The 142,982-nt window shown below is 41.0% G+C and overlaps 1 long non-coding RNA gene across 1 annotated transcript; it reads right to left on the reverse strand.

Annotated features, from left to right (window-relative positions):
• Nucleotides 1-1,404: 1,404 nt before the first annotated feature.
• LOC102137086 (uncharacterized) lies at nucleotides 1,405-120,780 on the reverse strand. The gene is made up of 3 exons (XR_001487575.3): nucleotides 120,497-120,780; nucleotides 90,415-90,509; nucleotides 1,405-1,627 (listed from the first exon to the last, which is right to left on the reverse strand). It is a non-coding gene; the product is annotated as an uncharacterized lncRNA (long non-coding RNA).
• Between the last annotated feature and the right edge of the window lie 22,202 nt (nucleotides 120,781-142,982).

Consider the following 142,982-nt stretch of genomic DNA (forward strand, 5'->3'; position numbering starts at 1 on the left):
AACTATTATTTAAAAAAAGAGAGAAAGAAAGAAAGAGAAAGAAAGAAGGAAAGAAAGAAAAAGAAAGAAAGAAAGAAAGAAAAGGAAGAAAGAAAGAAAGAAAGAAAGAAAGAAAGAAAGAAAGAAAGAAAGAAAGAAAGAAAGAAAGAAAGAAAGAAAGAAAAGGAAGAAAGAAAGAAAAGGAAGGCAGGGAGGAGGAAGAAGCAAAGTGGAAAGGTTAGAATATGCCAACTGTCAAGTTGCTGAAAATTGAAGAATAATCTCATAATTCGACTGTAGGAAATGTGCTTTCAGTTCATATTCTGTATTGCATAGTGGTTGTGAGCATGGTTTCCGGGTCACTCTGCAGATCCCCATCTGCCTCTGATCCTTACTGGCACTATGATCTGGGACAAGTGACAAAGCTCAGTTGATAGAAATATTGTTTATGTCCTATGAGCTATGCCAGGCACATTTAACTTCTTCCTGAATCCACTCTTACTGCTCCAGTCTGTTCTCTATTTTACAGAAAGATAGTTATATTTATAATACAGATAAAGTCATGCCTCGATGTCTTTGCAGAAAGATGAAGACCACAGCTCTTACTCTGCTTCTATTGCAGTCTACTCAGATACCTCCTTGTTCTCTGTGCTCCAGCCACACTGGACTTCTCCAATTTCCTTCCATATGCCATACTTCCTGCCTCAGGGTCTTGGCAACTGCTCTTCCCTCTAACTAGAATTCTCTTTCTCATCTTTTTGATTCCAACTGAATTATAAAGTCTGCAGAGAATGGCCCTTCTCCATCTTTCTGACCTGCTCCTTTCTTGCATGTACACAGGCGAACCCTGACAGTCAATTGTCAAACCAGTGGCTATTGTCCACTCTCCAATTAGACTGGGGGACAGAGTTGGCTTCTGACTTGGTCCCTACCTCCCTACTACTTAGCACAAAGCCATGCACATTGACAAGCACTCAACAACCACTGCAAGATGGAAGACAATGAATGCATCATGGCCTCAGGGGTTCCGGGTCCCCATCTGTGAATGCTGGGATGACATTACCTTTCTCATAGGTTCACAGAGAAGACTGAATGAGAGAAAAGTATGCAAGGGGTTTGGAAACCATGAAAGGAAATATGTGAGTAGGGGATGACTATAATTTTTAGGTATCTACTGATGATTATTTCAACTGCAAGTGACCAGAAATGTAACTCAAATTAATGGGTTTAATCTGAAAAAGCCAATTCCTTGGCAGACACAACTGGTTAGACTGGGCAAGAAAGGTTGGCTTCAGGTGCTGAAATGGCATCATCTGAATTCTCTCTCTCTCTCTCTCTCTCTCTCCCTCCTTTGTGCATTTTCCTCTCTGTTTTCCTATGTTCAATCATTGGCCAGGCTTTCCCATTGCGATGATTTAGGTTACATTATGTTATACCAGCCTAGCAAGCCCAGGGCAGAGAGAGCGAGCCCTTTTCTCTAAAGCTTCAGCAAAGATCTATGAAAAATTGTCTTCGGCTCACCTTAAGCACATGACCTGTCTGAGCTGGTCACTCTGGAGAGGGAGATGCATTGACGAAAGGACCAGGTCTAGGTTACACAACACCTTCAGATCTTGCGAATGGCATTAGTCACTGGGAACTCCATGGACTGAAAAAGGAAAGTGCAAAAGAAAAGTGAATGTTTGTGCAAAAGAAAAGTGAGTGCTATTAACAAAAGCAGAAACAAATGCAGACTGGAGAAAGCAACAAGCATCCTCTATAGAGATTCACCAGGTCAAATGAAGAAATTTTTTTTTTTTTTTTTTGAGACTGAGTCTTACTCTGTCATCCAGGCTGGAGTCCAGTGGTGCGATCTCGGCTCACTGCAACCTCCACCTCCCAGTTTCAAGCGATTCTCCTGCCTCAGCCTACAGTAGCTGAAATTAGCCACCATGCCTGGCTAATTTTTGTATTCTTAGTAGAGATGGGGTTTCACCCTGTTGACCAGGCTGGTCTTGAACTCCTGACCTCAAATGATTCACCTGCGTCGGCCTCCCAAAGTGCTGGGATTACAGGTGTGAACCACAGTGCTGGCCAAATGAAGGAATTTTTGGCTCCCATCTCCTCACTCTAATCTTACTGTGTCAGTTGAGTTCTGTCTTTTCTCCCACATGTTGGAAAGGCAATGCAAATCATATTCCACAGCCATCTTCACATAAAATAACATTGCTTGGGAAGGGCTTGCTCTGAGTTGGGAAGAAGGAGGTAGGGGAGGTGTACAGCAGAAAGCAAGTGAAGTGATTCGGTCCTCTGTGCGTTAAAGCAGGTAAGATCAGAGTAGTCACATTCATCTCATACATCTGAATCCCCATAAAAGATAAGGTAAACCCTGTAAGAAGAAAAATGCCCCAGGCCTCAAGTTTGGGGTTCCTAGGAAACAAGCATATTAGGGAACTCACTGGTGTTAATGAAAGAAAGAAATACTACCAAGCATCATTAGACAGTTGACTTTGTCATTCATTATCAGTGTGATACTGGACAAGTGTAGCTGAGCCAATTCCTGTTCAACCTCCTTTTTCCAAGGCAGGAAGCTGTGGCCAGTGAGATGTAAGAAAAAGTCACCGGGTGGGGCTTCTGGAGCTACAGCAACCATCTTGTAATAATGAAAGTGAACGGCACGCTCAAAGTCTTTATGTAAAATCAAGAGGGTTTTTTGTTTGTTTGTCTGTTTTTTTGGGTTTTAGTGTTTCCATGCTGGCTTAACTAGCTAGATAATGGCTACCAGTGTTACATATAATAACGTTGATTTGCACACCACTTTCTGGTTCCTTCTCCATTTTCTCAAACTGGTGGGAGCCGTTTTTTTGAATGTGGAGTGATCATTTACAACAAGCTTGTCCAACTCGGGACCTGTGAGCCACATGTGGCCCAGGATGGCTTTGAATGCAGCTCAACACAAATTTGTAAAATCTCTTAAAACACTATGAGATTTTCCTGAAATTTGTGTTTCCTTTTTTGTTTAGTTCATCAGCTATCAGTAGTGTTCGGGTATTTTATGTGTGGCCCAGGACAATTCTTCCTCTTACAATATGGCCCAGGGAAGCCAAAATATTGGACACCCTGATTTAAAATAAATATCTTTGCTCCATTCAAATTCTAATTTTATAATATATTTTAAAAAACTTATTATTACTATTTGGGTCCTGAATCTTTTAAAAAATGTTTCATGGTAATTTGAGGAAACTTTCCTATGAAACTTTGCTACATTTCTTGAACATTCACTTTGTTTTGGAAGTTGCCAAATTGTATTACTATCTATAAAGAAAAAAATGTCTAAGCTGCGTGCAGTGGCTCACACCTGTAATCCTAACACTTTGGGAGGCTTAGGTGGGTGGATTATTTGAGCTCAGGAGTTTGAGACCAGCCTGGGCAGCATAGTGAGACCCTAGCTTTCCAAAAAAAAAAAAATACAAAAATTAGCTAGGTATGTTCCTGTAGTCCAGCTACTTGGGAGGCTGAGGTGGGATGATTGCTTGAGCCCAGAAGGTCAAGTCTGCAGTGAGCCATGAATGCACCACTGCACTCCAGCCTGAGATACAGAGAGACCTTTCCTCAAAAAAAAAAAAAAAAAAAAAATCTCTGAGAAGATTATGCTTGGTGTTTTCCTTAGCAGTCACACAATTCCAGTTATCGTATTTTCATTGATGAAGTTAGAAAATAAAAGAGAGTTATATTTCCAGTTGTAGAAACTGTATTTGTTTATTGCCATTGAAGTGGCCTGTCTGGTACTCTACCATGACGGTATTTCATGAGAGTAACCAACAAAACGTGAATGGACTTAGTGTGTGACAGGTGCTCATAGGCCTAGGAGACAGATGATGGTTATGGCGAAAGACAAGAAAGACACTGATCTTCTGCATTTAATTTGTGAAACAGCAAGACATCCACCAAGAGGACATTTTGAAGTGGAGGTGTTTCCTATGTTGTGTCAGCTATTCTTGTATTTTAACAGAATCATAGAATATTGATGGGAAGGGCATCATTTCTAGGAAAAAACGTCATAGAACATTGATGTTAAGGAACGATATTAAGGTCTACCTCGTCCTCTAAAGCCTTCCTTTTACAGAAACAACCCTGGATGCCCAGTGAGGGAAAATGACCTGCCCAAGGTCACATGGCCAGTTAATGATAGAGCCAGGAGTAATGCTTGGGTCTCTGAGATTTGCTGTTATTTAATCTCATCTTAATGGCTATGATCAAAGGACATAGTTTCTCTCACACATAAAGAAATAACTTGACTTTTTAAAAAAGTTGGCTAGGTGACTAATGAACTATGTCTACCATGAAGTGGGTATCCTTAGTCAACTGCCAAGGCCTGTTCGTGCATGTGCTTTTATTTCTGCGTGACAAGCCCTCATTTGGATGCACAAGTGAACACACATACCCCTGTGGAAAGATCATTAACTGAGCTGTGGTGGGGCCCACCGGTGGTCAAACCACATGTTTGTGTGTGCACAGGTGGAAGTGATGGTCAGTCTGAAAGTGCTTCTACCACCTTGGGGCTGTGTCTCAAACATAGAAGTTCCCGCTCCTGGGTAGTATCCCTCTTGTCTGAATTAAAAAACAAAGTCTACACTTGCAGCTTGATATCTGCCTATCTATCATCTATCTTCCTGTGACATATGTGTTTGTGGGTATGCTTGGTATGTATGTTTGTGTGTGTGCATGCACTTATGTCTATAAAATGACAAAGATATTTTCTTATCAGATGGTTTTATTTGTCAGGGATCTTGCAAAAAAGAAAAAAAAAACATACAGTTTTTAACCCAGTTATGACCTTCTGCATCAAAATTAGGTTTTGTAGGGTTTGGTAAACTACATTGCAATTTACACTCATTCTGACATTAAGCATAAATGAAATTAAACTGTAATGAACAGAAAACACAGTTTTAAAGAAAAAAGAAGACATTAAAAGAGAGGCTGCTGGACTATATGCCCTATCTGAATACTAGGGCTTCAGATTTTGTTTCCTTTTAATTTATATTTGTACCATTTGAACGCCCCTCTGCAAGCCCCTCCTGGAGAAGCCTGGACAGCCCTTCTGAGGTGAGACATGCAGCCCTTCTGATTCACAGCACTGCGGGGCAGTACTATTGCCACAGATAAGTTGAGCCCAAGTCACATAATTTCAGGACCTACTTTGAAATCAGAGCCCAGGCTTAGAAATTTTCTCCAAATTCTGAACATTATAAGCCAACAACGACGACATCAACAGCAGCAACAACAAGAAATAACCCAAAGCAAATGTCCCCCAGTTCTCTTTGCCCTGATTTTTCACCAATATCAAACTCTTAACCTTCTGAATGTACAAAGAGATTCTTATTTTAAATCCAAGAAAGAAATGACCTCTTCAAATTCATAATGAGGTATGCATTGAACGGAACACAGCCCAAGGTGAGTCATTCATTAATCATAAACAAAACAGTCCCTGATCAAGGACACATAAGCACACACTGTAAAAAGAGGCCAGATTGCCCAATCCCTTTATTTAATATTAACTACATTATGTTTTTCATGTGAGTTCTGAGAAGGTGATTTTCTCACTTTATTTGTAGCCAGCTCAGTGTGAATGGATAATTACTTCCCTTAATGCTGTTTCCCCTGAAGGTTAACCCTGTTCAACAAGACACGATTGAATCTTTCCTCTCATGGTTGGGTGGGGCTGGAGTAGGGGGAAGGGTCTGAATCCGTAGCTAAAGACCTTTAGCTGAATTCTTCAAGCATAAAAACATCCGCCAACAGGAATATTTCAAATGACATGAATGATATTTGTGATTAATAACCACTAACCAGAGAAGTACAATCCAAGAAATACATGATTAGCTTATTACAGATATCTGATATGCTAATTATCTTTAAAAATTTCATTGCTGATGACTGTTTCGGCAGAAATTTGAGCAGGGGAAGAGGAAATTTAAACTTTTATGTAAGTTGGAAACAAAGCATTTGGGCAATTGGACTTTAGAAGACCTGGGAATGGTATTTGGTATTTAATTCTGTCTGATGAGGAGGAAATTAAATAATAAGAACAGAAATCAGTGTGAAGATTGAAACTTGAGTCAACGAGAACTTGGCCGTCACCATCAGAAGCTCTTCCTTACCTTCCTTGACAAAAGGCTCCTGGCCCTGAAATGAACAGGTAACATGATGTGATTTGGCAAGACTTGCCTGGATGCCAGTCATGGGTGTGTATCACTGCTTGTGGAAGACCAACTGTTTCCTAAGGATTTGCTTCTCATTCCCAATGGAGACCTCTGCAGCAGCAGCTACTTTCACTGAAACATCACAGAATATCCTAACACGTGGTAGGGGACTCAGGAGAAAGCCACACAACTTTCTGGGAGGAGTCTGGAGTACACTCTCTCATTTTACTGATAGAAAAGCTGACTTCCAGAAAGGATCAGCAAGTTAGCAAAGATTTCAAAAGGATGATAGAATTCAGGCCATAGATAGCCAGCCATCTGCTGTGGGAATAGTGAACGGATATCACTGGGCCATTTACATAACCACACATGTTCTCAGTCTCACTTTCCAGAAGTTTACAATCAAGAAAGACATTTTGATGTTGATGGCAAACAAAGTAGACTTAAAACACTCCTCAATTCAACTGCAAAGCAGGAAAAGCAGATTCTCCAGCAGGGAGGATCCCCATCTCCAGCCCTCCTTTCTGCAGCTTCATTGCCAAGGTGCTACTTCTTTTGTTTCTTTCTCTACCATCCCCTAAGTGGATTGGGGTGTCTTTGTATTCTATTAAGTAGGTGCAAAAGTAATTGCAGGTTTTGCCATTACTTTCCATGACAAAAACTGCAATTACTTTTGCATCAACCTAATACATTCTGGAAGAAAAGAAGTGGGTCATATCAGGCAACTGCAAGACCACCTTGCACCTCTCGGGCTGGACAGGAGTAGTCAGATTCATGATGCTGATCCCCAGTAAACCAGATAATCCGCATTAAGCAAAGGTCCACAAAACAATGAGTTTATCAGAGCAAACCAAGAGTTAAGGCAGAACACTCCACTGAATGCAACTTAAGCCTCATGAGGACTGAGACCTGTGCTACCTTATTTACTGCTCATCCCCCTTCAGACACCTCACCCACTGATCTAGAACTGGTCTGACCTAGATTAGGCACTTATTTCTAGAAAGAACAACTGCTTTGAACATTTTGAGCATCTACTTGGTGCCAGGCTGCTAGGCAACTATAAAAGAGACAAAACCACTGCCCTCAATGAGTTCTTAGTGAATGCAAACAGAAGAGAAGGTGATAAACCCAGTGGACTAGTGGTCAAGACAGTGGACTCCTAGTGGCCAGATTAGTTCCTTAACTCTGCCATTTATCGGCTGTGTGTCTTTTGACAAGTTACTTACCATCTCTGATCTTCCATTTTCTTAAATGGAAAAGGTGGAGAGTAATAATCCTAACATACATAGAGGATTCTTTGAAGGCTGTGATATCACAGATGTACAGATTCACACAGAGCGGTAACTAGAAACAGAGAAGAAGTCAGCTAAATGACTACTTCGGTTGTCGCCAAAGCTGCAATTGCAGTTGCCTTGTGTGTTGCAGGCAGCTTTGATTGAAAAGTTAATCAGTAGGCTTGGGTCTCTATCAATAAAAAGGAGAGAGATTGATTTAAATACTTGATGATTCTTTTTAAAAAAAACTCTAAACCCCAAACACCTTAAAACATAAGCGATAGTGAATCAAGAGACAATGAAAGATGAATCATGGCATATTTTCATCAGAACAATACAATTTTCAAGAAGAAAGTGGCCTCAGGGCCTAGCCACGGTGACTTATGCCTGTAATCCCAGCACTTTGGAAGACCAAAGTGGCAGGGATAACTTGAGCTCAGGAGTTTGAGACCAGCCTGGGCAATACATCAAAACCCCCTCTCTATTGAAAATGGAAAAAATTAGCCAGGCGTAGTGGTGTGCACCTATAATCCCAGCTGCTAGGGAGATTGAGGTGGGAGGGTCACCTGAGGCTGCAGCAAGCCATGATTGTGCCATTGTACTCCAGCATGGGTGACAGATGAGAGCCTGTCTAAAGAAAATGGCTTCAGGAGTGAAAATTCAGTCTTGATGTGGAACTCTAAGAAGGAAGATGAGTATGAAAGATAGGAGAGTGGCTGCTAACTGGTTGGGTAGGTGTTTATGGGTGCAGGATGAGCCAGTGCCTGCCAGAGTTCCCTGATAACCATGTTTACCTCCATCCCACACCCCCTACTCTGGCCCAAGGGTCTCTGAGGGCTCAGAGGGTGTAGATGAGGTACTCTTCTCCTTGGCCCAATCACATAATGGTGAACAGCTTAAGATGAGCAACAGCTAGCATTCAGCAGAGAGGAAGAGCTTTGTAGGTTGAAGAGATCTGGCAAGGCTTCCTGGAGGAGGGGTATTTGCATGGGGTATTGAAAAATGGGTATTTCAAAGTGAGAAGTATATTGAAGTCATCAATTATTATTATTATTATTATTTTTTTTTTTTGAAGTCATCAAGTTCAACCTTTTAGCTGATAATTTGAAAAAAGGATCAACACGTTGGGTGATAAAAAACAGGCAAAAGAAATGCAGTGTTATCTCTCAGTTTCCAGTAGGTTCTCAGGATAGCTTCACTGGCCTTCAGTAAACTGCTGGTGATGGAATGGTAATAATAATTACTATTTAGTAAGTGTTGACCATGACCAGGCTCCATACCAGGTGCTTTTCAGGTAGTCTCTTATTTACTCTTCTCAATCAACTTGGGAAGGCGCAAATTTAACTGCATCTCTCATTTTATAGATGAGGAAACTGAGCTTCGAAAAGGGGGAGTAACTAGTCCTGAGTCACACAGTTGGTAAAGTGTGGAGCTGTCTTGAAAGTTCACCTGTTCACCTACTGCACTGCTTGAAGAATATTTCGGTGTATTACAAATCTGTTCAGAAGCAGAACAGAGAAAACAAAAATCTCCAACAGCGTACAGAGCTTATTTGCTAGCAATATACATGTACATCAAGTGCTTAGCATAGTGCCTGACATGGTAAGTCCTTTCTACATCTTAACAGAGATTTACTTTTAATAATGAGTTATTTACTGTGGAGTCAAGAAGACAACAAGTACTCAGGAAATGGCAGGTGTTGCTATAATGACTGGTACGATCAACATATGAGCTCTACTCCCTATCACCTTCCCCTATATAATCAAAGTCCTTGCCACTCTTGGGTTTTCCCTACCATTTCTAGTACAAAATGCATTTTGGGGGACTCTGTTCCCTTGATCATGCTGTTCTCTTAGCTGGAAGTGTCATTTCTTCATTCTTTGCCCATCTCATTCTGTAATGCCCAGCTCAAGAACTGCTCTTCTGCGGTGTTTGTCCAGACCTCTTTAATTTCCTTGCCTGATCCTATAACCAGAATATCTTTATTTCTCCTTGGTGAAGGCTCCAGGCTTTCATTACATCTAGATAAGCCCTTATTAATTTTTCGTGCATCATTCTGAGATGGAAACATGATCATTTCCCCCAACTCCACTCTGATGTCCTTGAAGTCTGGATGTTGTGTGTTAATGTTTACTCTCTTTTCATTCTTCATCCTGCCAGCAGCCTCTAGAACTGGGCTCAGCACCCAGTAGGCACTCAAGAGTTGACTTGAATTACAGAGAATTTGGGGGAGTCCCACTTTCAAGCCCATGTGTTTTTTTCAGATGTATAGCTCAATACACTGTTAGCAGATATTGAGTCCTTACCAGAAATATACTGTGCTCAGAGATCTCAGTCTGCTGTGTAGAGAACAGAGTTTTTATGGTACAGAATAGGAATCAGAAAAGTCTTGAACAGGAATGATTGGCAGGAAGAGAACAAGGAAAAACAGCACTGTTTGGGGATTACAAGCCATGCTGCAGATATCTGCAAATAGGATTGTTGCAATATTGGCCCCCAAACCACCATTACCGTAGAAACTAGAACTAGGTCTGGGTAGGCATTTCCCAACTTGCTGCATGGTGATCCTGAGTAGGTTTGGGCTGGGCACCTGTTTGGCACCCTCTGAGAACATGCCGTGGTAAACACAGTCCCCATCCCCAGGGAACCTGTCAATGTCACACGTTCTATCAGGCACTTAAGCAACCCCCAAATCACTACTTTACAAAAGCATCTTTTGATTGATTCATCAGCTACTAAACAGGTAAGACACAGCTGTCACAGTGTGGGGAGTGACAATTAGCAATGGAAGAAACTCACAGGTTGGAGTTTTGAGATTTGGCGTGGAAGATAAAGCCAAAAAAGAGATCTCGGCCAGGCACAGTGGCTCACACCTATAATCCCAGCACTTTAGGGGGCCAAGGAGGGCGGATCACAAGGTCAGGAGTTCAAGACCAGCCTGACCAACATGGTGAAATCCTGTCTCTACTAAAAATAAAAAAATTAGCTGGGCATCATGGTATGTGCCTGTAATCCCAACTACTCAGGAGCCTGAGGCAGGAGAATTACTTAAATTCGGGATTCGGAGGTTGCAGTTAGCCGAGATCGCGCCACTGCACTCCAGCCTGGGCAACAGAGTGATACTCTGTCTCAAAAAAAAAAAGAAAGAGATCTTCATCCAAACACCCCACGCAGCCTGGCCCATTACCCGACTCACAGATAGGAATAAAATGGAGTGTGAGAACAACATATTAGAATAGTAATATTCATAGTGTAATTAACAGATGCTGATTGGGCACTTATTGGTGTTAGGTGTTTTATGTACATCATTGGATGCTCAAATCAGCCCTATGGAAGAGGAATGTTTTTTCCATTTTACAGATGAGGAAATAGGAGTTCAGAGATATTAAACACTTTGCTCAAAGTCAAACACCAAAGAAGTGACACAGGGATTTAGAAACAGGTCTTTCTGAACCCAATACATGAGTATCTGAACATTTTGATTTGCTCTGTTGGGAGGTGGCCATAGTCCAGGATTTGGTTGTACAAAGTGGTCTTAAGTTTGAGGAGAGATTAAAACTTCCTTGGTAAATCCCTGCTTCAAAGTACAACCTTTTCCTTTTTTCTTTCTCAAGAGTACCTGCTCCTCTCTCCATAGTTAAGCATGCAAATGACCATCTGCATAACATTCTGTTTCAAACTGTTAGGCACTAGGGAATTACAGTTTACCCACTGGCCATATTTAATTTTTTCAATGTGTTTTTATTTATTTTTCTCCTTCTGGGATCTTTTGTAGAGTTTTTTTTTTTTTCCAGAATAGGAAAATTCTTAGTTATTAATCCAGCTAACCCTAAAGTAGTCAATTATTATTATTGGTATTATTATTCTTAATTAGAAACAGGTTTTAGCAGGATTAAAAGAAATTTTGAATAAAAAATGAATAGAGCACATAATCTACCAGCTTGATATAACTTTATTCATGTCTTGTATTTTATTGTGAACAACTAGATCACAGAGCTATATTTTCACATAGGTGTTATATACACAAACATTCTTGTATATTTTTCATAGATTTATATAATTTTAATTTTCTTAAAGCAAAACAAAAATTCTGTTTCACTGATTTTCCTAATTTCCCAAATGATTCTCCATATATTTGGATATTTAGGTTGGGTCTACTTTTCCGACATTGTGTTGCTAACACTGATAAAGCTTGCACAAACACTTTTCTTCCATTTCCTAAGGCAGTAATTTATTTTCCCAGACTACTTTGATGTGTCCTTCCTACCTAATTTTAAGGAGTTGACAAAGGACACTTTAATTTGCTGGCTTCAACTATTTTTAACCATCCCTTGATTCTTTTTACTAAGCCAAACACCACCGGGCACCAAGATGGCGTGATCCTCAAGTCACCACGAATCTTGCCCAAGTAGTGGCGACAAGCTGCAAAAGTCAGGCATCCCTCCTGGGATTCCTGGGTTCCCTTCATCAACCCAGCTTGTCTGTGAGAGCAGGGTGAGCGCAGTGTGTGTATTAACTGTGGCTTGTGCCACATACTCATGCTACACCAAGTACTGTGCCAAATGGTTTATATGCGCCAGCGCCTAGCACGGTGCTCTGCACATGGCAGTCCTTTGACCAGTGTGTGCTGAATATTTGCTGTAAGATTGTGTTCTCAGAATACCTTCAGAAGTCATTCCATGATTAGTCCCATTTGAACTGCTGAGTAACTTGTAAAGTCACTTAGTGGCCAGGTGCGGTGGCTCACGCCTGTAATCCCAGCAGTTTGGGAGGCCAAGGTGGGCGGATCCTTTGAGGTCAGGAGTTCAAGAATAGCCTTACCAACATGGTGAAACCTCATCTCTACTAAAAATACAAAAATTAGCGGGGCGGTAGTGGCATGCTTCTGTAATCCCAGCTACTCTAGAGGCTGAGGCAGGAGAATCACTTGAGCCTGGGCGGCAGAGATTGCAGTGAGCTGAGATTGCACCACTGCACTCCAGTCTCGGTGACAGAGTAAGACCTTGGCTAAAAAAAAAAAAAAAAAAAAAAAAAAAAGAAAAAGAAAAAGAAAAGAAAGAAAAAAAACCCACATAAAGTCACATAGTTAGTAAATGTTGAAGCTAATGGGATGCAGTTCTGCCTAAACCCAGAGTCCATCATCTTTCTGTCTTTTTAAAAAAATAAAAGTGTTGGCCGGGCGCGGTGGCTCAAGCCTGTAATCCCAGCACTTTGGGAGGCCGAGACGGGCAGATCACGAGGTCAGGAGATCGAGACCATCCTGGTTAACACGGTGAAACCCCGTCTCTACTAAAAAATACAAAAAACTAGCCGGGCGAGGTGGCGGGCGCCTGTAGTCCCAGCTACTCGGGAGGCTGAGGCAGGAGAATGGCGTGAACCCGGGAGGCGGAGCTTGCAGTGAGCTGAGATCCGGCCACTGCACTCCAGCCTGGGTGACAGAGCGAGACTCCGTCTCAAAAAAAAAAAAAAATAAATAAAAAAAATAAAAGTGTTAAAGCCTCCTGTCTTTACCATGCCACTGTGCTGCTCATGGCTGGAAATGCATCTGCTTATTTATTTTCTTCTCTTTTATCTGATCTAATTTCTGGGAATCCTTAGGAGATCTAAAATAACCCCAAACTCAAGATTTTTATTCTAGTTTTGTCTCGAGTTTTTATTTATTTTTGTTTTTTATTTTTATGTTTTGAGACAGAGTCTTGCTCTGTTGCTCAGGCTGGAGTGCATTGGCGCAATCTCTGCTCACTGCATGCTGGGTTCAAGGGATTCTCCTGCCTCAGCCTCTTGAGCAGGTGGGAATACAGGTGTGAGCCACTACGCCTGACTGATTTTTTATTTTTAGTAGACATGGGGTTTCACCATGTTGGCCAGGCCGGTCTTGAACTCCAGGCCTCAAGTGATCCATCCTCTTTGGCCTCCCAAAATGCTGGGATTACAGATGTCAGCCACTGTGCCTGGCCTCAAGTTTTTAAAGAGACAGAGGGACCAGAGGAACAGGTGTATTAAAGTCCCTGATGTGTCTCACCGATATTGTAGAGGCAAGCCCAGCACAAATTTGCTTGCTTTGGAAGCTCCCATCTGTGCTAGGCATGGGAGTATCAGGATACATGCGCGTGAGAGATCTCCCATTAATGTCTCCTATTAAGGCAGAGCAGAATCGTGCACATAATAAGTTCACAATAATTACTGAGCATGAGGGTTCGACAAAGAAAATAAACAAGGTGCTGAGCTATGGATAGCATGATGGGATGAGGAGGACCTAACTTCCATAGGTTGGCTAGTCACTGCTTACTATCCTGTGCAGTGTAGGGTGTTCAGCAGTACCCCTAGTCTCCACTCATGAGTTGCCAGAAGTCTCTGTCCCCTCGGTGTGACAATGAAAAATGTCTCTAGACATTGCCAAATGTGTTTCAGGAGCAAAACTACCCGGGTTGAGAACCACTTCTCTAGACTTGTAGATCATAACACTTTTGATGTCATGAATAATTTCCAGAATCTGACAAAATCCAGGAAATGTGTAAAAATAATAACTATTATGGAGTGTTATGTGTCAGGCATTCTGTTTCATGTTTTCCACACATGATCTCATTTAATTTTCAAAGCAGTCATATGAGGAAAGTATTGATTTTTGCTACTTTCTTGAGGGCTAAGATCACACGGCTGATCCTGGGGTTGAATCTGAGTCACTGTGATCCACAGACATGGATCTCTAGAGAGCTGTGACTCTCTAGAGCCATGAACAGGCATGGATTGTCTCCACAGCATCATCAAAATCAGTACATCTCACACTTTAAAGTGCACGTGAATCACCCAGAGAGCTTACTGAAACATCACTGTTAATTCTGCAGGTCCAGGGTGGAGCCCAAGATTCTGCATTTCCATAAGCTCCCAGGTGATGCCTTTGTTGCTGGTCCATGGACCACACATTCAGCACCCAGGGCCTGGAGCAGCAGTTCTTACTTAGGCCTTTCTGGGTTACAGATGCAGCCAAGAATCTGGTAAGTTATGGAACTCTGCCCAGAAAACTGCAGTTATGCACATACATCTCCTAAACGCCCAGGTTAGATTGCAAGCTCTCTCTGGAATCATACATTAACCCTTGCCAAACAGATGGATCTCACCTGCTCCCGCAGATTTCTGATAAAGCAGAATTCCTAATACCACCTTGGCTTACCCCATTCCATCATCTGGAACACTGGCATTCTTGGGGTCTTTGCAGTGCTTAACTGGGGCCTTTTTTGTTGTACTACAAGTCCTTTACTTCCATCATTTTCCTAAGTAGAAGTAAACAGCAGCCTGTCAATAAAGAGCATTGGCCTCAAATCCAAACCACCACTTTCTTATTTTGCCTAAGCTTAGAAAATTCTTCAAGTCCTGCATGGCGTCTTTCCATAATAGTACTTCTTCCTACCCACTCCCCTCTTCCATGAACAATTATCTACGTAATGCAGATGCCATGTGATACAGTTATCAGAAAGTGATGTTACCTGAACATACACATACAAAACAATATGAGACGATACTTTGCTAAAAGAACAGATAACCTTAAACATTCATAAGTGGAAAATCTGTGAAATCAAAGCATTTTTTTTCTTTTTTATATAATAGCCTTTCATTCTTTTTATGATTTTGTCTTTGAAAGCTCTTTCTGCAGATGACAGATGATATTGTTCTTCCATCCTGTTTCAGACAGAATTAAGGGAGGAAGGGGGAAAAAAACTATTGTAGAGCCACTCTGCTCTGCAACACGATTTTTATAATTAATATATACAACTGAGCAGAGAAAGGTACGTTATAATGAAATGCAATTAAGAGGTGTTTGTTCTTTTTCCACACATGATGACTATAATTTCCTTGGCTGTTTAGAAGTCAACCATTATCATTACATTTTGCACATATCTTTTCTATTTTTTTCTTTTGCTCCCGAATTTGTTTATTTTTCAATAAAAAACAAACATGGATTTAGAGCATTTGATATTCAGATAACATCATCTTTTAATTATAGTCCTTGGTGATCATTAAATCTAACACCTTTTATGGGATTTCTTGCATTGGCATGACTTCCAATTTTTAATTAATGGACCTTTAAAAATAGCTCCAAATAAAACTGTAATTTCAATTTACAAAAAAGCTTGGGTTGGGCGACAACATTATGTTTTCCTTCCATGTGGAAAGGAACCAATCTGATTTTATAGTTATCTGTCATCTTGGACTTTAATTATAACTCTCCCGTACAACCTGACATTCAGTCACGCACGCTGGGCTGCCCTCTCTTCAGGCTCCCCCGTTTTCTTTCCCTTTTTTCCTGATCCTCCCCAACTTGAATGGAAGAATAAAGGTTGGGAGGATCCACCAGTCACTTGTTGGGGGAGGCTGTGTATGATGGGGTGAAACCAGGCATCTATTCAGATCCTGCTTCCCATTTTCCCTGGCTGTTTTCGTAGCTGAAAGTGTCTGGCAAGTCAGAATCAGTCCAACGGGTGTAACTCATTTGCAATCTCTAAGCTCAAGTGCTGCGAAACTCGCGTTTGACAGCAGAAACTCACCAACCCGGGAATGTAGAGCCACCACCTTGCACAAGCTTAATACAAAGCTGTGGCTGAGACGAATTCAGGAACTTTATAGGAATGAACAGAAATAGATACAAATGTTAGGGCGTTAAACGACACTAAATGTTAGGGTATAGTTTTTACTCAACATATCATAAGTATTTTGAGACTTAAAACTAACAGTGCTAGCCGCATTTACTCTTCTTTACTATATTTCTTTCTTTCTTTCTTTCTTTCTTTTTTTTTTTTGAGACGAAGTCTTGCTTTGCCACCAGGCAGGAGTGCAGTGGCGCAATCTCGGCTCACTGCAACCTCTGACTCCCTGTTTCAAGTGATTCTCCTGCCTCAGCCTCCCGAGTAGCTGGGATTACAGGCACGTGCCACTATGCCCAGCTAATTTTTTATTTTCAGTAGAGACGGGGTTTCACCATGTTGGCCAGGATGGTCTCAATCTCCTGACTTCGTGATCCACCCGCCTCGGCCTCCCAAAGTACTTGGATTACAGGCGTGAGCCACCGCGCCCGGCCTTCTTAACTATATTTCATTCTAAGGGATTATTTAAAACACACATTGCAAAGAATGATTATGGCCCCTAAAGTGCCGTGCTTAATATTTCAGAAGTTGCCAGATGTGGTGGCTCATGCCTGTAATCCCAGCACTTTGGAAAGCCATGGTGGGAGCATCGCTTGAGCCCAGGAGGTTGAGGCTGCAGTGAGCCGTGCACTCCAGCATCAGTGGCAGAGTGAGACTGTCTCAAAATAAAAAAGTATTTCAGAAGCTACTATGAGTGAAGGATACTGCTGGTCCATCCATGAGTATGTCTCTCCTCCCAGGCATACACAATCAGGAGATATAGGAAGAACATATAAAGCAATTTTTTTTTTATTTTATATATTGTGTAAAGTTTTATTAAAGTGGCAATGTCACTAAATATCTTAAATAGCTCTTCTCAGCCTGTTAGTAGGAATCAAAATATAGAGAGAATAAGATGTAAAGGAAAACACTTGGATCCCAAATAAGCACCTTCCTCTACAAGCCCAGCTATTGCCAATTCAACTTACTGAGCCTCCTATGTGCCAGATAAACACTGAAGGACACCACGACAAATTAAACAATAATTCCTGTTTTTGAGAAGCTCTTTGGGATCGACAGAGATGGCCAAAGCAGACAGATGTTCTAGCAAAGTAGTGGGAAAGACTTCTCACACGTGGTAGGTGCTGAAATGCTGGACTCTCTGGCCAATCTCCTTCTGGTTTCAGACTTGCCTCTGAAGAGTTCCTTCCTTCTTCATGCTAAGGCTGAGTCAGCATTGCCTTGGTTCTGAGTGATCAGCAGTTCCATTTATGGAAGAGCTGCTGGTGAATCCTAGGGTGAGGAGATCCCAGGCTCCTTTTCCTTATACCCTCTTATTTCCTGATATTTCCCATCATGGCAAAAAATGGGGAAGAAATGTTAAAATAAGCAGGACCACATTTCCCTGCTCTGAAAACTTTTGCTTCCAATTGTAGGAACAATTTCCTTCCAACCAGGAGCAAAGCCTTCTTAGCAACTAAGTTATGATTTAATTAACTTCTCCTTTACACTTTTACAAACTGCTTCAGCCAGGTCTTTTTTTTTTTTTTTCTGGCTATTGCAAAACACTGTTTGAACCTAAAAAGATTTTACAGGTATTGTGGGGTGGGCTCTTCCCTTAGGCTTTTCCATTTGTTTGTCTTGGGGGTCTGTCTGCCTGGCTCAGCGCCTACCCTTCCAGGAGGTGTGGGGCTTGAGACCTACTGACGTCCTGCCAGCCTTGGTCCTCAGCCGCGTGGCTGTATGAACGCTGAAGGGTGTTTGGGGCCATTCCCTTTCTTCCTTCTTTTGTTCAATTAGGGAGCCATGAGCAGGGGTTATGTTTGGACTTGATTCTCCTGGTAATTTTCCAAGTAACTTTCAGAGTGCCTTGACCTCTCTTCCTTTGATTGTCAAATGGGACAGGTGAGAAAAAGAAAAAGACAGTGAGACAACCAGTTCCGAAGAAGGGAGTGTAGTCTCCTGGTTAAGAATCCAGGTCAGGCCAGTCACGGTGGCTCACACTTATAATCCCAGCACTTTGGGAGGCTGAGGAGAGCAAATCAGTTAAGGTCAGGAGTTTGAAGCCAGCCTGGCCAACATGGTGAAACCCCATCTCTACTAAAAATACAAAAATTAGCAGGGCATGGTAGTGGGTGCCTCTAATCCCAGTTACTTGGGAGCCTGAGGCAAGAGAATGGCTTGGATCTGGGGACGGAGGTTGCACTGAGCCAAGCCTGCACCATTTGCCTGGACGACAAAGTGAGACTCCATCTCAAAAAAAAAAAAAAAAAAAAATCTAAGTCAGAACTCAGAATTCAGGCCCTGTCCATGCAGTAGTTATAGACCTTGCATTGGGAAATGCAAGTCTGATAGCTAATCCCATGAAGCCTCATCTCCCTTAGCTTTAAAACTGGGATAATATGGAAAATAGTATGGAGATTTCTCAAGGAACTAAAAATAGAACTACCATTCAAAGAAGCACCATTACTGGGCATCTATCAAAAAAAAAAAAAAAAGAAATCATTATTGTATTAGTCCATTTCACACTACTGATAAAGACATACCTGAGACTGAAGGGTGAGGTTTAGTTGGACTTACAGTTCCACAGGACTGGGGAGACCTCAGAATCATGGTGGGAGGCGAAAGGCACTTCTTACATGGGAGGGGCAAGAGAAAATGAGAAGGATCCAAAAGCAGAAACCCCTGATAGAGCCACGAGATCTCATAAGACTTATTCCCTACCACAAGAACAATACGGGGGAACCATCCCTGTGATTCAAATAATCTCCCACCACGTCCCTCCCACGACAGGTGAGAATTATGGGAGTACAATTCAAGATGAGATCTGAGTGGAGATACAAAGCCAAACCATCTCATTCTGTCCCTGGCTCCTTTAAATCTCATATCCTCACGTTTCAAAACCAATCATGCCTTCCCAACAGTCCCCTAAAGTCTTAACTCATTTCAGCATTAACCCAAAAGTCCACAGTCCAAAGTCTCATCTGAGACAAGGCAAAAACTCAAAAGCAAGCTGGTTACTTCCTGGATAGAATGGGGACACAGGTATTGGATAAATACAGCCTTTCCAAAGGGGAGAAATTGGCCAAAACAAAAGTGTTACAGGGCCTATGCAAGTCTGAAATCCAGCGGGGCGGTCAAATTTTAAAGCTCCAAAATGATCTCCTTTGACTCCAGGTCTCACATCCAAGTCACACGGATGCAAGAGGTGGGTTTCCATAGCCTTGGGCAGCTTCATCCCTGTGGCTTTGCAGGTATAGCCCCCCTCCTGGCTGCTTTCACAGGCTGTCATTGAGTGTCTGCAGCTTTTCCAGATGCACAGTGCAAGCTGTCAGTGGATCTACCATTCTGGCGTCTGGAGGATGGTGGCCCTCTTCTCACAGCTCCACTAGGCAGTGCCCAAGTAGGGACTCTGTGTGGGGACTCCGACCCCACATTTCCCTTCTGCACTGCCCTAGCAGAGATTCTCCATGCAGGCCCTGTCCCTGCAGCAAACTTTTCTGCCTGGGTATCCAGGTGCTTCCATACGTCTTCTGAAATCTAGGCAGAGGTTCCCAAACCTCAATTCTTGACTTCTGTGCACTCGCAGGCTCAACACCACATTGAAGCTACCAAGGCATGGGGCTTCCATCCTCTGAAGCCACAGCCCAAGCTGTACCTTGGCTCCTTTTAGTCATGGCTGGAGAGGCTGGGATGCAGGACACCAAGTCCCTAGGCTGCACACAGCAGGGGGACCCTGGGTCCAGCCCAGAAAACCACTTTTTCCTCCTAGGCCTCTGGGCCTGTGCTGGGAGGGGCTGCTGTGAAGACCTCTGACATGCCTTGGAGACACTTTCCCCATTGTCTTGGGGATTAATATTGGGCTCCTTACGCAAATTTCTGCAGCTGGCTTGAATTTCTCCTCAGAAAATGGGTTTTTCTTTTCTATCACATTGTCAGGCTGCAAATTTTCTGAACTTTTATGCTCTGCTTCCCTTTTAAAACTGAAGGCCTTTAACAGCACCCAAATCACTCCTTGAATGCTTTGCTGCTTAGAAATTTCTTCTGTCAGATACCCTAAATCATCTCTCTCAAGTTCAAAGTTGCACAAATCTCTAGGGCAGGGGCAAAATGCCACCAGTCTCCTTGCTAAAACATAACAAGAGTCATCTTTGCTCCAGTTCCCAAAAAGTTCCTCATCCCCATCTGAGACCACCTCAGCCTGGATTTCATTGTCCATATCATTATCAGTATTTTTGTCAAAGCCATTCAACAAGTCTCTAGGAAGTTCCAAACTTTCCCACATTTTCCTATCTTTTTCTGAGCGCTCCAAACTGTTTCAGTATCTGCGTGTTTTCAATGCCAAGGTCACTTCCACATTTTTGGGTACCTTTTCAGCAGTGCCCCACTCTACTGGTACCAATTTACTGTATTAGTCTGTTGTCACACTGCTGATAAAAACATACCCAAGACTGGAAAGAAAAAGGGGTTTAATTGGACTTACATTTCCACGTGGCTGGGGAGGCCTCAGAATCACAGTGGGAGGCAAAAGGCACTTCTTACATGGTGGCAGCAAGAGAAAATGAGAAAGATGCAAAAGCATGAACCCCTGATAAAACCATCAGATCTCGTGAGACTTATTCACTACCACAAGAATAGTATGGGGGAAACTGCTCCCATGATTCAAATAATCTCCCATGAGGTCCATTCCACAACATGTGGGAATTATGGGAGTACAATTCAAGATGAGATTTGGGTGGGGATACAGAGCCAAACCATATCAATTATATAAAATAGACACCTGTACCGCCAGGTTCATTGCAGCACTATTCACAATAGCAGTCGTGGAATCAACCTAAGTATCCATCAGTGGTGGATTGCATAAAGAAAATGTGGTACATATACACCATGGAATATTATGCAGCCATAAAAATAATGAAATCATGTCCTTTGCAGCAACGTGGATGGAGCTGGAGGCCATTATCCTGAGTGAAATAATTCAGAAAGAGAAACTCAAATACTACATGTTCTCACTTATAAGTGGGAGCTAAACAATGGATTTACATGGACATAAGGATGAAAATCATAGACAGTGGGGACCCCAAAAGGAGGAAAGGGGGTGAGGAGCAAGGGTTGAAAAATTACCTGTTTGGTACAGTATTCACTATTTGGGTGATGGGTACACTAGAAGCCCAAACTTCACCACTATGCAATATATACCCTGTAACAAACCTGTAGATGCACTCCCTGAATCTAAAATTTGAAAAATAAAGGTAATAATGTTTCATTCTTTATAGAGTCATTATGAAGCTCAAATAAAAGCTTTTAGTACCAAACCTACCACACAGTAAGTACTCAGTAAATATTGGCAATTATTGGGGGTGGGGGGTGTGTGTGTGGAACAGGAAGTTTGACTAGGATCGGGTGATTTCTGTATTAAATGCTGTCAAGCACTGACAGGTAATATAACCTTTTACAAGCCAAACCACTGGGCTCAAGTACCCAAATTCAGAGCTTCTTCCCCTCAACAGATTTTTTTCTTTCATTGATCAACATATTGTTATTTTAAAAGCCCATTTGACTTTTCCTTACCAGTTGTTCCAATAACAGCTACAGGGTGTCTTTGTGTTTTGAACAAGTCCCCATATCTCCTAGTGCTCCTGATCTCAGTGACCATCAGACAGGGATTTACTCTGATCACAGATGGCTTCATAGGCAAGTGACCCACATCACTGTATGAACTCCTGCTCTCAAAAGGGCCTTGCATTTGGCTTAATGCCCTGCTGTTGACACCTTATCTTGAAATTCTTTTTGTATGTTGGGGGGTGCGGGGGAGATGGGGTCTCCATTTGTCACACAAGCTAGAGTGCAGTGATACGATCATAGCTCACTGCAGCCTTAATCTCCCAGGCCCAGGTGATCCTCCCACTTCAGCCGCCTAAGTAGCTGGGACTATAGGTACATGCCACCATGCCCAGGTAATTTTAAAAAGTTCTTTTTTTTGGTAGAGATGGGGGTCTCAGTATGTTACCCAGGTTGGCCTTGAACTCCTGAGTGCAAGCAATTCTCCTGCTTCTGCTTCCCAAAGTATTATGATTACGGGTGTAAGCCACCGCACCTGGCCCTTGAAGTGTTTAATGATTTTTAAACAACGGGCTCTGTGTTTTCATCTTGCTCTGGGACCCACGAATGATGTTGCTGCTCCCGTATCAGAGTTTGGTTTCTGATGCGGGATACTCTTGTTCTCTGAGCCTCCTTAAATCCCGCTCCTGGAGTAGGTGTCTGCTTTCCAATCAAGTTAGAAAATTGATGATGTGTGATCTCTTTTCTGAATCCTGTGGGAAAATCGCTTTACTATTTTATTCCTATGGGAAAGGCCTAGTGTTCATTTCATTAACCCAACTCCACACCCTCTTCACCTCAATCAACTTTGCTGTCTGATATCAAAACCCATTGATGAGAGAGATGGTGCAACCTAATTGTGGGTGATTCGATTAATGTTGTTGTTCATGGTCACATGGGCTACAGGCACTTAGTGTGCTTCCAGACACTTGGGATCAATTGCCCTGTAGTTAAAACATCAGCCTTGAGACAGTTCTCCTGGAGCTGAAGAAATCATAGCCCTGTCACCTTTGTTGACCTGCCCATGGTGATATGGTTGCCAAACCGTCTCAGGAACTCAAACATCCCTTCTACCAGCTCCTACACACCATCAGAATGCCCTTTGCTAGTTTTATATCTGTCCTGCATCATTTTGGTTTCCCTTCTATTTCTCCTTGTAATGTCAGGCTATGGCCAGTGATTGACAATTATAATTATTCCTCGGAGAGCCTCATATTGACAATAGCCACTGATCTAACTCAGATCATTCCAAACATCTTTATTTCCTATCCTCAAGTAGGACTTTAGCTCCTCCAAGCTTGAATTCTACACTTGCAAAGGAGAACTAAGACGAGGTTTCAAAATAATAGGGAACCTTCCTCTCTGTATCAGCCCCAAAGCAGAGCCCCCTCTCCTCAGTAGACTTTTTTTCTCTTCTTGATCAACATATTATTATTTTGAAAAATCCATTTTGACTTTCCCTTGCCAGAAAAGGCTCTCCATCCTCCCTGCTGCACAGCAGGAAGCTCTTTCAGACTTGCTCAGATTGGTGGGTGGAGGAGACCACAATTATACCCCCTTTCAATGACATGTCTGGGGTTGCAGTGACTCCAGACAAAGAAGCTGAAATGTATGAAAGTTTCTGTGTCTTCAAGACAGAACCTAAAAATACCTGCCTGAGATGCAGGTTGGGAGCTATTTCCAACAACAGGGCTCCAAGGTTTTCCCGCTGGGAGCTTGAGAGCCTCTGAATTCTTTTCAGCAGGCTGTCTAAGCTACCTGGTGATCAGGGGAGTGATAGACAAAGACCAACGCGGAGGTTTAGAAGGCTCCCCTAGAAGCACCTTGGCCCCCTGTTTTCACCCCGCTGTGATGGGCGACAGATTTCCTCATGTCTACTCTATGCTATTTCAAATAGCTAAGGACACAGCCCATGCAGAGGGCAGGGTCTTTAGGGATCAGTGTTGATGCCATTGGTCCTATTTCAAAGAGACTGCTCTGTCATGGGGAGAATAAAGAAGAGAGAAATGTGAGTGTGTAGAAAGGGATCTTGGAGATTTTTCAAATCACTCTTTCACCTGATGCTTGAATTCATCTCTAAGATGGTTCCTCACCCAATCGTCATGCAGCCTTTGTTTTCATACTTCCTTTGATGGAGTGCTTACTACCTACAGAGGCATCACATTGTTCTATCTTTGGCCACTCCTCTTTAAAACACTCTTCCTTGTTCTTGAGTCGAAATTGACCTGTCTCTAACATCTAATTAGGGGCATGGATAATTCATCTCACTCCTGTTCCACGGTTTAATACGTAGGGACTTGGAAACTTTGCTCACATGTTCCACAAAGCTTGTCTGCTGTAGGCCAGTGTCTCTGTTTCCTTCAAGCTTTCTTTCCGTTACCTTGAGTCTAACCTCATGAGGTCTAACTCTTCTGGAAAATCCACCCAAGACCTTCTCAACTGTGGCACAGAGGTCATGTCTTCTGATATGGGCATGTGAGAGGACATTCTGGGAACATTTTAACAGTGCAAATGAGGATGAGGTTTTGCCATGAGACTCAGGGATGAACCCTTTCAACCTGAATTCTTTGAGGCATCCAGAGGTCAGCTGGGCTAACTGAATCTGGTGTTGAAATGCTGAATCTGAAATCCATATATGGACTGTGCTCAGGAGTGTTGCTAAGCATTTTGTGATGTGCAAGGTGAGCCTCCTGGTTCCAGGAAAACTCTTTGTGTGATGGTGGTAGTGCTCTTCTTCCAGAAGGGTGAGGGAGAGTCTCCTGATTGGCTGAGCAACTTGAGAGAACAGAAACATCTGTTAAAGGGAGAGCAGAGAGAATCATAGCTGTGGAGGACCCTTCCCTCCTCCCTTCCTTCCTCCCTCCCTCCCTCCCTCCCTCCCTCCCTCTCTCTCTCTCTCTCTCTCTCTCTCTCTCTCTTCTTTCTTTCTTTCTTTCTTTCTTTCTTTCTTTCTTTCTTTCTTTCTTTCTTTCTTTCTTTCTTTCTTTCTTTCTTTCTTTTTCTTTTCTTTCTCTCTCTCTCTCTCGTTCTCTCTCTACCCTTCCTTCCTTCCTTGCTTCCTTCCTTCCTTTCTTGCTTGCTTCTTTCCTTCCTTCCTTCCTCCCTTCTTGACAGAGTCTCCAAGGCTGAAGTACAGTGGCTCAATCATGACTCACTGCAGCCTCAACCTCCCTAGGCTCAGGTGATCCTCCCACCTCAGCCTTCTGAGTAGCTAGGACTACAGGCATGCGCCACCATGCGCAGCTAATTTCTGTATTTTTTTGTAGAGACAGGATTTTGCCATGTTGCCCAGGCTGGTCTCTATCTCTTGGGCTCAAGTGATTTTCCCACCTAGGCATCTCAAAGTGTTGGGATTACAGGCATGAGCCACTGTGCCCAGCCTTCATTATTTTCTTTCTTTCTTTCTTTCTTTCTCTTTCTTTCTTTCTTTCTTTCTTTCTTTCTTTCTTTCTTTCTTTCTTTCTTTCTTTCTTTCTTTCTTTCTTCTTTCTTTCTTTCTTTCTTTCTTTCTTTCTTTCTTTCTTTCTTTCTTTCTTTCTTTCTTCCTTTCCTTTCTTTCTTTTTCCCTCTCTTTCTCCCTCTCTTTCTCCTTCTCTTTCTCTTTCTTTCTCTCTCTTTCTCTCCTTTCTCTTTCTTTCTCTTTCTTTCCTGACAGAGTCTCACTCTGCCGCCCAGGCTGGAGTACAGTAGTATGATCTTGGCTCACTGCAGCCTCTGCCTCCTGGGTTCAAGAATTCTCCTGCCTCAGCCTCCTGAGTAGCTGGGACTACAGGCGTGCATCACCATGCCTGTCTAATTTTTGTATTTTTAGTAGATATGGGGTTTCTTCATGTTGGCCAAGCTGGTCTTGAACTCCTAACCTCAGGTGATAGACCAGCCTCAGCCTCCCAAAGTGCTGGCATTACAGGCGTGAGCTGCTGCACCCAACAGTCTTCATTATTTCTTAAAAAGGATATAAAATACTTGCATGAGCCACATTGTAAAGAAGGGGAGATAATTGCACCAAAAACCTGAACTAAAGAAAACCATATAGTTTTGCATAAGGATAATTTCTTTTTTTATTTTTTGTGAACTTTTCTCTTTAAAAAATATTTTTTAATTCAAAAGTTTTCAAATCCACAGGAAGGTTGAAAACATAATAAATGACCATGTATCTTCATCTAGATTCACCAGTTGTTACCATCTTACTGTAAACGACTTCTCCTCTTTACATACACACTCACTCTCTCTTTCTCTCTCCAAAAATAATTAGTAGACATCATGTTACATCCCTCCCATTAAATACTTTATCTGGCATCACCCAAGGAGAAGGACATTCTCCTCCTCAGCCAGAACACCATTATCATAGCTAAGAAAACCGTTAATTCAATAATGTCATCAACATATAGTCCTTACTCAAGTTTCAACATTTTCAAAAGAAAGTTCTTTTGAGTTTTTTTTTAATCCTGGATTTAATCAAATTCCTTGCATTTCATTGATTGTTACGTGTTTTTGTTTCTCCCAACCCAGACAAATCCCACCACTTCCCTCTGGTTTTCATCACATTATGTCATTTGAAAAGGGTTTTGCAGAACAAGCCACATTCGCGATTTGTCTGGCCATTTTCTCCCAGTTAGATTCAGGTTAAACATTTCTTGCAAGAACACAGTTTCCTGCCACAGCATCACACCAGGAACATTATTGGTTTCGTTTTTTTAAGAACCTCGTAATGCCTGCTCTTCCTTGTCCCACCAGCACAACAGCAGCAATGACCATGACACCCACAACAGAGCCCCCATTTAGAAGATGAGAGAAGATGGTTCTTTGTGGGTAATCTCAATAGAATTAAGAAGACTTTGAAAAGGTGGTAAATAAGGTGACTACAAATGGGCTGTAACAAGTATGTATTTACAGACAGAGTAACTCCACATTACCTGATCTGATTTTTAGTTACACTTAAAGGTAAGAAAAGAATGGACTTGGGTATTTTACATGTAACATCAGATGTCTTGTAAAAATCTAGTGTCTCAGAGATTTTAAGTAAAACTGAAATGTCCTTATGATTAATCAACTGCTCATATGACTGTGACAACTGGTTGTCATCAGCTCCTCAGTCTTCCTCAACATCTCTCCAACTATTCTGGAGACTCTCAGGGCAGGTGGTGTCTACTAGGTGCTTTAGAATGACTCTATTCATGGGCTTTCCCTCTGAACCTCTTGTCAAGCCTTGGCCACAGATATCCCTGTAAGGACACCACTGCCTGAGCTTCCTGCCCTCAGTCATGCACTCTGCAACCTGTTCTCTGAATCAATCCAGTCAATGACTGGACCTCACCAAGCCTCTCAGGAGTATAGTTCTTTTTTTTGAGATGGAGTCAGGCTGGAGTGCAGTGGCACGATCTCGGTTCACTGCAACCTCCGCTTCCCGGGTTCAAGCAATTCGCCTGCCTCAGCCTCCCAAGTAGCTGGGACTACAGGCGCCTGCCACCACGCCTGGCCAATTTTTGTATTTTTAGTAGAGACAGGGTTTCACCATAGTGTTCAGGCTGGTCTCGAACTCCTGATTTCAGGGGATCCACCCACCTCGGCCTCCCAAAGTGCTGGGATTACACGCATGAGCCACGGCGCCTGGCCAGGACTATAGTTTTATAGTATAGTTTCTGGGTTTTAACCATCCTGCTCAAAATCAGGGTTTAAAATCAGTTCAACCATCAGGGCTCAAAATCAGTTTTTTGGGCATATAAGTATGGGAGGAGGGTGAGGCTGGTGTTATAAATTCAGAAGTCTTGCTGTCTTTCTCCACTTTCATTGTGTTCTCATTTTCATTAATCCTGTACCCAGAGTTTCTCTTTCCTCCAACAGCACATTATCTTCTTGCCATTAAAGCCTCCTATAGACATCACATACAGTAGCTACTTGGAGGGCAGGGTCTTACTCACCTGTGGCCTAAGCTCACCTTCAATAGAAACAACACAATCTAACCAAGACCAACATTCTGTTATGTGTGTTTCATTAGAAACCATTTCTTCAGGATATATATACCCATCTCTCTACAGATATAAACATAGTTACTATATAGATGTAAACTAAAAGATATATTTAAAATATAAATAAATACATGTTTTAGAATTTTATGGCCAAATATATTTGGGCATCATTGTGTTAAACACAATTGAATACATTTTTCTGTTGTTGCAGATGCTTTAACAGAATAGTGTGCATTGTGAATCTCCAAGAAAGAGTTATTGTTGCAGCATTTCTCTACTTACTGGAACAAGAACGCTTATTTCTTGGAGGAGCTTGTGGAACTACTGTCACTCCAAACCTGCTCGGGAGCATCACTTGCTTTAGGAGTTGTACTTACAGAGGATCTCTTTAATGAGGTCTAGCTGGGACTAGGTATGTTTTAGTGTCTTGTGCCAACTGGCTGATTTTGGAAGCTAAAAGAAGAATTAGCAGGAGGGTGAGTTGTCTTTTATTTAGAGTTTAAAAAACAGCTCCAGGGTGTGTTTACCCAGTAGGTTCTGCCCTACTAGTCATTAGATAAGAAAACCTTTTGTACTTTGTATGTTTTTATTTTGTGATCTTTCCCTAAAGAGCCAAGAGAGAGCTCTGTCATTCTATCAAAGATATGATAAAGTCTCTCTCTATTTCACCCCTTAGTTCACCGTTCCTTTATGGGAATTATTTATGTGAGAGACACTAAGCCTAGTTCTACGGAGGTTATGAAGGGACACAAGTCTTGTTTTCTTCTCGCAATGTTGTAATTGAAGTATAAATAGAAGCATAATTCGAGAATTACTACTTGTCCTTTCTCATCAATCACCACTCTTTAAGCGTGCCACTGGGATAATTCTAAAAGTGTTAAGTCCTTCCTCTCAATTTCTTCCCTGACAATATCTGAAAGGGTTTTAGGAAGTATAGTAATATTTGAGTTGTATGCAAATTTCCTCTGCAGGAAAACATGGAGACGGTGGCTGGGGTATCGGTTGCACACAGTCTAAACATTCCCTGCAGTCTTAATTAACCACACTTGCTTTCCTCTTGCTTCAGGCTGAGTCAGCCCAACCACCACTGAAGCCAGTTACCAGCCTGCATGATCACGTGATGTGTGACTACATCTTGGCCTGTGATAAAGGATCTTGTCTCTTGACCCACAGGAGTTTGTAACATTCTTTTAGTGTATACTGTCATTACTATTGCATTGAACCAAAGTAAATGAATGTCTACTGCCATTGTCATAGAAAAAGAGGAAGGAAGGAAGGAAGGAAGGAAGGAAGGAAGGAAGGAAGGAAGGAAGGATCGATCATCTGCTCCATGTAAACTCCCCTGATCCTCGCAGACGCGACTGAAGGATTTGTGCTTTCACAAAGCTTTGCATAGACCTACGCCTGGTTGTGCATTCTCTTCAGTCAGTCACTGTGGTAAGGTAGTAATTGCATGCCTGGGTTTAAATAATGATTCAACCCTTATCAATTGGCCATGTGAATCCAGGCAAGCTATTTAAACTTTGTAAACTTCTCTTGCTAAGCCCTTAACTTTGTACTGGCCTAGCCCTAACTACTCTAGACATATTAACTCATTGAATCCTTCTGACAATGTTATAGGATGGTACTTCATTAACCCCAATTTACAACCAAGGCCAAGTAACGTCTCCAGGGTTGATGTGTGCATTTCCTTGCAAGGGTGAAATGAGATAGACAATCAGTGTAAAACCCTTCTTAGCACAGTGCTTGGTCCATAGTTAGCACACCAAATTATAATTTTCATTCACTAGTTTTTAAGATGAAGTTTACATAATATTATAATGTGTTAGGCATTATTCTAAATGTTTTAGACATATCATCTCATTCAACTCTATGAAGTAGGTATAGTTTTCATGTCCATTTCACAGATGAGGAAAGTGAGGCACAGACAGGTAAGACATTTGCCCAGGGTCACACAGCTGTTTAATGGTAGAGACTAGATTGCATCTCAGAAAGCCTGCTTCAGAGACCACACTCTTAGTCTTTATACTAAATGATCACTAACATTGTTGTTTGTTTAAGTGTCTGTAGGCACCCATTTGCCCATGACTGTGGACAGGGACAGTTTCACAGTTTGTGACTTCCGTAAGCCTATACCACCACCCAATCCCTGTCACCTTCCACTACCTCCACACCCAGAACTGGGAGGTTCTAGGTGAATTTGTTGTCGAATGCATATGTATGCTAATAGTAACATATGATTTGATGAAGAAATTATTAGAAAACTCGTAGAGGTGGTAAATGTGAAATTTGTGCTTGAAATGAGAAAACAAGTTAAGGAGGTACTGGTAAGCACAATTTCAGTGAAATGCATGCAGGAATTCCTGGGCAAGAAAGTCACCAACTCCTGCTGAATCTTGGATAGAATGTTTTCTCCAGTGTGTCAGAGAAACTGGGTAAGTTTAGTTCCTTTATTTTGTGGCCTGCTTATGTGTATCTACACTGACAACAAACACTTGAGCTCTTACCATTAGCCAGATACTAAGTTAAACCCCTTACTTGCTTTCATGGATATTGTAATCCTAACTTAATCATTTTGACAGGCAGAGGAAGGAGGTCCTAACAGTATCCCTATTTTAGAGATAAGTAAACTGAGTCATGGGACCAATAGACTCAAGGTCACTTACTAGTTAGATTTTTTTTTTTGGGGGGGACAGAGTTTTGCTTTGTCACCCAGGCTGGAGTGCAGTGGCATGATCACAGCTCACTGTAACCTCTGCCTCCCAGGTTCAAGCGATTCTCCTGCCTCAGCCTCCTGAGTAGCTGGGATTGCAGGTGCACGCCACCACACCAGGCTAACTTTTCACATTTTTATTAGAGATGGGGTTTCACCATGTTGGCCAGGCGGGTCTTGTCTTGAACTCCTGACCTCAAGTGATCCGCCCACCTCAGCCTCCTGAAGTGCTGGGATGACAGGCGTTGAGCCACAGTGCCTGGCCAATTAGGATTTGAATCTACATCTTCAGTAGTAGAGCTCCTCTTACTGTTTCAATAGGAGCAATTCCAGGGGTCAGTGAAGTGAGGGACAAATTTCTGATGGCTTTGGTGAGTCCTAGAGTCTTGCTGGGTGCCCATCTCTTCTTGTCAATTTTTCTCAGTTGTTGACGTCCAGCCCTCTGATCTATGGAGTGCAGCCAAGAAAAGGAACTCAGGGTAGAAAGAGAGCCCTAATGGCAAGATACTGTTTGCTTCTGAAAGCTGTTCCTAAATACCATACCTACTGAATGCACAGAACGTCTTTGGTGTAAATACTGACTTAGACTGAGAAAGTTGTCTAAATTTACAGTACCTGAATCAGTTGTATGGCTTTACTCTAAAGTCCTCCATATTCTAATTTTTCTTAGTCTCTCCTTGGATTTTAATGCACAGAAATCTACCATCATGTTGATATAGTGGTATAGACCATGCCATAAAAATCGTCTTTGATGCCAATGGCAGACAAATGCGACTGTTTTTATTGGAGGGGGAGGGAAAATTGGCATCAGCTAGGAAGTCACTGTGTGTTCACTATCAATGACTTCAGTTCCCTCTGGTTGGCTGCTTCACAAATCCCCAAGCTCCATGAAACAACATAAGAAACAATAAAAGGAAAAAAAGCAAGGACAGGGTGATAAAAAGGCATCCAGAAAGATTTTCATAAATGCAACAGTACTTTAACAAAAAAAGCAATTTCATGTCTACTCCAGGTAGACACATAAAATCTTATGAACAAGTTCAAAGTCTCATTCATGCGGCTTTCTTGAAGATTCTTTTAAAATTTTAAAGGAAAGGAGTTGGATTGGAGGAAAGGGGGAGAAAATGACTTTTGGGGCCATGTGAGTTTGGAAATCAGGGAAAAGATTCTTTACATCTCCCCTCTTTAGAAGTGTCGTGAGTCTTGAAGCTCCCAACATTAGTGGTGTCTAGACGGAGGTTGCCTTGTCACGGGGCTCATTAGTATTCATCATTAATTCATATTTTCAAAGCAACAAAGGAGAAAACAGTAGTAGGAAGAATAAGAAAATGTCAAATCCTGGGAGTAACATTTCAGTGCAGTGTTGCAACTAAGGTTAGCGGAGGTTGTGCTGTTTAAAAAGTCAATCCAAACACAGGGAATAGAAGCAAGCACACTCTCTCTTTCCCACTTAATGCCAAATGCATTCTCCTAGGTTCCAGCCTGTCTCTTCCTATCTGGAAGCTTCCTTGCATCCCAGGCTCACCAACCAAGTCTCTGAGTCCCCGTTGAGAAGCTCATTTGGTAATCATGACCGCATACATTTATGAAGTGCATGTTTGTGCCAGGTGCAGTGCTTAGGGATTTACAGGATTATCTCATTTCACTTCACAACAACCCTATGAGGTCATGCCCACATTATCCCTTATTTTACAGGCAAGGTAACTGAAGACAAAAAGGGGACGTGCCTGGCCTGGGGTCACCCAGCTGGTAAATGTCATGGCTGAGACTCAAACCCAGGTAATCTGGCTCTAGAGACTGTGTGCGTTAGTGGGGGACATCTACCCTAAAGAGGACATTGCTCCTCCGGCCCCAGAGACCCTCCCTTCTGAAGGCTCATTCATACCCACCGTCTTCTCCTGTTTGACATGAACTGGTTTGGATTTTTGGTTATGATAGTATGGATTGAAAAAAGACCATATATTTAGCATCATGTTTCATGGAGCCTCCTGTCCTCACCATGGAGGTTGAAAATAACTTAGCCCAGTGAGATTTTTCCTCCTACAAATGTGATAATTCTGTACTTTCCCTTGATGAGTGGCTATATGTAAGCCTAATATTAATATATAAGAAGCTGTATTTTCAACTACCGTTTTATAAAGTATACATATTAGTAGGATATATGTGTTCTCTATTTCTTTGTTTTTTTGTCAATTCTTATACTAGTATATATTTCCACGACGCCTAACACCATTACTCCTAATGCTTTTTATTTACTTTTCCCACTCTCTTATTCTTCACTTTAGCAAGTGTCAGCAAACTTTCCTTGGGTGCTTATACCATGTTAGGCTCCAGGCTAAGAACTGGGAGAACAAGGATGAAAAGAGTAAGGTCCATGTATTCAGTGGCGGTTTCCCAGACAAGGGAATTGAAAGTTATCATAGAAAATAATAGCTAACATGTATTGACACTATTTGCCATTCTGAGCATGTTGCATATGTGTCTGTTCTTAATCTTTAGTTAGTTACTACTATGTCCATTTTACAGATGAAAAAACCAAGGCATAGAGAGGCTAAATCACTTGCCTGCAGACTCATAGCGAGCAAGAGGGCAGCTAGCATTGTAGGCTGAGGAATCTTGCTACAGGATCTGGGCTCCTAACCGGTCTGATTCATAAGTAAATTACACAGATTGGGCGTGGTGGCTCACACCTGTAATTCCAGCACTTTTGGAGGCCGAGGTGGGAAGATCACTTGAGATCAGGAATTCAAGACCAGCCTGGCCAACATGGTGAAACCCCACTTCTACTAAAAATACAGAAATTAGCTTGGTGAGGTGGTGCACACCTGTAATCCCAGCTACTCAGGAGGCTGAGGTATGAGAGTCGCTTGAACCCGGGAGACAGAGGTGGGAGTGAGCCGAGATCTCACTACTGCACTTCAGCCTGGGGGACAGAGTGATTGTTTGTATCAAAAATAAAAAAAGTAAATTACACAATTATATTTAGCAAAGAGAGCACTGGACTCTGCCTGCATGTCTCAGGCACAGATGGAGGTTTATATGTGAACTGGGGCTTGAGGGATAAAGGATAAGAAGTTAACCAGGCAGGCTGGGTGTGGTGGCTCACACCTGTAATCCCAGCACTTTGGGAGGCTGAGGCAGGTGGATCACCTAAGGTCAGGAGTTTGAGACCAGCCTGGCATGGTGAAACCACATTTCTACTAAAAATACAAAAATTAGCTGGGTGTGGTGGTGTGCACCTGTAGTCCCAGCTACTTGGGAGGTTGAGGGGGAAGAATCGCTTGAATCCAGGAGATGGAGTTGCAGTAAGCCAATATTGCACCACTGTACTCCAGCCTGGGTGGCAGAGCGAGACTTCTTCACACACAAAAAAAAGTTAACCAGACAGAGAAAATAGTATATTGCCTGGCAGAGAATACAGTCCATGCAAGGGCACAGGTGTCTGAGAAGACAATGTAGGTAAATAATTTACAGAGGTTGAATATAGAATGAGGGGGTGTGGAGGCATAAGACTACATGAGATAAGGATCGACAAAGCACATTGTCATTTACACAGAAAAGTGACTGGGCTATTTCGTGGGTAATGGGAGCTATAGAAGGCCCTATGTAGGAATGTGCACTCACTCAATTCTGATTATAACATTATCTCCATGGTTCAAAATGCAAATGAAATCAGGGATGTCAATCCTTTCAGGAAATATTTTCTGGTATTAGTTTTTATTCTTTTCCTTTATTTATTTTGGGAAATGTACTAGTCTATAAGAAGTAAATAGAGTATAGTTGAGAAATACAAATCTGCTTTAGGTTGTCAGTCTAAACAACATTTTGCACTGTCCAAGCCTGTAGGAATTAGTGCGGATGGAATAAGAGATGAGGTTAGTTGTGACCTGACTACAGAAAACAGCCTGGAAGGTTATAGGTCCCAACAATCCCTTGAAATGTGCTTTTAAAGAAAATAACGTGTATCTCTTTCTCTTACAGATAAAGTGTAGCCGAAAGACAAACAAACATGCTTAATTGAAGATGATCAGTTAGGATACAGTTAATTGAGGCCACACTGAGCAAACTGGTGGTGAAACAATTTATCCTGTTGTTTTAAGGTCCTTGATTTTATCTCCATGTGGATCTGTTAGTTTCAGCTAAGAGTTTTCATCTGTTGAGACAACTCTGATTGATTTGTAGTATGTGTTTTGAGAAGTCTTCTGAGGCTTTACCTATGGTCAATGAGGAAGACTGCTGTAATCCACTAGTAATGTCTGCAGAGGTCATAGGAAGGGTTAGTGGTAGCACATTTGCTAAGTGATTTCTATCCCTGGTCAACAAGAACTCTGATGCAACGTTACAGATATTTGGTGTCCTATTTTAACAGTGACCTCAAGATTTGGAGTTGGTGGAAGGGGAAAATAATGATGTTGCATGGGTGGTTCCCTAACACTGCCTCAGTACAGGGAACCAAACCAATGTCCATGTTCAACCCACAGTAGCACATATGACCACACTCATAGACAGTCACGCACCGTATGATGATATTCTGGTCAATGATGGACCAAATACATGGTGGTCCCAAAAGATTATAATTCTGTATTTTTACTGTACCTTTTCTATGTTTAGATGTATTTAGAGTTACCAATACTATTGTGTTACAACTTCCTACAGTATTCCGCACAGTAACATGCTGTACTGGTTTGCAGCCTAGGAGCAATAGGCCATACTATATAGCTTAGGTGTGTAATAGGCTATACCATCTAGGTTTGTGTAAGTACACTCTACGACGTTTGCAGATAAGAGAGCCTAACAGCATATTTCTCAGAACGTATCCCCGCCCCCCATAGTTAAGCAATGCATGATTGTAACTGTACAACAGATACTAGTATTGTGAGTTAATAGCCCCCTCCTGTATAAATCCAGAGGGACAAGGTTAAAACAATTCTGTTTAGTTAGTACAATTTGCTGAACTAGACTTTAAAACAAAATCTAATTTTAAATGGTACTCCAGTTTTCAGAATACATCCTATTTGTTCTATGTAGCTTAAGAGGCTTACAATGTGTGTGCATCTGAAACAGGTGAAATTACTATAGGAAATTTCCTTACGGCTGTTACATAGCCAGGGTTCTACTGTGAAAAGGCAGCATGGATGGCCTCTGAGTAGCTGAGTTGAAATAAAACATTTATAATTAGTGCAATATTATAACAAAGGTAGACATTAAGAATCTGCTTGGGTGTTAAGGGGAAATGATGTGGTTTTTTTTTTTTCTAGTTTATTTTGTAATTCGTGAGGTAACTCTAAGCTTTAAGTCTAAGTGAATGAAGGACAAATTCTCAAAACATAACATTTGCCTGTATTATTGCTGATTTTATCACCAGACTATAAGCTTTTCTTCTGAGAGATTTTGATTTATATACCCACCTGAATTGCATGTGATATGACTACTACCATACCACATACAATTTTCTTGCAGTTTCATATTAGGGTGGTGATAAGAAAATCAACCCTATAAACAAATGGAAAACACTTTGCCTTCTGAGAAGTTTCAGGCAGGAGCAGAGGAGAGATTTAGTGGGAAAATGAACCTAGCAAAACATATATTAAAATAGAATAGTAGGCAAGTTTATCAATTCATACTTCCTTTGACTCTAATTTTTTGTGTTGGCAAAAATCCCGTCCAAGGCAATATAAGAAAGAAGAGAGGGGGAGAGAGAGAGTAGGAGAGAGAGAAAGAAAGAGAAGGGAGGAAGGGAAAACAGAAGAGAGAAAAAGAAAAAAGAGGGAGGAAGGAAGAAAGGAAGGAAAGAAGGAAGAGAGGATAGAAGGAAGGGAGGGAGGGAAGTCCAAATGGGAAATATCACATTGAATGTAATAAAGCTGTCAATATTTGACAGATTTTGAACTGCAAAAAAGACATCTTCATATGTTTCGACCTAACAGCACTTAGTGACTTCCAAGCAGTTGGATTTAGGACATTTGCACAGACCCATCTGTGTTAACTGGCTCGGAGTCCAAGCCATGTGCAGACCGGTCTTTCCCTAATTGCATAAAGATTTTTGTATTGAGCACCTTTGAAAATAGCTCCGGCTTCCCAAGGGGCATCTTTTCTTGGTGCCTGTGACCTCTAAAGAGAAACACAAATCACAGGCAGAGAAGTAGCTGTTTAAACATCCTTTGATTTCCCCTCGTCATTTAGTAAATGCATTAAATTAAGCTGCAGATGTTTTGCTGTCAACACAACGCTGTATTATGGTGTGTTATTTTCCTGATAGAAACATTTTATATACTGTAAATAAACACAGTTTTGTTAATTAGTTAATGAATTATTTTTTAATGCTCCATTAGGCTTTAGGGAAAAAATAGCGCAAGCTATTGAAATTTCTCATTTTTAATAAACAGACCTTATGGTAAATATAGAATGCCTAATATCTGGTGAAATGGTAGCCCTTACAGGAATAATTATGGCTCCAGCTCTCAGTTTTAAGTTATTATGTGCTGCTTAGAGTATTTTAGGCTTGGGGATTAAGGTTTGTTAGAAATGCCCAGGATTTACCATAACATCTTGAAGGGAGGGAGATACTAGGGGTGTGCTTATTTTATATTTTAGTTTTCTTGCAACAGAGGGGTGTTTTAAACAAATGGCAGACAAATTGCGAATTCTGCACTTCAAGTCCAACTCATCCTGAGAAATGCCAGAATTTTAGCAACACAACAAACCCGCAAGTCTTCTTCGTTCTTGAGAGTCATGCCGTTTTCCTCCAAACAAGGACGAAAGGCTCTTTGCTTGTGGAGTGTCTCAGTCTAGCAGTAGATTGGAAAAATGTCCAAGCAGGGGACTCGAGTTCTCTCCCGGATGAGTTCATTTCAATAGTCACTGTGTTTCATCGGATGCAGCTGGTTACATTTTTAATAGGCAGATGGCTAATTTTACAGTTCCAAGCCAATCTCTCATTGGACAACATCCAGAAAGCCCGTGGTAGGGTGATGCCCAGCAGAAAGTTCAACAGGACACTTGGGGGGAACATATGCTAATGTCAGCCCTTTTACTTAAACGTCTTTAAAAAGAATATTCAGTGCTAAGCTGAGGGATTTTCACAGACTCAAGCCTAACACCAGATGGGTGGCCAGCTATGAAGTCCTTAGGGCCTGAGCAAATGCTCTTAATCTGGCTTGGATGGTCAGAGAATCAAATAGCACCAAACCAGTAATCTCTGAGTGATTTTAAAAAATGACAAAGGTGTATGCACTTGCAGAAATGACCTGGCTAACTAGAGAAGCAAGTTTTTCTTAATAGAAGCCCATGGCGTTACTAAAGCCCTGTGGTCCTATGAGTACCTCGGTATCCCGACCTCCGTTTTGGGTGCCCCTCCCCATCTGACCTTTATGGAGTTACACGAATGGATGTCCATTTACCTCCCCCCAGGTGACAGCCCCTCGCCTCCAGGGTCAGAGGGGGCGGAATGTCTGTTGCAGTTAAGCATCCTTAGTTTTAAACTGTTTGGAAATCTCTCTCTCCAAGGAAATGGCTATTTAGACATCTTAATTAAAAGGGAATTTGGAAATATCTCCCGTTTTGCAGTGCATGTAATCAAGCATTTCTTTTTCTCTGCAGAAGGACTTTGGTTGCCTCTTCACAAAAGGCTTTGAAATGTCCTAAAACAATCCCCCGCAGCTCGGGGTGGGGGTAGGGGCGGGAGAGAGAGAGAGAAGAAAAAAAAAAAACCAAAGCAAAAAACAACAAACATTTTCTGGGAGGTGATAAAAGTCTTGGAGGCAAAGTATCCTTATTTTATCCCATGTGATGAATTGCCATAGGGTGGCTGGAAAACTATTTAAGAACCACAATGGCAAATGCCGTTGTTTAAATGAGGCAAATGCTGTTTACCTCTAAGCAAAATAAAAGCTAAGGATCAGAAGAAAAAGGGGATCAAAAGATCTTTCTCCAAACAGATTTATAAAAGAGAGTGATTTTTAAATGATTTCAACTCCTACTTTATAAAAATATTTTATGAGGCACTTTTCTGAAAATAACATGCTTCTGAAGAGTTTGCCTCCTCAAATCGCTTCCTGAAAATGGTGGCTTTACTTTCATGCGGCACAATTGCCTACACAAGACCTTCTTTAAAACAATGCAAAAGAAATTTGACAAAGCTAGTAACTCCGCACAAGGAAACTGGGCTTTTTTTTTTTTTTTTTTTTTTTTTGCCGGGAAAATAACCTTCAAACCTCAAACTAAATCTGTAAATGCTTCTATCAAATTTTTCTTTCAAGAACCTGGAAAGCGGTTCGTTTTGTTTTATCGAGCAGATTGTGAAAAGAGTTTTCTTGCAGAGTTTTTGTTTTATAATCAAAATAATTCAAGGGAAGTGACACGACTTTTCTTTTGAGATTTTTTTTTTTTTTTTCTGGACAAAATCTAGCAGAGGGAGAAAGAGAAAAAAATCTAACCAAATCCAAGACTTGCAGACAAAAGTTACACACAATCAGAAAACCCTCAAAGATAGGTATAAATTATTCTGTCACTAAATTAAAGTATTGGTAGAAGAAAAGTCTTAAAAATGTAAAATGAGTACTAGCCAAATACCTTCATAGTTAATGGAATTATGGAAACTTCTCTCTGGTGTGAACACCCCCAAACACATTTTAGATTTATTTTTAAAGTGTAGTTTAAAGAAACTTTATACCATTTACAAAAAAAAAAAAAAAATAACTTTGAAAGGAAAAGAGCCAAAAGAAAAGCAGAAATTAGGGCAGTTTTTAAACTACAAGCCAACTGTTTGCTCTACTTTGCTTTATTTATTAGTTCTCAAGGTATTTAAAACTTGAGCATTAAAACTGCAGAAGAATTTGCAAATGAATGCAGTTGCAGTTGTGAAAATATAACTCACAGCTGAATGTGGGTTATTCAGACAAATGGCTGCTTTGTTCGAGGAGGGGAAGTAAAGTTCTGTGTTAATTTATTACAAACTGCAGCATTTCATCCCTGATGTCCAGGCAACAATGTTTTTTATTTCAAGTAATTTATAAGCACTTCCCAGAGCACTTAGCGGTGATGTCCTTGGCTGTTTTGCTCCCAGAGACGGAGTGTATATGTATTTACTGTGGGAATTTGTTTTTAATAAAACTGTTGTAAGGCATTTTTATTCCTCTGCTTTGTTACATTAAAAACATTCGCTGCATAAGTAATGTATTTTATTCCAAGTTGAAAGGCAGCAGATCACAGCCGGCAACTGTATTGGGGGGTAGAGAATAATGACGAGAAAAGTAATGTTTAAAGCGAACCAGACCCTTTTCTGGGTTGCTCTAGGTGTCTCTTTGCCTCTGCATTTAAGGGAAGCAGCAATTAGATGACCAAGGGCCCAGGAAAAGTATCTAGGGGGTCCCAGGATGTGGGCACTCTCGTAGAATGGAGAATCAAAAAGAGAAGAGTAGACTAAGGTGCAGCGAATGTATGTTTGTGTGCTCCCGTGCAAGTGTGCATAAACATGCACACGTGTGTGTGATCAATGTTATAAGTTCTTATAAGTTCATGATTCCCCTGTATCTCCCACAGTCAGTTCACGACCCTAGATAATCCAAAATTGGCCTTTATTTCAATAATTAAGGAAAACAGATATTTGCCTTTGTATGTACACATAGACAATTTTAAAAATCAGATTATGTGTGGTAGCAAGAAATTATGGCAAGTTTTCAACTTCAGTGAGAGAATCGTGGAGCGATCTAAGAGTTTCAAGGGTCCTGTCCGGGGAGTAGCTGTTCTGCTGATGCCAGGAGTCTTTCTGGAGATCCCAGCATTTCAGTGGCCTTTAACCATTTTTCTTTATCAAGGGGGATGAGTTGGTTAAAGTCATAGCTCATTTGTCAACCTATTTTATCGATCTATCATCTATCTATCTATCTATCTATCTATCTAATCTATCTATCTATCTATCTATCTATCTAATCTCTCATGCAGCTTTATCATCCTTAAAACTTAGAGAGGGAGAAAATAATTTGTGCCAGTCCTAACAGCTGATGCTATAGGAAGTTGATAGATAATTTACATACGGATGTGTTTGCAACAACAGAAATGTACTATCTTTAACATGCATCACATGGTGCTTTACACGTGAACACAGTTAATGCAATCTTGTGCTCCAATGGCAAAGATTGTAACAGGCCTTGCAGCCTACTGAAGTAATAGGAGTTATATAAAATAGAGCCTCATAATTATCTAGACACATTTGAGAAGTTCTTTATAATTTGAAAATTGCTTTGACTTTTAAAAAGAAATTTGATGAGCAATTACTCTATAATAATAGATTTTTAAACTTATTATTAAAAAAAAATAACGAGAGAACTGTTTGAACAAATTACCTTTAAGAGAATGTAGCTTTTTTTGTTGTTGTTCCTCTGTCCACTAACTTTTCCAGAAGTGAGAAGTAAATTAAAATACAGATTGCTGTGTTAATTAGCCATAAAAATAATATTTATTATTTGTAAAAGGGCCATGAAAATAAGCACTGGCCTGTGGGCTAGGGAATCGAAAGAAATTAGGAAGCAGATCTAATAAGAATCAGACCTTGGTGTTTAATGCAGACTATTTCTCTTCTCATCCAGTAACAATCCCTAAAGAAGAAGAATGATAAATACTTTCTCCTGTTTCTTTATTTAAAAATCAACTTTTTTTTTTTAAGACCAGCTCCATAAAGCTTTCCTGACTTTATTCATCTTTTCTGACTCCTAGGCTGGGGAGTGTATGTGTGCATATATGTAAACTTTCAGGGCTGGGAAGGCCTTTAAGGGTCACAAGGCAGTCCTTCCTCTAGGCCTTGATTGTCTCATGTGAAAGTGGGTAGGTTACCTCAGGAAGAAAGAGGAATGGGCATTGGGAATTCTCGCAGAACACGAGTGTGGAATAGAGCTGGGCTCAGGAGATAGATCCAGGCTAGACAGAGATCTGCACATTCTGAGGTTCTTGCAGGGCCCATCCCACAGCCTTGCCTCTGGGGCTTCTAACAGCTTGGGTCCCTTGGATAAAATAGGAGTCGTGTGTTTTTCCCTTAGTGAAGAAATCAACTTAAGAACTAGTAATATGAAAATAATGTTCACAGTTTTTTAAAAAAAACGAGAGAGAGAAGCCGGGCACAGTGGCTTATGCCTATAATCCCAGCCCTTTGGGAGGCTGAGGTGAGAGAATTGCTTGAGCCTGGGAGTTTGAGACCAGCCTGGGCAACACAGTGAGACTCCATCTCTATTAAAAAATATTTTTTTAATTGTTTTTAAATGAGAGAGAAAGAAAACAGAAAAAGATAACACATCTATTCCAGAATTGGCAGTGACAGTTGAGCATATTCAGCTGACATTGGAAACAATTATCTATCAATCAAATGATCCTCAATTTAAAATTTGTCCAAACAAATATTTACCGTGTATGATGAATCTTAGTGCTTCTGGAAGGAATCTGTTCATTTAGTTTTAGTAGGCAGAACCATTCTGCCTACTAAATACTAGTTAGCAAGGAAAAGGGAAACTCATGAAGTTAAAGGGGCTTTCCTTCAGAGCGTGGAAACCCTGACTCTCTCAACCATGTGTTCTAATGCAGATCCTCTGCAGTAGGGGTAGAGTCCTCTGTGTATAGGTGGCAAGCTCTACAGGTTGACCACTTCGGCTCCCAGCCTCCGATCCGCCCCCTACCAGCTGGGTGACATTGGGCTGGTGACTTTACCATCTTTCTGCTTCAGTTTTCTTATTTGCAAAATTGGAATGATAATGATAATAACATCTACCTTATAGGGATGTTATAAGACTTAAATATGTTATAAGGTATTTTCTGTGTCAACAAAGCTTGGCATATTGGACATGCCTTAGTGTTACGAAACACTATTACTTCAAGGCAGAATCTGGGTTAACACATGTCATTGAATTGAGTAACACCCATATGGAAACTTGACTTGGAATTTTGCTTAGTAATAGGACACTTTTCTGCCCCATTTTCTCTTTTCTAAAGTGTTTTTTTCACCAACCATGGTGGCCAAGCTCTTTTTTTTTTTTTTTTAAATTCTGTGTCTCCCTAGGCCTTTTGTTTTCTCACTTTGTATCTTCCTCTTCCTGAACAGGTCTCTGGAACTTTGCATTATCTCTAGACATCCTCATTCCAGCCCTATCTGACTCATTTGCATGTGTCATTAGCATGTATTTTGTGTGCCCCTCTCTTAACAAATCTTAGAAAAGGGATGATGGTGCTATAGAGGTCCCTAAGGCATGACTGGGAGGTATTGCAGGGGGTACAGGAAAGTATTTAGTCTTTTCCAAGTCACTCTGGAGGAAACAGATTTTCAAGGTTCAGAGCACAGAAGCAGACCCTGTTAGCTTCTTGACAAGTTCAGGGGACTCAATGTTGCCGAAAGGGTCAGAAGAAAAATGTCCCTTAGGTGGCTGATGCTTCTGCCTCGATCAAACTCTGGAGTGGCAATTGCCGCGATGAGGGGTAAATGTGGACCAGGATCAGATCCTCGGGCACCTGAGTCACTGAGGTTTGTTCTATTTGGGCCTCTCCTCTTAGTTTCTCTGGGTTTTATTACAGTATTTTCTCTTCTCCACCATTATGGACACCTGTCAAATCCATTTACATGCTGGTGCAAAGAGCTGATCCCGTGTGATTTGGTGTCTCTCTGAAGGATTTGGGTTTCAACAAGGTGCAATGATTGCCTCTAGATTACAGGACCAGGGTCAAAAACTGGTAGAGTATATGACATATTTGGCCCTTACATGTCTTTGGTTCAGTCCACATTGCAACACCAAAAAACAAACTGATACTAACCATTGGTACAATTCCCATGAATGTCTGGATGTCTGGTCTCCCTTGAAGAATCCCGGCCTGCCTTCCTTCATCTTTCCTTTCACTGCATCCATATGAAACCTTGAGCTGGAATTTTGCTCAGTAATAGGACACTTTCCTGCCCATTTTCTGCCCAGACCTTTGGTTTTAAGACCCTCTTTTTATCACATTTTCATTTCAAATGTCTGCCATCTAAGCCCAAAGGAACAGAGGCCCTCCACCATCCTAGATACTGGGGATCTCCATAAAGAGGCTGGCTGGCCCAAAGTGACCCACTAAGTTATGATGTTAATATGTTTGGACTTTTTACTTTCTATTTTTGGTGTTTATTATAAAATGTGTATTTGTATATTTAATGCACATAATGTTTATGTAAACACATCCATATTGGCATGCATGTTCACACACTTCTGATGGATGATGTTCATGATCTAACATGGAGACCCTTGCTGCTACACTACGGTGTACTTTGGAACAGATGTTAAAACGTGAATGCATGCAAACACATGTTAATTCATGAATAACAAATGAGCCAGATGGAGCTGTACCAAGGATGCCAAGAGATAGATAGCTCAAGGAAGCAGAGACAAGCACCAGAAGAGAGAGAGATGAGAAGAGGAGAGGAGAGGAGAGGAGAGGTGAGGAGAGGAGAGGAGAGGAGAGAAAAGAGAAGAGAAGAAGAGAAGAGAAGAAGAGAAGAGCCCAAGTAATTGTAAATATGATCCTTAAAAAAACCCAGCGGTGAAGGAGGTCTGGTGGGAAGGGCATGTTATCTCCCAAGTCAAACACCCCCAGAGGGAAAGAGGGTTTGGTACTGGGCTACCGACTGTGGTGGGCACCCCGCTTGAAAAACCAGTGCTGGGCCAGGGAGATCCTGGAACCTGGTGCCACTGGGTGCTTTCCCCAACACTGGGCTGCTTTCCTGATGCCATTCCAGGTTGGGCGCCGAGCTTCTTTTCCTCAACGTGACTTCTCTTATCAGTCTGGAATTCTCTTAGCCATGGAAGTAGCACCACATGGGTAATATTGAACTCCCATTTTGTAACACACATAGAATTCTTGATCAATCAATGTGAAAGTGGAGAAAGCTTAAAGAACATCTATTCCTATAGGACATTTTATGCAATGGGAAACTTTTGAGAGCTTAAGCAATGTATCCAGGGTCATCAGTGAGCCTTCTTTGCTGATAAACATGGTTATTTTAGGTTTCTGGGAAGTGACCAGTTATTGCTGCATCTAGAAAAAGAGGGTGCAGTTCTTAAAGACCACCAATAAAAAAATATGAAAAAGTTTTCCAGGCTGGCTGGCTCACGCTTGTAATCTCAGCATTTTGGGAGGCCAAGGAGGGCAGATTGCTTGAGCCCAGGAGTTCAAGACCAACCTGGGCAACATGGTGAAACCCCATCTCTATAAAAACTATAAAATTTAGTTGGGCTCGGTGGCACACGCCTGTAGTTCCAGCTACCCAGGAGGCTATGGTGGGAAGATCACCTTTGCCTAGGAGGTCGAGGCTGCAGTGAACCATGATCACACCCTCTGAACTCCAGCCTGGGCAACAGAGCAAGACCCTGTCTCATAATCTTGGAATGTACCACTTATTAGGAACCCATTCGTAGTATTTCTACATTTAATTTACATTTAATGTAGATTTAATTCTACAACAATTAAATCAGGTTCCTTGCTCATCTGCCTGGTGAGTCCAGGTCATCACCCATCTGGTTGGTTATTTTCAGGAAAGAAATGTTGAACAGCACAAAATTCTAGGAAGAGCACAGCGGATAAGCAGAAGGCTTTAGGGTCAAATGAACCTGGGGTCAAGTTCTAGGTCTGCTTGTTATTCAGGGTCTGACCTCTGTTAAAGAAATCAGTTTTTCCATCTATAAGATAGAGATAATGATAATACTTATCTCATCAGGCTTTCGGGAAGATTAAATGAGTTGCTATAGGTAAAATGTACAGTACAGTGTCTAGCACATTGAAAGAGCTCAATAACTCGTAGACATTTTGAGATGCAAATTAGCTTCATGATGTCAACTCTCTGTTGAATCGCCCGTTGGGAATTAATGGCAGGGAAAGCTTCACCAGCATGTCTTCTGCAGTTTCTGAGGGGCTAGGGTTGCTCTTCTTCATTGACAAGAGTGATATACTCAAGACACCCTGTCTTTTACAAATGAGTGAAATCACAGTTTGACAAGTTGAGGTCCAGGAAGAGTCCAGTCTCCTAGAAGAAAGACTGATGACCAGAGATTAACTGAGCAGGGGCTACTGCTCATAAACGTGCCTAACCACAGCATAGGTCTACAGACCTTGAATTATCCATACACCCATCAATAAAGAAGTCATGCTTTCTTTCAGAAAGAGAAATTGGGTGTTCTATGGGACACAGTATGCTCTCGGTTCTGGCCAGAGCAACTAGCCTTTGATTTACAAGAACCTTTTAGGGGGCAAATAACTGATTTGTATTTTGGTATGAAAAGGCTTCTTGTCAGGAGGCTGAGGCAGGAGAATCACTTGAAACCGAGAGGCAGAGGTTGAAAAAAAAAAAAGACTTGCCAGGTTAAGAATCACTTCCCACCCCCACCCCAGCCTTTTTTTTGTTTTGTTTTTCTATCTCCTGTCTTTTCCCCAATTCCTCCTCCCTCTGTCCCCAGGAAGTTTGTTAGGACAGGTGAAGACCTCTGAATATGGTCCTGAACCCATATAAAAGGTTGGGCCAGAGTGCTGCCTCTGAGACACCACCTCACCTTCTGCTGTTGCACTCCTACTTCCTCTGTGGCTTCACCTTTGGGTGCCACCCCTGTAAAGGGACAGACTGGGAGCACCCTCCCCCGATCACCTCCTCCTCATCTTTGAACAAAGTTGCCCTCCCCTATGCTCCAACTCAGGTCCCAGGGCTCCAAAGCAGCTCCCTCCTTTCCATGAGGAGCCACCCCTGCTGCTTGGCTGGCCCTTGAGCCTGGGTTACCTGGTACTTGCTCTTGGGCAAGGGTATGAGCTCACAGGCCAGCGGTGAAGGAGGTCTGGTGGGAAGGGCATGTTATCTCCCAAGTCAAACACCCCCGGAGGGAAAGAGGATTTGGTACTGGGCTACTGACTGTGGTGGGCACCCCGCTTGAAAAGCCAATGCTGAGCCAGGGAGATCCTGGAACCTGGTGCCACCGTGTGCTTTCCCCAATGCTGGGCTGCTTTCCTGATGCCATTCCAGGTTGGGCGCCGGGCTTCTTTTCCTCAACGTGGCTTCTCTTATCAGTCTGGAATAAAAAATTCTAAAACCCCATTAACTAGTAATCACTCAGGGCCAGTGAGGGCGCCTCCACCACCCCAGGAATATCCAATTAGCAAATCATGATCCGGCCCTCCAGTGAAAGAAGTCAGACCCATTATCTGTGATGTCCCCAATTAGAGTGTTTATTCATGAAAGACTGAACTGAGCTGGCCGGGCCTTACGGCTCCTTCCTTCCCAAAGACTCGCCAGATTAAGCATCACTTCCCACCCCCACCCCAGCCCCCCAGGCCTCCCCCACAGTCTGCCCAAATCACGAGGAATTCGGCTAGCAGCAGGATGGAAGAGTCAAATTCTTCAGGTTTGGTCATGCCTGACTTGAGTTCTATGTTTTGTGTGCCTTTTGTGGGGGTGGGAAAATAAATGAGTGGCGCCCTGAGCGTGGCTGTGATTTAGTTAGTATTTATCAATCTCATTTTAGCAGTAAATCTGGCATTTATCAGACACTGAGAATGCCCCAGGTGCCGGGGTCTCACTCCTTTCCCTTCCTGCTTTCTCTTCTCACTTGCAATGGATTATGTTTTAAGTGCATAAAAATGTGGAACAAAAATTCATCTGCTTTTAGGGCTAAAATGATCCTTGGTAGTTTGGTAGTTTAACAACTCCTTCCCTTCCTTTTACAAGTGATGAAACATAATATTATTAGGTTTGGTTGATTTATAAACTTCTCCATTTGTATATACCCAGTAATATTGTAATATGCCCATGTAAAAAAAAATGCTCATCTAATACAGATATCATGAAGTAGAAAAATCAAGCAACATAGTTTTTACTAGGCAGATGATCTTAGTACAATCTCCTCATTCTGGAAAAACTGATCAAGGGAAAGAAATATTCCGATGCATTCAAAAGAACAGCAATTACTTTCTGCTTGATGATGAGATAATATCTCAGCCCCCAAAACATTCTGAGCAGGACATTTTAGTATTCGCCATAGTGTGCATTTCCTTCCAACATCGGGCCTCTGAAGCCAAATCTTTTTCCCACTAGAAGGAAAATTATATTCCTCACCATCTTTCCTGCTCAGGCAAGTTGCTTGGGGGAATTAGGGAGCATTGCTCTCCACCAAAACTTGTGTCAGGCTGCTGCGAAAACACAATCTGTCTGTTTATATTTCTAGAGCCAAACACGGTGTTTTCTATAATTCTGATTAGCATCTACTTGGCCCCTTCCTTGAAGTATTCTCCGTGGAAATGTTCCAGATACAAATCTGTACGCTCCTACAGTCAGTGGTATGCTAGAGCCGGCCTGTACGAGCTTGAGAGAGCTGATGGGTCAAAATTACAGGAAATTTGCAAACTGATTTTCAAACACAACAGTTATTAAAATTTAAATTATATAAACTTCCCATTATATGAACGATGTGAAAAACGAAGGCAATAATACTCAAAACTTATTCCTTCTTGATTATTTTACTACTTTTTACTGGTTATACTGTATATGTTCTTGAAGTTTTTGTATCTATTGGACCTACGTAGAGGAAATGCTATAGAATGGTGTGCTTCTGTAACTGAGAATCTTTTCCCAACTAGCAGTGTCTCAACTGGTAACTTGAAAGCAGCCGTAGAGGGAGTATTTACATCATGGAAATCAGAAACTCTACAAGTCAGCACTCACCCCCACTATCTCCAGAGCCAGTTGTTAAACATTTACCAGCAGATTATTGGATGCAATCCTGTCTGTTGAGTGGAGCCTGTAAACATCAGAAGAACCCCCAGTGTGGCCAGTGTGATGGTTCACTCTGTACCCCTCACTCACTGGCAGTGTTGGGCAGGTACTGTACAAGTGAATTTTATACGCAAGGGAACCGTATCTATTCAGTATCAAGTTCTTTATTACTGTACTTTGATTATTTTTAGTGGATGCTTTTTCCAAATCATATCACATAATTTGCTGCCTTTCAAACAGAAATTTTGACAATATTTCAATATGTCTTGAGCTAGGAGGTACGTAAGCACCACCGTGGCTTAGTGCTGTATTGTAATGATATCCTCACGTACATGAAGATATGTTTATTCACTATGCTAAATGACCTAGACATCTATGAATTCTTAGCTGTTCTTTCTGCTTTGATTGGTTTTTTAAACAGTCTTCGGGATTAGTGGAAAGATGTCAGCTGTCACTCATCCTTTTTAATTACACAAATAATATATGAATTCACATTTGTAGTGAATGATTTGAGCAATACATTGATTAAGAAGAGAAAGTCCTTCTGAAACTATTTTCTATTCTCTGCCCAGAAATAATCCTTATTACATTTTGATGTGTTTCCTTCATGATCTATACAAGCATACATGTTATTATATATAATACATTTTTATATTATATATGCTTGACAATAACATACATGGAAATCATAATCACATATTCTGTGGCAAGATTTTTTTCATTTACATATTGAATTTTTTCCATGATAGTATATGTGTTGATTTCTGTCATTCTTTATAATAACTTCAGGATCTCAAAACCTTTAGTGAACCATTCCCCTACTGATGGGCACTTAGGCAGTTTCCATTTTTGTTTGTTACAAACAAAGCAACGTTTAATATCCTTGTTCATATATCTTTGGAAACATGTATATGTATTTATGTAGGATAACTTTCAAGTAGAATTTGTGTGTCATAGTTCCTTTCATTTGTTCTTGTGACCTCAATAAAGTTTACTAATATTGCATCAATATACTTTAATATTATACCTATGAGTAAAAAGGCTCTGAACAAAGCCCTGATATGAATAAGTAATTACTGTTAATAATAAGATTCAAAGGCCGGACACACGGTGGGAACCTGTAATCTCAACTTCTCGGGAGGCTGAGGTGGGAAGATTACTTGAGGCCAGAAGTTTGAGACCAGCTTGGGGAGTACGGTGAGACCCTGTCTCTATCAGAAAAAAAAAAAATAGATAGCCTGGCATAGTGGCACACACCTGTTGTCCCAGCTACTTGAGAGGCTGAGGTGGAAGGATGGCTTGAGGCTGGGAATTTAAGGCTGTAGTGTACTATGATTGTGTCTGTGAATAGCCATTGCACTTCAGCCTGGGCAATATAGAGAGATCCTAACTCTAATAAATAAATAAATAAATAAATAAATAAATAAATAAATTTTCATGGATATTAGAGGCTATTCACCAGCTCTCCTCTGGATAAGTAAGCTGGTGCAGAACATATTTGTTTGAAGGTGAAGAGGAAGATCTCCAGGATCTTACCCTTCCATCATGCTCCAGCTGCCTTCCACCTGTCCTTCTCCACTTCTCCATGCCTCAGGGCTTTCTCTGATATCTCAGAAAGCCATTTTGCCTAGGAAGAGTAGGCCCAAAGTCCTGGGGTATTAACAGCCCCCTGAAGCAGGTCTCAAACAGTGGCTGAAGTTGATGTATAAACACCCCAGCTCCCTCACTACGAAGGTGGCTCATTCTGAGGCCTGGGCTTTATACCATTCTTTGGAGTTTCCCCATAGGATTGAGCTCCAGTTGCTGTTTCCCCATAGGATTGAGCTCCAGTTCTTATAGAACCAGTTGCTGGTTCTATAAGAAACTGTCTGCTGGTCACCTTTCCTTCCCTAGATCACTTCCCTACTCCTCCACAGGGACCTTCTGCAGCTCCCAGATAAATTCTCTGCACTTGAATCCTTGTTTTTGGGTTGCTTCTGGAGGAAACCAAACTAGAACGGCCTGTCTTCCCAGTCTGGTGATTATGGCAGTCTCAGCCCCCAAAATGAGATGTTGCTAAGCAAACATAATGCTTTATCTCACTTGTTGCAAGAGACAAGTACGCTCTTTATGAACTAATCAAGTTACGTCTGGCTGCCCTTGTACAAAACTTTGGGACATGATTTGACCGGCAGGGTGTGCTGATTAGGATAATAATGTGTTGCATTTTAATAGACATTCTCTCATGGAGGAAAGACAAATAGCCTCACACTGTCTTTCTTCCCAGTGCACTTGATAGAGAAAGCTCGTGGTCCCTTGAGAGTACTGGGCCTACATTCAGAGCTGGGGGAACTTGGGTGAAACTGAATCAGCTTCGCATAAGAATGGGAAGCCTTGAGGCTTTGTTGACCAGTAAGCCAAAATCCAGGCAGCATGGACTTCCTCATAAGTCAGTGTTCCCCTGCCTGAGGCTGAAGCCTGGCACAGAGGCACATCACATCATCCCTGGGTCAAGGTCAAAATGCCCCAGAGCACTTTGCTTTCAGGGGACATTTAAGGGAAAGCTTCAGAGTTGTTTAAAACTTGTCAGAAAAACTTATAACTTCTCTGAGCTGACAGGGCCTTTGGTTAAAACTGTCCCTTTTTCTCTCCTGAACTGGGGCTTCAACCAGCTGCTAGTGACTATCAACTTCTCTATCATTTCACTTGTATTCATTTATTTTTCTTGCTTTAAACAGCACTTAGATGCCCCTGATAAATGGACCCCAAAATAACAATCACAATCATAGTAAATCTTCATTAAATGAGGTACGAGGCATTAAGTTTTGTGATTCACATGCATTAACTCCTTGATTCCTTGAAATAACACTCAGATAAGACAAATAAGATGATTATTATTTCCATCCAGGTGAGAAAACTGAGGCACAGTGAGGTTTAGTAAGTGGCCTAAGGCCACAAAACTAGGAAGTGACAGAGCTGGAATTTTATCCCAGGTGGTCTAACTTCACAGCCCAACTCTTAACCCCTCTAGGTGCATAAACTGGGGGAATCAGACCATTCTTGCTTTATAGGCTTATTCAGCTTATTTAACTGTGTGACCTTGAGCTAATCATTTATCTGGGCGGTGCAGAAAGTCTCTGAGCTTGAGTTTTTCCAATGCAGATGATGATAAAACCTCATGGGGGTTGTAAGGATTGCAGGGGCTGTGTATGGACAGCCGTGGCAGGTAGTAGAGGAGGCATCCTATAAGATGTAGTGATTATGATTGTTATTGTCTTATTTTCCATCTACACATATGCATTCTATCTTCCAGTCATACTGAAGAAGTGCTTGCTCCTCTCTAAACACATGGGCCAGTCTTGCAACTGCCTGAAATGTTCTTTTCCTCCTCTCTCTGACGATCTCCTTTAAGGCCCAGCATAAATGTCACCCTCTCTGAGAGAACTCTGTAAATTTCCCTGGAGTCATGTCTTCATCAGAGATTCCAGCTAGCAGTAGGTAGCTTGCTGTTTAAGAGCGTAAGGTCTGGAGATAGAGTGTTGAACTTCAAGAGCTCCACCTCCTCATAGGTATGTGATGTGGAACAAGTCCCTTTATGTGGAAAATGAGAAAATTATAGCACCTGTCTCATAGGATCATCATGAGGCTTAAATGAGAGAAATTATGTAAGAGCTTAGCATGGGGTTGGGAGCATAGTAAGTGTTCAGTAAATATTCTTTATATTATGTTAGCACTATGAATGTGCCTATTATATCATTGACTACTTGCTATTATCATGCTTATTGAGAGATGGTCTTTATTCCCACCAGACAACAAACTTCTTCAAAATGGAAATAGCGTCTATTTCTTCTTTTGATTTTTGCACCTACTTTAATGCCTGGAATATAGTAGTCCATTTGATGTTGCATGGGTAGATAGATGAGTGGGTGGATGGATGGATAGTTAAATGGATGGTTGGAGATTGTTGCCTGGTTTAATGGATAGACCAAGGCGCTGGGTCATCTTTGCCAACTGAGATACACTGATTGTCACATCAGGAAAAGGAGGGCATGAAGGGTACGGAAATAAGCTCCCAAACTCTTTAGTTTGAGCCAGGGATGACAAAGGAGATAAACAAAGCAAAACAAAACAAAACAAAACAAAAACCAAAAAAACAAAACAAAAAAAACCCAAGATGGCTGGCAGCTCCACACTGGATAAAAAGTTGACTTAAACTGTCCCAAGGTACCTTTCACTTCCAAACATTTGCCTTTCCCCACCTCCAATCATAAAAATATGAAAGTCTTATTCAGAGACCCACTTGTCCTGTGGAGCGGCCAGATTTGCCATCTGAGCGTCAGAAATGCCTCGGACAAATCTTTCCTCAGGCAAGGAAATAGACAAATCAGGGTTTGGGCTTAGGATCCTCTTCCTGATTCTTCTCAGGCAGGAGGCTTGAGGAGCCGACAGTTTTACAAATAAGACTAAAGCTTGCTGTGGTAGGAGATCACTGGTTTGGGGTCCTGATGCTTGATTTATGTCATTGAAGACTCTACATGTTTTCTTAGTCATTAAACCCTGTTTACCAGACCAAGTCTAAAATCTTGGTGGAGTTTGGATCCCTGGTGGATTCAATGGGATGAATGCCTCAGAAATCACTCAGGTGAGAATCATCTCATTACAATCTCATATGCACACTATGGCATTAATGACTCTTTCTCTCTTTGTCAGATGCTAAGTGCAAAAAAAAAAGAAAAAAGAAAAAAAGAACGAACCCAAAAACATTCCTTTGAATATGTTTCTTGTTTTCAAAAATACCATCTTTCCCACCAACTAAGGCTTTTACTTATATTTTTCTGGAGTGATGGCAGAGAAAATCAACTGTAAGAACTTTGCCACTGAACAATTAACTAATCATGTATCCACTTCCAATTGGGCTTATTTATTGAGCTTCAGAACTTAGGTGGGACACTTGGAGAAAGTGGGAACAGACTTTGTGCTAAGCTCAAAATAGACACTTGTTTAACCCTTGTAAGAAAAATAGAGAAGATGGAGGAGCAGGGGAAGGAAGTAGAGGAGAAAAGAAGATAAAGGAGGAGGAAAGAAGATTCTTGTTCTCTAAGATCTCACACCTCAACCAGGTTGGCAAGCCCAATGCCCACAGTATGACCAAAGAATTGAAGGCAGTTAGTAATGTGTTGTTGTGCCAGGTGACCCCAGAGGAGAGGTCTATGTAAGCACTGAAAAATGAGATGCCAGGATTGGCCAAAAGGACTGGGAGAGGTTCTTTAGGAAGAAGAAATTTATTCTTTCTTAAACCTCTCTTTTAATGGTGAAGACATATAGAGAGGTCTGGCAACCTGTCCTGAGCCATTTAGCCACAGGGGCAGAGCAGTGACCAGGACACCAGGGCAGCTATGCTAAATCCAGTGCGTCTTCCACAAGGCAGCAGTGACCTGCTTCTTCCTCCCTCCTTCTGTCCCTCCCTCCCTTCCTTCTTCCATCCTCCTTTCTTTCCTCTTCCCTTCCATTAGTTGTTCAAGAAATATTCTGATTAGCAGAGTTGTCAAGTCCTCTCTGCACAGACTAACACTGTTTAAGGCATGGAGGAGGTGTTGAGATGCTTGGTGGGTCAGAGCTTAGACTTTGGAGAGCTCTAGGCTTCAGTTCAAATTGTTGTTCACAGGTAGCAGCAATTAGCTGTGTGTCCAGGCCTAGTTTTCCAACTCCATTAATCTGAGGGATTCTCCTCCATACTGTGGGATAATTATAATACCTGCTTTGAAGGATTTTGTGAAGATCAGAATGAAGTAATTAATATAAAGCAAAAAAAAAAAAAAAAAAAAAAAAAGAACGAGGCATACTGTAAGCTCTCAGGAAAGAGTCACTACTATTATTAGTTTTGCTATCAGAAAATACCTAACAAAACAAAACTGGCTCAACATATCTTTATCTTTTATGTTTCAGAGAACATACTGGGATCATCCTGAGGAGCTTCAGTTATCACTGTTTGAAAGAAGTTCAGAGGGACTGGGAAATCAAAATTTCTGCCCTTAAGAAACAACACAATGGCACAGAAAATTAAGCTTGAAAACTTGTTACAAAATGCTAAGTAGAGGAGAATGAAAGAAAAGCAAAAGCAGAGAGACCGAATCACAGGCTCAGGTGTCTTAGCAAGGACAGAATGATGTCTAAGGTCTGGAAGAATCGGTGACCTCAAAGGTTCTGCAGTGCCCATATTGCAGAAATGGTGCTTTGAGAGAAGGCCTCTGTCTGGGACATGAGATGAGGCATCTCCAAATGAAGTTTTCAGGCCCAGCCCCCATCTCCCCTCATCTTTTGCTGGTGATATAGATGCATCATGGACATCAGAAATCTTGATTCTCTAGGAATTCTTCTTCTTCTTCTTCTTCTTTTTTTTTTTTTTGGTGGAGTCTCGCTCTGTCGCCCAGGCTGGCTTGCAGTGGCATGATCTCAGCTCACCTCCGCCTCCCGGGTTCAAGTGATTCTCCTGCCTCAGTCTGCCGAGTAGCTGGGATTACAGGGGCCCACCACCATGCCTGACTAACGTTTCTATTTTTCGTAGTAGAGATGGGGCTTCGCCTGTTGGCCAGGCTGGTCTTGAACTTCTGACCTCGTGATCCACCCCCTTGGCCTCCCATAGAGCTGGGATTACAGGCATGAGCCACCACACCCAGCCCTTAGGATTTCTTTTTAAATGTTTCTCTGTAAGGCCCAGAATCTTTTTCTGCTCTACAAAGTCATTCTACATTAATATCAAAATCAAAGAGAACCTTGCCATTCTAAGACCTCAGGATCCTTCTTTCTGTGCCTTGACAACCTCCAATCTTATTTTAAAACTAAGGGAGAATTTGGCACTTTGCTTTACAGTTTTGAACCTTCCTGCTCTTCTAATGGGCTCTTTCTTTCCCTCACAGACAGGGCTGCTCTTGCCTTGCTCATGGGGAAAGACCAAATCGCTTTCTTTGTTTTCTCCCCGGGGCAAACAGCATCCTGCCCCGTCCACCTGTTCTCTCCCTGTGGCCCCTAAGGTCTCAGAGTTTGGTGTCTTGTATACGTTGCCTTAGAGAACAAAAGACACACTTTATTGAAATGTCATATGTCAGCCGCGTCCTTCGATTCTATTAAAACCCTTTCTTTCTTTCCTCTTTCTTTTTTTTTTTTTCTTTTTGAAAACATTATGGGGGAGAAAGGAGAGAAAAGGATTGGGGAGAGCAGCCCACAAAAAAAAAAAAAAAAAAACCAGCAAACCCGAGCCCCACTTTGGGGAGTTGAAACATCTGCACTTTCTCAGCAGTTTGAAAGGAAACAAAAAATTGCCAAGTGGTATAAAATTTGAAGAAAAATTACCCAAAGGAGGAATGGACGTTAACCACGCTTCAATTCCCCACTATGGGTTGACATTTGAAGTACTTTCTTCTCCCCTCTTTCTTTCTGATTCACAGTGTGTCTAAAGAGGTGAATTGGGCACACAAAACCCAACCTCCTCTTGCCAGGGTGGGTATGAAATATGAAAGCTAGACGATTGTCTGGGCTCAGTGCATTGGAATAACATTGGTTAAATTATGGATAGTTTTTGAATAGTGTCACTTTTTTTTTCTCTGCAGATGGTTGTTCACACAAGGAGCCGGGTCTGCATAATTGTATCACTAATCAGCAGTAAGGCAATTAGTTGTGTAAGTGTGCTATAATCATTCTAACAGAAGAGATGACGAAAAGACAAAAAAAAGGAGGGGGGGGGACCAAAATGTCTTTTCTGAATCCATCAACTGACAGCCATAATTAGATATATATAATTGAAAATTCCAGAGTAGGGGGGCCAGCTTGTACAAATGAATTTTCTCTGCTGCCCTTATGCATTTTTGTCTGTGGTTGAGTATCCCCCTTAGGAAAAGGCAGAAAACTCGTCATTCCAAAAGAGTGTGTACTGTACTGGGTATTCTTTCAGGCCAATGATGTCAGAATAACAATTTTTTTTTTTTGGTGTGGGGGTGGGCATGGGCTGCGGGACCTGGAGGTTAGTCTGCTGTGAAGACCAGGGCTTCACGCAAGCTGATATGAAACGGCTTGCTGTGTCGTCGTTACTGTTATTTTGAACCCATCCTTCACTGGCCTCATGGCCTTCTTTTGGCTCATAAAGGGACATTCCAGGCAGGGCCAACTTACCCACTGGGCACAGGAGGCAGGATGTCTTAGGGACTACCATACTTCAAGGGGCCCACTAGAATGTTACCGTTTTAATTTCTTTTATTTTTTTTATTATTATTTTTTGAGACAAAGTATGGCTCTTGTACCCTAGGCTGGAGTGCAATGGTGCGATCTCGGCTCACTGCAACCTCTGTCTCCCGGCTTCAAGCAATTCTCCTGCCTCAGCCTCCTGAGTAGCTGGGATTACAGGTGCCCACCACCATGCCCGGCTAATTTTTGTATTTTTAGTAGAGACGGGATTTCACCACGTTGGCCAGGCTGGTCTCGAACTCCTGACCTCAGGTGATCCGCCCACCTCAGCTTCCCAAAGTGTTGGGAATACAGGTGTGAGCCACTGCACCTGGCTTAATTTCTTTTAAAAGTCAAAATAAAATAACTATAATAAAAATAAATCTAGCCTGCATTATAGTCACCTTTATGCCAATGCACTTACAAAATATAATCTTTCATATATTTTTTACGGAGAATAGGGCCCAGGACAACAAAACTGCTATGGCCCATTAAAGTTCTAATAGAGTCTTGATTCTGGGCTAAGGTGTAGTCCTCTATGGAAGTGAGAAAAAGTGGGGTTTGAGTGAGCTCCCTCACAACAAAATATTTTATCCTCAGTTTTTATAGGAAAGAGGGGGCTTTATTTTACCAATGCCTGATGATCAAAACCTATAATTACATTTGGGTTAAAAATTCTTAAGTACCTATGAGTTTGTGGAAACTGCAGAAAAGCTTAGCACTGAATTAATCAGACTATAGGTCTCCCATCAGACTAGAAATCTTCTTTTTAAATTGGAAGTGCATTCTCCCAACCTCTCTCTCTCTCCTTTTGAATCCACCAACTCTTCTATAATTTAATTGGACAAATCTTAACTGTGATTTTTTTCCCCTCCCAAAGAGGTGGCACGTTGCGGCCAAAGCTTGTTAATTAAGTTCTTTAAATGCCCCCAGCTGTGCAATAAGTTTTCAAAGCAACACAACTGCAAATTTATTTATTTATTTTTTTAACATTTGGCGGCTAGTTTTCAATCATGTATTATTCCCCCCTCCTTTTTTTTCCAGGATGAGAAAAACAGGAATAATCTCTGGGAGAATTCCCATGCATTGTGGAATCTTGGACAGACAGTCAAACTGGAGGTGCTGTTAAGTGGTGTCTAATTGGAGCCTGTTGAAGGAGGGGAGTCACAAGGGACGATTCTTTGGGCTCACAGGCAGCTTGGGCATGCACACGCTTGCGAAGAAATAATTCAGAGAAGAACCCAGGAAAGCGAGCTCCCTACTAGGGCCTGAGGGCAGGGCTTCTTCCTACAGGACAGTGGATGAGCCAGGTTCTTCAGAGAAAGCCCAGCAGACAGGATGGACACACAAGGTGCTTCCGGTGTCCCCTTGCCCCTAAATGTAGCCCGTGTTCCTTGTCTTTACCACCTCAGCTTAACTGCTAAAGAGATGGGATTGAAATGGAAGGAAAAATGGAGACGTGAATTTGCAGTTATCTTTACCCTCTGCAAAGCACCATCTATGATGCTACCTCCTAGCTGCTACATTGAAAATGCTACAAAGGATCATTTCATTTAGGATCAATTTTAAAAGTTACAATGATGTCATTAATTTATGTTTCAGTTTTCCATATTTCAATCTCTTTTCAAGCACCTTATCATTCCCCTTGACATGGAGTGTGGACACGCGTTTTGCGCAGGCCAGTGGTATGTCTGCGAACATGATACGTGTCAAGCGGCAGTTTTAAAGAGACAACGCGCAATTTGCCACATTCTGTAATCCTCAGCAGACATGGTTCTGTTGATATGTGGACTTCTCTATCCTGGGTCCATGTGTTTTCACCATGCACAGAACTTCCCAGCAGGGTCTACCTCTAGAGCTATGCTGGACATGCAGCCTGAAGAAACAATAACCTTTTCCAAGTTAGACCAATGAGCTTTGAAGGTTGTTTGTTACTGCGGGGTAATTGTAGCCTGACTGATATAATTACTTAGAGTCTGTACTCAAAGGTGACTTGGGGGCCCGATAAGGCCTACAGAAATGTCTTGTTTGGCTCACCACGTGTTTTCTAAAAAAAACAAAACAAAACAATAACAGCAAAAAAAACAAAAACAAAAACACAAACACAAAAAAACTGGTTGCGCACATAAAAATCTGGCAACACCAGACTTGCATCTTCCTGCGTAGCCCCAGTCACCTGGAGCTCAGGGTAGCAGCCTCCAGCACTCTCCTCTGACACTAGGAGGCTGGTCACATAATCTGTAGGCCAAGATCTTTCCACAGCTGGAGAACTGGAGTGTGGGGTGTCTCTTCTCTTCGCTTCTCCAGGAGAAGAGAAAAGGCAATGGCCTTGTTATGGAAAAGGCAATGGCCAGGATTCTTTGGCTTCATTTCCTAAGGAATGCTGCACGAGGTACTCATAGAAGTAACTGATTGTAGGTGCGAGTAGGGGCTGCGGATCTGAGATCTGGGTTTCTTGCACTCTTTACACATCTATGATATGGCAGTGTCCGTGGGTGGGACATAGCTTTGAGGGAGTTACAACCATTGGAATGGTCCCTTACCAATTTCACACTTATCACACTCAGTCACGGCAAAGAGAAGACACTACTGACACTTGTAAGTGCGGTGCACTAACGACCGACCTCCCCTCCTGGCCCCCTCCTCGCTCTCCTTCAAATACCCTCTACCTTTTTCCCCGTGTGCATAGAAAGATTTGTAGCTGTTTATCTCTAAGCATGCCTTCTCCTGTATCTCTTGCATCCTCACCATCTTCTCCCCGTGATTCAAGATCTATTTGTTGCTTTGCTCTCATCCTCATGACGTCAAAAAAAAAGGACCTTCCTGGGTTTCATTGCCTGCTAGTCCCCAGAACCTCAGATGGAACAGTAAGTCAAAGGGAAGTCACAGATACTTGTCAAAACCTGAGTTAAAAATAAGTCACTGAGGCTGGGCACAGTGGATCACGCCTGTAATCCCAGCACTTTGGGAGGCTGAGGCGGGTGGATCACCTGAGGTCAGGAGTTCGAGACCAGCCTGGTCAACATGGTGAAACCCCATCTTTACTGAAAGTACAAAAATTAGCCGGGCATGGTGGTGGGCACCTGTAGTCCCAGCTACTCGGGAGGCTGAGACAGGAGAATCGCTTGAACCTGGGAGGTAGAGGTTGCAGTAAGCCGAGATCGAGCCATTGCACTCCAGCCTGGGTGACGAGACTCCGTCTCAAAAAAAAAAAGAGAAAAAAGAAAAAAGAAAAAAGAAAAAAGAAAAAAAAGTCACTGAAACTTGGATGGAGCTGGACATCATTATTCTAAGTGAAGTAACTCAGGAATGAAAAACTAAATATCCTATGTTCTCACTTCTAAGTGAGAGTTAAGCTATGGGGACACAAAGGCATGAGTGATATAATAAATTTTGGGGACACGGGGAAGGTTGGGAGCAGGGTGAGGGATAAAAGATTACACACTGGGTACAGTATGTACTGCTCGGGTGATGGGCGCACCAAAATCTCAGGAATCACTACTAAAAAATGTATCCATGTAACAAAAACCCACTTGTATCCCCCAAAACTATTGAAATTAGAAATAATTTTTTTTTTTTTTTGAGAAGGAGTCTCACTCTGTCGCCCAGGCTGGAGTGCAGTGGTGTAATCTCAGCTCACTCAAACCTCCGCCTCCCAGGTTCAGGTGATTCTCCTGTCTCAGCCTTCTGAGCAGCTGGGATTACAGGCGTGTCACCATGCCCAACTAATTTTTGTATTTTTGTTAGAGACGGGGTTTCACCATCTTGGCTAGGCTGGTCTCGAACTCCTGACCTTAAGCAATCCGCTTGCCTCTGCCTCCCAAAGTGCTGGGATTAAAGTCGTGAGTCACTGCACCCAACCAATAATATTTTTAAAAAGAAAAAAAAAATTGCAAAGGAAAATAAAGTTCAAACTTTACATAATTAAAAAAAAAATTTTTTTAAGTAGCTGAGATAGAGTGTATCCACCATTGGATGAGGCCACAGAAAACGTGACCCGAGCTGCCCCATGCCCCGCACCTGGCTGCTAATATCTTCCCTGCCTTCGTTTTCTCTCCTGGGCAGCTTTCTCTCCCTTCTGAGTGCTGCTGGCACAAAGGATCTTCCTCGCTCAGCATCCTCATCTGTTTCCAAGATGTGGCACAAGCTCTGAGCAAAATTGTAAAACAGAATAAGATTTTCTTCTCCAAAGTCCCTAGCTGGGGCATCTCCTTTGCCTCACTACGATGCTTCTTACCCGTGGTTCCTGAGTTTTTTTCTTCTCGACACCCCAGCTGACACTAAAGCTTGCTCTCAGTATAAATTTATCTCATTTAGGCAAATTGTGTCCCCGTATGACCTCTCTCAGAGCTGCTGGCCTTTTAAGTCCTCCTAAAGTTTCCATCCCTGTTAAAGCTTATTTACCATTACACTCAGGACACAGACTTATTTTCACAGCAGAGCTCCTTCCCAGGAACTGGAAGTGACACCTGGTTAGTGGAAGCTGGTTTCACCTTTGGAGAATGGCATCCTTATTTTCTGGGATGCTGGCTCCCTTTCATCTCCCTGGGATGGCCCCCTTCCCCCACAACCCAAGCATGCCTGCTCCTGAGCTCTGGACCTGGTCCTGCTTTTGAGCTCATTCTCTGTCTCTTCCCTTTGGCTGTCTCCTTTCAAGCCATCCTGCAAACTGATACACAGATACATAGAACCATCTTGCAAACTGCCCCGCTGAGCAATTCCAGGACTGACTCCCTGTGACTGGCAGCCTGGGAGAGTGGTTAAGAGCACAGGCTCTGAGGCCAAAGTGCAGAGTTTGTATCCTGGCTCTGCTACTTCTTAACTGCGTGACCTTGGGCAAGGGACTTAAGCTCCAGGTGTCTGTTTTTTTTCACTTGTAAAGTGGAGAGGGATAATAGCAGTACAGGCCTCTGAGTTAATACCTGTAAAACACTTCAAACATTACCTGGCATCTTCGGGGAGCTCAGAAAACATTAGCTGCTCATTTAGCTCAGCCTAAATAAGAGCTCAGGGTCTCTGCTCCGTTTGTCACTTTAGCCCCTTTTCTCGAGCCAGTTGCCTAGATTTCTTGCAGAGTCTCCTTCTGACTGCATTCTGGTCAATCTGGGAAGTCTCCTCTCTGACTTTGGGTTTCCCCTGAGCCACGGTCACTTTGCATGACTTTTCCTCCCAATCTCCTCACCCCTGCAATATAGCCCTCCTCAGGCTGGCAACCTCTTCTCTTCACCTCTGCCTCCCCAGCATGCCTTGCAAATAGCTCTGCTGACGACAGCTGCTCAAGAAAGAGTTTCTTTAGCTTCATAATGGTGGCTCTTGCTCTGTCCTAGGAAGGAGGTGGTTTTAGAACCCTTCTACCTCCAAGACCCTATTAGTACAGGCTCATGCTGCTTCATATTTATTTGGCATTCTTTCATTTGATCTCCCGCCCAAATAATAATAATAAGTGAGCCACGAGTTGGGGTTATCCACCATCTTGCAAGGCCGGTCAGTCACTTTTTGGTTTAGAGAACCACCAGAATAGGCCGGGCACGGTGGCTCACGCCTGTAATTCCAGCACTTTGGGAGGCCAAGACAGCCGGATCATTTGAGGTCAGGAGCTGGAGACCAGACTGGCCAGCATGGTGAAACCCCATCTCTACCCGAAATACAAAAATTAGCTGGACGTGGTGGTGTGCACCTATAATCCCAGCTGCTTGGGAAGCTGAGGCAGGAGAATCACTTGAACCTGGGAGGTGGAGGTTGCAGTGAGCGGAGATCGCACCACTGCACTCCATCTTGGGCAACAGAGTGAGACTCCGTTTCAAAAGAAAAAAAGAAAAAGAGAACTACTAGAATTAAGCCTCTACCAGCCTGCTGGAGGTGAGAGCTTCATTCTGCAAATGTTGAAATGTATGTCTTCGTACCCTAAATCCCAGTCTCCAGCTACCCAGAAAAGTCCTCGGCTGTGGGTTGTTTATGTTATTTTTTTAACTGTCATTAAGCCACATGCATTCCTGCTTATGTAATCATCCCAGAACTATATGAGTTAGCCTGGGAACTGCCACCAACATGCTGCTTGTACTTATTAGCTTTATAACTGATGACCAGGCCTCAGGATAATGACAGCTTTGCTGGCCCACAGTCACTCAATTTAATGTAACTGATTTCTCAAGAAACAAATGCATCTGCTAACTTTGTCTATATGAGTCAGTGGTATGGAGGCAGAGATCGGCTGAATCATAGGATTAAAAGAACCAAGCAAGGTCTAAACATTCCGTTCTGGGCCTCTTGGGTCATAGGTCAAACCTTGGTCCTGGAAAGTAGAATTTGATCGGCACAATGCTTTTCAAAGAATTAGATTTGAACACTTTTAAGAAACTCGTATATCCTCTAGTTTGCTACAATCTCCACTGTTCCCTTTTGTTTGACATTTGGTCGGCTTCATTCATTTATGTTGGCCTGCCTGGTCCCTGAAGCCATTGGGTTTACAGCTAAAAAGCTGAGTGCTTCCTCTAAAAATATGAAAACTAATTACAGAGACACAGAACCATGGAGTTTAGATCTGAAAGGGAAAAGGGAGTGTAATTTAAAAAAAAATTGTCGTCCCACATTTCCAAGTGGAGTCTGTGGGGCCAAGTAACGTGAAACCATCTGTGACCCATGAGTATCTGTTGACATGGTCTTTGTCATCCTGTTTTCTCAAAAGAGATAACTTCTCTGGAATTTTTGTTTTTCTTTTTTGAGATGGAGTCTCGTTCTGTTGCCCAGGCCTGGAGTGCAATGGTGCGGTCTTGGCTCACTGCAACCTCCGCCTCTAGCCTGGCTAGGCTAGTCTCAAACTCTTGACCTCAGGTGATCTGCCCACCTCGGAATTCTTTTGAGAAGCATAAAAGCTATAGATCTATAATAATCATGGTAGCATCATTTGTTAAGAATGTCAGATCCTGATACACAGAACTCACGTGCCAGCTGTCATCTGCCATGGTCTCAGCCTTGTCCCTGGCCAAACCTGAAGAACTTCTTCATCTGGAAGGGCTCACTCCCACCAAAGCATTGTAGCATTGTAGATTTTACTGAAGATCTCGGAATGGAGACAGAAAAAGGGACTGATGTCATAGTGGACTCAGTCTTTCTCTTAGGAATCTTCCCCAGATGTATATTCTCCTCCTAGTATCACTCCTCTGCCCACTACTGACCAGGTCTCTCTCCCCTGAGCCTTCTTTATGTTAGCCTCTCCAATCCCAGACTTCCACGTGCCTTCCCTGGGCTTTTCTGTCCTCTTTTCTTACGTTGAGCAACACAGCTTCTATCTCTTTCAATCCAGTTTCTATCTCTTTCTGCCACTTAATACTATCTTCATGTGTGAGGATGGAAATTTTGCTTGTGCTCAGCAAGTAAAAAATTCTTCAGTTCTCAGGACCTTTCTCTATAAATATGACAATGGAGGATTATAAATAACAGCAACAAAACAGTTTTGTTCCTCTAAACACACATGGTCTCTAATCCTCACTACAGATTTACAGTGAGATAGGTATTTTTTCTACCTCATAGAATTAAAAAAAAGAACAGAGATCAAGGAGGTCAAGTCACTTGGCCTGGGTCACACAGCTTGTAAGTGCTGCAGATAGAACTTACTCAGGCCTGACCTAAACTCCTTCTTTGCCATGTGGGGGCATTGGACGGCAGGTAGTAGTAGGACTGAGTTAATTGATCTGCTGGCATCAATTCTAGATGATTCTTCCCTTTAATCTCTATTGGGATCTAATAACTCAGAGGTGGTAATTTTGGTTAAACACTCTCTTATTTTTTTTTTGTTGTTTGTTTGTGTGTTTGTTTTTTGAGACAGTCTTGCTCTGTCACCCAGGCTAGAGTGCACAGTGCAGTGGCATGATCTCAGCCCACTGCAACCTCTGCCTCCCAGGTTCAAGCGATTCACCTGCCTCAGCCTCCCAAATAGCTGGGATTACAGGTGCTTGCCACTGCGCCCAACTAATTTTTGTATTTTTAGTAGAGACAGGGTTTCACCATCTTGGCCAGGATGGTCTCGAACTCCTGACCTCTTGATCCACCAGCCTCAGCCTACCAAAGTGCTGGCATTATTGGCGTGAGCCACTGTGCCCAGCCCCATAAACACCCTCTTTTTAAAGAGAATTCATCTTCAGGATGTTTTTCGATACTTAGAAAGAAACTCCTAATGAGGATACTTCTCCAACTTTTCTTTCTCCTTCTCATCTGAGCCTTATTATAATTCAAGCCTATACGTTGCTTCTGACAGTGGTCTCTTTTCTTTACTTCTTTAATTAGTACTGTCATTTTTAATCCACTGGAAAGAAGAACGGGAGATTGAATATCCCAACAGACATGTTATTCTGAAACTCCAATGGTGACAAATTCAAAAACTCATAATAAAGATTTGTTTTCCTATGCTATCCTATTAGCTCAGAGTAGAGAGACTTAGGAATCTTTTCCTCTTTTGGGGGCTAATTCAGAGCCATTTGTGGTTATCACGCATAAGATGTTTTAAAACCGAGTTGTCAGGTTGTTAAATGTCTTTGCCATGGAGTGTTCCAGTAATTCAATCCCTCTGAGTTGCTCTGGGTGTCTTAAATGTTTTGATTGCAAATACAGGAGGGAAACTGCTGTCCTGAAGTCTCCCCTTAAATCTTCTTATGGATTAATTTGCTGTGTGGCCTGAAATAGGTCAAAAGGTTTTGGCTCAGGAGTAGAATTCTAGAAATAATCACCCTATAGACACTCTAAATCAATCATAATTAATGCACTTGCCCAGTCCTGTCAGCTGATTGCTGCTAGAGGGTGAAATAAAGAGACCCTTTCTAATACAATTTGAAAAGAGATCAAATCTGTCATTTCATCTAATAATTGAGCCAAATGAGAAAAGAGAAGGGTCAAAGTTCACTGGATGACCTTATGTAAACCCAATAATGCATAATTCATTTCCTTTTTATGGAATTTATAAGCTTCTGTAAATGGACAGGACAGAATCATCTGCCCTCCCTGGCTTCTCCCAAACTCTCCTTGCTTCTCCTAAAATGCCTTGTAGAGCTGCCCAAACTTTTCAGTGGCATATTCTGGCTGCATAATCCCCAAACCTTCAATACGGGCCGGCGTTTAATTCATTCTTCCAAGCGTGTGAAGTTAATAACTGAATAAATCACTGGCAGCTCTCTCTGAATGATATAAAACCTGTAATTTATTTATTGAGTGTTGCAAATACAGTTACAACATGTTTTCATGCAAAATGCTTTCCCTCTTTTTAATATTATCCAGAGAAAGAATCTGGGTTTTGAGTTCTGGAAATGGAGTTTGGAAGACAGCTTGTTTGTGGATTGTCCGTTCTTTCCTGGTGTAGCGATGTTAGGAAACTGGGTCTCTTCCCAGCTTTGGCACCATTTGGAATGAGGCGAGGGGAGACAGAAGGAAAGTGTGTTTCAGGAAACCTTCTAGCCACTGCTGGGGCTCCCCCAAGCATCTGTACTCAAGTTTACCAAAGCTCTGAACTGCGTGTGAACAAAACTCTTCTTTTAAATGCACATAGTCAGAGTTCTTGTCTCAAGACTTCTTGATAGGCCGGGTGCAGAGGCTCATGCCTGTAATCCCAGCACTTTGGGAGGCCGAGGCATGCGATCACTTAAGGTCAGGAGCTCAACACCAGCCTGGCCAACATGGTGAAACCCCACCTCTACTAAAAATACAAAAAATTAGCCGGGTGTGGTGGTGTGCACCTATAATCCCAGCTACTTGCCAGGCTGAGGTGGGGGAATCATTAGAACCCAGCAGGCAGAGGTTGCAGTAAGCCCAGATTACACCACTGCACTCTGGCCTGGGAGACAGAGCAAGATGCCGTCTCAACACAAACAAACAAACAAAACAACAAAAACTTGATAGCAGCCAGCCAATTATTTTTTTTACAAAACAAAACAAAAAAAGTTCATTTCATCAGATGGCACCATTAAAGTAGCTATGCATTTGATTTTTGTGTGTGATGTATGAAGGGATCGTATACTTCTCTCTAACGAAGTCAGCCCAAGATGCCTCCAAAACTTCTAGCCGCTATTGCATGTTCTTTTCACAGTTACCACATTGGACTGTTTAACTGAAACCCTTCAGATTGGATGGAGAGAATCCCAGGGACCCAGCCACCCATCCACTCAGCGTGCTACGTGGCACTCACGACATTCACAAAACGTTTTTTTTTTTTTTTTTTTATCTGTTGCTCAAGTCTTCCAAAACGCTGTTTATTTATTTGCTGCTTTTGTATTGCATATTCCTTTGCACCACTATGAGGATAAGCTTTCTAAAATACGGAAGTGATCTTGTCAGTTCCTGTTGTTGGAAACTTCCGTGTACTGTGAAAGGACAAGTCTAAATTGGCTCCATCATTCCAGAGAATGCTTTGTTTGACATTATGTAACAAAATTGAAATTTTACTGATTCATTGACTTTCAAAGTTCCACTTTTCATAATTTGCTCTAAATAAATTATGAAAAACTGATAAATATGGATAAATATATGTATACTTACATATGATGTTAATTGTAATTTTAGAAATAACCTAAAGTCTCATTATTAGGAGATTGTTAAGTAAATTATGATAGTTGTAAATTAAAGGAATACCCTACAGACATTAAAAATGACATCCTCAACCACATGGAAAGAAATTCCGGACATGTCTTTAAGGAAAAATGCATGTCTGCATGTCATAATACAGCCTGAGAAGTATGATCCTATTTTGCTTTTAGAATATCTTTCTTAATAAGTAGAGAAGAAAAAAATGAGTACTTTGTAGTTTATCATAAACAAATGTCACAACACTGGCAAGAATGGGAAAATGACACACGCTAAGAAGAAACCTGGTTTATAACTGGAGTAGCATTCCAATCTGTGGGGTGGATGATGGGATCAAAAAATAAATGATGTTAGGATATTTGACAATCCATAAAGAATCCATGATGAAAAACGCTATAGAAAAGTCCAGATTTCAAATTTTGAAACCTTAGCCTGAAAAGTCTATTTATTCTGTATATATTATGTGTATATGTGCATATGCACACACATATGCAGATAAAATACATATACATACAGATTGATTTGCCAACATGTAATTAAAATTTTTAATATGACATAAAACAGCACAAGCAAAGTTAAAAGACAAGCCGAAGACCAGGATAATATATTTTCAATAAATATCACCAATGGATGATATATAAAATCCTAAGATAAAAGAAACAACTCAATAGATGAACAAATCATGAAAGACGTACTGGCAATTCACAGAAGAGAAAATTCAAAAGACCCATGAACTCATGAAAAGACATTCAGCATCCTTAGTAATAAAGGGAATGCACATTTTTGAAAATAGCAAAGTTAGTGAAGTCTGCCAGTGTCAAGTGCTGGGAAATATATGGAGAAATGGGAACTCTTAAACATTGCTGATGGAATTTGCTTCACATTAGACAGCAATCTGGAAACAGCCATCGAAGTTAAGTATGTACTACAACCCAACAGTTCCATTTGCTGGTGCACATGTTAAAGAGATTCATTAGGTGTACAGCACAAGGAGACAAGAAAGAAGATGTTCATAGTTGGGGAGAGCAAAAAAATGAACAATCTACATGCCCATGGATAGTGCACTAGATATATAGCAGTGGTATTTACACTATAAAGATACAATCGCTGGGGCAGACCCTTCAGGTTCAAATCCAGGTCCCACCGTTTGCTAACAGTACAACCAAGGACATTACCAAACTGCTCTGTGCTTTACTTTCCTCATCTGTAAAATGGGAACAATAATAGCATAGGATGAATGTATCTTAATGAAGAACAAAAGGTTAATGTGTAAAGCATTTAGAACAGTCTCTGGTACATAGTATCACATGTGATTTACTATTGTTATTATAATAGAATAATCAAAGTAAAAATAAAAATCCTAGGTCTTCATGCAACCACATTGTTAAATATCAGAACTTAGTGTTGAGAAGAAAAAGCAAGTTGTAAAATGATATGTATTGCATGGTACCTTATGAAAACATCTATGCCATCTTTAAAAAAGTACATAAAGCAATATTATTTGTTGCTATGACAATACTGATGAAAGAGAAGTATCAGAATATTCACAGAGAAATTTAATCTGTGCTCAGTTCTGGAAAGAAATGGGCTAAATCAGGAAAGGGTGCTGCTTTAAGTATATCTATGTTGTTTTACTTTAAAAAAGAGAGATCTGAAGCGAAAAAAACCTAGTAGTGATTATAAAATTTCAGTGGTGAATATACAGGAGTCTGTTATGTTATTTTCCAAACTTTGTTTAAAGTTGAATGCTTTTATTTTGAAATAATTCTAGAGCCACATTCAGTTATAAGAAATAATACAGAGATATCCCATATTCTCTTTTGAAATTGGCTTCATTCACCCAACATATTGCCCTAGAAACATATCCAGCTTGTTGCATCTATAAATAGTACATTCTGATTGTTGAGTAGAGCTGCATAGTATGGATATACCACATTTAGTTTCACCATTCACCCTTTGAAGGATAATTAGGTTGCTTTCAGTTTGGGGATGTTATAAACAAAGCTGCTATAAACATTTGCGTACAGGTGTGTGTAAACAGTAGTGTTAATCTCAGATGAATGCACAGGAATGCAATTGCTAGACCCTATGGTGATTGAATGTTTTGTTCTTAAGGAAATAAACTGTTTTTCAGATTGGCTGTGCCATTTCACATCCCCACCAGCAATGTATGAATGGCCTAGTTTCTCTGTATCCTCACTAGCATTTAGTGTTGTCATCCTTTTAATTGTAACATTCTGACAGATGTGTAGTGATATCTCATTGTAATTTTTCTAATGGCTGATGATGTTGAACATCCCTAGATCCCAAAGGTTATAGCCTTTTATTTTTGTTTTCTAAGTGTCGGCCAGTCACGATGGCTTACACCTATAATCCCAGCACTTTGGAAGGCCGAAGTGGGCAGATCACATGAGGTCAGGAGTTCGATACCAGCCTGGCCAACATAGCGAGACCCTGTCTCTACTAATAATACAAAAATTATCCGGGCATGGTGGCATGCGCCTGAATCACTTGAACCCGGGAGGCGGAAGTTGCAGTGAGCTGAGACTACGCCATTGCATTCCAGCCTGGGCAAAAAGAGCAAAACTCCGTCTCAAAAAAATTTCATAGTTTTACATCTACATTTAAGTTTGTGATTCATTGTTTTTGCACATTTATTAATTTTAATTGAAATATAATTCACAAATCATAAAATTTACCATTTTTAAGTACACAATCCAGTGGTTTTTAGTGTATTCACAAGATTGTGCCATCGTCACTGCTATCTAGGTCCGGAACATTTTTTTTGCCTCAAAATGAAACTCCACACCTGTTAGCAGTCACTCCCACTCTCCTCCCCGCAACTCCTGGTAACCAGTAATTCACTTTCTGTGTCTATCGATTTTCTATTACTTGATATTCAAATAAATAGAATTATATGACATGATATGTGACATTTTGTGTCTTACTTCTTTCACTTAGCGTGTTTTCAATGTAAACTATAGCATATATCGATGCTTCATTTTTATGGCTGAATAATATTCCATTGTATGTCTATACCATATTTGTGTATCCATTCATCAGTTGATGGGCGTTTGGGTGGGCTCCACTTTTTGTTTTTCATAAATAATATTCTGTGATATTCTATGAACATCATGTATACATTTTTGTATGAGCATATGTTTCCAATCCCCTTGGGTATAGATCAAGAGTTGAATTGCTGGATCATATGGTAATTGTTTATTCTTTTGAGGAACCAATAAACTGTTTTTCACAGTGACAGCACATTTTATATTCTCAGGATATCAGGGCTTTATTTTTTCCATATTCCTGCCAACGCTTGTTATCTTCTTGTTGTTTTGTTTATTTTATGAGTGGCTGTGTTTGGGAATGCACTGTGGTGTCTTGTTGTGGTTTTGGTTAGCATTTCCTAAGGACAAATGATATCGAGCAACTTTTCATACTTTTTGGCTATTTGTAAATTACCATTGAAGAAGTGTTTATTCATATCCTTTGTTCATTTTAAAATTTATTTTATTTCTTTTTATTGTTGAGTTGTTAAAGGTCTTCATAAATTCTGGATACTAGACCCTTATCAGAGATACGATTGGCAGATATTTTCTGACATTTTGTGTATTATCTTTTCACTTTCTTGATTGTGTCCTTTGATGCACAAAAGTTTTAAATTTTGTTGAAATCTAACATGTCTATTTTTCTCTTTGGTTGCTTGTGCTTTTGGTGTTGTATCTAAGAAACTGTTGCCTAATTTAAGGTTGCAAAGATTTAAACCTATGTTTTCATCTTTATTATTTTAGATCTTAAATTTAGATCTTCGATTCCTTTTATTTTCTTTTTTCTTTTTTTTCTTCTTTTTCTTTTTTTTTGAGACAGACTCTCGCACTGTCACCTAGGTTGGAGTATAGTGGCGCGATCTCCGCTTGCTGTAACCACTGCCTCCTGGGTTCAAGCGATTCTCCTGCCTCAGCCTCCAAGTAGCTGGGATTACAGGTGCCCACCACCATGCCCAGCTAATTTTTTTGTATTTTTAGTAGAGACGGGGTTTCACTATGTTGTCCAGGTTGGTCTTGAACTCCTGACCTTGTGATCCACCCACCTTGGCCTCCCATAGTGCTGGGATTACAGGGTTGAGCCACCACGCCTGGCCGATTTATTTTCTATATATGATGTGAGGTAGTGGTCCAATTTTTTTTTTTTTTCCCATGCAGCTACTTAATTGTCTTATTGCCATTTGTTGAAAAGAATAATCTTTGTCCATTGAATGGTTTTAGTATCTTTGTCAAAAATCAATTGACCATAGATGTATGGGCCCATTTCTGGTTCTCGAGTCTATCAAATTGATCAATAGGTCTATCCTTATGCCATTACCACACTGTCTTTATTACTGTAAAATAGGAGTAGGTTTTGGAACTGTAAATGGTGAGTCTTCCAACTTTATTGTACTTTTAAATCAATTTATTCATTTTTGAGACAGGGTCTCACTCTATCACAAAGACTGAATGCAGTGAGATGATGACAGCTCACTGTACCCTCATCCTCAGGCTCAAGTGATACTCCCACCTCAGCCTCCTCAGTAGCTGGGACTACAAGCACATGCCACCATACCTGGTTATTTTTAAAAAATTTTTTGTAGAGACAGGGTCTTGCTATGTTGCCCAGGCTGGTCTTAAACTCCTGGATGCAAGCAATCCTCCTGCCTTGGCCTCCCGAAGTGCTGCAGTTACAGGCGTGAGCCACCGGGCCTGGCCTGTTTTACTTTTCAGGTTTTTTAAAAATTCCATATGAATATTAAAATGAGCTTATCCATTTCTGGAAAAAAAGAAGTTGGAATTTTGACAGACAATACATTGAATCTGTATATCAATTTATAAAGTATTGGCCTCTTAATAATTTTAAGTCTTCCAATACATAAACATAAATGTCTTTCCATTTATTTAGGTTTTATATTTCTTTCAGTAATATATTGTAGTTATTAGTGTATGAGACATATGAATCTTACACCTCTATAGTTAAGTTGATTCCTAAGTATTGTATTATTTTTTATGTATTATAAATGAAATTGCTTTTTTCCCTTCGCTTCCCTTCTATTCTCTGCCCTTTGCTTCCCTTCCCTTCCCTGCCCTTTGCTTCCCTTCCCTTCCCTTCCCCTTCTCCCTCCCTTCCTCTCCCCCTTCCCTTCCCCTGACTTCCCCTTCCATCTCTTTCCCTCCCCTTATCTCCCCTCCCCTCCTCTTCCCTTCTCTTCTTTTTTTGACAAGATCTTGCTCTGTCACATGGGCTGGAGTGCACTGCCATGATTATAGCTCACTGCAGCCTCAAACTCATGGGCTCACAAGATCCTCCCACCTCAGCCTCTGGAATAGCTGAGACTACAGGCATGCACCATCATATCTGGCAAAGTTTTCTATTTTTTGTTGAGATGGGGTCTGACTATGTTGTCTAGGCTCAAACTCCTGGTCTCAAGCAGTCCTTCCACCTCAGCCTTCCAAAGTGCTGAGATTACAGGTGTGAACCACCATGATTGGCCTGGAATTGTTTTCTTAGTTTCATTTTCAGATTATTCATTTCTAGTGTATAGAAATACAATTAACTTTATACATTAATCTTGTTTCTTGCAAACTTGTGGAACTCATATATTAGCTCTAATAGATTTTTGGTGAATTCTTTATAGTTCTCTATATACCAAATTAGGAGAGAGAGTTTTGCAAAGAGAGATAGTTTTACTTCTTCCATTCCAATCTAGATGTCTTTTGTTTCTTTTTTCTTGCCTAATTGCCCTGACTAAAACTTCCAGTACGATGTTGAATAGAAGTGAGAGTAGATTCCCTGTACTGGTGCTGATTTTAGGGGGAAGGATTTTACCACTACGTATGATATAACTGTGGGTTTTTCATAGATGGCCTTTATCTGGTTGAGAAAGTTCCTTTTTATTCTTAGTTTTCCAAGTGTTTTCATTCTGAAAGGGTGTTAGATATTGTCAAGTGCATTTTCTACATCAATTGAGATAATTATGTGGTCCCCTGTTTATTCTATTAATATGCTATATTGTAGTGATATATATATTGGTATATACATGTAATATGGTGTGTGTATATATATATATATATATATATATATATATATATATATATATATATATATATATCTTCATATGTTAATCAATTTTGCATTCCTGGAATAAATCCTACTTGGTTATAATGTATAATCCTTTTTATGTGCTGCTGGATTTGATTTGTGGTATTTTGTTAAGGATTTTAACCTATATTTAAAAGGGAATTGTATCGTTTTCTTTTATTCTGATGTGTTTATCTGGATTTGGCATCAGGGTAATGCTGGCATCATAGAATGGGTTAGAAAGTGTCCCCTTTTCTTTTATGCTTTAGAAAGAGTTTTTGAGGAATTAGTGATAATTCTTCTTTAAACATTTGGCAGAATTTGCCAGTGAAGCCATGTGGTCCTGGGCTTTCTTTGTATAACATCTTTAAAATTACTAACTGAATCTCTTTACTTGTTGGAAGCCTACTGAAGTTTTCTATTTCCTCTTGAGTCAATTTTGAAAATTTGTGGCTTTCTAGGAATATGTTCATTTCATCTAGGCTCTCTAATTTGTTGGCATATGATTTTTCATAGCATTCTCTTATATTCCTTTTACTTATGTAAAGTCCATAGTACTGTCTCCTCTTTTATTCATGAATTTTAGTAATTAGAGGGTTTTTTTTAATTGACCACTCTAGCTAAAAGCTTTTCAATTTTGTTGATCTTTTTAGACAACCAACTTGGTTTTGTGAATTTTCTCTATTTTTTCTATTCTGTTTTATTTAGTTTTACTCTAATGTTGATTATTTTCATGTCCTGGCTTTGGATTTAGTTTATTCTTCTTTTTCTAGCATCTTAAGGTGGAAGATTAGGTTGTTGATTTGAGTGAGTTTACAATTAGAAGTTTTCTTGGAAAACTTCTAGGAACTACTTTCACTACATTCTATAAGTTTCCATATGTTGTGTTTTCATCTTGTTCATCTGAAAGCATTTTCTAATTACCCTTGTGATTTCTTCTTTAACCTCTTGGTTATTTAGGAATATGTTGTTTAAGTTCCCAAATTTCCTTCTATTATTAATTTCTACTTTCATTTCATTGGAGCTGTAACACATACTTTGACCTTAACCCTTTTAAACATATTGACACTTGTTTTATGGTCATCCTAACTTATAGTCTAGCCTGGAAAATGTTTTATATGCATTTGAGAAGAATGTGTATTCTGCTGTTGTTGGTTGCAGTCCTCTCTAGATGTCTGTTCGTTCCAGTTGGTTAATAGTGTTGTTCAAATTTTCTATTTCCTTGATGATGTGTCTAGTTGTTCTATTCATTATTGAAAGTGAGGGATTGAAGTGTCCAACTATTAAAGTTGAATTGTGTGTGTCCCTTCAAACCTGTCAGATTTTATGTATTTTGAGGCTTTGTTGTTAGGTACATATATGTTTCATTAATTTTAAAATATTCATTCTACCAATTTCTGCCTTTAAAATTTTCTTTATTTTAATTGACATAATAATTGTACATATTTATGAGGTACAGTGCAATGTTTTCATACACGTATACATTGTGTAATAATTAAATCAGGGTATTTAGCACACCACCTCATATATTTTATCGTTCTCTGTAGTGAGAACCTTCAAAATCTTCTCCTCTAGCTATTTTGGAATGTATAATACAAAATTGTCAACCATAGTTGCCCTGTTGTGTGACAGAACATCAGAACTTATCCTCTTCTCTAACTGTAACTTTGTACACATTGAACAATCTCTCCATATTCCCCTTCCTGTTACTCTCCCCAGCATCTGGTAACCACTCTTCTACTCTCCACTTCAGTGAGATCAATTTCTTTAGATTCCACATATGAGTGAGATCACTCAGTATCTGTCTTTCTGTGTCTGGCTTATTTTGCTTTACATAATGTCCTCCAGGTTTATCTATGTTGTCACGAGAGACAGGATTTCTTTCTTTTAATGGCTGAATAGTAGTCCATTGGGTATATACACATTTTCTTTATTTATTCATCAATTGATGGACACATAGGTTGATTCCATATCTTGGCTATTATAAATAATACTGCAATAAATATAAGAATACATACTTTGACATACTAATTTCATTTCCTTTAGATAAATATTCAATAGTAGGATTGTGGGATTGTATATTTCTACTTTTAACTTTTTGTGGAAACTTCATACCATCTTCCGTAGCGGCTATACCAATTTACATTCCCACCAGCAGTGTGTAAGTATTCTCCTTTCTTCACATCCATGACAGCATTTGTTATTCTTTGTCTTTTTGATAGTGGCCATTCTAAATGGGGAGAGGTGATATCTCATTGTAGTTTTGATTTGTATTTCCCTGATGATTAGTGTTGTTGAGCATTTTTTCATGTACCTATCCTTCTTTTGAGAAATATCTACTGAGGCCTTTTGGCCATTTTTAAATTGAATTATTTGGTTGTTTTGCTATTGAGTTATTTGAGCTCATTATATATTCTGGATATTAGAATACATGTCAGGTGCATAGTTTTAGACTATTCTGTAGGTTGTCTCTTCACTTATTGATTGTTTCTTTTATTGTGCAGAAGATTTTTAGCTTGATAGAATCCTGTTTGCCTATTTTTATCTTTATTGCCTGTGCTTTTTTTTGAGGCAGAGTTTCACTCTTGTTGCCCAGGCTGGAGTGCGATGACATGATCTCGGCTCACTGCAACCTCCACCTCCTGGTTTCAAGTGATTCTCCTGCCTCAGCCTCCTGAGTAGCTGGGATTACAGGCATGCGTTACCACGCCTGGCTAATTTTGTATTTTTAGTAGAGACGGGCTTTGTCCATGTTGGTCAGGCTGGTCTTGAACCCCCGACCTCAGGTGATTCGGTTGCCTTGGCCTCCCAAAGTGCTGGGATTACAGATATGAGTCACTGCAGCTGGCCTGCCTGTGCTTTTAAAGCCTTATCCAAAAATATTTTTATTTTGTTTTTTATTTTTATTTTTGATTTTTTGAGACAGGGTCTTGCTTTGTTGCCCAGGCATGGAGCACAGTGGTGCAAACATGGCTCACTGCAGCTTTGACCTCCTGGGCTCCAGCAATCCTCCCACATCGCCCCCTCCCCCAGCCTCTACTTTAGCTGGGATGGGACTACAGGCACATGTCACCATGCCTAGCTAATTTTTAAAATTTTGTGGACAGAGAGTCTCACTATACCCAGGCTGGACGTGAAGTCCTGGGCTCAAGTGATCTTCCCATCTCAATCTCCCAAAGGGCTGGGATTACAGGTGTGAGCCATCATGCTTTGCTGTCTTATCCAAAAATTATTTGCCCATACCAATGTCCTGAAGCACATTTCCAATGTTTCCTTCTAGTAGTTTTACCATTTGGGGTCTTACATTTAAAACTTTAATCCATTTTGAGTTGATTTTTGTGTATGGTGAAAGACAGATGTCTAGCTTTATTTTTCTGCATGTGGATATCTAGTTTTTCCAGCATCATTTATTATCTGACTTTTAATTAAAAACTTTAATCAATTAAAATATAATTACTGATATGATAGGATTTTTAGGTGCCATTTTGTTATTTGTTTTCTATGTCTTTCTTTTCTGTTCATCAGTTCCTCCACTGTTGTCTTCATTTGTGTTAAATAAATATTTTCTAGCATACCATTTAAAGTTTCTTGTTTTCTTTACTACATATTTTTGAGTTATTTTCTTAGCAATTGTACTGAGGATTACCATTAATATCTTAATTTATTTAAAAAATTGGATTTGTTTTAATACCAACTGAATTGAAATAGAATATTAAAACTTTGCTCATATATAGCTTCATTCCTCTTCTCCTATTTTGCTGTTATTTTCATAAATTAAATCTTTATATATTATGTGCCCTTCTTTAGATTTATTGCATTATGAAGTTGTCTTTTGAATCAGGTTGAAAACAGAAAATACATTCATACTTTGTCTTCATCTGTATAGTTGCTTTTCTGGTGTTCTGTTTATTGTGGATTCAAGTTACTGTCTGGTGTCCTTTTATTTCAGCCAGAAGGGCTGCTTTTATTATTTCTTGTGAGACAGGTCTGCTGGTGACAAACTCTGTCAGTTTTTGTTTATCTGGGAATTTCTTAATTTCTCCTTTCTCTATGAAGTTTGACCAGATATAAAAAACCTGGCAAACAGTTTTTTTCTTTCAAAAATGTCATCTCAATATTTTCTGGCCTCCATGGTTTCTGCTAAGAAACCAACTGTTAATCTTATTGAGGGTCTTTTATACATAATAAATTGTTTATTGCCTGTTTCCAAGATTCTGTCTTTGACTTTGAATTTTGCAGTTTGAAATAATGAGTCTATGTGTGGCTCTCTTTGAATATATGCTACTTGGAGTTCACTGAGCTTTTTCAATGAGTAAACTAATGTTTTTTCATAAAATGAGGGAAGTTTTTAGGCATTATTTCTTCAAATATTCTTTTTACCCCCTCTCTGTTTTCCCATTAAGTCTTCCATTATGCATGTTTGTATACTTGATAGTGTACAACTATCAAGTCCTGTAAGTCTCTGCTGGACTCTTTATTTTTATTTATTCTTCTTTCTGTTTCTTAGCCTGGATAATCTCAATTTACCTACTTTCAAGTTTACCTATTACTTTGCATGCTGAAGTCTGCTATTGAGATTTTCCAGTGAATCTTTTATATTAGTTTTACTTTGGTTTACAAAATTACTATTCAATCCCCAAATTTCTATTTGATTCCTTATCATTTCAGTCTCCTTATTGGTAGTCTTTATTTGGTAAAACATTATTTACATAATTTCCTTTAGCTTTTTAGACATGACTTCTTTTAGCTTTTCAAACATATTTAAAATGACTGATTTAATGTCTTCTTCTTATAAGTCCAGCCTCTGAGCTTTCCCAGGGATGGTTTCTATAGATTGCATTTTTTTATTTTTCTATGTAAGGGTCATAATTTCTTGTTTACTTACAGGTTCTATAATATTTTTATTGAAAAGAACACATTTCCAATTATATAATGTGTGACTCTGGAAATCAGACCATCCCTATTTCCCAAGATTTGTTGTTGCTTCCTGTTGTAGTTGTTACTGGTTTTTGTTTATATGTTTCTGAACTAATTCTGTAAAGTCTGTATCTTTGTTATGTGTGGTCATTGAAATCTCTATTCAATTAGCTTCATGGTCAGCTAATGATTGGACAAAAATTTCCTTAAAGGCCTTTACTAATAAGTCTCCCAGTCTTTTTTGATTGGCTCTGTGTAGATGGTGGGGAATGCCTTTTACACTCAGCCAGGTGATTACAACTCTACCTTAGCCTTCACTTCCTGCTTGGGCAGAGACTCAAGGTCAAAGGTGAGAGATTAGAACCTACACTGGTCTTTCGTAAGCATGTGCATAGCTGTGCACAGCCCTGGTCATATATGTAGACTTCTAGCTTCTCAGAAATATGTCAATGACCCTAAAAGTATTTCATTTTTCAGATTTTCCTGTCAATCTTTTTTGTTAGTTTATTGTTTGCCCCAACTGTTATCCATCACTTCAGGTAGCTGTGATGTTAAGACATTTGACAAATGCCCCCAGAAAAAGGTGTTTAGCATTGGGCAAATTTTAGTAAGCCCCACCAAAAGACCAGCCTTTCCACTTGGGTATTTTAGGAAGCCTTTAAACAGATGAAACTATAAATTTTGAGGGAATATGGTAGTTCTATTTCCTCTGGTGCTGGGATTCAATGCCTTTATTTTTCTAGGCTAACAAAGAGCTGGAGAGTGGTTAATGGGACTAATATAAGTGAAAATGCCACAAAGCTCACTGTTTTTATTAAGATTCAGCAATTTTTCTTGCCTAAACATCTCTTGGGTTGTTGCAAGCCTTTGGTTAATTTCCAGAGTTCTGAAAAAGTTGATTCTGACCACTTTTTTTTTTTTTCTTAGCTTTTTCATTGCTCTTCTATAAAGGGACAAACTTTTGGTGGCTCTTAGGTCACCATTTTTGCTGACATCACTCTCTATGATTTATTTATTCTTTTCTATAAATTATGAGCCTTAGATTAAGAATCTTTTGCTTTTTCTTGTTTTTTGTTGTTGTTGTTTGTTTGTTTGTTTGTTTGTGGGTGTCCTCTGGTCTAGCAGTGTTTATTGAAAAGGTATTCTAGTTTACTTGCACTTACATATAAATTTTAAGATAATCTAGTTTATACCTACACAAAGTGTTATTGACATTTTGATAGAAATTAGGTTAAATCTGTTCATCCATTTAGGGAGTATTGACATTTTTATGTTGAGTCTTTCAACCCATATATGTGATATGTCTTGCCATTTGTTTAGATCTTCTTTGATTTTTTTCATCTGTGTTTTATAGTTTTCAGCATTAAAGTCCTGTGCATATTTTGTCAGATTTATAATTAATCATTTAAATTATTCTCAAGCAATTATAAATGGTATTGTATGTTTAATTTTGGTGCCTATCTTTTTATTATTAGCATACAGAAATATAACTGAGTTTTGTAAGTGGATCTTGTATCCTGCAACTTTGCCAAATTTACTTATTATTTCTTTTCCCACCTTATTATATTAGCTAGAACTACCAGCACTATGTTAAATAAGAGTGGGGAGAGTGAACATCTTTGACTTTTTCCCAATCAGAGAGGAAAGTATTTAGTCATTCACACTTAAATATAATATTAGGTATAGATTTTTTTACACACATTATCAATTGATGAAATTTCCTCTATTTCTAATTTTTTAAGTGATTTTTAAAATCAGAAATGAATGTTGAATTTAGTCAAATATTTTTTACACATTGACTAATATAATCATATAAATTTACTTCTTTCACTTGTTAATGTGGTGGATAATATTGATGATTTTTAAAAATTGAGCTAGCCAGGCTTTCTTCCTTGGAATAATCCCCAAAGACCATGGCATATAATTCTTTTTATATATTGCTAAATTCTACTTGCTAATATTCTTTTAAGGATTTTTGCATCTATGTTTATGAGGGATATTGCTCTGTAGTTTTTGTTTTTGTACTGTCTTTGTCTAATTTGGATATCAGGGTAATACTAGCTTCATAAAATGAATACAGCAGTGTTTACTCCTTTTCTATTTTTTATTTTTATTTTTGGCAGTGATTAGGTAGACATAGTGTTAGTTCTCCCTTAAATGTTTCCTAGAATTTTCCAATGTAACCATCTGGGACAAGGTATGTTGATGGCAGCGGGTGGGGGGCAGTGTTGGGGGAGAAGTGTTGGGGGAGGGGCAGTTTTAAAATGATCAACTCAATTTCCTAATAGTTATAGTTTTATTCAAATTTCTATTTCATATTCGATGATACAATACTTTGTACTTTTGTGGAATTGCTCCATTTTTATCTAAGTTGTCAAATTTATGTGGATAGAGACGTTTCTAGTATTTCCTTACTATTCGCTTGAGGTCTACAGAGTCTGTATGATATTCCTTATTTAATTTCTGATACTGGTAATTTGTGTTGGTCTTGTTGGAGGTTTGTCAATTTTATTGATCTTTTCAAAGAACCATCTGTTAGTTGTAATGATTTCCAATATTGTTTTTCTGTTTCTAATCTCATTGATTGCTGCTATTATTTTTATTATTTCTTTCATTATCATGCTTTGGATATACTTTGCAGTTCTTTCTCTAGGTTATTAAAATGGGAACTTAGGTTATTTGAGAATTTCACTCTTTTCTAATCTAGATTAATTCATGCTGTAAACTTCTCTCTCACCACTGCTTTAACTATTTTCTACAAATTATGATGTCATATTTTCATTCTTACTCAGTTTGACTTTTTTTAAATTTCCCATGAGAATTCCTATTTGATTCATGGATTATTTAAAAGAGAAGTGTGTCTTTTAGTCTTTAAGTGTTTGAAGATTTTAACTTCATCTTCCTGTGATTGATTTCCTGTTTGATTCCATTGTGGTTGGAAAACATGGTCTCTATATAAATTCTATGTTTAAAAAGTTTGTTGTTGTTTTTTTTTTTGTAGTCTAGAATATTATCCACCTTAGTATATATTTTTTATTTATGTACTTATTTATTTCTTTTGAGATGGAGTCTTGCTCTGTCTCTCAGGCTGGAGTGCAGTGGCATGATCTCAGCTCACTGCAACCTCAGCCACCCAGGTTCAAGCAATTCTCCTGCCTCAGCCTCCCAAGTAGCTGGGATTACAGGCATGTGCCACCACACCTTGCTAATTTTTGTATTTTTAGTAGAGATGGGGTTTTACCGTGTTGACCAGGCTGGTCTCAACTCCTGACCTCAAATGATCCACCTGCCTTGGCCACCCAAAGTGCTGGGATTACAGGTAAGAGCCACTGCACCCAGCCCACATCTTAGTATATATTTCATAAACATTTGAAAAGAATGTGTAATGTATATTCTGCTACTGTTGAGTAGAGTATTCTATAAATGCACATTGATAGTGCTATTGAGTTCCTTCTTTCCTGACATTCTATATAGTTTTTCACTAATTTTTGGTAGAGTGATGATGAAGCCTTTCACCATTTCTGTTTCTATGGCTATTTCCCCCTTTAGTCCTATTAAATACGTTTAATGTATTTTGTAACCCTGCTATTTTGTAACTCATTTAGAATTGCTACATCTTCTTGGTGAATTGACCCTTTTGTCATTATATAGTGTACTTCTCCACCTCTGATAATTTTTTTTTCTCTGAAGTCTAATTTATATGATATTATATAGCTACTTTGCTCTCTTTTGTTTTAATATTTACATGATGTATTTTCCCACTATTTTGTTTTTAATATGCTTATATCATTATCAATGAAGTGAGTTTTTGTAGACAAGATAGAGTTTGGCCATGTTTTACAATATAACTTGCCAATCTCTGTCTCTTAATTGGTATATTTAGACCATTTACAACTAGTGTAATTATTGATGTGCAGACTTTTTAAAAATAAAAATCCGCTATTTTATGTTTTCTGTTTATTCTGTTTCTTTCCTCTGTTTTACTTTTCTTGCATTCTTATGGGTTACTTGAGCATTTCATTTAGAATTCCATTTTATCTGTAATATTTTCAAGTCTATTTTTAATAGCATTTTAGTGGTTGCTTTAAATATTACATTATGTATACAAATATACATACGTATAGTCTACTAGTGTTATTATTTTACCAGTTCAAGTGATGTGTAAAAGTGTAAAAATCTTATACCCCTCATATCTCTTTACTCTCCATATTTATGATATAATTATTGTAAATATTTATGTACATTTAGCATCACATCAGGCAGTGCTATAATTTATATTTGTCAAGCATAACATAGATAACTGAAGAGTAGAAGAGGCATCTGTTATATTTTCCCAGATTTTTGTTTAATGTGTACTTTCTTCCCTCCCAATATTCCAATATTTCTTTTTCTATTATTTCCTTTCTGTTTGGAGAACTTCCTTTAGCTATTTTCTCATGTTAGGTCTACTAGTGACAAATTCTTTTAGCTTTTTTTCTGGGAATGCCTTGATTACCCTTTATTCTTGAAGAATATTTTCACTGGATATAGAATCCTGGGATGATGATTCTTTTCCTTCAACTTTTGAAAAATGTACTACTTCTTTCACTGTTTCTGATGGGAAATATGCTTCACTAAAATTGTTTTTCTTCTGTAGGTAAAATATTATTTCTCTTACAGCTTTCAAGATTTTTTTCTTTAGCTTTGGTTTTCAGAAGTTTGATTATAATGTGTCTTGATGTGAATTTCTTTAGGTTTAACCTCAATATGTAATTTGTGTCTTTTGCCAAAATTGGGAATTTTTCAGCTGTTACTTTAAGCACTTTCTTAGCCCTGCTCTCTTTTTTTTTTTCTCAGAACTTACATGACATGAATGTTAGATATTTTGTTATAGTCCTGAAACTTCCTGAGAGTCTTTTTATTTTTAAAAATCTATTTTCTCTCTGTTCAGTTGGGTAATTTATTTTATTCTATATTCAGGCTCACTGATGCTTTTGTCTGTTCCTTCCTTTCTGCTATTGACCCCATCTATTAAGTTTATTATTTTGGTTACTGTATTTTTCAGTATTAAAATTTCCAATTGGTTCTTCTTTACATCTTCTGTTTCTTTGATCAGGTTATTTTTTTGCTTATATTTTTCTATTTTATTTGCTTAAAGCATGCTTGTAATTGTTTGTTAAAACATTTTTATCATGCTTTCTTTAAAATATATTTGCCAGATAATTTTTTGTCATCTTGGCATTGGCATATATTCATTGCCCTTTACTTTCAATTTGAGATCACCCTGCTCTCTTTGATATGATGAGGAATTTTTTAATAAAATCTAGATATTTCATGTATTATGCTATAAGACTTTAGATCTCATTTAGACCTTCTGTTATACTCAGTTTCCCCTGACTCTGCTCTACAGGAGAAGGGAGGATGCCACCTTATTATTGCCAGGTGAGGGTTGAAGTCCAGGTTCTCTGCTTGCCTTCACTAACCTCTGAACGTGTATATATATGAATCCTAGTTACTTCTGGCTGAGAGTGGGAGTTCCAGCTTCCCACTAGACCTTCACTGATACCTCAATGTCTGGAAGGGTAGGAATGCGTCCTTACTGCTTCCCACGTGGTCTCCACCAACACCAGAGTGGAGCAAATTGGGCTTGTTACTGCTGTGCAGTGGTGAAATTCCTGACTCTCCACTAGGGTCCTCTGATACCATCCCAGAGGAGAGAGGTTGAAGTATCTATTATTGCTGGAAAGAGTTGAAAATCCAGGTTTTCTGTGTGGGTCCCACTGACATTGTGATGGTGTGGGGAAGAGGATTGTTCCTTTCCACCTGGTAAGGAGGAAAGTTCTGGTGCTCTACTTGACATTCTCTGATGCCAGCCCTATGAAAGTATTGGGGTGCTTCATTCCAGCTATATATCTTAGCTCTCCCCTTAGCCCTTGCTGGTGTGGATGAGATGGGGTAACCATTTTTTCTGTGGTGTTCGGTTAGAGTAGAGTAGTCACTGTCTGAAAGTTTTTCTTTCTGACTACCCACTTCCTGATTCTTTTGTTATGGGATCTTTGGAGTGTCAATTTTCTACCCAGAAAACCCTGTGGCTGGTGGCACCTTTGCCCGAGTTCTTGTCCAGCATCCAGGAAGAATGAGGTACATAGAGAAGTGAAGAGTGAAGAAGATGAAGAAGAGCTTTATTTAGTGTTAGAACAGCTCAGAGGAGACCCATAGTGGGTAGCTCCTCCCTGTAGGCAGGTCATCCCGTCAAGTGTTCAGCTCTCAGCAGAGGGAAGGCGCTGGAGAGGGTAAATCCTCTTTGCAGGCCAGTCATTTGGACCACTCTGCAGGTCTCTGAAACTCTAAGCAGAGAGGGTAGCTCCTCTCTGCAGCTGATCATCCTGTCATCTCTCTGTCCTCTGCCCTCTGCCCTGCTCTGCCTGAACCCGAGGCTTTTACGGACCTCAGAAGGGAGGAAGTGCATGCATATTGATCCGTGGGTGACAACGGGCAAGCAGCAGGAGGCACTACAACTCCCTATTCCAGTCTGTGGACTGGCAGTCGTGCCCCCAGCCTTCAGCCTTTCCCTGGCCTGAAGGTGAGGCCTTACCCTGGACTACTGTTTTCCACCCAGTAATCTATCTGATTTCTGCTGCCATTCATGGCCCCTGGGGCTCAGTGCCATCTTTGCTCCAAGATTGGAGCTGGCACAGGGAAAGGAGAGAGGCCAGGCAGCAGGAGTAGACACCCCTGAGCCTGCAGGGATGTGAAGGCCCTTCCTGGTCCCCAAGGGAGTAGGCTGCAGAGATGCCCAGGCCCTGTGCTTGGGAGGGCTGCTGCAGCAGCACCCAGGGAGCTTCTACTCTGCAAACTCAGAAGGGACAGGGCTTCCACTTGTCCCCAGCTCCTGTACACTCTGTGGAATGGGAGGCCCAGGTCTGCAGCCATGGGTTGGGCACCCAGGAGGGCAGATCCTGCCTACTCCTGGTTCCTTGCAAGAGCACAGAGAAGCTCGGGATTCACAGCCAGTTTGGGCAGCTACAGCTGCAGTTTGGGGTCTGCAACCTGTGGTTTGGGCAGCTGCAGCAGTACCCTAGGATCTCCTGCCCCAACTCAGAAGGGGTGGAGCTTCCACTGGCTCCATGGAGTGTGCAGACCCAGCCATGCCTCCTTGCTGCAGCCATCGTGTACTGCGATCACTTTGGCTAGAAACAGCAACTTGTTATTATTGTTGTTTTCATCTGTATGCATTGACCATTCCAGGGTGCTGGCTTCTTCAGCTTCAAGTCTGGGGTATACAAGGCAAAGAAATAGCCCAGGGAACTTGCCACCACGTTGTTCTGTGGGTCCTAAAGTTTCTAGCTTATCTGCCTTCTTCTCTTCAACTTTTACAGTCTTTGTATGTTGGTTTCATATATAATGCCCAAGGATGTTTTAGCCATAATTAGCAAAGAATAGTGAAATGTTCATCTGCTTCATCTTCTCTACAGGAGAAACTTTCCAAACTTACAAACTTATATTTCAAATATTTTATAATTAAAATAAGTACCAAAAAGTGAACAAGAATTTTGGGGAATTGGGGGTTAATACTAGGTGGAGTGAGGAAGCAGTGAGTTTGATGGAGACAGGGAAGAAGGCCCAGCAACAGTGACAGGAAGGCACATGGAAGAGAGAACTGGTGAAACAGTTTCCAGTAATGGAAACTGACAAGGTAAGAACTGCTTACAAGCAGAGCCAGGTTTTGAAGACTTTGGGGATACATGAAGAATGTTCTTTAACTGATCACTTCTAGAGCAGAAACATGGGCTTTGCTTTGCCCCTCAGGGCCTACTTTAACCTCTGTTCTCACCCTTTTGGAGTAACATAAAATGACAGTAATAGTTGAATCCATCGTATTATTTGAGAGTGACCCTCTGACCTAGAGGTCAAGCTTTTTGCTTACCCGTCTGATTAGAACATTCCATAATTTTTGAGGGAACTCATCTCCGGGCCCTTTCCATTAATTAGTCCAGCACTAGCAGATCCTTGAAGAGGAAAAACCAGTGTTGAAGGCTCTCAAATCGCTCTTTGGTGATTAGGAAGTGAGATAAGGAAGGGAAGCTTTTAACAACATGACAGTCGTCCTGCAAGCTCCAGAGAGGCGGCTCTCTGCAATCTGAGAGGAGCCCAGCCACATGAGAAAAGCAAACAAACAAAAATACCTCTGTGATGCTTGGATTTTATAAAGCACTGATATCTGATGGTTAATCTGCCTGGCCCTGCCAGAGAAGACAGTGTTAAATTGCCTTCTATTCTTGGGAACTTAACTTGTCATTGTTAAGCCTGCCTGCATGAGAACCTTTGAAAAAAAATCTGGATGTATAGAAAAGTTGTCCTGGTTCAGGTTAGGTGAACTCTGCACCAGTGGAAGTGGCCTGAAGTGAAGTGCCCCCAAGCCAAGTGAGCTCAAGAGAAATCTGCTAGCTGGAAGGCAGAGTCAGAAGACCCTTCAAAGTCTACAGAGGGAAACTAGGGGCATCTCTCGTACCTAAGCCCCTTCTGCATTCCAGAGATTCCAGGGAGGTGGTGTGAGACAATGGTGATGCTCATGGCCTTTGAATACACTCACGCTTCAGCCAGCTGGTGACACGGGAGAATGACTCCATCTCTTCAGCTTCAGTTTCCACATCCATAAAATGGAAACTATAATGGGACCTGTTATCTCACAGGTTTGCGGTAAAGATTGACTGAGAAGTTCTTGCATTATACATGGGGAGTGTTCAACGAACAGTAGTTGCTATTACTTTAAAAATCACTGGTCTAATAGAATGTTTACAGGGAGCCAAAAAAAAAAAAACAAACAAAACAAAAAACAAAAAAAAAAAACTCGGCCGAGCGCGGTGGCTCAAGCCTGTAATCCCAGCACTTTGGGAGGCCGAGACGGGCGGATCAAGAGGTCAGGAGATCCAGACTATCCTGGCTAACACAGTGAAACCCCGTCTCTACTAAAAAATACAAAAAACTAGCCTGGCGTAGTGGCGGGCGCCTGTAGTCCCAGCTACTCGGGAGGCTGAGGCAGCAGAATGGCGAGAACCCGGGAGGCGGAGCTTGCAGTGAGCTGAGATCCGGCCACTGCACTCCAGCCTGGGCGACAGAGCGAGACTCCGTCTCAAAAAAAAACAAAAAAACAACAACAACAAAAAAACAAAAAACACCTCATAGAATTGAGACTAACCATTTCATTTTAGAGAAGGGGTAGCTGAGACTCAAAGATGTTGCCTATGATGCCCCCACTCACCCCTCAAGGTCATATGGCTAGTTGGCGGCAGAACTACCAAGAGAACACCATTCTTCTAAACTCTGTGGTCTCTTTCCCTGTTTTTTTCAATTGCCACATCAAATCTAGATTTTAGTTTGTACCTGATGAACATATTATCTGACTTTATAAGAAGTTTCTATTTTAATTTTTCTTTTTGAGACAGGGTCTTGCCCTGTCACCCATACTGGCACAATCATAACTCCCTTCAGCCTCAGCATGCTCAGGTGATCCTACCTCAGCCTACCCAGTAGCTGGGTCTACAGGCATGTGCCATCACACCCAGCAAATTCTTTAAATCTCTTTCTTTTCTTTCTTTCTTTTTTTTTTTTTTTTTTTTTTTGAGACAGTCTTGCTCTATCACCCAGGCTGGAGTGCAGTGGCACGATCTCAGCTCACTGCAACCTCTGCCTCCCAGGTTCAAGCAATTCTCTTGCCTCAGCCTCCTGAGTAGCCAGGATTACAGGTGCCAACCACAACGCCCGGCTAATTTTTGCATTTTTGGTAGAGACGAGGTTTCGCCACGTGGGTCAGGCTGGTCTCCAACTCCTGGGCTCAAGAAACCTTCTCTCCTTGGCCTCCCACAGTCCTGGGGATTGCAGGAGTGAACTACCACACCAAGCTAAGATTGTTTTGTGTGTGTGTTTTAACATGTGTCTCAAGAAAGTTGCACCAAATGAGAAACCAACAAACAACTAAAAACAAAAATAATAACACTAAATGAAAACAACCATCAAAAGAACAGATCTAATTGCAAACACCAGAAGCCATGTCTCAAACAGAGGGTCCTGTGTCTTGTCATAATCACACCGCGCATAATATCGGAGCCTTCTCTGTCTCATGAGGTGAGTGATCCCACGTGCATTCTAACGCATGTTTTATTTCTCCATTGATTTTAATTAAAAGGATATTGTCAAGGTTGCTAGGCATAAATATTGACTGCTTTTGACACTACAGTTGTCCCAGAGGGTCAGGCTTGCTTTTTCAAGCTTTTTGAATCTCTTTCGGTTCCTTGCAGTCTCTTTTTGGTACGTTGGAAATGTCAAAAAAAAAAAAAAAATGGAACTATTAGGGCATGCCTGATAGGTTTTTAATTTTATTTTATGTTTTTAAATGCAGGTTGAAAAAGAAAAGAAAGGCCTGGTAATTTGGAATAATCATTCACAAATGAAATCTTGGGCCTTGACTTAGCTAGAATGGTTGCATGAGTGGTAAAAAAATTACTGAATAATGATCTTCCTATTCAATCAGTTTGGTCAGTGTATACGCGGATATATCTCCAAAATCTCATATGGACATCATTCGTGCTTTTAATAAACCAAAAAGATATGTTCTTTTAAAAGAGAATTTTACTAAAAAAGATTCCTGGGGTCCCAACCCCAATCCCCTCATCCAGGCCTGAATTCCTTTGTAATTTCTAAATGATCACAGCTCCCTTGCCTAAGTAGGCTGTCAGTTCAGCACTGATGAACATTTCTATCTGGAAACTGGAAGGCCTCGAGATGGTGCTGGTATTTCAGGGTTAACTCTAGCAGAGTCTAAAACAGCAGGGGTTTAAAGAGGCCCAACACTATATTAGGAAGAGGTGGACTGCCGAGAATAAGTGGTGTGAAATGCATTATGAGCATTCTCGGCAAAGAGAAATTGTCTTTTCCTTGTTGATAGTAGAAAATCAATACGGTTGTTTTCTGTTCAGTTTTCAAGGGCACAAGTTGCTGCTACTTCAGGCTTGAGAAGTTCATAGGATGGTTAACAAAATGTCAGCAGTGATTGAGCAGTTCAAGCAAAATTGACATCCCTCTGCCATAAGTCTACCCTAAGTGAACTGGCAGCCATGGGGGATGGCAGAGCATCCCAGGGCCACAGGGAGCAGGTGGGTTAACGCGTCAAGCTAAAAAAATAATTGCTGGCCCCACACAACAGGTGGAAAGATGATTCACATGGTTATTCTCCTTGGTTTGGGTAGCTGACATGAGGAAAGAAGAAAGACTCTTTGATCAATAAAAGGACTGCCCAGAAGCCGATACAACTCCAGTTACCCTAGGACTGTGTGCAATCTCTTTTCCTCATCCCATCTGGCAGCATGGGGATTCTTTTCTTTCTTGGCACTGTCTGGCTTGTCAGATATATTATTTTCCTTTCTCCTCTCCAGATGCCCTTCCTTCCCTACTTTTTCTACTTTCCATCTCTACGTCACCTTTTCTAAGTAGCTGAAGGTCATTACTCAGCATCCATGCTGGTTAAGAGGCAATCTCTGGAGACCCAAAGCCCTTGATATGATTTGGCTCTGTGTCCCCCACCCAATTCTCATCCCAAATAGTAATCCCCATGTGTTGGAGGAGGGGTCTGGTGGGAGACCATTGAATCATTGGGGCTAATTTTCCTTTTGCTATTCTCGTGATAGTGAGTTCTCATAATATCTGATGGGTTTAAAGTGTGGCACTCCCTTCCTTGCTCGCTCTCTCTCCTGCTGGCTGCCTTGTGAGAAGCTGCTTACTTCCCCTTCAACTTCCGCCATGACTGTAAGTTTCCTGAGGCCTCCCCAGCCATGTGGCACTGTTGAGTCAATTAAATCTGCTTTCTTTATAAATTACCCAGTCTCAGGTAGTTCTTTATAGCAATGTGAAAATAAGATAATACAATCCTGAATTTGTCATTTAGTAAAAATGTTTCTTGAGCCACTCCCCCAGCCCCAAGCCTCAGTTTCTTCAACTGCAAAATGGGTGATAATTTCCCTCACTTTATGAGAATAGGTGCTCCCTGTCAGTCCTGCAAGTACAGGGTTGATGCCTGAGAGTGAGCACTTCCTTAAATTATGTGCCAAAGGCATCTCACTCATCTCACCTTCATAGTAACCTTGTTGCAATAACATTGTGAGTTAACCTGTTGATCTCCTTAAACTGTTTTGCACATTGACTGATTATGACCTTTCGTTTGCATAAATTTTCACAATTTTGCCAAACACATTCCCAGACAATCTTCTGACTGTTTGGGGCTTTATCACTTGCTTCCTTTTCCCCTCCACTCTGACTACAGGCAGATAAAACAGTTTTTCTTCTACACCAGGCACTTTAGCAGTTAGCACAGAAACAGTCACACAGGAGGCACTCACAGAATAGACTTGGGCTAAAAGAAAAAGGTAATGAATAGTCTTTGTTTAGCCAGATTACCAAAGGACTATGCAAATCTTTCAATCTCTTACTCCTATCCAGTTCTATAGAAAATGGATCAACAGAACTTTTATGAACAGATGAAGAAACCATGTCTGCAGTACCTCTGTGAAGTCCCAACGTGGTCAGGGATATTTCTTTTCTCTTCAAATGTGATGACTGGGTCTTGATTCAAAGGCACTGTTTGGGAGTAGCATGTCTGCATGAGAACAAGCACATATACATATTCACTTTTATGTTTGTACACAGAAGCATGCATCGGTTTCTATGCGTGTGATATAATTAAATGATGGTCAAGACAGTGATTCAAATTTGCCTAAGCTCCAGGGTCTCTGCATGACACACAATCTGGGATGGAAGGCTTAGTCTCATGAAAGACCAGTAGAAATAAAATACAGTGAAATGCAGAAATTCAAAATCATCCAAATACGGCTGCTTCCTCCTTCCTTAAATGTTTTCCTATGCATGTGAATCTCTCTCCCACCAGGTACCAGCCACCCCCTCACTGTAGCATTTTAGAAAGGCGAAATAGATGAAAAAGGCCGGTCTCAAAGGAAAATGAGGACATCCTCTTAAAAAGCAACCTAAAGCAGAATCCTATTACTAAAGCTTTTCTGATGTTTGATTTTTTTTTTTTTAAGCCAAGGCATTGTAATTTATTCAGTTAGGAAAATCCCTGAGCAATTTCCCTAACTTTTCTGTGGCTTAGAAGCATTTCCCTTTTTTTTTTTTTCTTGTTGGGTGTGGGGAGTGAGAGGGTATATCTTTGTCTTTTCTCCATACCCAATTTTCCATGACTAAGAAATGGGACATCAAAGGGCTCATTGAAATAGATAAAATGCCCCATCAAATAGCGCTAATAAAACAGCATCTTGATGATTCTTGAGAAGATGGATCAAAGCATATGGACTCAATTTCCCTTGGAAAAATCTATTGGAAAAAAGGAAACCAAGTGGTGTGGGTAAAGTGTTTTCAGTATTTTATTCTTTCCAATCCTGAAATATAGCTCTAATTCTCTGTCAATTAAGGAAGCCCATTGGGAATTCATACCAGCTCTGGATCTACATTATATTTTGACTTCCAAGGAGTCTAGAAAAATAAATTGAGGAAGTCCAAAACGATGATAACTTAGTTATAATATATCTTTAAAACCCCCACTGCATTTTTATCTCTAAACACAAGAATTTGGTGTGCGGAGGGAGGACAGGGAGAGGGGAGAAGGATTGTAGAAAGAACTTGGAGTTTCCAGCTTATAACCTTTTGTTCTAGGCCTTCCATCTTCAAATGTCATCAGCTTTGAAATGATCACTAATCTTCACTATATCTCTTGCAATTGTTGACCATTCTTTTGTTTGGTGTCAATTAGATAGGAAAGAATTTTCAATAATTCAATAGTTCTGTATTAAAGGGCAGCTCAACTGCACATAACTTATCTCCTCAGTTATCAATTGTTTTTATGGAACAGCCCAGGGAAGATTACTTGGCTAACTCACCATCCATCCATCAGGGCTCAGATTCATCTGAGTAAATGTAGTTATGATTTAATTACCGAAAGGTTGGGTTCAAATACAACAGAATGAGACTTGTTTATAGAATGATGGCTTGTTTTTCTCAGTTACTAATCGTGAGCTTAATTTTTAATGGAAGAGCATTGCTAGCATAATTAACACCCAATTTACATGTGCATCCATAGAACCAATTAATTAAATTTTATTGATGCCTAGTTGCTCTTTAAAATGCTTTCCAAATGCCTCCAAATTGATTTTAAACTGTTGATAGTGGAAGTCAGTTTACACTTTTCTTGGGTTTATGAAATACTAACCTCTTCACTCATTAAAATATGTTTTATCTACTAGAGGCATTCCATAATTTGCTAAGGATATTTTGCATGGAGTGCATAGTGTGGGCTGATGGCACTGCCAGTTTGAACAGTGTTTAAAACAAATGCTGTAGAACTTGGGGACTACAGTTAGACAGCCCTGAGGATCTGAAAATGAAGAAAGAGTACCCTCTGAAAACAGAGCAGCGATAGGCAAAGTCAACCGCAAAAGACAAAAAAGCTCCCAGAACCTCCAGAGGAGACTTAACGTGGAGATTTTTATGCATCTAAAGAAAAAGTATTTTACCACTAAAAGGCTGATCAGCAATGAAAGCTTTGAAGAGGAGGACTCTAGAATGTAATTCAATGCTTCAGAGACATACACACACTTTGGGAGATAAACTTGACTTTATCTTTTTGACTTTTCGATTCCTTAGGGATGACAATCATTACTGCAAATTAAAATCTCTGGTAGTCTCAATCCAATGCCAATAGATATTAACTTCACAGAAGTCCTCTTCTTTTTTTAAAAAAAAATGTGTATAAATTTTGGGGGTGCAAGCGCAATTTTGTTGCATGGATAAACTGCATAGTGGTGAAGTCAGGGCTTTTAGGGTATGCATCACCCAAATAACATACATTGTACCCATTAAGTAATTTCTTATCATCCACTGCCTCCCACCCTCTCATCCTTCCAAGTCTCCATTGTCTATCATAAGTCCTCCTCTTCTTTTCACCAAGAAGTCTTCTTACTATAATACGGCTTCCATGTGGAGACATAAATATGTTAACAAAGAAGAAATGAGTTACCCCTAAGGAGGAATTCAAGTGTTTTGAATCCCTGTGATGGTGACTTTGCATGGTCAATGAATCAAAACACGTTTGGATCACATTAAGCTCCACTAGATGGAAAGAATGACCAAGCATCTTTGGCAGCTCTTCTCTTTTATGAATTCTCCAAAAACAACGCTCCAAATATTGCTCCGATATGATCGTTGTCCTCATCTCTATAACCTTTATCAAGGGACCTTACTGTCTTGCCTGGGCTATTTTAGTAGCCTCTTAATGGTTGGACTCACCTCCAGCCTGGATGCCTTCAGTCTGTTCTCTGTACTGTGGGTGGCATGATTATATGAATGGCCACCCCTGCGCTCTCAGCATGCACACACACACACACACACACACACACACACACACACACACAGCTCCCACACCACTATATGTGATTAATACTTCAATGTCTTCTAATGCTCTCAAGCTCAAAGCAAACTTGCTTAACATGTCAACACTGCCCTATATGGGCAGGCCACTACCTATCGACTTATATATACTCCTGTCTCTGCTCCAGCCACCCTGGTCTTCAATTCCTTGTGCAAACAATCCCGCCTTTTGCTATAGGGCCTGTCAAAGTAACATTTTATAAAGGCAATGAACAAGGCTCTTACGCAGATACAAAGTAAACAGGTACAAAGATTTATTTAACTCATTAAGGAGGAAACCTATAAGCTAGCCCAAGCAGTGTTTGAGAACTGTGTAATTATCAGCACAGGAAAAAAAAGTTAGAATAAGATTGCTGGTTTAGGTAAAAAAATGGTTAATGGATTAAGACTACAGCACTATGAAACCATAACCTTTATTTTCTTTTTTCACCAGCAGAAATCATTTGCATCTCTTGCAGACAAAAATATCTTCAAATTAATCACGACTTCCCAGAGTCTGGGCCTTAGTCAATAGTAAAGAAAATAGCAAACAAAGGTGGGCTCTCCTAGAACAGGGGTTGGCGAACTATGGCCCACGGGCCAAATGAAGCTTGCGGACTACTTTTGTACAACTTGAGAGCAAAGGATGTTTTATTTATTTATTTTTTTCACATGTTTAAAGGATTGTGAAGACAATCCTGCGAAACGGGCCAGGCACCATGGCTTACTCCTGTCATCCCACCACTTTGGGAAGCCTCAGCAGAAGGATCGCTTGAACCCAAGAGTTCCAGACCAGCTTGGGAAACATGGTGAGACCTTGTCTCCACAAAAAACAAAAAGCAAAATTAGCTGGGCATGGTGGTGTGCACCCTGTAGTCCCAGCTACTTGGCAGCCCGAGGTGGGAGGATGGCTTAGGCCGGGGAGGTCAAGGCTATGGTGAGCTGTGATTGCACCGCTGGACCCTAGCCTGGGTGATGGTGAGACCTTGTCTCAAAACAAACAAACAAAAACAATCCCCCCAAACAAAGAAGAATACTTCACAGAAATACATATGGTTCAGTTTTAAAATAAAGTTTGAAATATTTACTCTCTGGGCCTTTACATAAAAAATTTGCTGGTCCTGCCCTGGAGAATTAAATAATCCTCAGGTGAGCCTTTTAACCAGCACTCCATTGGGACTTTGAAAAGACAAGCATTTATCCTTTTGCCTTACTGCCAAGTTTTTGGGCATTTTTAAAAAATAGCCTTTGCAGTTATAACCTTTCTGTGTAGAATGTCTTTCCCTCCCTCTTCCCTGAGTTTACTCCTTTTGCAGACGTCAGCTCCAAGGCCATTTCCTCAAAGCCTTCCCTGACTTCGAGACTGAGCCATGTCGCTCTCTCTCTAGGCTGTCTTGGCGTTGTGAACCTTCCTGTAGCAGCACACATCATTGTTACAGCTCTTATTTGATTAATACTTGTACCCCAACTAGTATGCTGTCTCCATTAAGGTAATGACAATGTCTGTTTTATTTTCTGTTTTCTGCTATGTCTGTAGTATCTAAGATAGTGTCTTTCTGTCAGTAGGCAGATAATAAATATATGTTAAATACATGAACAAATGTATGACATTATCATGGTTCAAATTAGTGTTCTGGTGTGTAACTCAACTGTGTGTGTATGTGTTAGTGGTCATGAATCAGTTTCTCACTTTTAGGAACTCTTAGACATTGATATGTGTGATTCTTTGGGCTTTTGAAATACAAGATTAATGCAAGAGATGTTATAAAATAATCAAGAGGTTACCCAGTGAATCCTTCCCCAGTCTCAGCCAACTTTTCTCAGGCTTAGATGATCAGTAGTTTTCTCCTAAAAACTACTGATTGCCATAAATGGGTGAAGACATGGACTGGGATTATATCAAGGGAGCTTTCATGGTATAATCACTGCTAACACCTTGTAAAAGAGGAGTAACACCCCATATTAAGCTGTGACTATGGAATACTATCCAGTACACCAAGGAACATTGGGATTAAAATAAAAATAGAACATGTTAATATGGAGACTTTCATGAGTTTCTCAACAATACGTGTAAGTTTGTATTTGTATGTGTTTTCTGGTCTCCCTGTGAGTAAAGCGGATGATTGTAAAAATGGCATCACTTCACTGTAAGATTATTTAGAATTTAGTGTAAAGCTACTGGAATGTAAATTGCTTTCCTTTGGCTTAGCACTAGGTACAGATCTGAACTTAATAAATATTTGGGGACTCAAGAGTTTCACTTGAATTTATTTTCAAGAGGTCAAAGACAAGTGAAATTTGGTAAGCTCATGGGATTTGGAGGTGGGAAGCCTTCTGAGAAATTCTGTGGCTTATATGGTTAGCTCTCCTTGGAAAACAGAGAGAGATGGCATCACCAGGAACTTCTGCTGGAAGTAAAGGAATTGGGATGTTGAATCTAGACCCATAAGCCCCTTGAAAATATCCTTGAGGAATGAGTTTAGTTGCTTTGTTGAGTTGATGGCCAAAGGCCATCAAAAGGCCCAATAGTTTGCATGACTCAGAGGCATTAACTCCAAAACGTAAGACTAAAGTGAAAACCTAATAGAAAAGCATATAATTTGTGGCATGATCAGTCTGGGTTTTCTTCCTGCTACTTATACTACGATATTGGACAAGATACTTACTCACTAAGCTTTGGTTTTATTATTTGTAAAGTTGATATGAAAATATCATAATCACAGTATCATTGCTAATATTTGTGAGGAAATCACATGTGAGACATCTAACAAAGTGCCTGGCCCTTAGAGGGTGTTCAATGATAATAACTACCTTTTGTTTGGCTCTTATTATGTGTTTAACTTTATACCACTTACTTTACTTAAAATGAAACATAAATTGAAATATGAGGGAGAACAGTAATTTGACAAATAAGAAAATTATATCAGTGGGGTCTGATGGAGAGCATAGTGGCAGAATTGAAATGTAAACACACGTTTTCAAAGTCATTCTTTTTCTGCTGCATCACATAGCCCCTTAGAAAATGTCAGTTTTCTTCTTTTCAGCCTTCAGCTTAAGAAGAGTATGTTCAGGGATCTCAGCCCCAGAGCCCATAGACTTGCTACTCAGTTTCTAGCTAATTTCTAACAAGTTCCCGAGGACCACAGTTTAAGAACCTTTGCCCTATGGCATTGTGGAGCAACTAATGGAAGAGACCTGGGTCCCTGAATGACCACATGCAGCAGAGCTACCCATGATATAGAGATCCATTCTCCCGTGGACTTTTATGCAAGAGAATAATCTTCAGTCTCCTTTAAGCTACTGAATTTGGGGGTTTTTGCTCATGGTTTTTTTTTGTTTTGTTTTGTTTTTTCCCAGTCTTTAATCCCAATTCTGTCTCAGATTTAAGACCGAGTTAAGTCCCACCTTTCCCCGTTGCTTCTCTACACTGGGATTTTCTCTTTGTTGAACTTCTATCGTACTTAGAGTCTATCACAAATCTTACCAATTTGTTCTCCAATTGTTCCAAAAATGTTAATGCCATCTCTTTCCTTCAATATACTTTTCTATATCTTTCATTCTGTTCAGCACAATTCTGAGCATACGGTAGATGGTCAGTAAAGAGCTCTCAATTAACATTTTAGTAAACTGAGAATTCATGTACACACTGTAAACAAATAATCATTTTTTAAATTAAAAAAACGCACATATTAAAACTGCCTCAAAACACACTCTGTTTCCTTTAATGACTCAGAGGGCAAGAAATAAAGTAGTATTGCTATTATTTTACAAGGCATCTCTCATGCTTTGTAGTTACACCCCACAGACTGGTGATGAGAACTGACCACAGAGTATATACATGCAATGTGCCAATGTGCCTCTTCAGAAGACAAGCAGGCTTGAAGTTAACAAAGAGATACAGTCCTTATTAGCGTGGGCGTATCTCCACTAATATTTATCATGCATGGTCAAATGGTAAAGCTGCTACACATAGACCTTGCGTTTAACTATACTTAACTTCAAAGCTTTAAATCGTTGGAGATGGAAAAAGAAATTTCAACCTCTTATTTGAGTTGTCCCTGATTTTAATCACAGAACATCGGCCTTAACATAATGGAAGTTCCAGTTACTAAACTATCATCTTCCTCCCACGAGTGAGTTATCCTTGGAGTTAGGCATCATTCCAAATAAAGGCTAGGGCAAATCCCACATTACTTTTTATCTTTTCATGATAAGGGACACAAATATTATTTTATAATCAAGTTAAAACTTTATAGCTTAATTTAATTTCTCTTAAATGTATCACAAATGATGAGTATTGACAATAAAAAGTAGTCCCTATATTATTTTATGCATATGGTAACAGGCAAAGACTTAGAATTTTATTCAATATGCAGACTGTTTGCAAGATCCTAAATGAAGTGAGGCAATATACTTGAATAAGTGTTTAATCACACACTTATAAATCCATATTAATTTTTGTATACTTTTTGTTTGTGTAGTGTACATGGAAGAGAGTAAAGTTATATTCAATAGAGGATTTATATCCAGAATAAATAAATAATTCCCACATGTGAATAAGCAAAAATATCCAAACAAAACATAAAATGGGCAAAAGACCTGAATTCTCATTTGTGAATGTTTGATGGGACAAGCATTCAGAAAGGAAGTTATAAAATAACCAATAATCATATTGTACAACAGATACATTCAAATTAAAACCATGATAAGGGCTGGGTGTGGTGGCTCATGTCTGTAATCCCAGCACTTTGGGAGGCCGAGGCGGATGGATCACAAGGTCAGGAGTTCAGAACAAGCCTGGCCAACATCGTGAAACCCTGTCTCTACTAACAATACAAAAATTAGTCATGCATGGTGGTGAGTACCTGATATCCCAGCTACTCGGGAGGCTGAGGCATGAGAATCACTTGAACCTGGGAGGCAGAGTTTGCAGTGCGCCAAGATCGCGCCACTGCACTCCAGCCTGGGAGACAGAGCAAGACTCCATCTCAAAACAAAACAAAACAAAACAGGAAAACAAAAACCACAATAAGATATCACCACATGGCCACCAGAATGGCTAAAACTAAAAAATAACCCTGACAATACCAAGTGTTGACATTGTTGATGGCATATGATGGGAGCCATGATGCGTGCAATGACAAAGCATAAGACTAATCCTGATGTGCTGAGGACAGAGCTGCAGACCGATAGGAGCTAGTTCCTGAGAGCAGCATTGGCCATATTTCTGAGCCTCTGAACCAACACAAGCTCTCACCTCTCCCTGGATCCCTTGTTATGGAAAAACTTAAATCAGTGGACAGATAGCTAGATAGACAAACTAACTTCTGTTTAAGCTACTGTTAGGTCAGGTTTTCTGTTATTAGCAACTGGATCAATTCCTCACTTATTCAGAGGTGTTACTAATTGATAATAGAACTGTGTCCTGGAACTCTTTCTGCACTGGCTTTAGATTTCTTCTAAAGGAAGCATCCTTTCTTGCAGTCCCTTGAACATCCTCTCGCTCATTTCTGACTCTCAAACTTAATCTCTGAGTGGCAATTTAAATTGTAATCCATACAGTAGAGTACTACTTGGCAATAGAAAGAAATGAACTTTGATACACGCAGCAACTTTGATCGATTAAAAGTAACATAACGGAGTGAAAGAAGCCAGATTGCAAATGCACACTGTATGATCCCATGTATACACAATTCTAAAAAACGCAAACTAATACTTATAGAGGCAAGAAGGAAGGCTTACAAAGAGGCACGAGGAAATGTTTGAGGGCAATGGATATGGTCCATGATGAGTATGTGTCACATGTGCAAATATATGTTAAAGCTTATTAAATTGTACACTTTAAAAAATTGTAATGCACTATGATGCATTTTCCCTCCTTACTCATTTGCACTTATTTGCAGATTTCTTGGACTATCCATATTACCTTACAAAGAAAACTGAGGGAAGTGTAGGAAACAAGGACAAAGAAAAAGGAACAAAACCCTGAGTTCCTACCAGCTAGATGTAACAGCTGCTAACTTTGAGATTTCTGTATTCTTCCCATCATTTCTGAATGCATACAAGCACGTATATAAGCACACGAATGTCTCCCTCATTGCGGTACTCTCAGTACCAAGCATTGTGAGATGTGCTGTGGGAAGAGGTTCTGATGATTTATATACTCACAACCCAACTACCAGAGTTCAGATAGATCTTGACTGTGTTACTTGGGACAAATTTCTTAGCTTCTTTGTGTCTCAGTTTCCTCATCACATTCATATGGGATGAGGAAGCAAAATAATTGTGCCTTGCTTATAGGGTGGTTGTGAGTAATGAATGAGTTATATATAAAAAGGTTTTAAAATGCATGGCATATATAAGTGTGAGGTAGGAGTAATTACTCGGAAGTCAGTATTTGTCAAATGAATTATCCATCACCATTCTTTTAATAGTAAATCAAAAATAGGTGGATAGACTAAGGGAGAGAATCTCATCCTCAGAGTTTTAGTGGATGAGCAAGCAGAAATTCCTTCCTTAAATAAAGTCATAGAATGTACTAACCAGGTTCTATACCTTTGTCTTACTGCAGTCGGTGGCCTGGAGAGGATGAAATGTGTGTGTGTGTGTGTGTGTGTGTGAGAGAGAGAGAGAGAGGGTTGTGTGTGTGTTTGTGTTATGTGTGTGGTGTCATTATTTTTTTAGACACATGATTTGACCTTGGCTGTGGTCAAAGCCTTATAAATAACAAGCTAGGATACAATGCAATTGTGTGTCCTAAGTACCTTAAAAGGCAAAGGGCTGATGAGGGAGATGTCACTCTTCTGACATCCTCTTGTGAGCCAGCCTTTTTCTCGGGAGAATCTGATGATGGGGAGTTCATGGACAGCACAGAGAACATATTGACAAACCAACCATGAGAAATATATCAAGATTTATCATCTCTTGGAGTAAAAATTGACCCCAATTTAACCTCTATTAATATTTATTTCTCAGGTCAATAAATCTAGAATTTGTCTTAGTAAAAGTCAGTATCAGTTGAATTCTGCCTACTCTTCTTAGGGGGCAAAGAAGAAAGGGAAACTGTAATTTGAATGTTTTAAAAATAAAATAATAAAAGCCACACACAACATTCCCAGGGTGGGGGGAAACCCACAACACTCCTGCCACTTCTGATTTTAAAACAAATAGACATTGCACCCCAAACATAAATTGCCTCGATTCCACAATTCCCATCTCTGGTGGAATGGGAGGCCAACCACAGGGAAGAGGCATGGGGCCCACAATGCTCAGACACCAGACACCAGAGACCTTTCTCCCATGATCTCACTGCACCGAGTTGCTGTTTCCCAATCTCAAAAAAAAACAAAACAAAACAAAACAAAAAAAACCGGCTGGGCAGGGTGGCTCAGGTCTGTAATCCCAGCACTTTAGGAAGTCAGGGCAGGCTGATCACGAGTTCAGGAGATCGAGACCATCCTGGCTAACACGGTGAAACCCAGTCTCTACTGAAAATACAAAAACAAAATTAGCTGGGTGTGGTGGTGGGCACCTGTAGTCCTAGCTACTGGGGAGCCTGAGGTGGGAGAATGGCGTGAACCCGGGAGGCGGAGCTTGCAGTGAACTGAGATGGGGCCACCACACTGTAACCTACACAACAGAGCATGACTCCGTATCAAAAACAAACAACAAAAAACAAACAAAATAACCCCCAAACTATATATGCCTATCTATATTGTTTTGTTCATTGTGCTTTTCACTGAAGAATTTCATCTCTTTTAGACCAGGTGGTCATCTTTCTTTTGTATGCATTTTACTGACTCTTACTGAAAAGAAAAGGTAAAATGATGTCACTATATTATGTTTTAAGGAAAACATAAATTATTTTTCATGTTTGACCTGATTTACTTTTATTTATTTATTTATTTATTTCAACTTTTATTTTAGGTTCAAGGGAGTCCATTGCATGTTACTGAGGTTTGGTACACAATGATCCTGTCACCCAGGTAGTGAGCATAGTACTTGATAGGCCATTTTTCAGCCCTTGCCCTCCTCCCACTCTCCCTCTTCTAGTAGCCCCTGGTGTCTATTGTGCTCCTCTTTATGTCCATGTATACTCAATGTTTAGCTTCCACTTGTAAGTGAGAATATGTGGTATTTGGTTTTCTGCTTCTGCATTAATTTGCTCAGGATAATGACCTCTAGTTGCATCTGTGATGGTGCAAAAGACGTGATTCTGTTCCGTGTTTATGGCTATGTGGAATTTCATGGGGTATACGTGCCACATTTTCTTTATCCAGTTCACTGTTGATGGGCACCTAGGTTGATTCCACGTCTCTGCTATTGTGAACAGTGCTGTGATGAACGTACAAGTGTATGTGTCTTTTTGGTAGAATGATTTCTTTTCCTTTGCGTATGTACCTACTAATGGGATTGTTGGATTGAATGGTAATTCTGCGAAAAGATAAAACTTAATAATAACTAAGGGGTAATATGTGAAGCCAGCAAATCTTCCTTCCATCCTTTCTTCACACTGCCTTGTGCCCCGTGATGATTTGTGTGGGAGGGGTATTTAGATGTCAACAACCACGTGTTTGATGCATTAGCTTCCATACCTCTTGCCAACCTACAAAATCTTCTCTACCTCTCATCCATTACCTGATTCTCATTATTTTCTTTTTCTCCTGGAGAGTAAACTTTAGTCCTCTTGGGACCATCCTTCTCCCTATGCCTCACATCATCCTCTATTACCCATGCTTTGCTATCTAATTCCTACCCAGACTATTGACAAGAAACACCATGAAACTCAAATGATGCAATAGTTGAAAAAACATATTGTAAATGTAAGACATCAGATAACTATGAGGGCTTTTAATATTTTTAATACTCCTGGGTTAATCAACATGTTTCAGGACTGGCATCAAATAAAGTGGTGTACAGCCAGCACTAAAGGTTGGGTTTTCATGACTTCACTACATACATGAATCAGGTAGCAGATAAATGGAATAGGGAATGTGAGCTTCTCTTACCACACTTTTTGAATTAGCCACCTCATCTCTTCCATTATTGCATTATTTTTATCAATGTTCTTTATTTCCTTCACAGAACTTATGATGACGTTCTATTGTTTTAGTTATTTGTTTACGTATTTATTATTGTATGAAAATGCAAGTTTAGAGGTACGGTCTTGCTATGTTACCCAGGCTGAACTTGAACTCTTGGTCTCAAGTGATCCTTCTGCCTCAACCTCCAGAGTAGCTGGGAGTACAGGTGCATTCCACCACACCTGGCTCATGTGTTACATTTTCTGCTCAGTAAATATTTATTGAAAGAATGAATAAAAAAAGAATGAATAAGGGGAAATAAATATATGTATAAATATTTTTAAAATAAAATAATAGATTGAATTAATAGCTCCAATTCTTCATTTTATCTTCTCTGCCTGTCCTTTGCTGTGTGACTTTGAGGTTCCTCCACAAAAGGGGAGACGTATATTTTGCAACCCTTGGCGCTTGGCTTGGCCACGTGACTTACTTTGATCACTAGCATGAGGCATAAGTGATGATATGCCAGGTTGAAACCCAGGCCTCAAGAGGCCCTATTGTTTCTGCTTGATCCCTTTCACTTCTACTAATGCCATGAGAAGGGCATGCCTGGGATAGCCCATTGCTCTCAGGAGAGGATGAGAGACTTGTGGTGCAGAGCCGCCTACAGCCCATTAGTCTAGATCAGCTGACCTCCAGGCATTCGTGGCTGTTTTAAGCCAGTGAGCCATGGGGTTATTACATAGCAATACTGCTGATATACTAAATAAGACAATTAACAATGATAATCATGCTTACATTAACTTAAACCACCTGTATCTAGGTAACGAGCTTGGTTGCTGGAATGTAGATCAAACACTTCTAGAATTGTGATTTTTGGATATGGGGCTTTCAAGATTACTTCATGAAGGCACAGAGTTAGGAAATTCCAGAGGCAAACATAGAGTCCTTATTGCAGCCCTGCTCCCTTTCCTCCTCCCACCTCTTCCCTACACACATATAATTGCCTTAGGGATGAATATTATGCTAGCTGGATCCAGAGCTGACATTTCTGATGGGGCCTTGCATTGCATATAGCAGAAACCAGAATCTTTCCAATCACTCGACTGAAGGGAGACAAATTGTGCTTTGCTATTTGCATTTGTTTTTGCATTTTCACCATTTATGAGACTGAGCAAAGCTAATTTGACAGACATTTATTCATCTTCTGTAATGAAATTGTAAAGAATGTTGTGAATTTCTTTCCGCAGGCCTCTGAGAACATCATTTTCTAAATGTGTGTGTGTGTGTGTTTTTTTTTAATCACCTAAAATGTTTATCTGCCCTGAGGTTTTAAGACTGAAAACTTGGCATTCTAAATCATCATGAAGAAAACTATAATAAATTTACTATTAATTGGAGAAGCAGGAAAGTAGATTATAGAAATATCCAATCTTTTTTTATCAACCTTTTATATTATAACTACCCATTTTTCTTATCATCTGGCATCCAACATTTGGTTTTCAAGCACAAACAATGTTAGCACTTATGCATTTAATTTACTTTCTGGAATCTCCTTTTTGTTTGGTTCTTAGAGCATTTTTAAGAAATATCTCTGGCTTCCATCTAAACTGGTAATGCTTTAAAACTTTAGAACATTTTAATTTAACTAATGTTGCCATGACAATAGTGATGTTTCTAAAATGATTTTCTGAGTTCAAGAGGTAAAACTGTAAGAATGAAGTCACTTCATGACTGAGAAGTTAGAGAGAAGCCCAGACTGATAGTGCCATATGAAACTTTTCTCAGAAAGTGATGTGTATGTAGGGAAAGAGGTTGGAAAGGCTTGAAAAACAGGCCCTGAGGCCCTTGCCAGAAGCAGATGCCCAATCTTTAACTTTCTTTTTTGGATCAGAATCATGATCCAAAAATAAACCTTTTTTCTTTATAAATTACTCAGCCTTGGGTATTCTAACAACACAAAATGAACCAAGACAGTTACTAAATTTTATTTTCAAACTTTAACATGCTGTGCATATTCAGAAAGAGCTTTTTAGGCAGCTTTATCCAAAGTCCCAAGCTTGGCTTCTATTGCCTCATCATAGGTCACATGCTCGTCCCTGAATGAAACCATATGGCCAAGAGGATGAATTCCTCTGATTGGCCAGTCTCCCATTTCTTGTTGTTTCCTAGAGGCCAGAGAAGATCAGCCCTAACTAAATTATATATAGAAAGGGGACGGGTAGTTCCCCAAAGAGAGATAGCTATTATTATCAGAATTAGGCAAACAAAAACTCTTGTTAATAATGTTTTTTCTATTTTCTGGGTCTAAAGAAAAAAAAAGCACTATAGCACTATTTGGGTAGTATTGGCTCTCTGCAATAGACTTAATTATGTCTCTATGTCCTCATTCCTCCAGGCTATGATTTGAATGTTTGTGTCCCCCCAGTATTATTATGTTAAAATCCCAACCCTCAAAATGATGATATTCAGAGATGTTGCCTTTGGGAGGTAATTAGGTCATGAAGGTGGGACCTTCATGAATGGAATTTATGCTCTTACAAAAGAGACCTGACAGGAATCTCCTGTTACTTCCACCACGTGAAGATGTCACAAGGTGGCACTGTGTCTAAGCCAGAAAGTAGGCCCTTACCTGACACCGAATCTGCTTTGCTCTTGGACTTCCCAGCCTCCACAACTGTGAGAAATAAATTTCTGTAATTTATAAACCATCTAGTTTATGTTATTTTGCTATGGCAACTTAAGGGACTGATACATTCCATAGTAAATTAGTGTAACTACAGCCTTATTTTGTCCTTAAAGTGGACAGAGTAGCCTTACCTACTTCTTGACCTTGAATTTAACTATGGGATTTACTTTGGCCAATGGGACATTGGTAGATGTGACAAGCATAGAAGTTTGACATGTGTCAGTGTGTTTGGCTTGCGGTCTTAACGCCTGCCACCACCATGAGAAGACCATGTCTCAGGTACCTGCCAGCCTCAGGAGAGTAGAGAAATGGAGAACATACCTGAATCTAAGTTGTCGCCCAGAACCAGGCCCAGCTAGGTTCAGACAAGATCATCTCAGCTCCAATCAAACTACAGATGGATGAGTGAGAAATAAAGCTTATTATTAAGCACCATTGAGACTTTATGGCTCTTTGTTACATCGCAATAGGCAACAAAGATGCCTTCTCACTCACATCTAGCCATGTAGAGGAATGAGGAATTGGAACATACTAGATTGTTTCTGTCTGCTAGTGGCATTTATGGGAAAACCATCCATCTTCCTTCTCGTTTGTCAGTCTGGACACCATCCACGAAGTGAGTAAAACTGATTTCTAATTTGGTTGAGTAATTTCTCACCATTATTCCCCCAAATTAGATTTTACTTCTATTGTCTCCTTTTCTATAAACTTCCCCCAAACTCTAAGAGTTTATAATTTGTGTTCTGAAGTGTTTGACGTTGAACACGATGCTATAAATAATCCACCGCTCTGAGCATGTTCAATAAGAATTACAACACTATTATTATGACTACACTTAGGCATTTACAAATTTGCCTTTAAATAGAGATTTATCAGGGGTTTCAGCTGCTCAGTGATGGAACAATATTAATGTCTTCACAAGGACAAATGAGTTAATCCAATCTTTCTATATGCTTGGAGACTGGCGATCTCAGTTTGGACAGCTGGGTTTCTAGATACAGTAACTTCTCTGTTACATGGAAGGGCTGGGGGATGGGCTGTTTTCATTGTGTGTGTGTGTGTGTGTTTTAATAGTTACACAGGGCTTGATGTTGCAGAGAAAAAAACCACTGAGATAAAAATAATTTAGTCTGAGGTGCAGATATTCAAAGAATATCTGCTTGAAAAGGGGCAGAAGTGTGGACCCTAAAGGAACATCATCAGCTCCACAGTCTTGTCCACACAAAGCCATATTTTCCTCAGTGAACTCATTAGGGAAGGCACCCCAGTAGTTAGAGAGTGGACTTTGTAGTTAACCTCATCTGGGTTTGAATCCCAGCTCCAAGCTTAGCGGGCTTGAGCATTTACAAAAATTATGTAGTCTGGATGCAGTGGCTCATGCCTGTAATCCCAGCATTTTGGAAACTGAAGTGGGAAGATTGCTTGAGACCAAGAAGTTCAAGATTAGCCTGGGCAACATAGCAAGATCCTGTCTCTACAAAACTTAAAAAAAACCATCCAGGTGAGTTGGTGCCTGCCTGTAGTCCTACCTACTTGGGGGCTGATGCAAGAGGTTTGCTTGAGGTCAGAGGTTGGAAGCTGCAGTGAGCTATGATTATGCCAATGCACACCAACCTGAGTGACACAGTGGGACCCCATTTCTAAACTAAAGAAAGAAAAATAAAGAAATAAAAAATTTAAAAACTTATTTACACATTTATTTTATCCACTGGTGCACTTATGGTTTTAGGTCATGCTCCATAAAAGTGGAGTCTGAGAGAAGGATTAAAATGCCATTTTTTAATTGAGGGAGGGACTGCTCTTAGGAGAAACCTGAAAGGGAGAGAAGAGTACCAGATAGGGGAGAGGAAGAGCCGAGCAAGGATGTGCCAGGTAAGGTCTAAAGTTGGCCTGATCAGTGCGGGATGCTGGAGCATGTGTCCAAGCACAGGGCCATCTTTGCCTTGAGGCAGCAAAGTGCCAGCTCTTTCTAAAAGTTGTCACATAATAGCAAACAAATGGAATCAACCTAGGTGCTCATCAGTGGTGGATTTTACAAAGAAAATGTGGCACATATACACCATGGAATACTATACAGCCATAAAAAGGAATGAAATAACATCCTTTGAAGCAACATGGATGTAAGCAAATTAATGTAGAAACAGAAAACCAAATACCACATGTTCTCACCTATGAGTAGGGGCTAAACATTGGTTACAAATGGACACAAAGTTAGGGTAACAGATACAAGGCATTCTTTTTTTTTTTTTTTTTTTTTTTTTTGAGATGGGGTCTGACTCTGTTGCCCAGGCTGAAGTGCAGTGATGCAATCTTGGCTCACTGCAACCTCCACCTCCTGGGTTCAAGTGATTCTCCTGCCTCAGCCTTCCAAGTAGCTGGGACTACAGGCGTGTGCCACCACACCTGGCTAATTTTTTTGTAGTTTTAGTAGAGATAGGGTTTCACCATGTTAGCCGGGATAGTCTCGATCTCCTGACCTCGTGATCTGCCACCTCAGCCTCCCAAAGTGCTGGGATTATAGGCATGAGCCACCGTGCCCGGCTGATACTAGGGATTCTAAAAGGGGGAAGGGGAAGAGGGGAGCAAGGGTTGAAAACTACCCATCTGGTACTAGGTTTGCTGCTTGGGCAACAGGATCATTAGAAACTCAAACCTCAGCAACGCACAACATACCCATGTAACAAACTTGCACAGGTACCCCCTGAATCTAAAACAAAAAAATTGTTAAAAAACAATACAAATTGTGATAAAATATACGTAAGATAAAATACCATTTTAACCATTTTAAAGTGTACAATTGAGTAGTAGCATTAGGTACATTCACAATGTTGTGCAACCAGAATCACCGTCTAATTTTGGTACTTTTTCTTCACCCTAAAAGGAAATCCTATATCCATTAGTTTTCACTCCCATTCTCTCCTCCCTTCAGCCCCTGGCAACCACTCATCTGCTTTCTGTCCCTATGGATTTGCATATGTACTCATTTCTTTTTAAGACTGAATAGTATTTCATTGCATGCATATGCTACTTTTTTTTTTTTGAGATAGAATCTCACTCTGTCACCCAGGCTGGAGTACAGTGGTATGATCTCAGCTCACTGCAGCTTCCACCTCCTGGGTTCAAGTGATTCTCGTGCCTCAGCCTCCTGAATAACTGGAATTACAGGTGTGCACCACCACACCTGGCTATTTTTGTATTTTTAGTAGGATGGGGTTTTGTCATGTTGACCAGGCTGGTCTTGAACTCCTGACCTCAAGTGATCTGCCCTCCTCGGCCTCCCAAAGTGCAGGGATTACAGGTGTGAGCCACAATGCCCCAGCACATTTTGTTTATCCATTCATCGGTTGATGGACATTTGGAAGGTTTCCACATTTTGGCACTCCTGAAAGTTCTTCTATAAATATTTGTGTACAAGGTTTTTGTTTAAATACTTCTTTCAATTCCCTTGAGTATGTACATAGGAGTAGAATTGCTGAATGATATGATAATTCTACATTTAACTTTTTGAGAAACTACCAAACTGTTTTCCACAGTGGCCGCCCATTTTACATTCCCACCAGTAATTAATGTGGGTTCCAATTTCTCCACATCCTCACCAACACTTGTCATTATCTATCTTTTTCATTGTAGCCATCCTAAAGGGTGGGAAGTGACATCTCCTTGTGGGAAACCAGCTTTTTGTACTCATATCAACAGTCATTAGCTTCAGACTGCTCTAGGGCATTTATTCTTCCATTGAGGTGACCTTTATCAGTCAAAGGCAATTCTCCAGGGAAGGGGTGCAGTTGTGAGCCATGATCAGGTCACACTCACAGCAGCTGATAAATGGGTCTGCCACACTCATTCATTCAAGAGACATCTACTTACCCACTCATACAAGAAACATTCAAGAGGCATCTTCACGACACTGAGCACAATATTAGGTACAGAGGATGCAAAGAACAGACTTTTTTTTTCGAGACAGAGTCTTGCTCTGTCATCCAGGCTGGAGTGCAGTGGTGCAATCTCGGCTCACTGCAACCTCCGCCTCCCAGGTTCAAGCAATTCTCCTGCCTCAGCCTCCCAAGTGGCTGAGACTACAGGTGCATGTCACTATGCTTGGCTAATTTTTTTTGTATTTTTAGTAGAGACGGGGTTTCACCATATTGGCAAGCTGGTCTCAAACTCCTGACCTCGTGATCTGCCCGCCTTGGCTCCCAAAGTGCTGGGATCACAGGAGTGAGCCACCGCATCCAGCCAAAGAACAGAGTTTGACTTAAAAGAGTAAACATTCCACTGAATAACCTTGATGAAATGACCACACAATGGTAGACACACAATTCTGATAAATATGGGGAAGAAAAGGAACTTGGTGCTATGCATGTAATAAGAGTTGACAAGTAAATAAAAAGATTTGATCTCAGGAGGATGGTCAGAGGAATCTTCTGTGAGAAATTAATGATTGAGGTGAATTCTAGAGAATATAAGTATAGGGAAACTAGATACCTAAAGAAGAACCAGGAAGGAGTTCTGGGCTGAAGAATCAATGTGCGCAAGGAATGACGTGCTCTAGAATCTGAAAAACTTGTGAGGAGATGGAGTTGACAGGTGTTTTTGAATCCAGCTGGTGAGGTTGGGAGGGCCCACACCTACAGGATAACCTAGAAAGCTTACATTTATTCTAAGCACAATGGGAAGCCATCACAGAAGATTAAGCAGGGATGGGATGTGGGAGGCATCTGATTTGTGTTTTTCGATAATATCGCTCTTTCTAGCCTGCAGAGAGTGGACTGGGATTATATTTGAAGGAGCACATATGTCATATACAGATTTTTCTGTTCTCTCTGGCATCAGGGCAGTGCATTCTCTCATTGTGGCACATGCTGACTCTCCCTCATGGTGGTTTGTTTCTTCATCAGTTTGTAGGCATTTTCATCAAGAGGTCACCTTCAGCAGGGGTTATTATCCATGAGAATCCTAAATGCCTTGGATTGTGGAAGTGTTCCTTCCAATACTGTCCTTGGATTGTGGAAGTGTTCCTTCCAATACTGTTTTGGAAGCTTGAAGTCTCTGCAATATATGGGTAGGAATTTGAGAGGGACACGATAAATAAGAACCCTCTTTCCCGCCTAAGTTCAGAACCAATTGACAAAAGCAGAGAAGTCACACAAATCAAGATTGGCTTCGTTGCTGTGAAAGTTGAACTGGAATAGCATGGCTTAGAAGCATGAACACAGGAGCAAGAAGCTTCCTAGTACTGCGCCTGAAAATTAGGCTCACCCACCTAGTCACAGATGATAGCTAAAAACTGCTGACTCTCACTCTGCCTGTGTTGACCAGATCCTTGCTGATGAGCTGCGGGCCCAGGAACAGGCAAATTATTCTCAAGAAGAAAAGATGAAGAGCAAGGGGCTATAATTGAAGTGCAAAGTGTTCTGGGAAATTTAGAAAGTATTTCTAAGGGAAAATTACAGAGTATTTCTTTTTTTGTGACAGGGTCTCACTGTGTAGCCCAGGCTGGCGTACAGTGGCACCAACATCACTCACTGCAGCCTTGATCCCCGGGCTCAGGTGATCCTCCCACCTCAGCCTCCCGAGCAGCTGGAACTACAGGCATGTGCTACCAAACCCAGCTAATTTTTGTGTTTTTTGTAGAGACAGGGTTTTGCCATGCTGCCCAGGCTGGTCTCAAACTCTTGGGATCAAGCAATCCACCCACCTCAGCCTCCCAAAGTGCTGAGATTACAAGTGTGAACCACCGTGCTGACTTAGAGAGCATTTCTTGAAGGAAGTGAGATTTGAACTGGGCCTTGAGTGATATGTTATTTGTTTATTTAAAAAATATTGATGGGTTATTTAATCTGTGGTAGGCTTCCTAGCTATGATGCCTGTGAATTGACAGATAGAGAGAGAGATAATTGTGTCCAATGCTGACATTACAGATTAAGCAACAGTACAGAGGCATTTCTGATGTAGATATCAAAAAAGTAGTAGTAAATTACTTGATATGCTTGTCAGTAGCAGGTACAGAAGATGCCTCATCCATACGACCTTGACACTCGCCATTCCTACTAAAGAAGTCTTGCTGGTAGTATGCCTCTGGAAATGGGAGCAGCTGAGCTAGAGTCCAGGGCAGACTGGAATTGCTGGGCAGTTGCCATCCATGGGAGCATCCCTCAGCCACCAATAAATGGGAGTTGGTGCACACCCCAGCTTCCTGACTTCTTGGGTGGGCCAACTCTGAAACATGTTTTCCCATATTGACACTGACTCTTGCTTGTCTATAGTGGAAACCTCCTCATCTATGTCCCAAGGATTGCCTTTTCATTCACTCTCCTCTACTGGTGTCTCCTGAGATCACCTCTCAAATCAAACACGTGCACTCACACCTTTATCTCAAGATCTTCTTGATATGTACCTTTTTAAAGTAAAAGTTCATGTTTCTGTTTTTTAGATAACAACACGAGTTAATTATGTACAAACATAATTAAATAGGAAGTTACAAAGATATTTCAAATGCCTGTTCATTAGATCATCCATCCATCAAATGTCATTGACAATTATGGTTGAGCAATGTTGGGCATTATTTTAAGGAACAATAAATAATATCGAACTCTGCATGTAGGAAGTGCTCAATGAATATGACTTCCATATGAGTAGGATTCTTGCTAAACTCAGCTTGTCTTTTTCCTTTTTTTCCTTTTTCCGAGATGGAATTTTGCTCTTGTTGCCCAGGCTGGAGTGCAATGGCACAATCTCAGCTCACTGCACCTCTGCTTCCCGGGTGCAAGTGATTCTCCTGCTTCAGCCTCCTGAGTAACTGGGATTACAGGCATGCACCACCACGCCCAGCTAATTTTGTGTTTTTAGTAGAGATGGGGTTTCTGCATGTTGGTCAGGCTGGTCTTGAACACCTGACCTCAGGTGATCCGCCCGCCTTGGCCTCCCAAAGTGCTGAGATTACAGGCATGAGCCACCGCACCCATCCTTCTTTTCCCTTTTTAAAAACAGATTTGGGAGTTGTGGGCAAGATGGCAAATAGGAACAGCTCTAGTCTGCAGATCCCAGGGAGATCAATGCAGAAGGTGGGTGATATCTAGCATTTCCAACTGAGGTACCTGGCTCATCTCACTGGGACTGGTTAGACAGTGGGTACAGCCAGTGGAGAGAGAGCCAATGCAGGCTGGGGCATTGCCTCACCCTGGAATTGCAAGGAGTTGGGGAACTCCCTCCCCTGGCTAAGGGAAGCCATGAGGGACTGTGATGTCAGGAATGATGCACTCCAGCCACAGATACTACACTTTTCCCATGGTCTTCACAACTTGCAGACCAGGAGATTCCCTTGGGTTACTACACCACCAGGGCCCTGGGTTTCAAGCACAAAACTAGGTGGCCATTTGGGCAGACACCGAGTTAACTGCAGTTTTTTTTCATACCCCAGTGGTGCCTGGAAAGGTAGTGAGACAGGATCATCCACTCCCCTGGAAAGGAGGCTGAAGCCAGGGAACCAAATGGTCTAGCTCAGCAGATCCCACCCCCACAGAGCCCAGCAAGGTAAGATCCACTGGCTGGAAATTCTTGCTGCCAGCACAGCAGTCTGAAGTTGACCTGAGATGCTCAAGGTTGGTGGGAGAGGGGCATCTGCCCTTACTGAGGCTTGAGTAGGCAGGTTTCCCGTCACAATGTAAACAAAGCCTCTGGGAAGTTTGGACTGGACGGAGCCCACCACAGTTGGCAAAGCTGCTGTAGCCAGACTGCCTGTCTAGATTCCTCCTCTCTGGGCAGGGCATCTCTGAAAAAAATGCAGTAGATAAAACTCCTATCTCCCTGGGACAGAGCACCTGGGGGAAAGGGTGGCTTGTAGATGCAGCTTCAGCAGACTTAAATGTTCCTGTCAGCCAGCTCTGAAGAGAGCTGGATCTCCCAGCACAGTGCTTAAGCTCTGCTAAGGGACAGACTGTCTCCTCAAGTGGGTCTCTGACCCCGGTGCCTCCTGACTGGGAGACACCTCCCAGCAGGGGCCAACAGACACCTCACACAGGAGAGCTCCAGCTGGCATCTGGCAGGTGCCCCTCTGGGACAAAGCTTCCAGAGGAAGGAACTGGCAGCAATCTTTGCTGTTCTGTAGCCTCTGCTGGTGGTACCCAGGCAAACAGCGTCTGGAGTGGCCTTCCAGCACACTCCAACAGACCTGCAGCAGAGGGGCCTGACTGTTAGAAGGAAAACTAACAAACAGAAAGGAGTAGCATCAACATCAACAAAAAGAATGTTCACACAGAAACCCCATCCAAAGGTCACCAACATCAAAGACCAAAAGTAGATAAATCCACAAAAGTGAGGAAAAATTAGTACAAAAAAGCTGAAAATTCCAAAAACCAGAATACCTCTTCTCCTCCAAAGGATCACAACTCCTCGCTAGCAAGGGAAGAAAACCAGATGGAGAACGAGTTTGATGAATTGACAGAAGTAGGCTTCAGAAGATGGGTAATAACAAACTCCTCTGAGCTAAAGGAGCATGTTCTAACCAAATGCTAGGAAGCTAAGAACCTTGAAAAAAGGTTACAGGAATTGCTAACTAGAATAAACAGTTTGGATAAGAGCATAAATGACCTGATGGAGCTGAAAAACACAGCACAAGAACTTCTGAAGCATATACAAGTATCAGTAGCCAAATCAATTGAGTGGAAGAAAGGATATCAGAGATTGAAGATCAATTTAATGAGTTAAAGCATGAAGACAAGAAAAATTAATAAATAGATAGACTGCTAGCCAGACTAATAAAGAGAAAAAATAATGAAAAGGAAAGAACATGGTCTTCAGGAAATGTGGCACTATGTGAAAAGACCAGACCTATGTTTGGTTGGTGTACCTGAAAATGATGGGGAGAATGGAATGAATTTAGAAAACACTCTTCAGGACATTTATCCAGAAGAACTTCCGCAACCTAGCAAGACAGGCCAATGTTCAAATTCAGGAAATATGGAGAATACCACAAAGATACTACTTGAGAAGAGCAACCCCAAGACACATATTCATCAGATTCACCAGGGCTGAAATTAAGGAAAAAGTGTTAAGGACAGCCAGAGAGAAAGGTGGGTTACCCACAAAGGGAAGCCCATCAGACTAACAGCAGATCTCTCGGCAGAAACCCTACAAGCCACAAGAGAGTGGGGGCCAATATTCAACATTCTTAAAGGAAAGCATTTTCAACCCAGAATTACATATCCAGCCAAACTAAGCTTCACAAGTGAAGGAGAAATAAAATCCTTTACAGACAAGCAAATGCTGAGAGATTTTGTCACCACCAGGCCCACCTTACAAGAGTGCCTGAAGGACGCACTAAATATGGAAAGGAAAAACGAGCATCAGCCGCTGCAAAAACATACCAAATTGTAAAGACTATCAACACTATGAAGAAACTGCATCAACTAATGGGCAGAATAGCCACCTATCGTCATAATGGCAAGATCAAATGCACACATAACAATATTAATTTTAAACGTAAACGGGCTAACTGCCCTAATTAAAAAGACACAGACTGGCAAATTTGATAAAGAGTCAAGACCCATTGGTGTGCTGTATTCAAGAGACCTATCTCACATGCAAAGACACACATAAGCTCAAAATAAGGGAATGGAATAATATTTACCAAGCAAATGGAAAGCAAAAAAAAAAGAAAGAAAAAGAAAAAAAAAAGCAGGGGTTGGAATCCTAGTCTCTGATAAAACAGACTATAAACCGACAAAGATCAGAAAAGACAAAAAAGGGCATTACATAAGGGTAAAGGGATCAATGCAATAAGAAGAGCTAACTTAAATATACACACACCCAATACAGGAACACCCAGATTCATAAAGCAAGTTCTTAGAGACCTACAAAGAGACTTAGACTCCCACACAATAATAGTGGGAGACTGTAACAACCCACTGTCAGTATTAGACAGATAAACGAGACAGAAAATTAACAAGGATATTTAGAACTTGAACTCAGCTCTGGACCAAGTGGACCTAATAGACATTTACAGAACTCTCCACCCCAAATCAACAGAATATACATTCTTGTAAGCACCACATCATACTTATTCTAAAATTGACCACATAATTGGAAGTAAAACACTCTTCTGCAAATGAAAATAATGGAAATCATAACAAACAGTCTCTCAGACCACAGTGCGATCAAATTAGAACCCAGGATTAAGAAACTCACTCAAAACTGTGCAACTACATGAAAACTGAAAAACCTGTTCCTGAATGACTACTGGGTAAATAACGAAATTAAGGCAGAAATAAATAAGTTCTCTGAACCAATGAGAACAAAGACACAACACACCAGAATCTCTGGGACACAGCTAAAGGTGTGTTTAGGGAAATTTATAGCACTAAAAGCCCACAAGAGAAAGCAGGAAAGATCTTAAATCGACATCCTAATAGCACAATTAAAAGAACTAGAGAAGCAAGAGCAAACAAATTCAAAAGCTAGCAGAAGACAAGAAATAACTAAGATCAGAGCAGAACTGAAGGAGATAGAGACACAAAATCTCTTTGAAAAATCAATGAATCCAGGAGCTGTTTTTCTTTTGAAAAAATTAATAAATAGATAGACTGCTAGCCAGACTAATAAAGAAAAAAAGAGAAAAGAATCAAATAGACCCAATAAAAAACAATAAAGGGGATATCACCACTGATCCCATAGAAACACAAACTACCATCACAGAATACTATAAATGCCTCTAGGCAAATAAACTAGAAAATCTAGAAGAAATGGATACATTCCTGGACACATACACCTTCCCAAGTCTATATTGGGAAGAAGTTGAATCCCTGAATAGACCAATAACAAGTTCTGAAATTGAGGCAGTAATTAATAACCTGCCAATAAAAAAAGCCCAGGATCAGACGGATTCATAGCCAAATTCTACCAGAGGTAGCAAGAGGAGCTGATGCCATTCCTTCTGAAACTATTCCAAATAATAGAAAAAGAGAGATTCCTCTCTAAATCATTCTATGAGGCCAGCATCATCCTGATACCAAAACCTGGCAGAGACACAACAACAACAAAAAAGAAAATTTCAGGCCAATATCCCTGATGAACATCGATGCAAAAATCCTCAATAAAATACTGGCAAACCAAATCCAGCAGCACATCAAAAAGCTTATCCATCACGATCAAGTTGGCTTCATCCCTGGGATGCAAGTCTGGTTCAACATATGCAAATCAATAAATGTAATCCATCACATAAACAGAAGCAATGACAAAAACCACATGATTATCTCAATAGATGCAGAAAAGGCCTTCGATAAAATTCAATGCCCCTTCATGCTAAAAACTCTCAATAAACTAGGTATTGATGGAATGTATCTCAAAATAATGAGTTATTTATGACAAACCCACAGCCAATATCATACTGAATGGGCAAAAGCTAGAAGCATTCCCTTTGAAAACTGGCACAAGACAAGGATGCCCTCTCTCACCACTCCTTTTCAACATAGTGTTGGAAGTTATGGCCAGGGCAATCAGGCAAGAGAAAGAAATAAAGGGTATTCAAATAGGAAGAGAAGAAGTCAAACTATCTCTCTTTGCAGATGACATGATTGTGTATTTAAAAAAACCACATCGTCTAAGCCCAATATCTCCTTAAGCTGATAAGCAACTTCAGCAAAGTCTCAGGATACAAAATCAAGGTAAAAAAATCACAAGCATTCCTATACACCAATAATAGACAAACAGAGAGCCAAATCATTAGTGAACTCCTATTCACAATTGCTACAAAGAGAATAAGATACCTAGGAATACAACTTACGAGGGGTGTGAAGGACTTCTTGAAGGAGAGCTACAAACCACTTCTCGAAGAAATAAGTCAGGACACAGAAAAATGAAAAAATATTCCATGCTCATGGATAGGAAGAATCAGTATCATGAAAATGGCCATACTGCCCAAAGGAGTTTATAAAATCAGTGCTATCCCCATCAAGCTACATTGGCTTTCTTCACAGAATTAGAAAAAACTACTTTAAAATTCATGTGGAACCAAAAAAGACCCCAATATAGCCAAGACCATCCTAAGCAAAAAGAACAAAGCTGGAGGCATCATGCTACCTGACTTCAAACTATACTACAAGGCTACAGTAACCAAAACAGCATGATACTTGGTGCCAAACATATATATAGACCAATGGAACAGAACAGAGGCATCAGAAATAAAACCACACATCTACAACCATGTGATCTTTGACAAACCTGACAAAAGCAAGCAATGGAGAAAGGATTCCCTATTGAATAAATGGTGTTGGGAAAACCAGCTAGCCATATGCAGAAAACTGAAACTGGACCTCTTCCTTACACCTTATACAAAATTAATTCAAGTTGGATTAAAGACTTAAACGTAAGACCTAAAACCATAAAAACCCTAGACGAAAACCTAGGCAATACCATTCAGGACATAGGCATGGGCAAAGACTTCATGACTAAAACACCAAAAGCAATTGCAACAAAAGCCAAAATTGACAAATGGGATCTAATTAAACTAAAGAGCTTCTGTACAGCGAAAGAAACTATCATCAGAGTGAACGGCAACCTACAGAATGGGAGAAAATTTTTGCAATCTATCCATCTGACAAAGGGCTAATATCCAGAATCTACACATAACTTAAACAAATTTACAAGAAAAAAACAAGCAACTCCATCAAAAAGTGGGCAAAGGATATGAGCAGACATTTCTCAAAAGAAGACATGTATGCGGCCCACAAACATATGAATAAAAGCTCATCATCACTGGTCGTTAGAGCAATGCAAAGCAAAACCACAATGAGATACCATCTCACGCCAGTTAGAATGGTGATCATTAAAAAGTTGGGAAACAACAGATGCTGGAGAGGATGTGAGAAATAGGAATGCTTTTACACTGTTGGTGGGAGCATAAGTTAGTTCAACCATTGTTGAAGACAGTGTGGTGATTCCTCAAGGATGTAGACCCAGACATACTATTTGACCCAGCAATCCCATTACTGGGTATATACACAAAAGATTATAAATCATTCTACTATAAAGACACATGCACACGTATGTTTATTGCAGCACTGTTCACAATAGCAAAGACTTGGAACCAACCCAAATGCCCACCAATGATAGACTGGATAAAGAAAATGTGGCACATATGCACAATGGAATACTATGCAGCCATAAAAAAGGATGAGTTCATGACCTTTGCAGGGACATGGATGAAGCTGGAAACCATCATGCTCAGCAAACTAACACAGGAATAGAAAACCAAACACCATATGTTCCCACTCTTAAGTGGGAGTTGAAAAATGAGAACACATGGACACAGGGAGGGAAACATAATACACCAAGGCCTGTCAGGGGTTGGGGGGCTAGGGGAGGGATAGCATTAGGAGAAACACCTAATGTAGATGACGGGTTGACAGGTGCAGCAAACCACCATGGCACGTGTATACCTATGTAACAAACTTGCACGTTCTGCACGTGTATCCCAGAACTTAAAGTATAATAATAATAATAATAATAATAATAATAATAAACAGATTTATCTTGCTTTTCTCTTAATCATTCTAATATGTTCTTAACAGCCAGGTGCAATGTTAGCTCAGTTGCCCTTTAGCTGCCAAATGCCTTCCATGTGCTATCAACAAGATGATTACCTATGACCCAAAGTGCAATGCTTACCCAATATAGAAACTGTGTCAACCTGGTGTTGACTACCACTGCCATTGTGAGGTTAGGACTTGGGCAATCACCTGGACAATTTAATCAGAAATCAGCTTACTTTTGAAGAACAGGTCAGGATTAATAACTTACTGCAAAGTTCCCTTGGATGATGGTACAATCTTTTCATAGCCTGTTATTCTCCACACACGCACGCTCACACATGAGCATGCATTCACACACCCACACACACAAGCCAACAACAATGATCAGTAGGTATTTTGAAAAATTCAAATTGTAATACACTAAATAATAAGCCATTTTGATATTTCATATTCCTTTCTAGTCTTTGGCCATAAACAAATGTCATTTTTATGTGATTATAATAAAATGTATATATTTCCTTCTTTTTTTCTTACATGATTCTGCCAGCATTTTTCTCCATGAGGATTTTCCAAATGCTTTGTAGATGTCAACAATGGAATCCTTCCAGCTGGAATGAGTTTGTACTCTGTGCTGAAGTCACAGTTGGGGACTCAAAGAAAGAGCGACTTTTAACCTTTTGTGTTTTCTACTCTAAGGAATGAACTCCTGGCTGCTCTTTCTTTCAGGAATTAATGTGTTTGGATAATTGTCTCAAATGGGAGCTCGCCACAGGAGAGCAGGTGTAGGGGCTTGACTTTTGGCAGAGGCTTAGTTTATTTGTCATTTATTCACTCATGCATTCATTCAACAAACACTCCTTGAATATCTATCCATTACCCAACAGACTTTGGTAACAATGCTATCTGCAGACAGGTGATGGAGGCTGGAGACTATCACGTATCAGGAGCAGGAAGATGGAAGAAATGAATGACCATGAGAGCTGAGTGTAAGGATTCACATCTGCCCTCCAAAAACAGAGATACCAGCTGAGCAGAGAGGAATGAAGGGCACGAAGAGAGGCCTGTGGTCCAATCAGACCAACAAAGAAGAACTAGAAAGACTGGACATCATTGCACAGCAGACATCCCAGATCAAATAAGCAGAGGCCAAGCATGAAGACTGAAGATTTGGGGCCTTGGAGGCAAGGACAGATCCTGAAAAGGACAGCAAAGAATTACATGAGCCCATCTTGAATGTGACTCCTGGGAAAGCAATGTATTCTAAGCACTTTGTATCCAAGATCTGCTGCCTGAGTCTTGGAGAGAGGCCGTGAACTCAAGCAGGGCTGCCTGCGTGTGAATCCCACGTGGAAGCTAGGTGACTTCAGGTAAGTGACTTAACTTTCCAGGACCACATTTTCCAGATCCTGAAACAGTGATGACCTAAAAGTGCTTAGCTTATAGGTTTGTAATGAGGCCGAGGTGAGCTCATACTTGCACAGCGTTCAAAACAGTGCCTGATACAAAGTAAATGCCTATGTAAGAGTTTTTAAATAAAATTAATGGACAGTGGAGGAAAGCATTTCATGACAAGGACTTAATTCTTTTCAGTGCCCCTAACCATCCTCATTTTTAGACATTTACAAATCCATATGACACCATGGTCTTTCTTCTTCTTAATTATTCATATGTGGTTTCCACTATGGCTTCCTTCCCCAACCATGATGACCACAGCCTCCTACTCCTCTTTCCCCAGCAATGGGTACCTTCACTGTTGTGTCCTGTTGGTTGCAAGCCAAGCTGAAGCATCGTCTAGGTGCTGGGCCAGGTATTCAAACTTCACACAAATCAGAACCTTACCTTTTGGCCTGCCCTGTGTTCTCAAGCTCTAACGTGCAATAATACCTCCCAGCTTCTCTAAAACCTCCAGACCTCTAAGCTGGTTACATACCAGTGTGGTGCCGAGTTGTATACCAATCTGGCAACATGTTGATGCTTCCGTGCATGGATCCTCACAGCCAGGCTTCACAGCTCAGCAGGGGTCCTTGTGCCATCTCTGCCTGAAGATCATTTTGCATTTTTTAGCTGGTATCCAGCGTGTTGACTAAGAACAAGAGGGATTTCTTTGAAAGAACAATCAGGACGCCCTAGCTCCCGGGGCCTTTTCCCAGCTCCCAAGCCTGGGATGCATTGCCACGGATGGCCCGGTTCTTTGGTTGAAGGCCTAGGAATGGTGCCATCATTTCAGCGGTTAATAACAAAACAGAAAGATAGACTGCATGACTCATGTACACTGCCACCTGCCGAGGCCTGGGAGCAAAGATTTGGCAAGGACTAAGGAAGAGGACACAGAATCTACTTTCTTTCCTCTTCTTTTTCTTTTACAGAAAGACTCTTTGTTTTTGCCATTCTATACACAAGCTAAACAGATTACAGTCAAGAAAAATGGGGGCAGGCCCAGGTGTCTAGGAGATGGGAGAGAATTTGCATTCCAATTGTAGAACGTATCAAAAGGCGATTCTTTCTGCCTCAATTGGAAGGTGCAGCTCAGTTTGGGGGTGATTTCAACAGGACCATACCTTTTCTCTCCAATTCAGACTGAGGGCACTCCAAGGATGCCCTGGGGAATCCTGGAAGGAAAGGGCAGCACCTTTATGAAGGCAGATGTTTTCATTTCCTCCCCTCTAGATCCTCGAAGGTTGAAAGAGGCTCATTTTTTTTTTGGTTTTTGACTTCTAGTGTATTCAAAAATGGAGAAATACCGTAAGTCAATTGCAAAATAAATAAATAAATTTGAGTATGTTAAATGTTAACTTTTGTCAAAATACCACATTTAGTGTACACACACTACAGTGATTGTGTGTGTGACTTCATTTATGGATAACGTCAAAAGTTTGCATTTAAGGAACAGGATGGAAATGAGGCTCCCAGCAGATGGTTCCTGTGCACCGCCCCCAGCCAGATGGTTCTGACAAGATGCTTCTCAGAGAGAATGCTTCCTCCCTCCACCACTACATAAATTGCCCCCTGGCCAGGCATGGTGGCTCACGCCTGTAATCCCAGCACTTTAGGAGGTTGAGATGAAAGGATCAATTGAGGCCAGGACTTTGAGACCAGGCTGGCCAACATGGGAAAACCCCATCTCCACTAAAAATACAAAAATTATCTGGGTGTAGTGGCGTGCACCTGTAGTCCCAGCTACTTGGGAGGCTGAGGCACAAGAATCGCTTGCTGCAGGAGGTTGCAATGAGCAGCGATCGTGCCCCTGCCCCCCAGCCTGGGTGACAGAGCAAGACCCTGTCTTAAAAATATAAAATAAACAAATAAAATAAATTGCCCCGCCAGTGAAAGACCCCCATCCCTAATTTGTCCGGCTCCCTAAGAAACATTATCTCAACTCCAACTCTTCCTTTTTTGTTTATCTCATTAAAAACAGACAAACAAACAAACAAACAAAACAAAACAACAAAAAAACAACTATAGAACTCCATGAGAGACTTCACTTAAAAGTAAAGTACTCTGTGTTACTTTGGAATAAGCCAGAGAATCGAAGCCTCCCTATCCTCTCCAATCTCCACCTGCGTTCAGACACCTCTGCCCCACACACACTGAAACTCAGCTCCAGCTCTCTGTCTGCATCGCCTCCTTTCTGCCCCCTCCACACAGACTTATTTCATAAAAATGTCAGCTATTAAGTTAACATTATTTAAGGGGCTTTGGGTTTTAGTTCCTGAATGCAACTTAAGCTGGATCCGTAAAGGCCTGACATGAAGTCCCGGCTGTATAAAACATGATCCACAGAGGTACTAAATAAATAACCTGGCTGTGGGCTTCCAGGCCGCTCCATTTATCACTGCAGTGAGGATAAGGATCTGATTTAGAGTGAACCCTACTGAGGGTCGAACCCGGCACAAGCTGTAATATGATCTTCAGGGGAGGGCTGATAACCCGAAACAATGTGAAGAAACCCTGTCAGATAAATAAAACAAACTGTTTGTCCATTAAATAGCACTGTCAGGAAGAGAACAGGGAAGCCAAACAGAGCTAAATCCAATTCTTTTATAGCCACACAAAGCCAGGAACACCTGAACTAAGCTGGAGGAAATAAGCTCCCTTAGAAATAGGTTGTGGGGGGTGGTGTTTGGATGGAAGGGGATTGTGGTCTGATTTATTGAAGTCACTATGGTAGGAAAAATTGCTCTTTGATCCAGGGCAAATCCTGCCCCATTCCTGGGTCTTGGTCTCCCCATTTGTGAAATGTGACCTGTTTGCTGGTCCTGCCCACCTTGCTGGATCACAGAGGTGGACCCATGGAAGAATTACAGAAAAAGGATTCTGAAGAAGAAGGGAATGACTATATGAGGCTCAGAAATGCAAGTGCCTACAGAGGCCAAGCTTGAAGCAGAAGCCCAGAGCAGCAGGGACAAGAGAATGAGGGACTTATCTCAAGGGGCCGAAGTCACCCGGCACCACCAATGCTGCTGCACAGACATACAGGCCCCTGCTGCCAACTCTGAATTTTTTCAAAAGAAAATATATGGTTGTTAATGTGAAATCCCAAGAATTCTAGATGTTGGAGATAGTTATTGTATGAATGTTTTTAGAATACTGTATGTGTTTCGTTGGAAAATGGTGTGGGTAAGATGTGACCTATAGTCTGAAACCTGTAGACAGAAGCAAAACCAGGTGGAATATTTTTGTGATGACCACGTTGCTACTGCTGTTGATGCTGGACACAACCCCAAGACACAAAGGCAGCAGAAACAACAGTGCTCTTTCTCAAACCCACTGTTAGATCTCCTGTATGTTTGCCTCAGCTCTTTCAAATTTTTGATGTACTTTTACTGGATCTGTGTGACATCTCACTGAATACTATACCGAATCTTCAAAGAACAAAGATTCTCATCAATTGTGCATGTTCTAACTGTCCTCTGAGCTTTCCATTCCTAGATAGAGAACACTAGTCCCTCCCCTGGCCAATGCTTCTCAGTGGGAGTGCCGCTGGCATTTTGGACAGGCACTAAATGTCTACAGTTCCCCTGAGGCCCAGGACAACCAAACAATTGCCCTCACACTTTAAAAACAACAACAACAACAAAACCCAAACCAAAAACACTTTGATACTTTACCTTTGTGGAAACCAGAGAGTCTCTTTGTCTATCCTTGAAGACTGATATGGTTTGCCTGTGTCACCACCTAAATCTCATCTTGAATTGTAGCTCCCATAAGTCTCATATGTTGTGGGAGGGACCCAGTGGGAGGTAATTGAATCATAGGAGTGGTTTCCCTCATACTGTTCTTGTGGTAGTGAATAAGTTTCATGAGATCTGATGGTTTTATGAGGGGTTTTCCCTTTCACTTGGCTCTCATTCTCTCTTGTCTGCCACCATGCAAGATGTGCCTTTTGCCTTCCATCATGATTGTGAGGCCTCCCCAGCCACATGGAACTGTGAGTCCATTAGAGTTCTTTTTCTTTATAAATTACCCAGTCTTGGGTATGTCTTTATCAGCAGCATGAAAATGGACTAATACAAAGACCAAGCAGGCTAATTTGGCCCTGTCATGGTCAACATGACAGGTCCAGGTCTCTGGATGGACTTCCTGAGGCAGCTGGGAGTGAGGCCTGGGCTTCTTAGGACGATGAAGACGAAGTCAGCAAACAGGAACAGAAGGTATTCTGGAATATCAGAATGGCTTTGGTTTCCGACAGAGGTTCTGAGTCACCAGTGTTACTTGTTGAACAGACACATTCCCTGGCCTTATCCTGACAGGCCTGAGGGTGTGGCCCAGGGATATCTCCTTTTATATAAAGCTTCGCTGGTGAATCTAGACCATCTTTTGAGCCATTGTTTTAATAAAAGCACTAATGCTTCCTTCATCTAAAACAGTGGTTCTCAAACTTGCCTGTTCTTCAGAATCACTTGGAAGGCTTGCAAAATATGCTTCCTTAGGAACCATTGTAGAAGACTGGTTTGATTTGGATAGTGGATTAAATTTTTATGAAACTGCTGTAGGCAGGGAAGTAGATAAGGATCTCTCATATCTTTGCTATGTATTTGAATAAGTAAATCTGCTTATCTGCACATTGCAGATGGCAAAAGAGAGACCCAGAAATAGAAAATGACCATTATGATCTTAGACCCAAGACTAGAATAAGATTCAAAAGTCTAGTCTTGCTCTTGAGGGTATTACCATCACCTTTTTCTGCAGAATCTGAAGCTGACTTGCTGCACCCAAGCTGTTTATTGTTGAGCTAAAATTAATTTTCTGAAGTAGTTACAGTGAGATTTTTCTTTTCATTGAATTATATTTTTTTCTTGCACAGTATATTATTGAATAATTCACCTTCCCCCATCAGGCAGGAAGCAGTTTCTGTGTTTCCTTGGCTTTGGGATGGTTTGTGGCAGAGCCTCCTGGCTTTAGTTTCCAAAAATCTCATGTTCTTTGAGGAGCCCACGGCATGAGGATAAAGGGATTGCTTCTCAACTAAAAAGCAGTTCCAAGAGACTTAGGAAGGAGTAGATAGAGTCTCAGAATAAAAATTAAGATGACTAAAACAATAAAAATGTGAAATATTTTTCTTAGTGAGCCTTTAGATCAAAATTCAGATGGATAGCCTTTAGTTCAGGTATAAATAAACTATTGGCCTTTTCAATTTGAGTAATCTCAGAGAAGGAGGTCAGTGTTGTACAAGAAGATAAAATTATATGCAAGAAAATAAAATATTTCTTTTTGTTCTAAGGGATCCCTTAAGAAAATAAAATTCACTTTAAATTCTTTCTTTTTTTTTTTTTTTTTTGAGATGGAATCTGGCTCTGCCACCCAGGCTGGAGTGCAGTGGTATGATGTTGGCTCACTGCAACCTCCGCCTCTGGGGTTCAAGGGATCCTCCCACCTCAGCCCCCTAAGTAGCTGGAATTACAGGGGTGCACCACCACACCCAGCTAATTTTTTGTGTTTTTAGTGAAGATTGGGTTTTGCCGTGTTGGCCAGGCTGGTCTCAAACTTCTGACCTCAAGCAATCTGCCAGCCATGGCCTCCCAAAGTGCTGAGATTACTTACAGGCATGAGCCACCATGTCCAGCCTAAATTCTATCCAAGTGAATAAAAATACAACCTAAACAAGGCTTAAAAAGGAAAATAAATAAAAGTAATATGTTAGTTTGTATGAGTGGAAAACTCAGGGGTACAAATGATGACAGGTACAACCTAATCCAGAGCTTCAAATAACATTGTCAAGAATGACTTTACCTATCTCTGTCTCCACCTCTGTACCAACTTCATTCCTCTGGCAGTCCTTCCATGTGGTGACCATCATGCTCCCGACCTATTTCCTACAGCTCAGCAATTCAGGTGCTACCAGCTCGTCTTCTCATTGACCTGCCTTGGGACACGTGCCCATTCCCATAGCCATTATTGTGAACAAGGTATGTATAGAACATTTCTAAGTGGCCATCCTGGATCTAGGAAGGTGGGGGTCAATCTATCTAACCTTCACACACAGACAGTGCAGATGTGGTGACTCCCAAAAGGAGGAAAAAAATCAGGACTGTGAAAGAAAAAAGAAGGAAATTTATCCTGGTCAAGAATGAACAACAGATTTTATTTTATTTTTTTACAAAGGGAGACAAGATGGATATAGAACCAAGTCCATTTTCTCTTTTCTGTCTCACATTAGCGTTCATTAAATAAAAGCAGGAAGTCAAAACCGTGAAACAAACACTGAGAATAAAATCAAGGAAAGGGCCTTTTTATAATAGTGAGAATTCTGACTTGATATTGTTTTCAAGAAAGCTTTTCTCTCTCTCTCTCTCTCTCTCTCTCTCTCTCTCTCTCTCTCTCTTTTAAGAACCTACAGTAACTCAGCTTGGCTAATAAAGTATTTGTCTAGTACATTATGGAAGTCTTTTGGGAGACTATTGAATCAATTAGAATGATTTGTAATTAGCACACCAACCTAATGACAGGGTGTCTCTAAATTGCTGGAAAAGAGTTTTCTCTCTTGAGAGACTTGTATGATCCTCTTGTAAACTTATTTACATTAGTGATATGCTTGCTAGCTTTTTAAAATTTTTCCGGAATATAAATTTTGACCAGATCCTGTATCAAATATTACAAATTCTCAATTAAATGGTTTTGAATAATTGGGAAGTTACCATATTAATTAGAAAGATGTCCCTCTCCGTATAATTATTCACAAAGGCCTTGGCACAAGCTATCACAAGCCAGCATTTTTAAAAATTCTGATTGATATGAAGTTACGTCAGACCCTGAAGTCATATCAAACAGAATAGAGCTAGATACAATAGAACTGTTTTTACAAGGTGTCATTGCCTGTAATTCTAGGGATATTGACAATACAGAGGAGTGTAAAATAATGCCTTATGTATTCCCCCCCTCCAAAAGTTTGAAAGAAAGTTGGGAATTAGCAGAACTTTAAAAAAGTTTTCCAGATTCAAGTGCGCAGATGTCCATTCATGTGGCACAGCATTAGCCTTTCAAATTTCTAGTACCTAATTTTAGAGCTGTGTCAACCCACAGATGTGGCATATTGGTCAACAATATGGGTTCTGAAGTCAAGCAAAAACCTGGATTAAGGCCACTTGCAGTGGCTCACACCTGCAATCTCAACACTTTGGGAGGCTGAGGTAGGAGGATCCCTTGAGCCCAGGAGTTCGAGAACACCCTGGGGAACATAGCAAGACTTCATCTCTACAAAAAATGTTTTAAAAATTACCTGGGCGTGGTGATGGATGCCTGTAGTCCTAGCTACTTGGGAGACCAAGGCAGGAGGATGCTTTGAGCCCAGGCACTCGAGGTTGCAGCGAGATATAATTCCACCACTGCCTGAGTGACAGAGTAAGACTGTATCCACAAAAAAAATTTTTTTAAAAATTACCAAAATAAACCCCTCAAACTCCCAAAATAACAGAAAAGGCCCTCCAAAATCCCAACCTAGATTCATATCGTAGCTCCTTCTTTATTACAGATGTGGAATTTCAGGCAAGTTACTTAAATTTGACCGTTCTCAGTTTCTGACATATTTGTCAGAAAAGTGGACAGGATGGTAATAATCATATGTTTTGTGGAAAAATGGAAATGACAATAATATATTTAGTGGGATTAAATAGAATGCATGTATCTTGTACATAGTAAACCCACATTGGTTGCAGCAAGACCCCTGGGTTAATAGGGATTTGATTCTGAGGAGTTACTCATTTTTATCTTATTCCAGTGAAAAATCTGGAAACTACAAAGAGGTCTCCATAGCAGGCTAGAGCAAAGGTTGAGGAGTGTAGAATATGCAATAGTAGAAGTGTGTTTTCTATCAAATCATGTTTGCAGCACCTCTGAAGAGTAATCAATTTCCATTCATTCTCTCATTCATTCACTTGTCCCATAGATATTGATGCCTACAGATATTAATTGATATTAATCAAGCCCGTATTAGACATTGCAAATACATTGGAGATTAAAACAATAAGGTAGTCATGTACTTAGAGCAACTTAAATTTATTTTCAACTTGTCATCACTTCTCTTGAGTCACCTGTGATACTTTGTCATAGCCATCCAAGAAAAACAGAAAACAAAATAGCTTCCCACCTCACGATTGTTGTTAAAAGAGTTAATACATGTGACATGCTTAAGATAGAGATTTGCTTATGATACAAGAAATAGCTTAGTACAAATAATTATTTCAACCACTACTACAATGATCATTTTGTGATGTTTCTAAGCATTGTGATGCTGTTGGAAACATTAGACCAAACTCAGTTCAGACCTGAGTCTGCCTTATAATAGCTACTGATTTTAGATGAATTATGTAACCTCTCCGAGTTTCAGTTTCCTCATGTATAAAATGGGCATAATCTCAGTACCTGACTCATAAGGTAATTATGAGTCTTAAGTGAGAGATTGTCTGTAAAGTGGCTGGCATAGCACCTGGAATGTAGTAAATAATCACTAGTTACCATAATCAAAACAGTAACCAAAGACTGTGTTACCATTTTGAGTTGACACAGTACTTTTACTTCGACATCCTCCTTTAAAGCTCAGGGAGTGAGAGAAGGGTCATTAATATTATTGCCACCACTATCATCATTATACATACTTATAAAGTAAGGAGGAATTCGGTGACTTGCCTAAGATCACAGGGCAGGTAAATGGTCAAGTAGGGTCTTTGTCCTAGTAGGTATTACAAGTGATTTTCAAAGTGATCCTTTGGCCTGGAGAGAATTCTTATTCTTGTTTGCACAATGAATCGGCAGTGATGAGAAGAGGTCTGAGCTGGCACTTCCAGATGCATATTTTGATGGGGTACATAAGTTCAAGAATTGGGGGCTATGGCAAACTGATCAGTCCATGCCTCTTTGTGGGCAAAGTCCCTGCTGTCATGAAAAAATCATCATCCCTTTATTCACAACACACAGACATTTTCACGTAACTAAATACTCAAGAATCTTTTGGTCTTGCTTCCAGAATAATTTAAATCACAGCCATGCTAACATATTTTCTTTAAAAAAAAGTTGAAAAGGCAGGGTGCTGCGGCTCACGCCTTTAATCCCAGCAGTTTGGGAGGCCGAGGTGGGTGGATCACCTGAGGTCGGGAGTTTGAGACCAGCCTGACCAAGATGGAGAAATCCCATCTCTACTAAAAATACAAAATTAGCCAGGCATGGTGGCGCAACTACTCAGGAGGCTGAGGGAGGAAAATCACTTGAACCTGGGAGGTGTAGGTTGCGATGAGCCGAGATCGTGCCATTGCACTCCAGCCTGGGCAACAAGAGCGAAACTCCGTCTCAAAAAAAAGTTGAAAAGATGCTACTTTTGGAGAATATCCTCTGGAATGTCTGGTGAGACTACCACCCTCCCTGATTCCTCTAGCCAAAATTCTGTGAGATGCAGGTCTAGCATTAATGTATCTTCTGATTTCCAAAAAGGAGCTGGTAATCTGGATTGTTATATAAAATACACAACTTTTAAAAATTTGGACTCAAAACAAAAAAGGAAACAAGATGATTGCCTGGATGAAGCATGGGGTCAGGGAAGAAGTCCATGAACAAGTGGCTTTTAATCCAAATGCAGAAAATGGGTAGGTATCTACTGGAAGAAGGATAGAGAGTTGCTTCTGAGAGCTGGAGTGTAGACTCTGTACTATAAGTGGTTGGGTGGTGGGGAGTGAGGAGCAATGAGCCTGGAAAGGCAGGCAGGGGCTACATCCTGTAGGGCATTATTGGGTCTGCAAAGAGCAATGGGAATGGTTGTATGGTTGATTCAACTGGCTTATTAGAAACATGGCCCTGATAAGAACTGACTGGAAAGAGGCAAGAAGGGAGCTGGGAGAGTTTGTAAGATGTTGTTCAAATAATTTAAGGAGATACTTCATATTCTTAACCCTATCTCATCCCCTGTTAGACCCAGTTCCAACATTCTACCAAACTAGTTCTCTTTTGTGTTTTACTAAAGATCACTATCTTTCAACTTCACCCTCTCTAAGGACTGTTTCCAAATCCTCTGACATCTCTCACCTACTCTGGTCCTTTTTTAGTTCTCTCTAATTATTTTCTCCTTGTATTTTATTTTTACACCTAAATGCCCAATTTTCAACTGTCATTGAATAAGAATTAGGAACACGCTACATTAAAAAATAACTTATCGGTATATCAAACCTTCTGGCAAACATTAGGGCTTGGCTATTGCCATTTCTTTTCTTTCTACTTAAGGAAACATTTCCCCCACCTCCTTGCTGCTGACATATATATATTTATTTCGGAAATGCAGCCCTCAGGTTGTTCTTCTGCACTCTTTGAAGTCACTGTGAATTGCATGAAACTAGTTTGATGGCAAAGTGCCAGGATAATTTAAACAACTTGTGAGAGAGGATATTACCATTTTTTTTTTGCCATTTTAAATTTCCCAAGGCCATCCCACGGAGTGGGGGGAAAAGGTATTGATTAGTGATGACTGTCCTTCAATGTGGGTGCTCACACTCCCAAATCGCGGTGTAAAATTCATGAGAACTAGGACAGCTCTCTCTACCCTAGAATCAAAACTTTAAGATCATCATATTTACTCAATGACTTTGAAAGTAAAGGGATAGGGATAAGTGAAAAAAATAAAGTTTTGAAGAAACTGTCTTCCTTTGATTTCAGCAAAACAATGCTCTTATTATATTACACAATATATATGTAATAATATGCAATATATAATACCTAATGGGCAATTATTTAGAGGGTGTTGGATTCTTTGTTGACTGTGTTGTGAAGCTATTTTTTTCTTTTTCTTCTTCTATGTCTTCAACTTTTTTCCTCTCTTTGCCTTTCTTTCCCATTTTGAAAAACAGAGCAGGCATCTACCTTAAAGAGGCTAAATGCCCAAACTTCTGTGCCCTTGGTACATAGTTGTGGGATTCATGTTACATCACACTGGGCGATGTATGTGTCTGTTTGGGGCAGGACACATTTTTCTGTTGAATCACGGCTTGCATCTGGTCCCTTTGCCATGCACCAACTTTTGCATTTTTTAAAGATGGCAAATAAATAATTTCTTTCAGATTGGATAAAAAATGGGCTATGGTCTTTGGAAGTAGAAGACTTCCAGATAATTCCATGTTTGTACTATAAACTATACCAGTCAATTGCACATTCAGGTTTAGATTTGGGCCAGATTTATGCCCCTGAGAAAGTTCTATTTTTGCATGATTTAGACAAAAAAATGTGTCTGAACAGCATTACCCCGCCTAATTTATATGAAACTGTGATTCTGCCACCTGGAGTTTCGGGTCTGCTCTGTGAGACGTGTCTGGTATGTGACTAAAGGACCAAGCAAGGAGGAGGCGGCGAGGGGGAAGAGAGAGTCCGCTTAAAAGGGAGACGGCCATCCCAGCCAACTGAATGGGGCGTGCACAACCAGCTGGGAGGGAGGCCTCTTCATTGTGTTTCATTATTGGCTCTTGTGTACAACCAGAAAGGCACCCCCCTCCTCGGGGCATGCTTGGTTGCTACGATCTGTTCCTGGGGGATGGTGTGCATCCCGAATGGCATCCCCCTCCTCGCCAGACAGGCTTGGGTAGCTCAATTACCCAAGCAGCATTTTGATACCAGACACTTCCAAGTTCCACCTGCATCTCAGCCTGTGTAAAAAAAGACAAGCTGAGCAGCTCTCCCATCACCACGCTTGGGGAATATCTGCAGGAGAACTCGCTCCCCTCTAGACAAATATTGCTCATCTCTTCCTAAGCAAGAGATTGCAAAGTGATTTGGTTTTGCCTTGCTTTTAACTGTCAACATCCTCTTCTAAGGCTCCAGGGGTTCTTAGTTTGCTGCTCTAACAAGTTAGGGTTATGCACTTCCTCATGGCATGGAAACTGGCCCTCCCTGGTCTGTGCATTTCACAGTCATTGGAGGCCTCTGCAAAGGTTTGGCAAATATTTTTTGAGCATTGGCTTCATGGCAGGCACTTGTCTGGGGATAAATTGCCAGGGATGTAGTACTGTGATGAACAAGACAGACATGAGCAACAGGAAGGCTTGCAGTGTAGTGGAAAAGAGGACCATGAATTTAATACTCACATAAATATATAGACAGATAAGTGAAAAGGACAGTCTACAATAAGGGTTTGCCTTACTTGGAAGTGGATGGGGCAGGGCAGAATTGAAGAGTTTCCTAAGGAGGGCCCATTTGAGCTGAGAACTGAGGGGTGAACAAAAAAGTCTGAAATGCCAGTCTGGGAAGGAAGCAGGGATATCCACTAGCTCAAGAGAGGCACTTTTTTCTTTTTTTTTTTTTTTTTTGAGACGGAGTCTTGCTATGTCACTCAGGCTGGAGTGCAATGGCACGATCTCAGCTCACTGCAACCTCCGCCTCCTGGGCTCAAGCGATTCTCCTGCCTCAGCCTCCTGAGTAGCTGGGATTACAAGCACCCACAACCACGCTCAGCTAATTTTTGTATTTTTAGTAGAGATGTGGTTTCACCATGTTGGCCAGGCTGGTCTTGAACTCCTGACCTCATGATCCGCCCACCTCGGCCTCCCAAAGTGTTGGGACTACAGGCGTGAGCCACCGTGCCTGGCCAAGAGGGGCACTTTTTAACTGGGTAGGGACACTGACTTACCCAAGGCACTCAGCAAGCCAGTGGTGGGGTCACAGCAAGACTCCCTGCAGTCAAGGAAGATGCTTAAACACAAGGACTCTTCATCAAAAGGAGCTAGGGCTGACACACTGCGGAATGTCTCATCCCTTAGTCTCTGTGTCTTCATTTCCTCACCTGTGGCGTGAGGATGATAGCAACCACTCCACACAGGAAAGTTTTGAGATAGAATAAGTATGCAATGTGCTTGAGCACAAAAAATATTAGCTGTTACAGTCATTCATTCTTATTTCGTCTTTGGAAGCAACTCTATAAGACTGAAAGAAAGAGAAGTACCACCTCCCCAAATACTGGCCCATAAATCTTTTATTTTAAAAGACAAAGAAAGAGCCACAGAGGTCACCCCATCACACATGCATGGATCCATTCAAAATATTTATTTATTAAGTTCTTACTATGGTAAAGGCATTATTCAAGGTGGTAGGAGAGAGAAAGGAGACTGTGAAATAGGTCCCTATCCTCAGGGTCAGATTACCTGTTTGAGGAGCTCCCAAGTTTCAGAAAATCAGTTGTGAGGGCTGAGACATCATCTTGATTAGCCCATCATTTCATAGATGGGGAAACTGAGGCCTGGATCAGGAGGTTGGTGGCTGATCTTAGCACTCTGGCCACTTTCTCTGCATCTTCTCTCTGTTTTTACCAGCTGCAGCCCTTTGATCTCAGAATCTGCTTTATGCCCCTCACTGAGAAACTGCCTTTGCAGAATTGTCAAAAGATGCTTGTAGAGAGTTGGAAAAAGCCCCCACCCTTATCATTCTGAGGAGGAGCAGAGGAGGCTGAGCTCTTTCAGCATCCTTTGAAATTTTATCAGTGTGTATCAGAGAGCCACTGCATAGGGAGCTGGCTGGTGAGTGCTTTTTTTAATGTAGCCTTCTTCTTCCTTTCAATGGACAGTTCTCAGTGCTTCCCAGCCTCCTCCTTCTAATTCAGGTATCCTGTCCCCATTGCAAACCTGCCCAGAATGGGGTGGGTTTCAATTATCACAAGTTGTCCTTGCCCATATGGATATAATGCATGATTTCATCTCTTAAAGGGGGCATGATGTAGCTGGGCACAGTGGCTCACGCCTGTAATCCCAGCCCTTTGGAAGCCCGAGGCGGGTGGATCACGAGGTCAAGAGATCGAGACCAGCCTGGCCAACATGGTGAAACCCTGTTTCTACTAAAAATACAAAAAAAATTTATATAGCTGGGCGTAGTGGCATGCGCCTGTAGTTCCAGCTACAGGAAGGACTTGATCCCGGGAGGCAGAGGTTGCAGTGAACTGAGATCGTACCACTGCACTCCAGCCTGGGTGACAGAGCGAGACTCCATCTCAAAAAAAAAAAAAAAAAAAAAATGCGGGGCGGAGGACATGATGCAAGGCAGAGCTGCTTGAGATACCTCCTGGTACAAAAATGGTTTCTCCAAGATAGATAATAATCTCCATTTTCCACAGCCAGACTTGACTTAGCTGATGGTTTGGAGGTGCTGCTTGCCAATCCTTGGACTGAAGTTGTTAATTTCCAACAGCATGGCAAACAACACTTTATTTCTGGTTTGTTTACAGATACATTTTCAGGGGCTGGACTGAGTGGGAGCATTCTTGGACTAGGGTGGTAGGGAAGCCGGGTCAGCCCACAAAGCAACATGGCCCCGGGCATAACGCTTCTCTGAAGAACCCATTTGGGGAGCCGCCCAGCCCCCTGTCTCTGGGACAGTGTCTGGGGACCGTTTTCAAATGGCGGAGAGCTGCCTTCCTAGCCTGTGATGCAAGGCTCTGCTGCCAGTGTTATGTATCGACAATTACCCTGGAAGTCCTTCCTGTAATTAACCCCAGCTTCAGGGACACTGCTATTTGCACATCAGTTCCCTCCTAAACACCGCCTCTTTGCCATTATTCCCTAGGAAGATGAGTCACTGAAGGAGATGGCTTATCTCAACTCAGTTTTTAACTAGCTTTTGTCTCCTGGAGATATTTGTCGATGATACTTAACAACATTTCAAGCCAGGCACTTCTTTTCCCCTTCAACTTTCTTTTAATAACATTTTCTTCCTTTCTGCTTTTATATTTCTTCCTCTCCCTCCCATAGCCTTTCATGCATTCAGGATGTAAAAGAACCGGCATCAAAGCCCAGAGCCCTGCTGAATCCTCCTCCCCTATAGTAAGCGTGCCCTTTTCCTGTCTGATCATTGACTCATAACCACAGAGAGTCCCAGGCACAGGATGGGGGAGAGGGAGGGCTGAATAAGAGGTACCACGGTCTGCAGCCCCGGAGGAGACAAAAGTTGAGGATTTGTTGAACAGGACTTTTTTTCCCCTTTGGGGATAATTGTTCAGGACACTCAGAGCTGACCCAGTCCAGGGTGGGAGTGAGGGGAAGCCAGCACCCCACCCCCAACCCATCAACTGGTGACTCCAACCAAGTGAGACTCCTGTGGTCAGGCTCCAAGTCCCAAGGCCAGGCCAGTCACCAGCCCATGCCCTGGGCACCACCAAGACTTTTGATTGCATTATTTAATTTTAAGGTGATTGAACATATGCATACTGATTGCCTACTAGGTGCTGGACTTTGAGCTGACAGGTGACAGATACAGGCAGGCTTAAACCCTGTGGATGTTACTGTCCCCCTCCTACAAGACAGAATTTCCAGGCCAGAGACAGCCCTGAGCCCTGCGCTCCCCCCACCCCCCACTGCCCGGGTCCTCCCTCCCCTTCTGTCTCCATTAGGGATGAATGGGGATCACATCTGTTTCTTTTCTTGCTGAAAAGCAAGAGGCAAAGACCCTAAAATGGGGACAGACCAGCACACACCTGGGTGGTCTTTAAATTAGAAAAAAGATTTTTTTGCCAGAGTTCCTCATTTAAGCCTGCATTCTCAATATTTTTCATTGCTCTCTGCCCCTGTAGGTTGGGAGAAATGAGGTGGGCGGTGGGGAGGACTCTGGTGGGGGCATAACAGGGCACCCCCCTTCGCCCCCCGCATTGTCCAGTTCCTCTCTGGGGTTCATGCACGTTTCTCCCCACCATGTTTCCAGGACTGGATTCCTCACTGGGCTGGCCAAGCATGGTCCAGGCACTCACAGCTCACGGGGAGAGGCAGGGGCGGGTGCAGGCAATGATGCTGCAGCCATTTCCATTTTAGCATACGTGTGCAGTTTAGGTCCTTTGGAAAATTACATTGTTTATGTTCTGGCTTGGTATTATTTGTATTTTAAGTGTAGACTCTCAAGCCAGACTCTGTGGGGCAAAATCTCTGTGCTATACCTGCCTGGCTTTGGAAACTGTATCTCAGTTTTCTTATCTGTAAAATGGAGATAATGAAAGTCTGACCTCATTGGGCTGTGGGCAATACTGGAGACTAGGTGTGAGCTCTGGTTTGTTGCTGGGGGCAGCCTCTAATGGTCTGCTTCTGCCTTCCTGCCCCACATTGAGACACCTTCCTCAGAGAGCTGTTGTGTCTCCTTGAGAAACCTGGACATCTGTGGTGTCACTCAGCACTTTCTTTGTTAATTAAAATCACAAAGTAAGAAATAAGATGCCAGGGTGAGTCACTCTCCTGGAGTCACCACGCTCGGGCTTTCTCAGGGTAGTGGAGTTAGAGAAGTATACACTAAATATTATATGGGGATGGAATTATACTAACAAATTATTTGGTTACCTGAAATTCAAGTTGAACTGGGACATCCCATATTTTTATCTACAAAATCTGACAATCCTATCTGAGGATTTTTCTTTTTAAACGGGTGATTTGGTCAGATACCCAGCATCCCTAAAGTAGACAGAGGCCAGACGGGCTTCTAGAGATGGCTCTTCTTACCTGGCACAGTGGCTCACATCTGTAACTCTAACACTTTGGGAGTGTGTTTGGGAGGCGGAGATGGGAGAATTACTTGAGCCCAGGAGTTCAAGATCAGCTTGGGGTACATGGTGAAACCCTGTAGCTACATAAATAAACAAAGAAATAAATAAATAAGCTCTGTGTGGTGGCATAGTGGTTCATGCCTGTAGTTCCAGGTACTTAGGAGGCTGAGGTTGGAGGTTGCTTGATCCCTGGAGGTCAAGGTTGCAGTGAGCCATGATCCTGCCACTGCACTCCAGCCTGGGTGACAGAGGGAGACCCTGTCTCAAACCAAACAGACAAGCAAGCAGAAAGGCTCTTCTCAGGAATATTTGAGAGCTTCAGAGCAGATGGAAAGAGAAAGGGCTGTCAATGGGAACTCAAGTTTTTCCTGTTTCTTATGAAAATAGTGAGAGCCGTTCTTAAAGTAGCTGCCTGTGGCTAAGAGGACAGAAAAATATGCCTTCTGGAGGTGTTGTGGTATTTTTAGGCTTCAATATAGTTTGTGTGTGTGTGTGTGTGTGTGTGTGTGTGTGTGTGTGTGTGTGTGTGTTATTAGGAGAGCAGGGGCCATGGGAGCAATTCAATTAGTGGCTTCTATACATCTGAGGGTCCTATGAACTATGTGATGCACAACATATATGCCATTCATTTTTGTATAAACATATACAATGTTTAGCCAAACTGCCTGGTATAACAGTTTAAGTTTCCAAGTTCTTCTTGCTTAATTAACATATTCTGAGTTACAGAAAATTCGAATTCATTCATGAATGGGAGAGATTAAGTGGAGGAGGAATCAGCTGTAAGGCATACTCCTGTGGTTGCTTTTTAGAATTTGCCAAAGGGGCCATCAAGTGAGCCTAGTTAGGCTTTTGTGTTTGTTATGTGAGGGTGGGCTGATAAGAATTATTATTATTACTTATAATTGTGAACAAAAAGTAAAATTACTGTCTTATGGGAGTTTTATTGAGTGTTCATTTCATAGACCATGCTTCTTAATGAGCCAGATCGTGATCCACTGGGCTTGTAATGTCAGTGAGTGTAGCTTGAGTAAGAATGTTGTTTAGAAAACGTGTGTGTGTGTGTGTGTGTTTCTTTTTCTTTCTTTCTTTTCCTCCAAAGAGAGTGATGAGAGAAATTTAGTCTCTGGCCACAACAGTGGCGTGATTCAGATCCCAGCATTTATAGAGGCAAATTAGTTGGTGCACCAGCATACTAATGTGGCAGACACCAGCCTGAAGGCAGAGGGGCTTTCTCTAGGAGACGCTTTAAGGTGACCAGAGACCCAAAGAGGGACTTTTAGGATGGAACAGCCCTCTGAGTCAAAAGAGGAAGTTTGCTTAGGTCGTTGTGTTTTCCAAATGTTCTTTTCTCCTTTCTTTGCAAAACGGCAGATCAATATCATTTTCTGTTTGTTACATCAGTAAGTTTTGATCCAAGTCCCACAGTGAATAAATAACTATATAAATAAATACATACATAAATGAGGTCATCATTTCCTATTTAGATTTCTAGAGGAGATGGCTAGGAAATACTTTACCAAAATGAAAATTCCAATCTACATTTAGAGTGGCTAGATGATATTTCAGCCACTCCGTGCCTGATCTTTTCAAAAGCATGAACTCCTTTGCCTATTAATTCCACAGCTTCTCTTTGAGAGAGAGTGAGGGATGAATTTGTAGGCTGGAGTTTGTGGCATGGCAGGAAATCAGAGACAAACTCTCAGAGATTAAAGGAGCTGGGACTTAAGGGTAAAAATATAATGGAAGCCAGTTTTTGACAGAAACTTTTTCCAACACATGTGCAGCCATCATGGCCAAAAATAACATAATTTACATTCACCTCTTTACCTGCAAGACAAGTTACTTTGGTTCCTTTCATTAATTGGATTGACAATGCATGCTTTTATGAATTATAAAGTAGTTTGATTTAAAAATACCTCCTTTTCCTTTCCATCTAACTTTATCTAGGATTTTCAAATCTCACTTTTGTGAATAAGTCACTCCAGTTTAGCTCCTAGGCATTGCACAGGATCATCTGCCACATGGGTCGCCACTCGCCTCACCCTATTTTAAGATTTTTTAAAACTTAATTACAACAAGATGGGATATCCCTCTGTCAACAAGTCTTGGTACCTGCTGGCTTGCTCTTTTTCTTCTTACCCAGGGCCCATCTTTTTTCTTCTCAAATCCTATTTAATTTTTGCATTTCCTGATTTTTATCTTGGGAAAACAAAAGCCAGCTGCAGTCACTTAAGGCAACAGCTGAGGGATGCTGGCAGGTAGAGGCCTTGCAGGTTTTCATCCTCAAATTGTGAGAACTGAAATGCAGCGTGTCAGGTTGCAGTGACTTCTCCACCTCCGCAGTTCTCTCCCTTCTGCCGCAAACACACACACACGCACGCACACACACACACATGCATACGCACACACTCATGCACACACAAGTCCCTTTTTCTCGCCTCTTGCCCGGCGTCCCCCTCACTTTCTACAGCTGTATTTCTAATCAGCAGAAGATACATCTTGCTTGGAGTCAACACTCCTTTTCTCTGCGCATTCTTAACCTTCTATCTTATGCATGGATCACTGGTTAGCTTAGAAATGCGCAGACACAAAGGGGGAGCTGACATGTGAGGTTTGACGGCCATAATGGCTGTTTATAAGCCTAATCCATCACGTTTAGTGGACACCTCCATTTTTGTCCCTCTGAAAAGGTATAAATAATAAAATGGGATAGCTCCAGCTCAGAGGTGCCTTGGTAAATATTTTAACTATTTACAAGATCGCACCAATAACAAAAGAAGCATCTGTACCCCAGAGGGGCCCCCGGTCATTAAGAGAGACCCAGATGGTTCCTACCATTCAAACAACAATAACATTTCTTGATGACAGGGCTTTTGTAACATGGTTTACATTTTTTTCCATATCACATTGTGATATTCTGAATTTGCGCTCCTTTTCCGTCATTGTCCCCAGCAACCCTTCTAAAGAAAATCTCGCCAAATAGCCTTTGCCCCTCAGAAAAGAACAAGGCCTTGGAAGAACACGGCAAATGTGGGATTCAAAGCCCAGTTCAGAGACAGTTCTGAACAGTTATAAACCAGCCCTTCTTAAAGTCCAAATATTGACATGAACCCACTGATTCTGTGGCCCAGTTCAAGGTTAGCTTTGGGCAAACACCCCCCTTAAATCCCGAATGAGCTGTGCCATCTCAAACTGAGCGCGTGAATCTGCCGCACTGGGTTTGATTTTACTCTTTCGTTCCAGGCATAAAGAGAGTAAAACGGAGGTCTGGGAACCCCAAAGGAGACTTTTGGCGTTAAATGTCTTTTTTCCTTGAGGACCCTATATGGTTGGGGGCACAGTGGCAGTGAAGACACTGCGTGGCTTTTGAAATCTTTCAGTAAGTCCGGCCTTTTTTGTTCTGTGCGCATCAAAGCAGGGGGTATCTGCAGCCCGCAGCTGCTTAGTAACTGTTGGAAACTTTAGTTCTCTCTAAAGCACTGGGAAAGTCTAATTTTTCGTTACACAAAAACGGCAGAGAGAGAGGCAGGAGGGTGGGGCGGTTAAGGAACCCAGGTTCTCGTGTCAGGGTAGACCTAGTTTTCAGTTTTCTCTCTGTCCACACTAGCTGTAGGGCTCCAGGCAAAGGTTTCTCTGCATTCTCTTCATTTTCGAAACTGTAATGCGAGGTCAACAATGATGTGAGCTTCAGATAATAACTGTGTGGATTACTACAGATGATATATGTTTAAAGCAGAGTGCTAAATGCGCTACGAAGGTTGCTATCATTAATAAGAACAAACCTCTCATAGGGAAAGAAAATCTTTTAAAACTAGAAGATGGGGGGACAGCAATTTCACTTCATGCTTTCTAAACAGCACTGGCCTCTGAAGTTTCCTACAGGGAAAAGAAACCAAAAAACAAGACCATGTAACCATTCTCTAGGTCTTTCAGAAACCTAAACGTTCATTTCTTTTCCAAAGGCCCTATTTAATTTTGGAGCTCCCACTTTCCAAATTTGGTCAATAAAATTAACAGCCTCCTTTGGAGTGGAACATCACACCTCCAAATGAGTTCAAGCTGGCCCTGTGATTGTCCTTCGGAATGTGAGGTTTACATTTCACAGCTCCTCGCCAAGTAATGAATGAATCGGAGCTCGTAAACAAACGGGATCCTCGCTTCCCTTGTTCCGTGGCCCCCAACGTGGGGTGTGTGCTGCAAAGAAAAATATTTATCCTGTTTGTGTGGCGCTGGGTCCCTGAATGGTCCACCAATAAAACAACACCATAAAGGGCATTTCACAGCTGAGCTCGCAATTTAATAAACAGATGCAAACAGAAGGCCTTGGAGGTCAACAATTAAAAATAAACCAGCCGAGGTTCTCCTTGGAATTCCCTTTCTCTATAAAGCAGAGAGGACCAGGCCCCCGCAGCTGTGGTGGGGGAGGGTGAGGGGTGGGAAAGAAGGCTTTCCAGCCCGTATGAGCTTGGGGGCAGGGGTGGGGTCCTACCTGCTCTAAATGATTATTCCAAAAACTCCCTTTCTAGCAAGAAAGGGAACCTTTGAAAGCAGATGACATATAACTCTTGGACCCAAAATGGGCTAGAAAATAATATAGTAACCTTGGTTGACAGCAAATGCTATATCTCAATTTCTCTATTTTATGCACCAAAGACAGTAAATATTGGAGCCAATGATCTGAAACAGTGGGAGAATCAAAGAATCACTTCTGTATAGTTGCTTTTGGAACGGGTTTTCTACTTAAATTTGGAAATGTGTTTGTGTTTGTGTCTGTGTCTGTCTGTGTGTATGTGTGTGATGCCTATACAATAGTAAAGCCACTAAATAAAGGCCTGGAAAGTTGGCGACAGTCATCATTCTGTACCCATTTCCAACTTCTCCGTGTTCCCCCTCTCATTGCTGCTCAAACCAAGGCTGTCCACAGCATGGATACACCTGTGAGATCCATAATCTGCCATCTACCTGTGTGACCTCAGGCTTCTATGTCAATTCCTCCTGGCTCATTTTTCTGTTAAAAAGGGGTAACAATAGTACCGGGCTACTACCGGCTAAAAAGTGTTGGGTGAAGATTCAGTGAGGTTGTTCATGTGAGTCTGTTAAGACAGTGTTTGCACAAAGCAAGGACACGAAAATGTCAGTTCTTGTTTGCGGTATCTGTGCAGTCTGAGAAGGTTACACTTTCTTTCAGGGACCTCTGCTGGGGCAGATTACACTCACTTGATTTGCGAATGTGTTGAAGGCCTATAAGCCTCCCATTCCCACACACTTAACCCGCACAAAATCCCAAATGCCTACACAGCTAATACCTGCAGTCTTCCCACATTCCTCCACTGATAAGAGGGTGAAGGATGGGTTTAAAGATAACCATTTGCTATGGGGGTAGACCTCCCACCGGGACCTAGGTCCATCTGACAGGCAGAATGGAAAGAAGCCCAGTGTCATGTGGCTGTTTGCGCCAAACTCCTCTCCTGCATCAGCTTAAGGACCCCAGCATCACGCTGCGAGTCCCAGTGTAAATAACCACTGTGATGGTTCTCACTTTCGCAGTTAGGAGCTTCCCAGCCCCATCTTCCTCACATAGGGGTGGTAGAGGCTGTGACCTCAGGAAATCACTCAAGTACTGGGTATTCAGTTGAATCCCAATTTTACCGGGGGGCTCCCACACGGGCTTGAGGCAGAGAGAGCCATGTGGCTCACATTTGGAGACTTGGATGCTTTATGCATATCCAGACCCTCCTTCCTCTTGAGTTAGTTACTTGGGAATTACATAGGCTTGGGTTTGAGTTCTTCCACTGCCTTCTTTCTCTCCTTGAAACAAACAAGAGAAAATGCCAAGAGCATTACTAGGAAACAGAATTCAGAACTAAAGTCTTCCTCTCATCTACATGTCAAATACCAATATTTTCCACCTTTGCATCTAGTTTACCAGTATTGAAAAAATTCTCTTCTAGGCATCTTTTTATCTACCCCTTGGAACAAGCTCAAGTGAGACTGTTATCATTCTACCGTCACCAAAGACAAAACAGATGTTCAGAGATGATGTAGCCGCCTCCCAGCACATCAGGGTTAAATAGCAAAATTGGATGTTATGGGTAACATAACTTTTATTTTTGCATTTTGATTTAGATCTGAACTTTAAAAATCCAACTGTGGTAAACTATAATGCCCATACAGAAAAATGCCTAAAATATGAAAGCACGGTTTAACAAATAATTGTGAAGTCACTGCCTGAATTACTGTCAGGTCAAGATATAGGTATCTGCATCTCCCGTGGGTTCTCCTTTCTAATCAGGACACCCGGAATAGATAGAGGCACTGTTTTGACTTTTCTGGTAGCCATTGTCTTCCTTCATTTTATGATTTTACTACCTATATGAGTTTTCATAAACAATACTGTTTAGTTTTGCTTCTTTTTGAATGTTACAGGAATAGATGCATATTGTAT

Source organism: Macaca fascicularis, chromosome 20, assembly GCF_037993035.2.
Source record: "Macaca fascicularis isolate 582-1 chromosome 20, T2T-MFA8v1.1".
Classification (NCBI taxonomy): domain Eukaryota; kingdom Metazoa; phylum Chordata; class Mammalia; order Primates; family Cercopithecidae; genus Macaca; species Macaca fascicularis.